Here is a 128,731-nt window from a genome sequence, read left to right on the forward strand (position 1 = left end):
CACAAGAATGAAGAGATGGGTACCTGCCCTTCCACTCCCCCTTGGGAGGAGCTGAAGATGACAAAGAGGCTTCCCCTCTCTTCTTCTCCAGCTGAGCAAACCAAGTGACCTCAGCCACTCCTCACAAGACCCGTCCAGACCCTTCTCCATCCTCACAGCCCTTCTTTGTTCACTCTCTAATAGCTTCATGCCTTTTTTATATTGTGGTGTGCAAAACTGCCCTCAGGGCTCAAGGTGAGGCTGCCTCAGCCCAGAGCAGAGCATGACAATCCCCTCCCTGGTACAGCTGGCCTGATGCCCCCAGAAAAGGGATTTCCCTCCTGCCTGACTGAGATCCAAATGTCCATGGACCAGATACCCCAGGGCCCTTCCACAGCTGCTCCACACACTCTTTCCCCAGCTCATACACCCCATCCCAGGTGTAGAATCTACCACCTTCCCTTGTTAAACTTCACATGTTGGTGATTCCCCATCTGTCTAATTTGTCTGGGTCTCTCTGCAGGGTGTCTCTGCCCTTGAGAGAGTTGACAGCTCCTCCCAGCTTAGTGCTGCCAGCAAATTGACTTAGTATCCCTTCCAATCCTGCATCCAGGTTGTTAATGAAGATGTCGTAGAGCACAAGGCCAAGGATGGAGCCCTTCAGAAACCCAAAAGTGACTAGTGCCAGCATGATGTCACCCTTTGTGCCTGACCCATGAGCCAGTTACTCACCCCATGATGTGTTTATCCAGCTGTGAGCTGGACATTTTGCCCAGAAGGATCCCGTGAGAGACTGCTAAAGCCTGCTAAAGTCCAAAAAGATTCCATCTCATGGCTACCCTGAATCAATCAGGTGGGTTTCCCTGTTGTAGAAGAAAATATAAGCAGGGGTAGTTCCCTATCAGCAAGCTCCACAGGGAGAGGCTGGCAGAGCTGGGTGGTCCCAGCTCAGTGGTCCCCACTTCCACTGAGGTACCACATCTAGAGAAGGAAAAGGGGTTTCAAATATCACAGAGCAAAGCCCAAGCACCAGCTGCCTCGGGCCACCATAATGCCTGAAATTCTTGCCCTCACAATGTCAAAGCCACTCACACGCCCACTGGCCCCAAATTGTGCCACAGACCCCCATGGTGGCAACCACAGGACTGGCAGGGCAATTGGCAAGGGATTGTGTGCCAGCCCAGCTCATCTTGGCCTCTTAAATATATCTGGAGACTGGAGCTTGCCCAGGGGACTTGATGCTTGTGGTTACTGGGAGTACTGGAGACAGCCAAATGAGCTCCCAGTAACCAGGGTCTCTGAGCCTCTGGGACAGACTCAGTCCTCTGCCATAGAATAAAAAGGATGGCTGCACACTCACACCACCACAGAATCATGGAATAGTTTGGGCTGGAAGGGATCTTTAAACTACACCCAGTCCAATCCCCTGGCATGGTGGAGAACAAACCAGAAGTCAAGATTCAGTGTCATTAATTGAGATTTTGGGTCACAGAGCATAGAGGTAGTCTTTGAGCAGAACTCTACTGTGGGCTTAGAGTAGGAAGATGAGTTTTTGCTGCTGGGATGCCAGACAGGACACAAATGGAGACCTATGTGGAGCAGGGCACTGCTGGCCAGATCCTGCATTGGGAAGGACCAGCTGCCAAACCTCTGTGCCAGGGGCCAAAACTTTTCAAGGATGCAGGCCTCCCTGGTTACTGGGATGCTCTCAAAGGAGGAGATGGTGGGCTGGGGGTCCATGGCTCTCCACTGCAGGACCCTGAAAATTATCAGGAGCATTCCATCTGTAGCATGGATGGCCACTGGGAACCCCCTCAATGCCATTTTCACTCCCACAGAGCACCACCCTCCCTCCACAGCACCACCACCCACCACACAACCACTGCCAGTGCCCACCGAGCCCAAGGGCTCCAAGCTTTATCCATCCCACCAGGGAAGCTACCGAGCCTCAGCCACACGGAAAGTCCTCCCTGGAAAGTGCTGCTCAGTGCTCTGGGTCCCTACACCAGCTGTCAGCTGGCTCCAAAGCCCATCCCTCCTGTCCCAACCTGCGCCTCGTGGTACGCGCAAGCCATTCCCTGACCACCATGGCACCTCAGGTCACCCTGAAACCTGCCCTGGCCTTTCCAGCCCCCCAAGGGAAGACAGAACCATTCAGGTGACAATCTTCTTGGGGAGAGATGGGAGCAACTGCCAAAGAGCTGCTCCAGCCACTCTTGCACACCCTGGAGCTCACCAACAGCAGTTCATTTCCAGCTGTGGTTCGAGGTTCTTCCACTTTTTCCATTAAAGTAAGATGGAGCTGGGTGTGGATGGTGCTCGACTGCTCGGGTGCCACAGTGGCTCTCTGGCATGGCTGCCAGTGGGCAGCTCTGGCCACCTGCACCCATTGGCATGGCCAGGCCTGGGCAGCCTAGTGACAAGCTTTCATTCCTGACACGTATGGGGACTCCTGGGGCCGGCAGTTACACTCCTGCTGCTCAGGGTAATCGATGAAATCTGGGGCAGGCAGCCCCGAGAGGATCATCAGGGATTTGTTCCAGATGGTGAAGGTGGGACACACTGGCAGGATGAAGGAGACTTCGAAGGTGTGGAGGTGGAGAGAGTTGGCCGGGTCGTAGAAGGAGAGCGCGTTGTTGTCGTAGTCCAGGAGGACACCGAGGCGCTTCATCTGCGGGTGCACCTCCACCAGCATCTCCTTGTTGTTGTGCCGCACCACGAAGTTGTTGTTGCAGCGGGAGAAGACCCAAGAAGAGGAGTTCTTCCCAATCCACTCATTTTTGGGGGCTGACTTGTAAGCCACGCCAATGGCATACCTGCAGGAGAGGAGAAGCTGTGCTCAGCATCCTCCAGCCTCGGCTCAGCACCAAGCCCAGCCCTTATGGCTACAGCACTCTGTGCTTTCAGAGCCCATCTGTTGTAAAAGGGCACAGGGTGGGCATCTCTGGCAGAGGCCGGACTGGGAAAGCATGCCCCCTCACGCAGGTGGTGCCTTACCAGGTGGAGGATCCCACCACCACCTCCCAGTAGTGGCAGCCACTGTCAATGAAGACATTGCCGGCCGCGCCGTAGCAGCCTGTCCCGCTGAACCGCTCTGGTGTGTGGCTCTTCTTCAAGGAGCTCTCGTCCTTTTCCATCTGCAGCCCGTCATTGGAGATCTTCAGCTTCTTGTGAGCCATCTTGGGGTCCAGCTTGAATGGCTGACCTGTGGAGAGGAGACACAAGGATTAGGATTTGTGTTATCATCATGGTGCAGGAAAGGGGCTTCTTCAAATCCTGTGTTCTCAGCTTTGCATATTTAATGGTGGTTTGCTTGGGTGTTTTTCCCAAAACCAGAACAGATCTGGGTGATGTCCCAGAGCTTCAACCAGACTCCTTTTTTGCTCATGATTTCCCTCTAAAAGTCCTCAGTCTATCCCTGGATTTGCAAACAAAACCCCAAGATATCACAAAGAAGCAAATTGAGTTCAGGTGGGTTTTGCTGCTGTGGTTTCATGCGAGATGCAGTAAAGTGCACACAGGTACTGAAGAGCATTTCCATAGGGGTTCACCCGCTTCAGGACAAAGCAAATGACAGCTGCAGAGAACACCCCAAGTTCTACCAATACCTTCAGACTCATGTTTTGGTACCCAGCTCGGGGCATGATTAGCTGCATCCTCCTTCATGCTCTCATTTTTGGCTGCAGACACAGAGTCCCAGCAATAAGAAACAACCACACCACAATGTCAGTGGGGTCCTGAGCCTGGGCTGGGAACCCCCAGAACAGCCAGAAAACCCTGGAAAGCCAGGAAAAACACAAGGAGAACACCAGGACGCCTGGGAATGTCTGCAAAGAGCTGCAACATCAGTGACCATTGCAGCTGCAGAGCAGAGCTCATCTGTGCTGTGCTCTGTAACCTGATGGTAGCTCGTGCTGGTTTTCCTTGGAGCCCAATTTGCTGAATAGTTGAGTTGAGAAGCCTGAAAGTAAAACTGCAAATTGGGAGTGACCTGCCCCCTCCTTCTTCTGGCTGCTCTGATCTTTCTGCTGTATCTTTTCCTGGCAGTAATGCAAAGAGACAAGCTCTGAGGAAGTGAGGTATAAAAATACTTGGCTCCATCAGGACAGACACTCACAGCTCTGTTTCTGAAGGCAACCCCTTGCTAATGTCCGTGTGAAGAAGTGGAGCCCAGCCCTTATCACTGGTTTGTGCTGGCATGTCCTGGAGCAAGTGCTTGAGCTGCATGCACAGGCAGTGAGTGTGATGGGCAGGCTCTGAGGGGTTGGAGGTATTTCAGACAACACAGCCAGGCACCTGCTACCCTTCCCAAAATATCACTCTGGCACTGGGAAAAAATATAGATTTCACAGAGGTCAAAACAGTCCCAACCTCAACCCCCCCAGCATGGGAGCTGCCAAAGGAAGGGGGCTTCTGACTGTAGGCTTCACTCCCTGCTACCCCACCACCAGCAGCCTCTGTGCCTCCCAGTCACTGTTCTCCAGCCCTCCAGCCCAGCCCTGCAGAGAGCCGAGGCTTGCAATGATTTCTCTCATCACTGATTATTCCTCTCATCATTAACATTTCCTCTCATCATTAACGTGTAGCTCCTGGGCTGGTCGCTCAGATTACCTTTATCCCACAAATTCAGCTTGCTGGGATATTCCTGATAGCCTTTTGCTGGTCATCCCTGCATGAGGCTCGAAAGCTGTGGGGAAGCAGCAGCCTTCAGGGCTGGACACAGCTGGCTGCACCCCTAGAGCATTTATTAGATGGATTAGCCCTCCCTTCCCAGCAGAGCCAGAGTGAGCAGAGCAGAGGAAATCCTGTCTGGCACTGGGTGTGAGGGAGCAAAGAGGAGGCAGCCAGGAACATGGGCAAGGTCAGTGGAATGCAGGGATGAAGCCAGGCAGAGGGAGGTGTGTGCTGGAGCTCCATCCCCACCCTGCAGGACCCCGGACACCCACCCTGCTCCCCTGGACCTCACGGGGCTCCTGCACCCATCACAGTGAGCAGCAGCTTGGGATGCTCCTGTCACCCACCCAGAGGGACAGTGAGGACAGGCTGCCTGCTGCTTTACATAACAGCTATGGAAACAATTGGAATGAGATCCCCAGGAGCAGGAGACGACATCCAACACTCAGCCAAATCCAGGAGCAGCAGCCCAGCCCAGCGGGGGTCAGTGCATGGGTGCCACTGGTGACCTGCAGGACAGCAGCTGCTCTGTGCCCCACTCCTCTGGCTGCAGGGCCACAGGGATGGGGCAGGGCAGAGAGGGCGGACTGCTGGCAATTATGTTTGGCTGAAAATGTGTGGAAAGAAGGGATGGATATGAACTCTGCATCTAAGGATGCTGCAGGCACTCATCACGTTCTGCCCAGAGAGCAAAGAGAGCCGCAGGGACACAGGAACACAAAGGCAGCCCTTCCTGCATTCTGTCCCTCCTCTCTGCCTGCAGTGGCAGTGTCCCTACGTCCACCAGCCATCCAAGATGCCACATGTGGGGCACAAGACACCCACAGAGCGCAGCTGCCAGGTGAAGAAATCACCTTCAGCAAAGACAAAAGCAAAGATGCAGCACTGTACTACTGAGTCATCAAGTCATAGGAAAGCCATAAATCCATCTAAATTTTCAGATTCCCTGCTGGGAAGTTTTTGCAGGGATCATCCTGCCCTTAAAAACACCTGTACTAACATGATTCAGTCAGTAATACTGACCTTGCAGCCCACTGCTCAGGCATCAAACCCACTCCTGACATCTCACATGAGATGTGGATAGAGCCATCCTGTAGCACACTAAGGTCTTGCCAAGATATGCAGAAATCAGGAAAAGCCAGAATTGCAAGGGAAAATAAGGCCAGGGTGCAGTGGCCAAGGCAAAGGCTGTAAAACCCATTTCCCTGCACTTTATTTATGGCCAGAGCTGGGCCTGTCCCTGCATTCCAGCACTTTCAGCTACTTTTGGACACTTGCTCCTAAATAAGTCCTGCTCGGGCCCAGCTTCAGCAGAAGATAGTCTCTCTGTCACTAAACCAAACCTGTCCTCCCAAGCTGCTCTGTTCAGGAATGCAGATTTAGTGCCAGCACTGACAGCGCTGATGCTGCGGAAATCGATGTGTCCTGACACTGACCTTCTGGCCATGGAGAGATCTCTCCAGACATCCCTTCAGGAACAGAACAGGCTGTGAAATATGTTAATGGGCTGTTTCTGTGTTGAGCTGCTGACACTTCCACCAAGGTTACAGCAGTGGGAAAGCGTGGGTGTGATATCCTCTGGATATTGCTCGCTGCAAAAGGAGAAGCCCTGGTCCCAAATACCAGCAGGAGGAAAAGCCAGAGGGGGCATGCTGGGGCTGCAGCACAGGGTAGCAGCACCATTGGACACCCAAAGGAGGCCTTGATCCCTAAGACTGGCCACAGAAGGAAATAAATCAATATATATTGTATCCATACATATGGCTAAATTAAACTTTCAGGAATTCAGAAGTTTCCACAAACACAGATGGCAAAGGGACACCTAACTGGTGACAGAGAGGGATGTGCCCATCAATGCCACATGCCTCTCCTGCCCAACACCTGAGTGGGAAGGGAGGTCCTTGTGGAAGGGGCTTTAGCAAAGCCATAATCACACATAACCTGTGCAGTGGCTCAGGTGGGGCTGCTCCAGGTTTTAAACATGCAAGAAGCTGCTGCAGACACATCCTTGCAGCAGGGGGGGCACAACACCTGATCGAACGCAGTCCACCCCCAGGCAGGAGCCCTCAGAGCTGTGCCAGCAGCTCTGGTGACTGGCACTGGGCTAGAATCACAGAGAGCAGAGCAGACCCTGTCCTAGGGAGCTGCCACCACCCGCCCTTGCTCCCAGCTTCCCAAGCCACCCATTCCTCACTCCCAGAGCAAGCGCCATTCAAAGCCAGGGAAGCACTGAGAAACAGCAGCTGCAGGAGGGATAAATTTTTAATGAACAGGCAGATCGGGTTGGAGCTTGCTCTTCAGCATCTCCCTTAGCCCCACTGCCACAATGTTGTTTTATTCAGTTTAATGTTGCGCAAAGAAAAGGAGGAGGTAGAGGTGATAAATCATCATGAAAGCCTTGCTCAGGCAGAAGCAACTGTTGGGAGAGGGACAGATGGGAGGGCTGTGCTCACCAGGACCACAGAGACAGGCAAGCACTGGGAAGGCATGAGCACAGGGCAGGCAGCCTGGACAGAAAACATTTTCCTCCCCCAACATCTATCACTGTCTCTCCCGTGTCACCCTTCAGGCCATGGGTGCCACTGCTTCTGCTGTCTTTGCTGTCTTTCAATGGAAAAAGGCTTCCTACCACAAACCCGGGAGCTCTGTCTGTGCCAGGACAGACAGGTCTAGCTCCACTGCTGTCAGAGCTCAGCTCTCCCTAAACACATTTAACCTTCCTTGGCATCCCCAGGGCACTGGAAATAAAAATCTGCTCTGTGTGTGGCTGCAAAGCCCCATCCACCACCATGGAGACACTTTTCAATCTTATGGCTTTCCAAACCACAACCCTCTGCAAGCTAAAGCCACACACAAGAACACAGTTGCTCTGTGACTCCTTGCATCAGCCACAAAAAGCACAGGGATGTAAAGCCACCAGAGGAACGGACCATTATGACCTAAGACCCTAGGGATGGGTGCTGACCAGAGCAGAGGGCTGATGGGAGTCCCTGGCACCACATGGGGTATCAGGAGACCATCCCTGAGGTAGGGAAGGAACAGAGGCACCAAGGGAGATGGGCACTCCAGTGATTTAACAGCACAGTGTTTCCACCCCACTGCCAGCCACTGCCTGCTCACTGGGAGCACCCAGCCATACCCCAGGCTCCCCGGTGCCCTGGAAACTCTCCTCCCCCATTTGGCATGGCCAGCTGAGTGCCTGGGCACCTACTGTTGGTCTTGAGGCGGGCAGGCTCACTGTTCCTGCTGCCTGCCTGGTTGATGGCCTTCACCAGGAAGATGTAGCGGGTGCCACTCTGCAGCCCATGCACTGTGTAGTGGTTCTGCTTGATGTTGGGGACGATCATCCAGCTGTCCATGGAGTTGTAGAGACCTGCAGTGCAGGAGAGGGGCAGAGATTTATTCCCAGGGAAGGACAGAATACAAAGCCTTTGTGCTGCAAATGCAGAGCTCATGACCATATGTCCCTCGGAAAGATTTACCACCTGCCTGGGAGTTCAGAGTGGCAGGGAAATTTCCAGAGATGATAAATCCCAGCAATACAGAATCTCTTCCATTATCACACAAAGGCAATGTTGGTAAGGCAGGACCAGGGCTGCAGTGCTGGCATGTTGGGATGCTGCCATAGGAAGTGATGGGGAAAAGGTGCAGAGAACAGCAAATGCAGCCAGCAGCACCTTCCAGCCAGGACAGCTGGAAGAGGAAGCTATTGGTGCTCGGGAGGGGGTGACGGCCACCATCCTCCCACCACCACCCCACCATCACTCTGTCCCATGTCTCTGCTCCCACAGTACAGCCTCCCTCCTGCTCAAGGGCCCCAGTATGCAATTCCAGTAGCAAAAAGGGATGCATTTGCACCCAAATCGATGTGTTTGCAACTGAATCTGCTCCTGCCCAGTCCACAGTGCTCTAGTGTGGGAAGTAATAATCCATGGCTAAGGGAGGCTGATGCTTGCCTCCCTGAATAGACTGGTCTGCAGAGCGGTTCAAAAAAAATGAGTTCCCAGTGAAGGGATCCAGACACTTGGAAGCTATTCAGCAGGCTGAACTCTTTCTGGAAATGGGAAGGAATGAAGAATCCAAGATTATGGAGGCGCCAAACTGACTGCTGCAGTGATTTGCAGTGTCAGAGCTACAGGGCCTGGCATGTGTGGAAATGTAGTGCTGTACCTCAGGTGGGGTGACACAGCACTCCAGGAAAGGGATAAGCCTTACTTAGTGCCACAGGCTGCTCCTGCCATCGGCATGACTGGGATGAGGATCACCTGCAGCTGGCACGAGCACCTGATTGGTTGAACTGGGGGACAAAGATGCTCTGGGGCTCAGGGGAAACCAGGACAGCTATCACAGCCCAGGGGTAGGGCTTTGAGGCAAAAGGAATAAGGAAGTGTGGAAGAAGTAGCTGAAGGCTTCCTAGAGCTGGTGAGAGGTGAAGAGTGCATTGTGAAATTGGGGTGACTGGAGAGGGGGTTTCAACATGTGCAGGGCTGGGAGGCAGGAGCTGGGAATGCTCCACACCTTTTTTGCAATGGCTTCCAATTCATTTATCTTCAATGGCTGGCTCAGCCACAGGACAAGGGCAGGTTGCAGTCCCTGTCATCCTGAATTTGGTTTGGGATACACATGGGAATGGCCGAGGGGCACAGAGGAGTGTGATGTCAAGTAGAAAATAAAACAGATGTGATCCTGATTGCAGCCTGCATGCGGAGCTGCTCCCATTGGAGCGCACAGCTTCCAGCCCGGCCCGCTTGGAGTCACCTTCCGGCACGAAGGACCAGCTGAGGATGCTCCATCAGGAAGAACAAGGTGGCTAAGAGATGACAACGAGAAGGACTTGACCTTCCAAGTAGGTTTCTTTTGTAAAACAACCTCAAAGAGCTTGGCCTCGAAGACTAAGCTCCGCGCCCCTACCCTGGCCAAAGCTTTAAAAAATTCCTTTTATTGTAGCATTCGTCATCCGCAAAAATGTCTGGGTCTTGCCAAACTCTTGGCTTTGATAGAAGCATGAAGGGGATGGGTTCCACAGGCCAACTCTGCACACCTTGGAAAGGTATTTCCTCTCCTGGTCAGGCTCCCAAGCCCTGCTCAGTGTTCCAGTGTCTCTTCACATGAGTTCAGCCAGGGCTCACACGGTCCCATGACCCAAACTGTGCTATTGCAAGGGACAGTAAGTTATTAATTTTCTTCTCAGGGATTTAAGTGATGTTTTCTTCACTCGTCCTACAAAGAGCAACCTGGAGGTTGCTGGCTGGCCAAGGAGGACACTTCTGACATGTGACCTTCAGGGCTCTCCTCCAGCACTGCCCTCATTGTTCCTCACCCTCGGTCTCCACAGCTCCTCCTTTCCCAACGCCTGTGTCAGACCCCAGAGGTGGGCAGGTGACTCATTCCCAAGTCCCTCGGTGTATGGGACTCCACATGTGTCCAAGTGGGAAAATGTGAGAGTAGGTCCTTCCCTGGCCTTGTCCCAGGGCAAGGACACAAGCTGAAGCAGGAGAAAGCCTGAGTGGAAAATGGCAAAATCCTCCCAGCTGTGGGTAAGGAAGCACTGCATGCTCCATCCCTGAACACTCCTTCTTCCTCAAGGAGCAAGCCCTGAGCAACCTGTGAGCCCAAACTGCACAGAGCTAGCACAGGGACCTTCAGACATCCCTCTGTACCAAAACCATGTGGTGACACCAGCGAGTCCCCATCCTGTCCACAGCTGGAAGTGCAGGGGACATGGAGCTGGTGGCCATCCAAGAGCAGAGCCAGAGAGGTGGCTGAGCTCTCCAGGCTTCCAGAGGACAAAGTGCTGGAGACAATGTGCTCTAGCTGGAAAGGAGAACCAAGCAGGGCAGGTCTGGCTGCGTCAGCACCGGCACTCAACAGCCACCATGGAAAGGAAATGCATCATCTGGTTTTCCAAAACAAGGACAAAGGCTGGGCCAGGGCTGGGCAGGTGAGATCCAGCTTGGAAAGTCACAGGGAACTTTCTCTGTCAGCTTCCTGCACATTTCAGAGTGCACTGAACAGCCTTCCGGAGGCATGACACCGTGCTGCCCCTGCCAATGTCCTTCCAGCCAGCGGGACAGACTGACGGCAGCCCAAATACCCGCTCTGAGGCACGTTGTCAGCACTTCTCACAATGGCAAGTGCTGCTAGGAAAACCAGGAATAAAACCTTCTCACAAGCCACAGATCATCAGTGCTTCTGTCCTCAGTCCTCAGATCAAATCCCATCCTGTGAGACAAATCTGTGGTGCTGTGAAAAAACAACAAGGTATGGCAATAATTTTCATGAAAAAATACCTGGAAATATGCCTCAGAGCTGTTCCAGAGGGTTTATAGACCACCTTAGTTATCAGCCATGGAGCAGCCAGCGTTGCCCTGCGTATGATCCCAGGTATCCAGGGATCTGGGAGCTGAGAGATGGATGGGAGCCTTCAAATGTTCCTGATGCTTCACCAAGTTGGGGCTGATGACACCAAGTGCAGACCAGAGCACCTCAGGGATGGCCCTCCCAGCATGGGAAAGTGTCCATTGCTCTGATCCACTAGCCTTTGGTAGATCCTTTGCTGCTGTTTCCTCCACAAATACCCAGCCTTTAAAACCACCAATGAACATGAGAATCTTTTCCTTACAAAATCCCAGAATGCTTTGGGTTGGAAGGGACCTAAAAGCTCATCCAGTGATACCCCCTGCCATGGGCAAGGACACCCTCAACTATCCCAAGTTGCTCCAACCTGGCCTCGGACCAGCTCCAGGGATGGAGCAGCTGGAGATTGTCTGGGCAACATGGGACTCCTTGCTGAAGGGGATTGTGGTGACTTACTGATGAAGTTGGCCTGGCCAGTGAAGATGGTGTACTGGAGCTCATAGGAGCTGACGCTGAACTCGTCCTCTGACATCCAGTGCACGGTGATGGTGTCGTGGGAGGCTGTGCAGAGCTCCTCACGGACTGACGGGGGGTTTGGTGCTGTGGGATGGCACAGACCACAGACTTTGGTCAGTTTGGGCTTTCCTTCCTTAAAAACCCAGGCCTTTTCTACTCATGTTAGGACTCAGATGGGCAGGAGTAGTCTCTCAATACCAAAACTTCTCTCATTTAATCTGTCATTGTGTTTCCCACTGAACTAAACCGTTTAGTTTAACAAGGCACCCAGAGGTCAGAGCACAGGGTTTTCACTGCTGCTCCATCAGGTCTGACACGCCCACCCTGAAACAGGTTGAGAACCCACTTCCAAATCCACTTATTTTCCTGCCCTGGTTGTGGAGTAAGTATTTCATCCCATAATTGATCTGGACATGCTTGTGCTAATCTTTCACTGAAAGCCGATCTGCTTCATGATAATAAAATCGGATTCAGGTGAGCGAAGATGTCCTTGCCTCCCTGGAGCTCTCATCCCTCAGTGCTCCAGCACAGGCTGATCCAGAAGCCATTGCTGCTCCCAGACCACCAAGGGTGGTCAGCAATCAGTCTGTGCTGGGGCATCAGAGCAGCCCTGAGGGGCCCACTGAGGTCCTGCCCAGAGGGGTTCATAACTTAGAAGCAAGTGACTCAGAAAAGGGGCAGGAAAAGGGAAATCTTAAAGCACAGAGTGCCTTAGAAGTATAATAATTAGTTAATTCATCATTACTCCCCCGTAATCCTAATAGACCCTCATATAATACTTGTCCCTCTTGCATCCTCATGGACATCAGCCTCCCCCACCAGCTCATGGAGACCATAATTTTTAAGTTTTCTGGTCTTTTCCATGGGTCCTCCAGGAACAGCAGGGTGAAACAGGAGGATGGGGACATGTCACTGTCCTGGGGACAGCACAGGCCCTGCTCTGCCACAGATGACCTGGTGCTTGTTACTGGTTGAGTCCTAAAATAGGTCTGCCAGCTCTTGGTGGAGTACAGGGCAGGGGACTGAGGGGAAGATACAGAGTGGAGCACACCTGAGCACTCACCTGTAAGATAATCCAGCCCCTCCAGCAACTTCTTCTCTCTGGAAAAATCTAAAGCAAAGTTTTCAAAGGCATCATTAAAATTGATATCTGGTATCAGGACTTGAGAGGATGCAGTTGCCATGGCGACCCTGGAAGGAAAGAAAGGACCATCAGCATGCAACGGGGTGCACGAGGGAGGCACAGGGATGGGGACAGCCTCACTGTGCCTCACCTGCTATCAGGAAAACAGCTTGCACTTACAGACCACTGCCCCCACCCAGGAGGGTGGCCTAGCCTGGGGACAGGTTCCCTGAGAGTGGGGGGGCCTCCACCCCTGGGATTTACAGCTTTGACTGGCCCCTGAACTCCCTTTGGACTGGCATTTCCACCACTTTCCTACCCCAGGGAAGGGGGCTTGCTTCCAGAGAATTGCTAGGTCCTGCCATGCAGCCCCTGTCCTGTGAGGGATGGGAATGTGACCCCGGGGTTTTTTTGAAGACAGCACAGTGGGAGGCTGCAGGGATGGCTGGGGATCTCCAGGGAAGAGATTGGAGGGGATTTGGCTCATCTCTGGGCAGGGACCTACAACGGGGGCCAGTTGCAGCAGCAGTACCCCGAGCTCAGCTCACCTCTCGGCCACGTTCCTGGCCGTCTGCAGGAACCGAGCGTGGTCGTTCTCCTTCAGGATGTGCTCGGCCTGATTGATGAGGACTGTGGAGCGCTCCAGGCACTGCCGGCAGTTGGCAACCTGCTGGGCCAGCTTCCTCAGCTTCATCACCTGCCAGAGAGCAGAAACAGCAGGGCTCAGGAGCTTGAGAGGCACAGAAGGAATCCTGAGCCAGCAGCGGATCATGGTGAGCAAGAAGCACTGAAAGGGCACAAGAGTGTCCCAATGGCTCTGGGGAGGGAGCACAGCAAAACACTTTCCATGTTAAATTTTGCTGGGGGTGGGAAAGCCCCAGGGCACAGCCTGTGCTTGCTCTGAGGGTCCCATACGTGACGGACCCTGGAGAACAACACATCCTCTCTCCACTCCTCCCATGCAAATACAATGTCCCCCCATGGCAGCCCGAGGAGAACAGGCTGCCATGAGACTCCTACCAGTCACTCAGCACAGGGCAAGGGAACCTCAGAAACAGGGGAAATGTTTACAGAGCTGATGGAAGATATCATGTTCAGAAGTGCTGAACTCAGCTGCTGGGTGACCGAGGTATGAGGGAATCTGCATGTTCTCCCCCTCTCTTCTCCCAGACTCCATACATCCGTTGGGCCATTTGTCAGGCAAAGCAGGGCAGAACAAATGGAAAACCAAATGGCAATCCACCAGGAAAGCAGAATTCCTTGCTTCTCAGCTGCAGCACTTCAAATCAGCCACAGCCTCTAGACATTACTCCTTTCTTCACTGCTTCTGTGGAGGGTTTGGGTACTAATCTGTGCCCTTCGACTCTACCCAGCTGCCAACTGTAGGAAAACAACGTTTTGGAGCTTCCAGGTCTTTCTAAGCATGGCTGGAACTGGACAGCAGAGCCTGGAAGAGTCAAGAAAGAGGGTGGGAAGAGCAAGCAGACAGGCAGATGGACTGGCAGACGGCACCGTTGCACAAAATATGTTCCCTGGAGTGCTTGGGGTAGAAGCAGGATTTCAAAGCTCCACTGCTGCCAGCGTGTCCTGGAGCTGCACTGGTGGCTCTTGTGCCTACACACATGGTGGAACCTGCTCCCAACTGCCTGACAGCATCTGGATTTGGGGCTTGGCCATGGGTACCGTGGTGGGACCCCAGTGCATACTCAAGCCCAGTGAGAACAGCAGTGGGGTCATGCAGGCTCCCTTGGGCAGCCTCAGAGCTACAGCCCTCCAGCCCTCTTGCTGCTGCATGTGGAGAGCCCAGAAGGAGAGGCTGATGTCTCAAACACCAACAGCTGGACAGCTGCAGAGCCATCTGAGGGTTGTTGGGGCTGGAGAAGGGGCCCCAGGGAGGTAGGGCAGCACTGTCCTGGGACAAACATCCTTGCTGTGGCTTCTGGAGATAAGCACAACACAGCACAGCAGAGGAGCAAGATGAAGCAGTGGCATGGACTATAGGGGAAGCTAGACCACAAAAGACCCCTGAAGCCTCTGACCCTTTTTCAGAAACATCTGGAAGAATGGACTGTGCATGAGAACTGATTTGCAGAGAAGGTGAGAACTCCCAGGAAAGGCAAAGATTACCTATAAAAAGGTACCCCCTGTAAGCACAGGTTGTGCCCTCAGGACCAAGACCCATTTGTCATTCCTTTCAACCATGAGCATCTATAAATCTTGGGTCCCTTCCCCTTTGGGGTGGGATGCTACACATAGAAACCACTGGGAAACACCTGGAGCCACTGGAGGAAAAGTCCAAACACTCCCACAAAGATGAGGGTGAGAAGCAGCTCCCCCTCAGCTGTGCTGCAATGCAGAGCATGCAGCCTCTGCTCTCTCTTCAACCCTGGACTATGGTCCTTCAATATTAATTCCGCATTATTCTATTCAAACCACAGTGGTGAAGAGCCCTGAGGAAGCTGTCTGGAGTGATCGAAGCCTCTGCACCAACTTGTCACGCTAACCAACACACTGCTCGTCCTCCAGCCAGCACATGCTCTGTCCTTGGCAGAGGAGCCCTGGGGCAGCAGCAGTCACGGACACCTGGATATGGGGTGGCATGGAGGGCAGCACCAGGGGACACCTGGAGTTTGGACAAGGAAATGCATGGATGCTGCTCAAAGCAAACCCTTCATGGCAATGCAACGTGTGCTGCTGCAGCCCCTCTGCCCGAGGCTGGCACATCGCAGCGCCACTGGCTGCAGGAGTGCTGCTCCTAGACAGGAGGGGCAGACCCTGCAGCGGCCACCCCTGGGCACAGGAGGGGACCTGTGACCAGGGACACATGAGCTGGGACCCCTCACCTTTGTCTCCTTGATCTTGACGGCGATGACCTGCTTGCGCTGGCGGATGATCTCCATCAGTTCATCACACTCCTCCATCAGCTTGGCCTCGTGCATGGCTGTGTTCACCTGGCCAGGAACAGCAGCACACAGGTGTTGGGAGGGACACACAGGTGTTGGGAGGGACACAACACACAGGTGTTGGTGTTGGGAGGGACACACAGCACGCTCTCATGGCTGTGCTCACTCTGCACACATAGAGTGCAGTGGGGGGCACAAGTAGAGATTCCAGTCCTCTGCCTCCAGAGAAGACCAGTATCCATGGGAGGATGGACAGGACAGGACAAGGGGGAATGCACTTCATGGAAGAGGAATCGAGCTCTAGCACTGCATTAAAGCACACTACAGGACAGAAATCAGTTTTCCTCATTTTATACTCCCAAATCCCTCTTAAACAAGGCAGCCTAGAGTGAACCACATTTTTGCTACAGGATCTTTTTTTAAACCTGGCCAGCAGATTATGCAACACTGGAGTGGGAGACAGCTGATGGTCTGCAAAGAGAGCTCCACTGAGGAAAAACAGTGAAAAATCTTTCCAATCTACTACATGTGGAGGGGAGTGGGGAACAGCCCCAGGATTTGGAGCCTGCAGCGAACTGCTGTGCTGCTGTGGCAGAGCTGCTGTGCTGCTGTGGCAGAGCTGCTGTGGCACTGCTGCCGTGCTGTTGTGACAGAGCTGGCAGAACTCTGGTCCCTCAAAGCTGTGTGCCCACAGGGATGGCTGTCACCCCAATTTCCCAGGAGCACAAACCTGAAGCTCCCCCTTCAGCTTCTGGGACACATGAGGGTGAGGGAATATGAGGCTGAAGGCTGTGCACAGCAAGGGACAAGAAAAAAATGTTGGGCCAAGGGACAGGAGGGGAGATTGGGGCACCTCAGCTTGGCCCTGGGTCCACCCCTCCAACCAGCTGCTGCCCAACAGTCCAGCTCAAGCCTGGAGTGTTCCCCTTCCAGGATGGCTACAGGACAACGTAAATCTGTAGCCATCCACAGCCTGCCCAGGGCAAGAAACTTCCCCTCAACCATGTTGATGCTGAGGCAGGCTGAAGGCAGGTGAAGTTGCAAAGGACACCACCACAGTCCCTTTCCCAGTTGCATTCTGCCAAAACAGGAGCATTTTCAAGACAGGGGTTCCCTCAAAGGGCCAGTAGAGCAAGGAGGGGGTACTGCAGACAAGGACTTCTCCACTGGCAAAGCCCTGGCTCAAAAACACCTGGACACTGGCCAAACCACTCTGCATGGATGAACCAGCTCCCAGGTAAATGCTGGGTTTGGGGGTGAACACTCAGCAGATGCTACGGCTGCAGGAAAGCTGGGCATGTTGTAACATGGAAGAAAAAAAATATTTCACCCACCTCAGTGCTGGGGGAAAATGTGCTAGGGACAACAGTCCTGGAATAAACCAGCTCTGGGAAAAGCCTGTCCTGCACCTCATGGGAATGAGAAGCAGCATCTCAGCCCACAGCCTGACTCACATGCAGTCAAGCCTCCTCCTGGCAGCTCGTGGATGGAGCAGAGGACCCCATCCCACCTCCACAGTCCTCAAGAGGTTTATGGCTGTGTAGCAGCTGTGCCTTGGGGACACCAGGAGCTCACACTGAGGCCACAGTCACATGGCACACCTGCAGCTTCTGCTCTCCCCACAAGGGGACATTGGGCTGGTACCATCCCTGTTTTACTCAGCTTCTCTGCAGGGTTGTTATCTGTCCTCCTTGGTCCACATTTCCACCACTGCCAAAGGATGTGGCCATTTCAACCTCTCTCAGTACAGCCCCCCCATGCACCAGAGTCACTCTGAGAGGCAGCACAGGCTCAGGGCCTTGAGGACACTTGCAGTGCCCTTCTCTGGGGTTCTTCTCTCTGCCATTCTCATCCCTGTCCCTCAAGGTGTTGGTGGCACCATTCTCTGGACATACCATGAGATTTACACTGAATATTTCTGAGGAGCAGAGTACATGGGGATTGCATGTGCCTGCCTGCGTGCCATGTCTGCAAATATCTCAGAAGCAAAATTCCCTGGAATCAGATTGATGGAGAGCACAGATATTTTCTGCTTCACAGTTTACTGTGCTCTCTGCGAAGGGGCCTCCGAGGGCCTGGCTGTGCATTCAACATAGCTGAGAAATGTTATTTGAACTGTTATTTTAAGCAGAGCGTCTGACAAAGCTGAAAACTCACAAACTCTGTACAAAATGACAGCTTAGAGGTCTCAGACTCTGAGGATCAGACAGAAATACCAAATATCTTTCAATTTATCCTATATCAGGTCATTAAGACACTGGAGCTGGACTCAAAGGAATGGGTTTGGAAGGACATCTAGACACATCCCTGCTCCATCCCTGGTGGGTTCTCAGAGCCAAAGCATGGCCCATCAGAGCAGCAAGGGCTGGTGACTGCCACCAGAGCTCTGCAAGGGCATCCTGGCTCCTCCTCTCTCTGCCAAACATCCATGCCATCTGTATTCCCAGACTCAGTCCAAGCCCACTGAGCCCTGGGGAAGAGGAAGCCTAGGAGAGATGGTTCCAACAAAGCCATTCCTACTGCAGAGTACATGGGGATTGCTCCTCAGCTGAGAAGCAGTACAACACCAGTGACACAGAAGGCCAGCAGTGCTGCAGAGCCAAGTGGGATTTTTCTGCTCCTTAGTTTGGCTGGAAGTTCTGAGCATCTCAGCCCCCTCCTCCTTCTCTTTGCACATTGTGTCAGTGGCTGCCAGCTGCTGGCAGCACACTCGGCCCTGCTGGCACTCACAAAAAGGGCTTCTGCACTCACTTCCTCTTGCCAGATCATCAGGACATTATTGAGGGAGTGAAGAACAAAGTGCTGATGCTGCCTGCAGAAACCACAGGGCTTGAAGCACCTTCATGGCCCCAAACCCCAGCTGCTATGAGATTCAGGTGGTGAAAGACAAGCTGCAGCTCCCTAGGCAAATGCATCATAGATGCTTTGCTGTGGGCAAATGGCTCCACCCTGCACAGGAGGATCCTTTGTCCTGCCGCAGCATCCCTCCATCTTCCTCATAGCATCCTGAGGCAACATCCCCACATCCCACCACAGCATTTCTGCATACTGCTGGGCCCATGGATGCCAGGGGAGTGCAGGGGAGGCACAGGACTTGCATGCCCTGCAATGCCTGGGGTGCTATGGGTGAAGTAAACAATTGTTGTGTTCTCTCGGGCACTGGCAAACTCCCCCCGAATCCATGGCTGCGATCCCAGCAGCAGCCTGGGGTTCAGTCCCATGGGTGGTTCAAGGAACTGCTGCATGCTCGATGTCACCCAGCTGAGACCTCTTTGCAGGCTCAGTGTCATCCAGCTGATGAGCCTTGTTTCAAACTCAGTATCAACTGGCTGAGCCCTGTTTTCACCCTCAGCTTCACTCAGTCTTCCACCAAAAGCAGCTGCTGCCCCCAGCACAGAGCAGCAGGCAGGTCCTCCTGCCTGGAGCCAGCTCAGCAGCCCATGTCTCTTCTCAGTGGCTCCCAATCATGACAACTCCTTCAGACCCCTGGGAACCATCCCTGTGTCCTCCACTGCTTGGGACTACCCCCCACATTCGTCTCTGCTCCCAGGGGAGCCCCAAGAAAGGACTCTGGGGTGATCCGTGCATTGCTCCCCAAGAGCTGGGAGCTGCCCCGGGCACCTCCCTCAGCCCCCCAGGCCCTCACCCACCTCCACTTGCTGGCAGATCTGTATCAGCTTGGCCATCTGGTTTTCCAGTTCGCTGTTGCGTTTAACCAGGTTGGTGAGATTTGTCTCCAGGGTTTGCTGCAGGTCCAGAAATGGGAGAAAGAGGAAAAATACAGAGATCAGCAAAGCTGGAGTGTCCCCAGTCCCCTGCCAGCAGCTGAGACCCTCTGCCACCAAACACACTGCTTGAGGGAGGGACACTGGAATAACCTTGGGCAAAGGCTCTGCGGGTCCTGGGCAGCTCCTGCCCATGCCAGCAGGCTGTGCCATATGGGAGACACCAAGCCCAGCAGTGCAGTGACCCTGGGCTGTCACTAGCTGGAGGGGACAGGATGGGTGTCTGCCCTTTGGCACTCCTTTGGAGACCAAATTTTGACTATTTTCATCATCAGTTTTGTTCTGCACAGGGTGAGGGAGATGAAGAAAAGCCTGATGAGCCATGGGAGAGGGAGGCCTTCTCTGCCAACCACTTCTGCTGGAGCTACAATGGCACAGGCAGGGAGAGCTCAGCTGCACTGTGCTGCCTTTCATTCCCCAGCCATGCTGCCTTGTGCTCACCAGAGCAGATCTCAGCCAGCGGATCTGGGCCAGAAGATTATGAGCAGTGGATCATGGCCAGCAGATCTCTGCCAGGAGACCATGACCTGAGAGGACGGGGATGCAGGGCCTGCTCTGGTGCCCACAGACTGTTCTGGGAGAAGAAGGGGATCCAGCGGGGCACCGATGAAGACCCCATTTGAGGGGATATTGATACCTGTGCCATGGGGGGAACACAGTTTCTGGGTGTTAATTTCTGAGACACAGCACTGCCAGTTCCATGTGCTCTGCTAACAGGAATGCTTTATAACAAAGCACTCTCTACGTGTTGCAGCGCTTGTCAGGAAATGATATCCTATTAATATTTTAAACTCCAGGGCTGGAAGAGGGTCCTTGAGGTGGCTCATTCATCTGCAGGTAGGAACTGCAGTTTGAGGCTTTCATCTGACTCCAGCAGGCCCATAAACATGGCCCCTCTCCGCACACATGTGTAATTGGGGGCTATTGAGCCAGGAGAACTTGAATTACAGGCACGGAGCACAGGCAGAGCACTCATTCTTGAAAAACCACTGGCTCCTAAAATATCCCGAGCTCGTTTGCAACCCTGAAAATTGCTGGCCAAGGGCAAGTAAGGCAGAATGTAGGAACAGGCTGGAGAAATAGAATAAAACCCAGAGAGCCTTGGTTACGCCAGAAGGGTTTGCAGAGTGGGGCTGTATGGATAATGGAAAAGCCAGCTGCTCCCGCCCCCTTCTCCTCATAACCCAATATTATAAACATCATTTCACTACAGCAACCAACATTTCACTTGCTAATTACCTCCCTCATCACCAGCGTGGCTGCACTGAGGTTGCAGCTTTGAACTCACACCAATCTGCTTTAATCTTCCAGGCTGTGATGGAGGGCAGGGTGGGGGGCTGGGCTGCAGCTTTGAAGCACGCGTGCCCACACCCCATTTGCAGCATCCCAAGTTTTCTAAGGGATGGCATCACTCCTCCCATCCACAAACACACACAAACCCTGTCCCTGAGCACCAATCCCTTCCTCACACATCCTCTGTAGCAATGCTGGGGCGATGGAGGTGCTCCACTGGTGTCAGCGATGGTTCCACAGCCCTTTGCTGCTCCCCTGCCCCTCAGGGCACCCACAGACCCTCGCTGCCAACCCCTCCGCAACCCAGGAAAACACAGATGGAATGTTTCCATCTGTTTGATGTGCTGAAACGAATAAAATGGGCTTGAAGCCTGGATCACACCAGCTGGTTATTTTGTAGGTGTATATAAATTGCAGCAATTACAGGGGTTGAGTTTTAATTGCTTTATAAAATGCCTGTCATTTCCCCAAACCTCCACCTTCTCTGCTGAAATACAAATAGGTGATTTCTCTATACCTGGGGAAAACAAGTGAGAAAAAGTGATAAAAAGGCCTTGAGCAGGAGTCACTGGTGCTGCGTGCGGAGGAGGACCTGGGTCACCAGGGACAGCAGGACCAGAGAGGGAAGTGCCCAGGCACCTTGGGACAGAGGCTGAACCTCCCCCATGCTGAGTGTTAAGGACCCACAGGACCAAACCCTCCCAGGACTCCAGAAGAGCAGCTCAGCACCTGCATCCCTTTACCTGCCAGTCAGCAGATACACAATAAATCTATTCCCACCCCACCAGAGGAGAGTAATCACACAGCACTGACCTGCAAGTACCAATGCTCATGTTTGTTCAGTTATGGGCTCAATGGGCAACAACTCTTTTTCCTCCAAATACCAAACAAGCAGTTGAACTAAACATGGACTTATTTCTCTGTTTGAAGAAGGCAACAAGGTTGCAGGCTTGTTGCACAAGTTTGGAAGGGACCATAAAGCTCATATCATAGAGCCCCTTGCGATGGGCAGGGACAGGTTACACTATCCCAGGGTGCTCCAAGCCCTGTCCAACCAGGACTTAGACACTTCCAAGTCGTTGACAGCACTGCTCAGATCAGGCTCCTCTCAGTGGCCACAGCAGGTCAAGAGCCTGGCATTGCTCCTGTGCCAGTGGATGCTCCCACTCCCACCTCCCGTGGCTGCACAGAGGGTTCAACATGGCACTGCTCACTGCCAGCCCTGGCAGCAGCACATCCAGATGATTCAAAGTGGAAGAAGGGTAATTTAGGTTAGATATATAGAAGACATTCTTCCCTGTGAGGGTGGGTAGGCCCTGGCACAGTGTGCCCAGAGCAGCTGTGGCTGCCCGTGGATCCCTGGAAGTGTCCAAGGCCAGGTTGGACAGGGCTTGGAGCCACGTGGGACAGTGGAAGGTGTCCCTGCTCAGGAAAAGGGGTATAACAAGATGAGCTTAAGGTCTCCTTTAAGCCAAATAATTCTGTGATTCACAATTCTATGTTTAGTTAAATTCCAACCACCAAGAAAAAAAAAAACAACTTTGCGGAAAAATATGCAAAGCTAGTCAGCTACCAGGCTTTACTCAGGGAATGTCCCTAGACAACGACACAAGTGACAAAGGGACAGGACTGGGCTGCCACGTGGGACATTAATGCATTTTAAGTCACTTTGGAGCCAAACAGACTGAGTAAGAGCTGAAACCTCTGCTGTCATTAGGGGCTGCTGTCACTCCACTGGCAGAGCTGACCTAGAAACCAAGTGGCTCTGCATGGCATGGGGGTGGGGGAGCTCTGATGGTGCTGAAGAGTCAGAGCCAGAGCCTGAGCCAGGCAAAGGGGCTCTGGCAGTGACCCCAGCATGGAGGGGATGGGGACCAGGGGGAATGCACTCAACCAACACACACCTGAGGGTGCGGTGACAAGCCCCATGTCCCCTGATCAGTGTGAGCAATAAAAGAGCAGCTCCAAATCCATTAATCAGGTTTGATCCCTGATGATCTATTAGGCTTAAACCCTGACTTGCTCTTTCTATGCTCATGTTCAGTTGGGAAGCAGCTCTGGAGGGAAGCTCCCTGTGGGGAGCAGGGCAGGGGATGCAGGTGGCAGAGGGGTAGGTTTGTCACAGCCAGGGCTCCCAGCCACATCCACCATGAGCCCTGTGGTGGGAGTCACCCATGCTACCTGGGCACACAGTGCTCCAGCCATGTCCCCAGTGCCCAGCTTGGCAGTGGCCCCAGCCCCTCCCCTCCACCCCACAGAAAGCACAGAAATCCCAGCCTGGCAAGACCTAAGGCTGGATCTTGCCCACAGTGGGGTAAATCCACAACTTCAGTGGCCATGCTCCAATTTGTAAATGGGATGAAAGAAAGGAAGGAACCATCAAGAGCCCACAGGAGCAGCTGTGCTGGGCTGAGCAGGGACTGGGGGGGCAGACAGGCAGGTGGGATCCATGCTTCTCCACACAGCATTCCTGCGTGGGCTGCATCAGTACAAACTGTGTCTTGTGTTTCCTTGGGAATTTAAATTAAAGAGACAAGAATTCGAGCAAACAGGGTGAGCTGAGTATGGGATTTGCAGCCGCTGCACGTGCTACTGCTGAATCCGCACATCCTGGATGTGTTTCTTGTCAGCTCTTCTGCAGCATCTTCTCTTGGGCTGAGCCAACCAGCATCGCCCAACCTGCCTGGTTTTGGGGAGCAAACCTGTTGCTTGTCCCACCACACGAGCTAAAAGCACACTCTGGATCTGTCATGCAGCTGCCTCACCTGTGGGGAAGTGTCACTCATACCCACACTCCCATGGGACACCATTACCAGCACCACACATCTGTGGCAGCTCCAGCATTTAATTATGCCTGCAGAGCTCCTCCCTTTCTAGGGTACATCTCAGCTGAAGAAATGAGAGGGACAGAAATGGCTGCAGGTAAAATTTGCTCCATCACCTGCTGATGGAGTGACCTAGGGTCCCACTCAACTCCTCCCAATGCCTCACTCTTTGGCCTCTGTTACCTGGGAACGTGACCAAATGTTCCTGCTCCTACAGACAACGTGAGGGCCGGGGAGTGCTGCTAGTTCTCCTGTAAATCAAAGTGTCCTGGGGAAAAGTCAGAAGGGGGAAAAGTCACACAAATTACTTTAATGGTGTTGTTTCTCCAAAGTTGCTGATTAGTTACAGACTTGGTCTGCGCATTGTGGCAAGGTTTGTGTCTGGCTGCCTGGTGCAGCTCCAGGGTGCACATTCCCTGTTCCTTGTTTACCCCTGTCCCTGTGCTACTTAACAGCAGCAGGGGCTTTCCTTCCAAAAATATTCCTTCAGACAAAAATACTGTAAGAGCCCGAACACCTGGAAGTCCTTGGCAGTGGCCGTCCTCCTCAAGGCTGGGAGAAGAGAAATGGCTGCAGTGGGAGAGAATCCCTGCTGCTGGAGCTCAGCCACGCACGCATGGCTCCCATGGAAGGAGCTGCTCCTCATGGCTCCAATGGAAGGATCTGCTCCTCGGCACCCACACTGGGCTGTGGCGGCAATCGGCACACACAGATAACCAGGGGACAGCAAACCACAGTGGAAATGCCAGGAGCAGACACATTCATTACCTCAGTGCTGGGTGGCACAGACACACGGGGACACTGCTCCTTTAGGCTCAGCTCATCCCAGCAGGCAGGGCTGCCTGCCCCAGTGTATCAGAGGGCTTTGTGCATATGCAGTCTATCACGAGGCTGTGTTTTTATGGTCTCTCTGTCTCTCAGCAGGAGGCTCCAACATGTCCGTCAAAGTGTGTTATCCCTACACAGAAATTCTACTTCTCAAAGCAGGCAGAGGATGAACAACATTTGGCATTGTAAATGGAGTTTTCCCACACTGATGTTCTTAGCATTCCCAGCTGCAAGGCCACTGAGCAAAAGTATTCCTCCTCACCAAATCTTCTGGTTTTAACCCTTTCCTTCAACAGCTGTTTTCCTGGCTATGAGAAAAAGGATGGGAATAAGGCAGCTGACACCCTCCCTGTCAGGGGGTGACCAGACCTTCTCCTACATCGTAAGTGTGCAGCTCCACCAGAAAGTCAGCACAAGGCAGAAGCCTGGCAAAGCAGAGCACATTTCTGCAGTTGCTGGAACTGGAAGGGAGAACCAGGAGCTGTCCAAAGACAAGTTCAGCTTCCACACTTCCATCAAATACGCTTCCAACAAAGGCTGGTTCCTTTCATTCCTGTGACAAGGCACAGCACAGCAGCTTTTGGGTGTTTCCTCTCCTGCATCCTTCCTTATCAACCAAGACATTTTAGGACAGATCTTGACACCCACTTCCAGGCCATGGAGAGGCAGGACATGTGGCAGGTCAGCCCCTGGGCCCCAGCCCCCCCAGCAGTCAGAGGGCACATGTGAGGCACAGGGCTGCTAGAGCACCAGGCATCCCTGCCAGGCCAGGGTGAGGAACTCCTGTGAACAAGCAAGGTGGCAGCAGCTCTCACAGGACACCCAACAGTCTGAAGAGGACATTTTAATGCTACCCTGCACTTCCTGCTGCCTCTATGGGTATGATGGAGCTAGCAGCTTCCAAGGCAGCTGTTTGCATCTGGGCAGGTCCCCCAGTTCCCCAAGCACTCACCAGAATCAGTGAAACCTAGAATGGTTTGGGTTGGGAGGGACCTGAAAGCTGATCCAGTTCCACTCCCTGCCATGGACGCCTTCCACTAGACCAGGCTGGTCTAAGCCCCTGGCCTTGAACACTTCCAGGGATGGGGCAGCCTCTGGGCATCACAGATGTCCATCCTGGCAGGAATGTGTATGCCTTATTTAGGTCCTTCAGTCTTTACATCCTTCAATCTCTCCAGAGCCATTCTTCTCTGCTTGTATATTATCCTGGTTTTTTGTACCACTACAGAAGTACTGAAAATGGTTTAAATATTTTATTAAATTTGTCCTCACTGTGACAAGTCATTTTTTTTTCTGAAGTCATCTAAGCATGATCTGCTTGTTGGAGCTGTCCTAGTTAAACACTGAGATTTTACTCCCCAGTTCAGGCCGTGTGTTTTTCAGCTCAAAAGAATGTGATTTTCAGACATCTTATTAAATGTGCTACAGTTGCTATAAAAAATTCCCAAACTACAGTGAGCCTGGAGCATATTTATGCATTTCCCACTATTTTTATTTATTCCTTTAAAAAGACAGAGTAGAAGGAAAAGATTTCCCATGCTCCAAGCAATGCCTTTTTCCAGGAATTTTTCTCCAGTGAGTAATTCCTGGTTCCTTCCAAACCAGGAGTTAGAGAGGGGTCATTTTCTGATATTCTGCTGTAGGAACCACCACACCTGCACAGTCCAAGGGGTAGAAGGGCTGGGGAACAGCTCCCCATTTCTCCTCTCTGAGTTCGCTGCAGGATGGGTGATGGTGATGGTGTGCAAAAGAAGCCAGTGCTGGCAGCGGCCCCAGAACTCCCCACCAGCCGTGGTCCACCCCCCCACCCCACTGGCCCCAGAAAAGCCCAGAGCTCACTTTGGGAGGAACCCAGGAAGCACCTCTGTTGTCCCCAGTGGAGCTGAATGTCACTGGAACTCCTGCTTCCCTGAAAAATCCCTTCTGTCAGAAAAGTAAGCCATTAACAATGATCCTATTTTATTCTGCCACAGCGATGAAACCACAAAAGTAGAGGAAAGAGAGAAAAAAACTGAAAGGAAATGCTGATGTCCACCAGCTCCTTCAGTCTCAACTATCCAGCCTTCCATCCTCTCAGGTTTCTGTCTCTCCTGTGCAGCAAAAGGGACTAATTTGTCACCCTTTGGGTCACTGCGGCCTTGGGGATGATGCCTAAAGCCTTCCCTGCACAGAAGGATTGCTCTCTGGAGGCTGCAAGGGAGGAAGCTCCTTCTACCTCTTGGAGTTACTGCTGCTGGAGCTGTAGGATCCAAGTGCTGGCAGCAGTGCAGATCCTTCCCAAGATCCTCCATGTCCTAAGGACACCCAGGTGAACAAATCCTTGCTGCACATCCTGCCAGATCTGGGGTCTGCAAGATCCCCAAGGGTGGATGGCTCACAGGGTCCCATTGCCAGACAGCTCCAGCAGCAGCACTTCAGGGGAGAGCAGCCCAGCAAGCCCTAGAGCAAGGTCAAGCAGGAGTCACCCACAACCCTGGGAGGTCAGAGATTCCAAAGGACAGGCACATCCCACAGCCTGAAACACAGAGCAACAGTCTCAGGCATGGAGAAGGATTAGAAACCAGAACACACCACGTGCCTGGAGGGGCTGTCAGAAGGCAGAGGGATAACCAGAGGACAAACCAACAACTACACAGCTCAAGGAGAGTTCAGACCATGAGACATCTTGAGAGCCCCACATTTGAGGACCGACTGTCAGGCACAAGCCAGCACCCTGGCACTGCTGGCTCTGAAGCCAAAGTGAATAAAACCCTTTCAAAGTATAAAAGACAGATAATGCTTCATTCTATAAATACACATATCCTCTTGGAAGAGCTGACTGGTGGAAAGAAGATGCATCTTTTGAATGAATACATGGTAGGCAAAGAACACTATCAAAGTTTTCCTCAAAAGAGGGGAGTGGAGATGAAAGGAGAAGAGGATAGGGGAGGGAAGAGAAGGGCAGGTAAAAGGAAGGAAGGCCAGGGCAGGGCAGGGCAAGACACTAATTCTAGTGAACAGCAGTCCCAGGGGTGCTCTAAGGACACTGCAATCGTGTTAACTGCTCTTGCTGTATGTAACTGTCTGGCTGGAAAGAGCCATTTGGAATACTTTCAGGGTGTGTGAGAACTCAGAGATGGAATTTCCAGGGAAAAAGCCTGACACACACTGATGTGAGGTACACAAGTGTATCTGACTAGCAGAAGATTCAGTGTCACCTACAATTACTAAAGGCAGAAGAGGACAAACTACCTGAAAGAGCATCACTTTTCCCATTAAAATTTCCTCCTCATCCTCTGGGGCTCTGTGTGATTCACAACCAGGAGAGTTTCCTTAGGTAAAGCCCTGTGATATGGGATGAGTTCTCAGGAGCCATGGAACCATCCCGTGGGCACCTGTGACACCTGGCTTAGAGCATGGCTGGGGTTCCACAGGCTCCAACAGCCTTTCCAAGCCTCAATATAATCTCAGGGGCACAAACACCCATCTGAGGCTGCTAAAGGAAATCTGGGATTTGGCAAGTTATTTATGCAAATTCCTATCTGCACTTATTAAACAAGCTTCTGTGGCAGAAATTAAGAGATGCAATTCAAAGGGAATACACTGAGCAGGGAGTTTAGTGCTAGAGAGAAACTTATGGAAGATTTATACATTCCCAAAGAACATCTGGTTCCATTCAACATCAAAAGAGCTACTTTGCGATTTTCACCAGATAATGGGCCTACCAAAGATTTACTGATCACTTCATTCAATTCCTATCTCACCTCCCAAACCAAATTAGCAAAATTTAAGCAAAAAGTAAGGAAGAATTCTGAAGAAGGTACCTGTTCCCCACCTCCTCAGTATCTGGGCTGCACATCAAGATTGAGATCTGGCTGCTCCCAAACTGAATGGGAAACACATAAAGTGGCTGAATTCACGCCTAATTCACACCTAAACACCAGGAAGAAATGGTTTGAACTACAAATACAAATTTAGCCAGAGTGTGAAGCTAAAGCTCCTACATTGCATTTTAAATTATGGCAGGAGTCATAGGAGATCATTCTGCAGAGATCAGCCAGACCTGGCACCAGAGGTCAGTGACAAGTGACAGGGGTGACACCAAGCCTGACCTGTGCTGTGAGCATGACACAGGATTCAGCTTTACTGAGCCAAAACACTGCAGAACACAGTTTTAATCTAAAATGTTACACTGCAGAACAAGCTTTAATCTAAACTATTAATTGGAAATAAATGCATAAATTATGTCTGCAAATGGTTCAGGCTCCAGCCCGCCTGTTTGTCCCAGCCTGAGGTTTGTTTGGTGTCTCATCCTCCTCATGCTTCTACTGCCTTATCAGCACCTCACTGTTACCTGCCATAGCACTGGTACCCAGCTCCTGTCCCTATGGATTATTTCTCAGTTCCTCCATCTGGGAGCTGGGTACAGGCAGAGCCTGAAATCAGACAATCCATGCTGGAAGGGATGAGAGCTGGAAGTGGACGGGGAATGAGGGCCAAGGAGGAGGAGGAAGATGAAGAGGTTGTGCTGGGTACCAATGTCCAAGGATGGAGAGGGACCATGCAATAGGAAAAGCTCATGGTGGTTTCCAAAGAGAAGGAAACCACCCTGCTACATTAATCTCTGGGGCTGTGAGACCCATCTTGGGGCTGTTACGCCCGTCTTGGAGCTGTAACACCCATCTCTGGGGTACAACAGCCACCTCTGGGCTGCGACAGCATTTCCGGGGCTGAAACACCTGTGTGGGAGATGTGACACCCATCTCTGGGCTGAAACACCATCTCCAAGGCTGTGATAGCCATCCCATCTCTGAGGTGCATCCTACCTGCAGGAACTGAGTTGGGCAGCCAGAAGTACCAGAACCATCTGTCCCAGGGAGCCTCCTCCCAGCATGACACAGGACATGTGAGTCATTGCCAAGACTCCTGAATATTACCTCCTCAGCCCCCCTTTTTCACAGCCTCCCCCCGCCCCCCTCCAATGAAGGGCTTATACTGGAAAGGGGACCTGAGCTGGCTGCCAACGCCTGAGAACAGAACACAGAGCCCGCTCTCGGGAGCCTTCCCTCTCCCAGCATGCCCTGAAAATTCATCTTCCAGCTCTGATGATCAAACAAGCTGATCAAATGCTCCACGATCAAATGCTCCAGCAGCTGGGTTTTAATTCCCTGTTGATGCAGCTCCTGCGCACACTCAGGAGCCTTTCTTGTTCCTTCCCCCACCTCTGCAGCAGCAGGCGGAGGAGCGGGCGCCACGGGACAGGTGGCTGGGGCAGAGCAGCGGACGGGAGAATGTTAGGAATCGCACACAGCTCTTCACCCATCCCATACCGAAGCATTCCTCTCAGTTTAAAACCTTTTCCAGGCAAAATACCAGAGAAGCTCCTGCAGATGCCAGAGCAAAGATCTACTTGCTTAATTTTAGGGGGCAGGATCTTCCAAGGATTCCCTCCCTTCTGAGGGATAGTCTTATGGAGAGGAAACCCCCCAAACAGGGAAGATATCCCAGAGAAACATCCCTTGCATTTGGTGGCATCACTCTCAAAAGCTTGGGCACGTGGGGACAGCTTGCTAATGAGGATTGCAGTGATTAGGAGCATCAAATTATCTTCTGCAGCACACAACAAACAATGCTAATGGTGGGATAATGTCAGGCGGAATCACAGCGGATTGGAACAGCGCTGATAGCACATGCTAAGCAGACATATAATTACCACTGTGGCGCCTTGATAATATTAATACCTCTGCTAATTAGACCGATATAAATAGCAAGATTAATTGTCACTAAACTTCAGTGTCAGGGTTGAAAGGCAGCTGCAAACCTTGCTCTTGTGTGAGCACTCAGGCATTGGGACCTTAAGAGACAGCACCCAGCACCGATGGTAGCAGAGTTTCCTGGTTGCACCTGGTGGCACCTGGCAGCACCTGACACCGATGGAAGGAGCTGGCATGAGGCAGACAGCAGCAGCAGGAAGACACAGCCCAGCACTGAGCAACACAAAGCCCTCCCCATCCCAAAGATGCCTGAAGACCCCAAGTACAGCCAGGATGATCCTGGAGCATGTCCCTACACAGCCCTGGCAACCTTATTTTTTCTGGATTGACAAGGGAACAGCCTGTCTGAAGGAAACTACCTGCTACTTTCCCTTAATACCTTGAAGACAAAGGAGAGTAGCATTAGGAGCCATTGATGGGTGTTATTCCACTGAGGCCTTGCTATGTTCCTGCCCTAGTGAGCAAGAAGATGCCCCCCCAAATATGGTTTAGAAACCCAAATCCCACTGCTGGGAAAGGAAGGATAGGAGTAAATGAGGACAATTAAACCCAATCTGCATCTTGGAAGACCTCCCCTCTCATCCACAGTTGTCTCCTGCTGTGAGAGGCTGGCATGGAGCAGCATCAGGCATGGGCTGGAGGGTGACACCACAACCTGGGTCTCCCTTCCTCGCCTCCCCTGGCACAAGAACAAATTTGGATGGAAAAAGTGGAGGAGCTGGCCAGAAGGGGTGGGTCCCTTCCAACTCAGGATGTTCTCTGATCCTACAAAGTGCATACCCTGTGGACACTGCTGCACAAATAAGCTCCTCCCAAACTCCTGCTTTGGGTGGGACGCACCTGCACTGAACCAACTTTTCTACCTTCTCAGCAGCAGCACAGTGTGAGAGCTGCAGGGGGCACGTTCATCCCCCGCGCTCAGCCAGACCATCCCACATTTCCCGGGAAACCCGCCCTGAGTTTCTCGCTGGCTGGCTCTGAGCCACGCCGAGGGGAGTGGGAGCTGCTGGGCTGGGTGAGCTCTGCGGGTGCTCCGGGCTCCCTGCCCCAGCACCTGGCTGTGGGGGCAGCAGGCAGGATCCTGGGAATGCGGGGAACTGGCATGGGGAGCACTCCCTGCTCCCGGCCCAGCCATGCCTGGGCTGGCAGGGCTCCATGTGGGCGCTGCCAAAGCGCGCAGGAGGACACAAACCCCTAGGTTTCTCTGGGAAGTAGAACCAACAGACCAACAACTGCCTGGGATGGGGCTCACTTTGGCTCATTTGTTGCTTACGTAAAGCCATGGTGAAACTGTTCAAAGCAGAGCTGGAGATGCTGAGATAGATGTACTCGGTACAAACTGAGCCTCAGGGTGAATGTGCCAACGCTGGAGAAAGCTTTAACCCCTTGTGCACATGCAAGCAGAGAGTCCCAGTCCTTCTGCCTTTATCCCTTTGCTCTTTTGCTTCTGGAAAAGTAAACAAAACGCCTAAACCTACCAAAAAGTCACCAAAACCATCATCAAGCAACAGCACACACAGCATTTTTGGAGTTTCTTCTGGGGCCAGAGCCTTGGTGCTGCCTGGGGACTCCTTATGCCCCTGCAATGAACAGGGTGCTAGAGGGGACTCAGCAGAGATGTGGAAGGGACAATGAACTTCCAACGCCTTTGTATCCCAGAGTGCCACCAGACCAAGTGGCACCGTGGCTGCCACAGAAATCTTGGGCCAGCAAAGCCTGTGTGCTTCGCCCTGCACAGCCAGGGCACCATTGGTGACCCCGATGGGTTGAGGCCCACACCAGCCCAGGGGCCAGAGCCCACGGCCTCCTCCAGCACATCCCAACATGCTCCTGGGCTGCCCCAGCACAACGCCAGTGCCAGCTTATCCAGCAGATCTTGGGCACCAGCCCCATGGATTACTCAAGCTGCAAAGTCTCATGGCAAGGGGCACGAGAGAAAATGCCTGAACAGGTTTTCTCTCCTGGAGCACACAGCCCTGCCCGCTGTGGCCGCCCTGGGGCTGGGGACACGGGCACTGCTGGCAGGTGCCCCAAGGTACCGAAGGCAGCAGCTCTGGGCAGTGCAGAGGCAGCCCATGTGCCCACCCTGCCTTCAGCCGGCCCTGCTGCCCTCCTCGCTCCCCCAAAACCATGAGCACCCCAGGAGCTCCCTACCCCGTGCCACGGCACTGCCCAAGCCTCTCTACAGACCACCTTCAGGAACCAGACTGGGAACCAACCCAAAGCAGACTTTTCCAAAAGTTACAACATCTGGGAAGCCTGGAGGGGAGGGACCACTGGAGCCTTCATGCTGAGCACAGGGTAACTGCTCATGCCAAAACCTGCTCCAGCTGCTTCAAACTTGGCTAAAACTGCACCTAGTGAAGTGCAAAACTCCCATCAGCCCTTGCTCACTTTTCCAGAAAACGCCCATCAATTTCAGATAAAAGGAGAAGTCTCCTTCCCTCCTCTGCACTAGGAAGGAAGCAGATTGGCTCTATGATACAGCCAGTAAAGGGGAGCCTCAAGCATTGTGGGCAGGACCCAGGGCCACCCATGGACCCTTGGAGGGGTCCATAAGGGGGCAGCATTGCTGTCACCCCATCCTCACAATTGCAACCATCTCCACATGCACAAGGTTTCCCAGTGTGGACCAAGAGCTGTTTCCCTGGGAGAGCCCTGGGTCAGGGTGGAGCCACCATCACTGGTATGCAGCAGCAAGACAAGGGCTCTTGAGGGGCAAGCAGCAGCCCCCTGCCAGTCCCTGCCCAACAACCCTGACTGCCCAGCACAGGCCTTCCATTCCATCCCAGTGAGTCAGAGCCTGAGGGAGTCATGAGGCTGGCTGGAAAATCCCAAGAGTTTCAGAAAATAAACAAACACCTTGTGGGTTTACTTTGTTTGGTTTTTTTTTATTTTTTTTTTTTCTTCCCCAAGCCTTTGGAGTGGATTTGAGTCAACGTTTGAGCTTCTCTTTAAAGTCTCAGCATAACATACATACCAGCCCTGGGATGCTTGATTTGACATGCTTTTGATTTCACATCCCCTCTCCTCCCAGAGGAGGGGCTTCCCAAATCCCCTGGGATAGGTGGGATGGAGCTTGAACCAGAGGCACCCTTCAGCCCAGTAAGTCCCCTGGGGCCCGGCTTGGTGGGCAGCAGACCGGCATCACCAGCACAGGGAGCTGCACAGAGCATCCCAGCTCCTGGGGGTCTTGGCCTGACTCCCAACTCCCATGGGAGACAGAGTCTGGGAACCCCAAAGGTCTCTGCAGCAGCTCCCTATGAAGTCCAGCAGTGGAGCAACACCTCAGGAAGACTATGCACATGGAATGAACAACAGGAATTCCCACATCCAGGAAAATCACAGCCTTACCTCTTTGTATCCTTTGCCACAACACCAGGAGCTCAGCTGCATCAGCCAAAACACTTGGGCCATTCTCTGCAGCAGATCCTGAGTTATTATAATGAAAGGCTGACACAGGAATCCTGATCTCTGCCCGCTCCCGACCCCTTCCCTGCCCACTCCCAACCCCTTCCCTGCCCACTCCTGGCCCCAGCAGCCCCTTTCCTGCTCATCCATCAATGGGTCAAAAGATTCTTTCAGTACTGAACAGTGTCAAGGCACAAGAGTAACCCTCCAACACTAATCTCCCTAGCAGACCCCAACCCTGAGGGTCACTCACTGAACCTTGATCTAATTTGCTTTCCCCCCCTTTCTTCCCCCCCATTAGTCCCCTCATCTTTCTTTAGAGACTATCTTTGCCAATGGGAACTTTTTGTTCCCTCTGACGCCACAGATTTATGTGCTGGCAGGGCTGCTGTGAGCAACAGCTTCCATGAGAGGCCTCAGCCTGGGCTCTGGAACAGCCCCATTAGAATTTAATTTCTATTTTTTGTTCACGGTGTTTTACAACAGTTAAAAAGTAGCTTTTGAGCACTAAATAACTCACCATGGATCATACTAGAGGTGTGCAGGATCCCTTCACTAACCCAAGGTTACACAAAGCTGTGGGCAACCTGAACAATAAACTCCCTGGCTGGGCATGACTTGGATTTAAATTATTCCAGAACCGTCACGTTTATTACTCTCTATTCTTCTTAATTTTCCCTGCTCTCCCTGTGCCTCAGCTCAACAGTGAATGGAGCTCAGTGTCAGGGCTGCCTCTCAAGCAGGACACCCAGGCCCCAGGCACCCCCTGTTCTGCTCTGCTAACACCCAGTTTGGATGAAAGGATGGGAAACCCCTCAAGCCTGGCCCCTGCAGCCCAACCTAGGGAGGTGGGGCTGGAGAACAGCCCCTGCTCCCTTCCTGCTTGCCCAGAACGGGAAGGGTGTGGCTCCCCCATCGGCTTCCCATGACTCTTTCTCAAGGCTCTTGTCCCACACAGAAGGGGCTTTGTCCCTGCTGCTGTGTTAGAACCATGGAATGGTTTGGGAGGGCATGGGTTAGTGATGAATAAGCTGATGGTTGGACTTGATTTTAATGGTCTTTTCCAACCTCAAGGAGTCAGTGTTTCAGTGTCTCAAACCATGCACTCAGAGTCTTGACCCAAACCCCCCCCTCACCCCACGCCCCTCAGAGAGGAGCTGACACCCAGGAGCTGCCCATGCATTGCATTAATTCATCCTGAGGAGAATATAAAATAACTCAGCATCAGTCTGAGGCACAACCCCCATCTGGCATGGCCTCCAACCAGAACCCAGAAACAAAGCAAGAGAGAATCAAAAAAAAAAGGAAGAGAAAAAGTGGGAAGAAAACAGATTAAACTCCAGAGTTCAGGGAGTGACATGTTTAATTGCTAATGTGGCTTTGGGATTATTCTTTTTTAAGACTTTTTTACCAGCCCAGCTGGTGTCATTCTCTAATACCCAGCAAGCAGCAAACAGATTGTGGGAGATCAGTTGTGCTCTCGCTGCGCTTTCTGCTAATAAATAAATAAATAAATAAATGCAGATCAAAGGAGTGAAAAAAACCCTTCTGGTAATTTTTTCCCTTCTGTTTCCCAACTGGTCCCAAACATATTTCCTGCTGGGACTGACAAGGAACACTGTGAAATTCAGAATCACAGCTTTAAGAACCAAGTGGCATCAGATGAAACAGAAATGCTGGGTTTGAACAAGGGATGAAGGGGTTGAGCAAACACGGTTCTAGGCAGAGGCCTGGCCTTCCCAAGGCAGGGGCATTGCAAGGGGTGAAGGGGGTCACTGCTATGGATGGAGGCCCTGGGCTCCCTGGGACCAGCCCCAGGCTGTGCCACGCTTCTTCCCCCTCTTCCCAGTCCTAAACTTTAATACAGATTTTTTTTTTCCAGTGGCCACACTATCACTGTCTGGGAAGGCAAACAAGAAATTTCCCTCTCATTTCATCAGGAAAACAGATAAAAATGAGCTCAAGACAATAATTTCTCTCCTTCCAGGGCATAACAACCACACTACACCTGAGGCAGATTGCAGGGCTTAGAGATGGTGATGAGGAGAAGGAGGAACACAGATGCCCAAACTGTGGGTCCTGGCAGCACTTGCCACTCCCAAAACCACTGGCTGCCATGGGGATGAACTGCTGGGAATGCTGCCTGCAGGGTGCTCTTCCCCTGAAGGGTGCTTGGGAGATGGATCCAAGAAAAGCCCAAACATAGAGAAGATCAAGAAACAAATAACCGGCACTTTGTCTCCAGTGGAAGCATCAGCCAAAGGACCAACACCAGATTCCTCTCTGAGCACTGCTCTGGTCCCCAGCAACTGGCACTCGTTGCCAGTGGCAAGCCCAGCATGGCCTGCAGGCATGCTCCTAGGGGAAGGGAGAGGGCATTCCCAAGGGAAGTGCTCTGACCCCTTGGGTGGAGAAGCTGGCACATCAAAGCTCACACCTGGGACTGAGCAAACTATGCCCAGTGGGAGACTTCAGCCTCGCACACATCACCTGCAGCCCGGCTCTGCTAAAAATTCACCCTTTCGTCTCGTGACCTGTAAGATTAAAGCAAAACCCCAGGACTCCTCCAGCAGCAATGGAATAGCACCAGCCCCCTCTGAGCCCATGGCACTGTGACCCACAGCAGCTGTCAATCTCCCCCACAGCTGATGCACTGCTCAGAGCTGATACTCCAAAGCCACAGGAAGCCCAGGAGCATCCCAGGAGCAATCTGCCCCTGGGATGGCATCAAAGCAGAGGCTTGCCAAGGCCCACAGCAGTGCGATGCCATGTGGAAGCCACACAGCAGATACACACAGGCTGTGGGACTGGGCAGAGCCTGACCTTGCCTCGTGAGAGGACACTGCATGCCATGCCCTACTCCATGGCCCCTGGAGATGGGCTGAGTCCTTGGTTTACTCAGTTTGCCTGTGTCCCACCACTTCTAGAACCTCCTGAGCTGGAGGGGGTGGCTGTGACAGCAGGAATTGCAACCCCTTAGCTTTTGCCGGTAAGATTGATGCTTCCCAAGGGGCTGGGGAAGAGATGCTACTGCATCCTCTCCTCCAGCCCTGCCACTGGAGGACAATACCTTATGGTCCCTGTACTGCTGCCTGAGAGTCTCTGGGAGGAGAATGCAATGAAAGCCACAACACATGTCCCACTTCCATCTCTGCAATGCATAAATAATCTGCTCTGTCCTCACCTGGCACATTCCAAACAAAACCAGTAAGTTTATGTTGCAAGCATCAATCCTAAAACACGTTCCTAAACTCCCCCTGCTCAAGCTGCTTTCTTCTTAACACCTTCTCTAAGCATACCTCAATTTTTCAGCCTGCATGGCTTCCTGCTGGATCTGATGGTCAGGAGTCTTCTAACAAAGCCATTGTTGGAAGCAGAAATTCAGACTCTCCTGCCTTTAACCTAGTCATTAATCCCCTAGAACATCAACATTCTTGACTGCACCATGGGTTTACAGCTTCCCAGCATCCTGGCCCAGCTTTATGCCTGCAGATGCCATCAGGGAATAGCCAGCTTTCAACTTCTGCACCCAATAAACACACAATCTTCCATCCAGTGTTAATAAAAAATGGTTCTGTGCACCCTTTATCCAGGAAAAACACCATTTCGAGAAGTATGTTAATACTTAGGGTGAGTTATTTTGAGATGAAACTTTACAAACACACTTCAGAAAGAGGTATGGGTTTTGTTGGGCGTCATTCTGCAGCTCCATTACCCCTGAACCACTTGGAAACCTCTCCTTCTCCATAGTACAGGGAGAGCTTCAGGCAGGACACAGCTCCTTCCTTGGCAGGCCAAAGAATGGACTTGTTTTTTTCATGTTTTCCATTATAGGCTGGATTTTTATGGATCACTCTACCCCAAGCATCCAACTCCAGCCAGGACACAAAGCTGCAGTGAGCACATCCATCAGGCTCTCTTGTCTTTTGACCTTTAGTTTCCAATTACTATCATCATAAAAAATAAACAAAGCCAAAGAACTCATGCTGAAAGACAACCCATGTGTGTTTTCTTTTGGATACTGGATGTCTGGCTCCCAAAAGCCCTTTGGAGAAACAAGGGAGGAATCTGGATTTATCATTTTGGCACATCCTGCATGACACACACCTTATTGCACGTTATTTGCTGAACTTATCCCATAAACCAGAGATGCCCACAAGAGCACATAGGGGTTCAGCTGGCTCACAAGTATTTGGCTGCATATCATGATGATTTTGAACACTAAAATGCCCAAATGGCAGCCTTTTAAAAGCAGATGTGAATGCTTGTAAAAGCTGGAGTGCTCAGAATGGGCTCAAAAAAGGGCCGTGCTCAGAGGAGATGGCAGGGTGCATGGGATAGCTGTTGGATAAATCTGCATCCTGCTTTCTCAGGAGGAAAAGGTGTTTCCTTTTCCTGGGACAGCCCACCCAATTCCCTGACCACCGTGGCTGCTTGAACCTATGGGACAGGAGCCTGTCCTGCCCTTGGCTGCCCAGGTCTCTCCATCCTGGAGCTCATTTGATGAAGCCCCACATGCACAGAGCTGACGGGGGCAGAGCCAAGGGGAGCTCATGTCGGTGGTGGTGTTTGATATCCCTCCCAAGAACACTGCTGGACAGGTTCCTATCAAAGCAAAATACTCTCCCAAACCAACCAAATGAAGGGAAGGCAACCAGCAGGACCAGAAAATGCCTAATCCATGCCATAGAGACTAAGATGATTGGAAATATGCCTGCTCCTCATATCTGAGACTCCGTTTGCTCCATGCAGCAGAGCCAAGGACATGGATCTGTGCCCCCAAGGGCCTGGCTCCCACAGACACTGAACACCCAAAGACAGCCCTAATCCTGCTGTGCATGGCCAGAGCCCAGCACAGGGGACAGGCAACTCAGGGGGACTGAGTGCCTCATGAGTGTAACAAGGCAGCAGGAACTCACACTCGGTGCTGTTCCAGTGCTGCCGCCCAGCCTGGCTGCACAGCCTCCTTTTCCACCTCTTGACATAATGCTCTACCTCATGTGCACAGACTTTATATGCTCCCCTTGCACATCATACAGCACCACAGGGGCATGACACTCTGCAAGAACAGGGCTCCCCAGCTGCTCCAGGTGTGCCCTCTTACGACCATCCAGCCAAGAGCTCAGAAGCAGTGTCAGAGGTGCAAGAACGTGTTCACCTGGAAGCCAGCTCAGAAAATTTTGGGGACACACCTCTGCTTTCCTCACCACAGACCTACCTGTTTGTTGACAGAGATCAAACCCAGGTGGGCTGACCTGCTGCTGCTTACAGAATCCTTTGGGGTGCAATGACCTTTGAGGTCAAATTAAAGGTCACAGCTCCCATGGGGAGCAGAATCTGTCAGCTCTGGGGGACATGGCCAGCTCTGCAGTAGCCAACAACCACCTTTCAGCAAGAGGATGGTTTCCCTGGAGATGCTGAAAACACAAAGCAGGAGCTGGGACACTGGGTAGAACCAGCCTACAGCTTGTAAGGTAACCCCACCTCCTCTTTCTCAAGGTCCCTGAGATCCATCTCCACTCCTGACACAGGAGGATTCATCAGCAGATGTGCTGCTACTGCATATTGATTTCTACAAAAAGGCACATCAAACTACTTCAATTGGATATTCCAAGCTGTTTTTTTTTTTTTTTTAAAAACCAAAACACATCAGCTGTCAAGGTAAAATCACTTAATTACACCTGTCAGGTGTTCCACAGGCTAATGTGATAAGAATAGCAATATTCAGTATCAGAGAGCAAGGTTTTGAGCCTTCTGAGAAATTCATCTGACACTCAACTGCACATAGCCGACTTTCCAAATTACTCAAAGCCACTAAATGTTGCTGGGACCCATTTTTCAGGGACACACATGCCAGGAATCACCAAGAAGAGCCTGAGAAGAGCCAGTGTCACCCCCAGTGCTCAGCCAGCAGCATCAGCTGAGCTCTGCTCATTCCCACTCTTGAATATTCATTGTGCCCAAATGCAATATATCCTGAATATAAAAAAAAGAGCTACTCAGGGCAGGAGTATCAATCCCTCAGCAAGGCTCCTGGTTGTTTGGGAAATGGAGGGCTGCCAGCTGTGGGGAGAGGGACAGCATTGCTGCTCCTCCATCTCCCAGGGAGGTGGTGCAAGGGGAGGAGCGCTGGTGGCCTCCCAGCAGCCACCCTGCATGCAGCCCAGGAGAGGCAAGGGCACGCAGCCCCGGGCACAGCCCACTGACCCAGCCCTGCAGCCCAGTGCTGCTCCCGGACCAGCACTGCTGCCCAGCCTTCAAGTAGGGCTACGCTCTCCAAAACTGCTGGCTATGCATTTTTTCAAAGCAAAAATAGATTTTGCTTCCCCCAAATGTGGTGTTCCCAGGGTGGCACGTTCCAACGTAAGCAGCTCAAGACCCCTCGTGCCATCCCACTGAGCTCTGCGCAGAACAGTCTGCCATCGAGTAGGGCTTGTCACTGACATGGCTGAAGTGCCCGGAGCAGAAAGAGGGGAAAAAAACCAAATAAAACAGAAAATGCAGCAGTGTAAGCTCTCCAGAAATGCAGCCACTGGATGGGAGAGGATGGAGACTCACACCCTCCACAGCCCCTCTATGCAAGCGGGTCTCCTGAAAGGGAGGCCTTTCTGAACAGCTCAACAACCTACAGAAGGGAAAAGCAGGCAGGCAACCACACCCTGCTGCAGGAAAACAAGGACTTTGATCAAAGAAGGTGACACCTGTTATTTAAAAAGTACTTCATCTACAAACCATCTTTCTCCCTCCAGAGAGCTTGGACTCCAGTTCTGGGCTGCCATCTCCCAGGATACAAAGGCTAGAGATGAATCCTCCAGCCTCATCCAAACACAGTGTCACCAAGGGATTTTCATGCAGTTTTATGCTTTCATTTTCCAGCTCAAGCTGCTCTTAAGATAGCAATATTGAAATCATCTTGGATGTGAATATAGGTTTGGAAAAAGTGAGAGATTAATCAAAGCAGTTTGCAGCTCTGCTACCTCAATATCCATAATAGCTTAGTTATAAATAAGGTAAAAAAAGTAAACTCCCTAAAAAGAAGATTTCTTGGAAGCAAAGCAAATTATCAAAGATCCAGCTCCTAGTGCTGGTTCCTGGCTCCCGTGACCTCCAAACAGTCAATATATAAGCAGGGATGAGGATGAGGATGGTCTTCTGGGTGTTCAGTGTCAGCTGAGCACTTGCTGCTCTGCCACTGAGGGTAGCGATGGGGATGAGAACCCTGTGGTGGGGACCCTGGTGTGTGGCACAGGCGCCCCTGTCCAGGGAGGTCACTAGATAACAATGTAGCTCTGAGATAATACTAAAAACAGCAGAGGTGTTGAGAATCTCATGGCTGAGCCGGGGAGCCCAAAGGCCCGCACAGCTGAGGCTGTGGCACCTGAGGGGACACGTGTCCCCTTCCTCAGGTCTCCACAGCAGTGGGGGGGTTCCAGCCTCCATGACCACTGGCCTGGAGTGAGCCTTGGCTGGGGCTGCATCCCCTTCTCTCCCCTTCTGGAAATAAAGCAGCCAAAGCATCCCTGGTTCAGGGCTCAGGTGTCAACAGCTCCGACACCACCAGAATTCTATTCCTGCTGGGAACTGCCCCCATCTGTTCTGTGGGAGTCTCAGCAGTCACAACTGCAGCCCTTGTCCTCAGCTGACTCTTCTTGGTGTGAAGAAATAGAGATATACACACCAAAATTCCTCTGAGCCCCATGGCAGTGCAGTAAATGATAAATCGAGCAGCAATCTGTGACTCACCCTGCACTGGTGGGAACACACTCGCTGCTCAAGGTGAACAAGTCCCATGGGGAAGCATGATAGAGGGTTTTCCTCAATTTTCTACCCTACCACTCTCCTAAAAGCCTTGGAATCACTACCGGCTCTCTGCACAATTTGTCAGCACAGGGAGCCTTTGTTAATCTTGGTCTCACTCCCACAGCCCCACAGGAGGCAGTGCTGCTCTGACAGGTAACAGAGGATGGGTTTTCCATGGCTCTTTCTCCAGCAGAGAGCAGATGTGTTACAAAACACTACACTTCTCTTTCTTTTTGCATATTTCCAGCCTGTCAATCTACAGAAGACACAGCACCAGCAAAGGAAAAGCCTCCTCAGAGCTGGCCCTTCTCTGGCACTTTAAAGGGAGCAGAGCTCACGGAAAAGCCACCGACAGTGGTCAGTAATTAAGGCAAAATCCTTTCTTCAAATACTCCTTCCACCAGAAATCATGGATGGGGGAGCCAGATGGAACACTGCACACAGAGCTCTTCTTGCTGTATCCCCTAGTGTAACCCTGCCCCAGCCTCAGCATGGCAGCAGCACAGGCAGGACCCAAGCAGGCACTGCAGAGAGGACACCAATTACAAAATTCTAGCAATCTGAATTTATAATTGGCTGAGATTTCACTCCGCAGATAATGCACTGCTGTTCTGGGCACTCGCTGTATCTGGGTCAGGCCATTCGTTTTGCTCTTAATCTACACACAGTTTTAATTTCATCTTTAATGTTGACTTCCAGCCAGTGCTCAGCATCTCAACCTGTCCAACAGCCATAGAGAGGGAAAACCAGCAGCACCATCCTGATGGATGCTCCCAGCCATGCTCACACAGCGGGAGTGTCGGTGCTGCCTCTGCACTGGGCAATCAGAGAACCACGGAATGGTATCTGCAGCTGAAAACCCTTGACATGAACCTTCCCAGGGAAAGAGAATGTCACTGCATCCATCCCTGGCACCCCAGCTCCAGAAAGCTCCTGGACATGATTCAGCACTCCATCTTCTGCCCCACCCTGCCTGGCATCCTTGTGGTCCCTGCTTAAATCTCAGAAAACTGCTCACACTGGCTGGAATTGTAATTTACAACATTAACAAATGAAGTTGAAGATGCACAAAATAAACCCATCACATGCATTAGTATTAATGCAAAGGTATTAAAGATGCTTCCTAAAACATCTGGAGGTGTATAATACAGTATGGATGGATCACTGCATAGCATCCACAGGGAAGTCAGGCTGCTGGCACATGCTGGACTTTAGATGAAAAATCAGCTTGGAAGAAAGGGGAGCACTGGGAGGTTTCTCATTTACGCACACTAGTCCAATTTCAGGCACTCAGGTCTTCTAAAGAGACAAAAAAAATTCCCCAACAAAGATATCTGTGAAAGGAACAGCCCTTCTGACAACAGGAAGTTACTCACTTCAAAAACCCAATTTTTCATCAAAAAAAATCTAACTTGAAAGGCGTTCCCAGCTCACTCAGGATGCAGGATCAAAGCCAGGGATTAAGTGCATCTGCTCACTGCTGGCTGCCTGAGAGCACTGCAGAGCTCCAGGAGCAGCCACAGAGCTCAGCAGTGACGGCCTGAGGAGGGGACAGAGCCCCACCGTGGGCACGGGACATGGGGCAGGCCCATGGGAGGCAGCAGCTGCTGCACTGGCCACAGATTCCCAGGCAGCAGCATCCTATCAGCACATATTTAGGGATTTCAAGTATTTCACGTAATTGCAAGGATTTTTCATTGCTGCCAAGCAGCACACAGTGGTCAGAGCTTGGACCGAGGCCAGGCTAGGATAGATGGCACAAGATGCCAAAACAAATACTGGCTCTGTTGGTGAAGCCTGGCATCAATCCTGAGCAATTTCTGCAGTGAAGGCAGAGTGTCAGGAAAAGTGACACCCAAAACCAGCCCCACCAATGCACAGTCAGAGGCAGGGATGTGCTGAAGGATGAACCAGAAGAAAGACACACATTGAAGTCCTCTCCAGGTAGCTGTGGCCACCCTCACTCCTGCTCCCCCAGCAGCTCCAACTCTGCAGAGACTGAGGAGCTGGGCAGGATGAATGGCACAGGAAGAATGCTTTCAGCAGAGGAGAGCTTCCCTCCATCGCCAAAATCACTTGACACTCTTATTTAAAAGGGTGTTCTGGCAACCTGCTAGGCTTCCTCAAAAGGATTTGCCTGGCTGGCACAGGCTGGATCAAGGAGAAATATTCCAGGTTTTAATTTCTCTGCCCAGGTTTTATTAAATGCAAACATACAAGGTCACTGCTTTTGAAGGCTTCCAATTTGCTAATTGAGACATTTCCTCATGGAAAAAGAATGTCCTGGACTATGGACAGGGCCGCTGGCACAGCTCTGCACACCGGGGAAGCTTAGGTGAGGATGAAGCCTCCCCAGGCCCCATTTGGCAGCACTAACCCAAAGCCAAACCTGGTGGCTGGAATATGAAGAAGAAACACCCAGGACATCCCATCCCATTTCTCATGTCATCAGGGGTCTTTAGTCACAGCACTGGGCACCTTGCGTCAAGTTCAGGAGAGTCTGGAGACAGGAAGGTGGGAAACCAGCCCAAGAAACTGGATATCCAGGAAGATTTCTTTCCAGGCACCAGTTTGTTTAAAAACAAGGAGGAAAAAACCAATCTGGTCTGCACAAAAAAAACCCCAAGCGTTTTGTATTTTTGCTGGAGCATTAAGTATTCCTTCTGCCCTCAAAATACACGAGAGCGGAGAGAGTGGTTTTGTTCTGAACATGAACCGGTCAAAGATCCCAGAAAAGCACTTTTGGGGCAGAACAAGCCTGGAACATGAAGGGAGAAAGGCCAGAGGAAGCCGCAGCTGAGAAAGACATGAGCAGGGCTCTAATGGGAACATGCCTGCTGCCACAGTCATGCCTCATCAGCATGACCTCAGATGGGACTTAATGTAGTTTTTTTTCATTTAAAAAAAAAAAAGGAATGAAAAGTGTTTTGCAGGCTTATTCAGAACGCATGGGGGGTGGAGAGGGAATTCAAACTTCATATAGGTCAAATATCATCCACACAGGTTCACATCACATTCACCACAACCTCAGCTCCCACATAAAGACAGCTGCAGAGCACTCTGGAGGAATCCTGCATCCTTACCTTCAGCTTCTCAAATCGATCGCTGAGCGATGCCACTTGGTGGTCCCGGTGGCGGCCCACCAGTTTACATAAGGCACAGATGAGCTGGTCGTCAGCGACACAGTACATGTTCACCTTCTCGTTCTCGTGCTCCAGGCACGTCAGTCCACGGAAGTGTGCGTCGGGCACGGGCTCCACCAGCCGGTGGCTGGTGAAGGGCTTCTTGTTGGGGTGGGTGGCACGCAGGCAGCGGTCGCAGTAGGACACCTCACAGGTGATGCAGGTCTTGACGGCGTCGCGGGGCGGATCCTGCTCGCAGAACTGGCAGGCAATCCTCTCGCCGGCCACGGACATGGTAGGGCTGTTGCGATAGGTCCTCTCACGGCGGCTCTCGCTGGGGGAGTTGGGGCCGCTCAGGGACACCTTCTGGAAGCGATCGATGATGTTCTGCAGGGTCACATTCCTCTTGAGGCCCTCCAGGCCCCGGTGGTTGAGGGAGATGACATAGCGGCAGGTCGGGCACTGGAAGGCAGTGATGGGCTCGATGGACTCGCTGGAGGAGCAGCTGGACACCAGAATGCGGTGGGCACAGCTGAAGCAGAGGCTGTGGGCACAGGGCAGCAGGAGGGGGTCCTCGAATAACTCCAAACAGATTGGGCAGGTCAATTCTGACTCCAGTGTTTCCATCTTTAGTTAACACAATCCTGATTCAGCATCAAAAACCAGGGAAGGTGGTCAGGAACCTGCAAGGAAGGAGAGCAGAGATGTGAAACTACAGCTGCACTCCTGGGCTGCTCCACCCCTCCAGCAGCAGGTGCCTGGGGGGGTTGGACACATCACCCATGCGACACCCTAACACTCTTTGCATTCCGACGCTGTCAACTCCAGCCCCGCCAGGCCCCTGCAAGCACAGGCTGGAGCTGTCTCACCCCACACAGAGCAGAGCCTGGAATCACAGTGGGACAGGAGCCACATGGAGGGGATGGGAAAGGAGGAGCAGCAGCTCCTCTCACACCTTCCAGCCCAGCCAGGACCATAAGCCTGGAGACAAAACCAGGAGAAACCACATGATTTCATGTTTGCGTTGATGTGTGCTGCCAAGACCGGGGCGTGGCCGTGCTTGAGTTCCATGCTGCACTGCGTGGCACAGACAAACCTCTTAACATCCCCTCCAGCAGCTCCAGGCCTGCTTCTGGTAAAGGAGAAAAGGCAAATCATGTTGTGGAAATTCTGAGCAAAGCATCCTGGGAGCTCTTAACACCCCATCCTGCTCCCTGCTTCTCCTGGCCATTGCTTTTTGGAGCAGGGTGGGGAGGGCATAGCAGTGAAATTATAGTTGGCAAAGTTCCACTACTGGCTGTCCTCCGCTGCACTCCACAACAGCCAGGGATACCTAAATCAACTCCAGCTGGAGGCAAACAAGCTGTATTTTTAACTCCCTTCCCTTGGACGAGGCTGGAAAACAGCTCCCAGCAGGCAACTCAACCTGCTGCTCCCAACTCTGGTTTGCAGAGCACTAGGAGCTGCACCCCAAGTGCTACCCAGCCTCTGCTAGCACGTTCCTAAACAGTCATGCAGTGACATGGAACCAGATCCAGCCTCTCCTTTCTCACCCACCATCCAGGGCACAAGTGGTACCTCCTGCTTTCCTCAGCCACAGCAAGTCAGGCTCCAAGTGATGCCCACTGTGGTGTCCCTCATCATGGATGTAAGGAGAGCCCTGTTCAGTCACAGCCACACGGACCCCTCACCGTGGCACTGCTGTAGGAACTGACCCTGTGGGAAGCAACATGATTGCTTCCAGCCCAGCCTTGTTTTCACCCCTGGAACACCCTGGTGTGGTACACACGCTCTGCTTGGGGAGAAGATGAAAAACCCTTCCCTAGGAGGGTGGGCAGGCCCTGGCAGAGGTTGCCCAGAGAAGCTGTGGCTGTCCCTGGATCCCTGGAAGTGTTCTAGGCCAGGATGGAGGGCGCTTGAAGCAACCTGACATAGTGGGAGATCTCCCTGCCCATGGCAGGGGATTGGAATAGGGTGAGCTTTAAGGTCCTTCCAATCCAAACCAGTCTGGGATTCTATGAACAAGAGCTGTAACCAAAGTGTAGGGGGATGACCCAGAAGCAGGAGAGGGTCTGGCTGCTGGAAGCCCCAGGCTGCTGCTAGCACCTGCAAATGGCAAATTGCACAGGTGCCAGACTGGGACATGCCATCCCCCATCCCACTGAACACATTAGTTCCATCACCCCCACCCCACTGCACCATCTCTTGCCCATTGTCTGAAATAGGATATGCAAGTGCCTGGAGGAAACCCTGAGCTCTTCCCTGCACCAGCTCAAGGGGCTTGTAAAATAAATCCCTTGGATATTTTCATATGTTCATGCTGAAGCAGCTCTTGCTGGCCAAATGCAGCCTTGCACACACATACACACATTTCAAATTACTTTTCTTTTCCCCAAGAGAGACAGCGGAGAAGTTGCTGGATCCAAACAATCAGAAGAGCACGAGGGCTCCCAGCAGCTTCCTCTGCACAGCCCACGGAGGGTTTCTGAAGCCTCAGAGCCGCTGCAGCCCTGGGAAAGCAGCAGAGAGGAAACTGCTCCTGGCCCTGAGCCTGCTGGACTGCCCTGGATCCAGTGGGCTCCCCACGCTGCAGGCCCGGCAGGATGAGGGGTGCCAATACACCCCCAGTGCTCCGGGCACCTCCCAGGCCGGCCCCTCCCTGTGCCAGAGCTGCAGCCTGGCCCCAAGAACCCCAAACCCTGCTGGGGGCACAGCCCCTCCTGCCTCCCCTCACTCATGGGTTCTCTCCGGTCAGCAAATACAAAGATGAAAAAAAAAGAAAGGACAAGAACAGGATTTGTTTCATAGCCTGACTAAGACTGGGAAAAGAATTTAAAAATCAGGATTGGCGTGAGAGTTTCCCCAACACCTTGCCAGAGCCAGATGTCCCATGGAGCAGCATCTCACACTCCCACATCCAACTTCCAGCTTCACATGCAGCTCCTTTGCTATCCAAGGGAAAACAATGCAGAAAGTTTAAACAGCCTTTGGTTTTGTTACTGAAGGACATCTGTACATTAAACTTGTTTTCCTTGCTAGGACAAGAGCGTTTACCTATTACATATCCAAGAGGAGCCTCAGGCTGGGACAGAAGCAGGAGCCCTCTCGGAGGTGTGGAGGAGGCACAGGAGCCTGCTCAAAGGCAGTACAGCAGCAGGGACAGGAGCCTGCCTGGAGCTGCAGGAGCCCTGCTGGAGGAGCCCCCTCGGAGGAGGAAGGGGAGCCCTGCTCTAAGATGCTACACCTGGCAAAGCAGCCCTGCTGCCATCAGAGCCTTTCATGCCTCTCACTTTGATGTTCTCTTTGATGTCCAGGACTGACACAGCTCAAGGAATAGTTGATTAGATTAAAATCTGCTTTCTTTAGAGTCATCAACTCCCTAAATAAAAAAGTTATAAAATACTACCACTGTTTACAGACAGCCCCATGTCCTTTGTGCCCAGGAGTCAGTGGCCCTGTCCATGCTGACCTGTAATGACAATGTGCAGCAGCAGCAGGTTAACAACATGTGACATCCAACCAAACATTTTTCTGTGTTGATCTGAGCTTTGCCCAAAACTGAGGGAAAAGGGGGAGGGGGTGGGAAATCAATGACTAACAGAAAGGATGGGGAAGGGCTGCAAACCCCAGGGCAGGGCAGAGCTGAGGATGATGCAGGGCCAGTGCAGAGCCAGTGCCAGGTTCTCTGGGACACAGTGACCACTGCTTTTACTTCCAGCCCAGATGGTCTCCAAACCCTGTGTGCCAGCCTGGAGCAGCGGGACCATGGTGAGGGTACATGGGTCACCCTTGGCAAGTTACACCAAGGGTTCCTGGATACAAAGGTTCCCCCACCTCTTCTCCCAAATAATTATTTTCACAGTATCAAAGCTCTTCATCACTGCCTGAAGCTCACTGGTTTGTCAGGAGAGATGCAGAGGTTTGTCACACAAGGGAAGAAGAAGGAGAGACATGGAAGGAGAGATACTGCCCAATTCAACCCATCCATACCTGGGAGAGAGGCATCCTGGAGAACATCACCTGAGGCCACTGGCAGACAACCCAAAATTCACGCTTTCCCCTCGAGCAGCATCCAGGGCCCATTTTTACCCATGTTTTCCAAGCCCACACAAAATTCCCTCTGGTCTCCCCCAGCATCAACCCAGGGGAGAATTTGGCCAGCATTCAGAGTCCCACACCAGGACATCCAGACGTGTTCAAACATTAATTCTACAGGCTGCTATTTTCTGCACCAAATACAATTATTTATTTCCCCTTCCCCTTTTTATACCTCTTTTTTTTTTAACTTCCCTCCCCCTCAAAAAAGCTCCAGTCGAGATTGCTCAGCCCCTTCCAAGAATGAGGCTTTAGAAGAGCTATGCTGCTCCACCCGTGCATTAACGAAAAAAAGTAATAAAATATGGCAACCCTTTCTTTAATTGGCACAGTGACAGCAGGATACAAAATCTGGGCAGCAGTTGTCTCCATCCTTTTTGTTGTCCTTGGGAAAATTAGTTCAAAACTGGATCAGTGTTGAGGGGAGGACAGAACAGCCCGTGCAGCAGCCACATATCGTTCGTCTCATTCCTGAAGAGCCCAGCGCAGCCCCCATGGCAGCAGGGACCCGTTCTGCATCTCGAGGGGGAGAAGTCACCCCTCCATTTCCCTGGATCTATCAATGATCCTGCACTCCTGCCAGCTCAGCCTTCCCAACCAACTTGCCTGTATCTGCCCTTGGGATGGGCCTGTCCAGGAGAAACAGGGTCCTAGGAGGAACACAGCCCCAGCTGCGTAATCAGCAAATGCTTCTGACCTAAGGAAGGCACCCCAGGGAGAGGGGAGGTCTCCAGGCTCCTCCAGCCAATTTACATCCACCATTACTTATTTTTTCTGTGCTTTATTTCCATCAGCTGTGCATATTTAACACCAAATTTGAAGCTCAAAGCTGCAGCCAGCACAGAGCATCTCTCAGCCAGGCCAGCACAGAGCATCCCTTGGCAGCATCACTGCCTCTACTCCCTCGCAGAACACCTGAACACATCAAACAGAACTTGGACTTTCCTCCCACCACTCCCACTGTAATAACTCCACAGATTTGTCTGAGGCTTTCTGAAAATCCCAATGATGTCTCCCAGCTGACCTCCCCAATCACTTTAGTGCCATACTAGAAAAAGAACACCGCCTGCTGCATTTAAACTGGAATCCCCCTATAAAAGCCTGTGTTGCTGTCCCTAATCCATCAAACTGAAACAACATTTCCATACCAGCTTTAATTATTTTCCCAGCCAATTTGCTTAGCGCTAAAGCAAGGTTGCTCCACATAATTTCCACTGCTCCCCCTGCATCCCTTAAATGAAGGACAGAGCCAGGAGGCTGGGTTCCCAAGCAGCACTTCACTTCAATGAGAGACCCCTCTGTGCTGACAGTTCAGCTGCTTCATTCTTAAACCCTCCAGAAGAACCACCAGAGCCCAGCAGGCACTGGCCATTTGTGTTCTTTAACTCCTCCATTTGCACAGCAACTTATTCCCCCTGGGAATTTCACCTTCATTGCTGCCTTCACTGATGGGATGAGACCATTTTGCTCCATCACCAAATCCCTTTACTCCTGAATGTCTCCTGTCAGGCTCCAAGGTTGGAAAGGGCTGTCTTGGGTTTCCTGCACAGGACAAGGATGCTCCAGCTAAAGCCTGCAAGGTATCCACCTCATTCACCTCCATGATGTCAGAGAGGCAAGCACCAAAGATCCTTTTTTTGATCTCCAGTGATATCCTGGTACAAGGGAAAATTTTGCCTCTTTTCTACAAATAGCGCCCAGGAAGATGACAGCTCCTGGAGTGCTCCCACAGGACCTCAGCACAGCATGTGTCCACCAAGGGCTCCCAGGGGATGCAGCATTTTGGAGCCCTTCAGCTTCAGGGTAGATCAGGAAGGGATTCGCTGCAGTTTACTCCCTGGTTCCTGCAGCCATACAGCAGGAATTATGCCATGTGGATTCCTCATTAGCTGGAGGGGTTTGAACAATGGCAACAATGGCACACACTGGTACACACTGTTCTCTAGGACATTATGGGGCAATTCCCACTGACACCATGTGGGAACCTTCCCCTACCATCTTCATCAGTGGCCTGGAGGTTGACAGGACACAAAAGGCTCAGGGCAGTTCTCCAGCCCCTCCACTGCGGCAGGTCCCTGGAGCACAGCACAGCTGCTTCCAATTCCTGGGGAAGACAGCAGGCCACAAGGTCCCCAGCACTTGCCTCCCTAATCTGTGAAATCTGGGGCTGCAGCAGCCAGTCTCAGGCTCTGGCAGGTCACAGCCCATGGCAAGCCTCTTTCCCACACTGCATATGTCTGTCCATCCATCCCCCTGCAATGAAACTCACAGTCCCTGCCTCTCTGCCAGCAGCTGCCCCCACAGCTCAGGCTGAAACCTCGGCTGAAGCTAGGGGGTCACAGTGGCTGAGGGCTAGGAAGGGAGGGGGCATCGCACTGTCAGGGACAGCTGCAGGCAGGAGGCTTTAGCAGGAGCAGACCCACCAGGCCATTGCAGAAGTGAATGACCCCCTTCCAGCCTGACCCTTGAGAAAATCAGCTGGGGATCAGGCATGACACCAAAGTGGCACATCCAGCACTCACACAGCCCTGGCAGCCCTGCCATCCTCCTGCCACCCCCCCCCCCAATTGTCCCTCCCCTCCTGCCACAGGACTCCACTGCTCCAGGTCTCACCACCCCCTCCCCTCCCTTACCTCTCCTGCAGCTCTGTGCTCTCCTGCCACCCTGCTCTGCCAGCCTCTCCAGCTGATGCTGTACAGCAGGCCAGCAGACTCAGCAGCTCCTGAAAACAGCCCCGCTCGCAGCTGCCTCCTGCCAGACCACACATGGCAGCATCTGATCTGAGCCTTTCTCCAGGCGCACCCTGTGGCTCTGCATCCTTCCCCTCTTCCTCAGCCATTGCCTGCAATGCAGCTCCAGCCCAGCCTCATCCCTACAACAGCCACCAGCCCCCGGCCCAGCGAGGATGAGGAAGGGCATAGCTGCAGTGGCAGTTGGCACTCTGGAATAACCTTTGGGCTCCAGAGCAAGTCACAGCTCTTATTCCCCAGATGGACACTGCAGAGATTATCCAGCTTGCCACAGAGGTCTGTCTTGCTGAGGAGGAGTGCACTGCAAAGCAAAGCCCTTGGTCTCTCCAGAGGCTGGAGCAGCAGCAGCCAGCTCTTGTGCTCACACCCCAGTGCTGTACAAGGGAACCAGCATCCTCCAGGGTCTGCACCCCACGAGGCACACCAGGGTTATCCCCACTCCAGTACTTCCTAGAGGACACCAAGCACAGGACACTGGCACAACTCACCCACAGAGGAGTGGAGTTCAAAGAGGTGCAGAGACATGACCACAGTGAAGGCAAGGCTGAGCTCATGGCAAAGCCTACCATGTGAAACAGCCAGGAAACACAGATCCAGACCTGGTAAGGCAGCAGTGCTGCTGTCACACGAGCATGACCACAGTGAGGGGCCAGTGCACCCCAGCAAGGAGCTGGCCCCGCAGCAGCACTCCCCAGGACCCCTCCTGCTGTGCAAAAGTCAAAGCTCTGCTGCAGGGATGTTTTCTGGGGGATGGAATAACAACCAAAGAAAGGGGCTTCCCCCTGCACAGCACAGTCCCAACCCAGCAAAGGCACAGAGCCCAAGAAGGGCATCCCACCATGGTGCCTCAACCTGTTCTGGGCATTGCCCCTCTGCACCACCTGACTCACGCTGGGAAGGGAGAAAACCGAATGGGGCCAAGGGAGCAAGAAGGGCTCCAGAGGGGATGGGAGCTGCTGTCTGAACCAAAGTCTCTGTCATGTCCCTGCTGGCCCAGGCTTGCCGTGTGTGCTGATGGAGCTCCGAGGAGCACATGTAAGCCCGGCATAACGCCAGCCCCCAGGCCATGGAACACACGCTGCCGATGCCATCGGTTCAGTCCCATTTTGCTGCTCAATGTGGCAGCAAAAGCAGCAGTTCCGGCCCCCTGGCAGGTCCTGGCCTCACTGCACGGAGCTGTGCAGTCAGACCGGAGCCTCGGCGCTGCCCCGACCCAGCGCCCTCTCCAACCTCCCCGCCCCAAAGCGACAGATCGGCTGCACTTCCCAGAGATACCACAGGGCTGGGAAATCCAAGGGGCATTGTGCTGCGCTGAGTAAGGTTAAATATATCTGCACCGCTCCTTGGGCTGCATTCCTGGGAGGCTGAAAGGATAAACAACACTTCCTGCAGGAACTGGAGACAATGGGGGGATAATTAGTGCTAATGCCCAGTGCAGAAACAAAGCAGGTAGCAGATATTTTGGTCTTTTCCACCCTCCTCCTTCCCTCTGCACACCCCTCCCACCCTGACACGCTCAGTAAGAGACACTCAGACTGGCATAACTGGGCTCCCGGGCCAGCTAAAAGAGATGAATGATTTAAACTGAGGAAAGCTGCCTCTGTCGAGGGTTCAGCCTGGGGCTTCATAATTCCAGGCTTCCAGGTGCACGAGCACAAGTCTCGGAGACCCATTTCTCCTAGAGCCAGCCCAGCTCAAGCTGGGCCCATACATGGAGGGTCCCAGCAGAGGAGGTTTGGAGATGGAGCTCGCAGCCATGCCCCGCTTCCAGCAGGGCACAGCAGCAATGCCAGCACTGCCCGGGTCAGCCGCAAGTAACGCGCAGGGAGAGCTCCCATCGCTGCGGGAAGGGAGCCACGGCACCCCCGCCTCCCTCCGCAGCCAGCCGGAGATCTGCTCTTCACAGTTACCTCCTCTCCACTACAGCGAAGACCCAACTAGGGCTTGTTTTCAAGCTACAGCAATTTTTAATCCTTTCTCCTACCCCAATCCCTTGGGAGTGCTCCACAGATCGGCCACATTTCCCAGTCCCCCTCCCGGTGCTGCGGAATGACAGACTGACCCAGCGCTCCCTGGACACTTTTCCAGCGCATTACACAGGTCATTTAAAGCCTTTCAAGACAAAATGCTCCCACGCCCTGAGGTGACTCAAAGCCATTAGCATCTCTTTGGGGAGGCCTCTCCACTGCTGCACAGGAGCACTTTTGCCCATCATCTTAAAATAAAATACATTTATAAACAAAAAAGCACCAATTCCCCTTGGCTCAGCTTTCCCCTGCAATATCTCCTGTCAAGGGGCTGGATCTCTAGAGGGAGGAAGAGGCTCCAGCACACAGAACAGACAGGTATGGCAGAGCCACTGGCTGTCCCCATGTCCCATGGTCTGCTCTGAATGTCACCACAGTGGTGTCCTTCACACTTTATGAAGCACATCAAAGGATGCTCCACCAGCAATACCTCATTGATCCTCTGGGACCAGCCCCAAGCTCACTCTCCCAGCCACCCAGGAGTGGTTTCCTCAGCCAAGGGCACCAGCACAGCTGTGCTACTGCAGGACATGGATTCCCATGGCTCATGCCAGGATAGGGACTAACTGCTGAAGGCAGGCACAGAGCTCACAGAGCTAGGGGAGAACCACGCAGCTCACCCCACCACCCCATGGATCAGCCTGTGGCAATAGGGAACAGCCCTGAACCCAGCACAGGCTGCATCCTGGAGCACACTAAACAAGTCCACCATCCCCACCCAGCTGGGTGGAGGACTTGGACCATGCTGGTTGCCTGGGAACCCCTGATCCCAGCCAGCTTGCATCCACCACACTGCATCTCTCCAAAGTTCTCTTCCCTGTTCTGAAGGGCAGCTAAGGTAATTATGGCAGCATGCAGGAGCTGTGGATCTGCCTGCCATCCCTTTCAGCTCTGCTCAGCTGCAGTTCAGGACATGAAGCAGGCAACTACAAAGGTAATTTCCTCCTGCCATCCCTGCTCCCTCCCTGTGGGCTGCCCGAGGGAGGCAGAGGCATCTGGCTGGCAACAAGAGGCAGGGCACAGATAATACCTGCTCTCACACGCTGATAAGTTCTTTAATGATCTGAAAGGAGCCCAAAACATTCCAAATTTTGCATCTGTCATGATCACAGATGATTCCAGAGCCTCCCTGGGGGTTTGACACACCAAGGTGCTTCCAAGAGCACCTGACACTCCTGATTCCCCATGGGAAACAGCTGCAGCTCCACAGACAGGCAAAGCACACACCTGCTGAGGAATGACAAGTGGACACAAATTCCTGCAGTGCTGGTGGGAGCACATCACTCTGCAGGGTCACTCCAGGACTGACCACAATGGTGGCCAGAGGCTTGGGAAAGTACTGACAGGAGCAAAAGAGTTTAAAAAAACTCCACCTTAAAAAATTAAGTGTGTAGATATATATTCAGTCTGGCAGGCCCATGGTCTGCCTCATCCAAGTGCTAGAGCACTGTGCAGCACCACAGCCAGCAGTGCCAGCACCACAGTGTCACGTTGGGTCCCAGCATCAGCACAACAGTGCGGGTGGCAGCCTAAGCCAGTACAGCATCCAGCCAAAACCCCAGCCTCCTTAGAGAAGTGCTGAGCCAGGTCACCATGTAGTCCAAAACCCCCCCACATTCCTCCCCACAGGAGGCAGTGAACAACAGCAGCTGCTCACAGCCCCACACCCTGAGCTCAAAGGCTACTGCTACTGCCCCAGGCCACCCCTGCTCTGGGTTATTGACCATCCTTGAGACCACCCTTCCCTGCCTCGCTGCATTCGGTCCTGTTATACAACCAGGTTTGTGGGGTTCTTTGAGGATCATCCATAAAATGCATTTAAGCTGCTCTGTGTGTCTCTTTGAAAAAGAAACCTAATTAATTCCTCAGTATTGCTGCTGTGGTGTCAGAGGATGCTGCAGGCTGCACCTGTGACAGCTGGCACATTGTCACCTCCCTTCTGCCCCACACAACCCCACTCCAGTCAGACCTCTGCCTCCTGCCTGAATGCAATTTTTCCCCTTCTGTCAACCAACTCAAAATTGTGTTTGTGTACTAGTCGATATCTTGCATCTGCAAAACAAGAAATAGACTGAGCAATTCATTTCTCTCTGAGACACAAATCTCAGTTATAAACACAATAATGACATTCTGCAGAGGCAAGGAGCCCTTTCATTTGGAATCCCACGGACGTGTGTGAACCTGGGGGGATCCCTGACACAGCTGGCACACAGACCTGCTGAATGTGTTCCTGCATGGATGCAGCACAAATCCCTTGGATCTGCCCTCAAGAGTCTCAGTGATGCAGCAAGTTTCCACTTATTTATCACACTGGCTTTTCACAAGCCTGTGGGTTTTCTTTCTCTAGCAGTCACCAGACAGTGAGATCTAGAAAATACAGTTTTGAGACCTCAGAGCTTGCAGCATCCAACTGCAACATGTGTAAAAAAATTCCAGAAAAGTAAAAAACTACAACTCCTCCAAACAAACAACCCGACCCCCACAACTCTCCCCTCCTCCCCCTCTCCTCCCTCTCCCCCATTTCCCTTCAGTCACTCTACTGAGAGTAAAAAATTTGGAAATTGTTTGACCCAAACAGTGACAGCAGCATCCCCATTCATTCACAGACTGCTCTGGCTGAGATTCCATTCCAGCCAGATCCCACCCGCCCCCTTTTCCTGTCCAAGGGCAGAAATCCCATGGGAAATGCCCAAAAGGAAGCAAACCAGATGGCATCACCCAGTTGGGAGATCTGGCAGCAGCGTTGGTCTCCTGCAGCAGTGCCCCCTCGCTGGGACCTCCTAGGCAGCCTCCCCTTCAATAACAAACAGAATCATCATCAGAATCACCACCAGCCTTTTCTACTTTAAGACAGACTCTCCCAATTCAGCACAGTCCAAAATGCTCCTGGATCATGCCAGGGCAGCTTTGGCTGCAGTGGGAGCAGACACAGAACACACCAAGCTTTCCCACACACCTGGGCAATGGGGGACCTGATGGCACCTGCAGTGGGGCACTGGTGTAGCACCAGGGGACATTTGGGACAGCCCACATCCCCTGTGAGCAAACACGCACAGGAGAGAGAGACATCATTTAGGGGGAGGGAAAGGGAGACAGGGACATGATATTTAGGTTGGACATCAGGAAATGTTTCTTTCACCCAGCAGGTGATTAAAAACTGGGACAGGCCCCCCAGGGAAGTGGTGATGACCCCAAGGCTGCCAGAGCTCATAAAGCACTTGGACAACACTTTCAGGCAGATGATGAGATTCTTGGGGTGTCTGTGCAGGGCCAGGAATTGGACTTACTAATCCTGATGATCCTTACTGATCCTTCCAACTTAGCCTAGTCTATGATTCTGTGACAGGGATGGCAGCAGCACTGAAAGACAGGAGACATCCCCTGCCCTCCTGGTACCCAGGGCACTTCAGGTTTGTTTGCTGGGGGAGGAAAGCCAAGCCCACAGTGACATGCGGATCAGTGAGCTGCAAGGAGGCTGACTGGCACAACAGTGCTGAGACTGCATGAAAAGAAGATAAAAAGTGGTCCAGCCTGACCCCTCCCACCAGCATCCCAGATTTTTGTGACCCAGCCCCCTTCCCACACTGGAGCAAGGTCTAGAGGCCAGCAACCCACACCTGTCTTTGCTGTGTTAAAAGGCATTTCTGGGGGCTGCCTTCCCCACAGCAGTGAGCTGGCAGCCCCAGAAAATAAGGGCAAGGGTGTCCCCATCCTGGTCACAAGACCCACCTGGCCCCAGGGCAGGGGGCCAGAGCAGGGCAGAGTGATGGACTGCCAGCAAACACAACTGGCTGTTTCCTGAGAAAGTGCAGTGCATCCAGAGGCACAAAAAGGGCGGTTCTGCCACTGGCCAGGCTCCCTGGGCCAGAGGCTGGGACAAAGACAGGAAAAGGCAGATGCTGAAGCCACCACATCCTGCCAGCATCAGCAGGGCCCCATCACTGGCTCTCCAAAAGCCAGGGCTGCAGCATGCCTAGCTGTGCCCCACACTGTTTGAAGGATGACACAGCCACAAGCTCTGGGCTCAGCACCATGCCCCTCCTGCTCCCGAGGATGAGAGGCACATCCATGGCTGCTGGCACAAAGGTCCAACCCAATGTTTCCAGCACCGTGTAGGAACACACGCAGGCGCGCAGGGTCCGAGGGGTGAGACGTTCCCTACACGCCACTGGAGCCCCCTGCCCTGGCACAGCACAAGGCGCCTTTCAGAGCCACACAGACACACCATTCTGCTGCTGCTGACCTCCTGGCCCTGGCATTTCTGGGACCCAGGCTCCACAGTAGCGAGCCATGGCATTGGAAGCAGCAGCCCGAGGCTGGTCATCAGCATCCCCGTGTGGGTGCTCACTGCTCAGAGGGGCTGCCAGGGCTGCCTAATGGCACAGCCAGGCACTCATTAGGCTGCAACACACATTCGCTTTCCAAGCAAAGAACACTAAAAGCAAGGGAAAGCAGCAACACAGGCTCCAGCCTCCCCAAGGCTTTGTCCCCCTCCAGAACGCAGCTCAGGGGAGCAGCCACAGAGCCTCTCACCCCAATGTGGGGAGCACCAGCCTCAGAGGGGTTCCGAGCAGGCTAAGGTGGGTTTGTAATCGCCAGCAGCAACTCCTTCCAGAAGAACAAAATAATCACCTCATCAGCTTCCTTTAATGAACCAGCTGTGCAGCCTGCAGAGACAGCTCTGGTTCCAGCATCTCTGAAGGGAGAGCCTTGGTCTCTCCAGTGACCAGCCTTAGGGATGCACGAACCCCCTCAAGCCAGGGGTTGACCCAAGAGCTAAAAGGCTCCAGGCGCCCCTCCACACTACAGAAGCCTCAGCTGACAGTTCAGAAACCCACAGAGAGCTCAGGGGAGTCACAGTGTGGGTTTGGAAACACCTATCCATCCCTGGAGAGGATGGAGCAGGAGACAACATAATCCTGGCTTAAAAACTAAGTCATTTATCAATCTCACATGGTCCCAGGGCCAATCCCACTCTGCTCACAAACTGGCACACACACTGACACACACCCCTGAGCCGTGCCTGTATCTCAGAGGCCAGCACAATTCACCTGGTGCACGCTTTGCAAGGCAGGGATTTATCACCCACTGCAGCTCCATCTCTTTTGCAAAGCAGCACTTCCAAACCAGGCAGGATGTGGGCTGTGCACAGGCAGGGCCTCCCAGCCGCCATGGAAGGCTGCACAGGGTACAGACCCAGCTTGGATCGCAGCAGCCGGCACATCCAGGGCTCTGTAGCCACCTGCCTGAACCGAGACAGCTGCTGCTGTCGTTGGCATCAATTCATCCTTCCCCCTTGTATTGCTATTGCATTTACTGTCTCTTCCCAGGAGCATCCTCAGGGAACATCCCCTTGGTGTGAGAGTATTCCAGCACTGCTGCTTGGGCCAGCCTCCCTCCTTCCCTCCCTCCGTTCTGTGGCCAGTTTTACTACCCCTTTACTACCTGGTCAGGGGCACAAGAGTCTGCTCCTCAACGGTATGCAGTACAGACATCCTCAGCACAGAGCCCATGACACCCGGGGGAGAAGAGGCAGCTCTGCACAGCCCCTCCAGCACAGACTGAGGGTCACTACCCACTGCAGCCGGGGTACAGGAGAGAAGGGCAGTGCAGAATCGTCTGGGAGCAGCTCGAGCCCACACTCAACGCCCCGCCGGCAGGCCGACAGGTCGGTGACACCTCCCAGGTTTGCCAGACACTGCCCGATGATGCCCCCCTGCCATCTGGGAGCCAACAGTGCCCTGTGCTCCGCCAGGCACCGCTGCCAGCTCCCACCCGGCTGCGGCAGCTCCTCCGGCAGAGCCGGTCTCCTTGAAGCCGCCTTCCGACAACAAAAAGCCGAGCCGAAACCTCCGGGCTGGCTGGGGAGACCTGGGCGGCAGCCAGGAAGGGCAGGAGCCATTAACGCCGGCGTGTCCGGACTTGAGAGAATGACGGAGCAAGCAGAGCCATCTGCCCTCGCCGGAAACTCCGCAGACCGCTGGGCAGAACGGCCCTTCACCGGACTCCAACCCTCGCCAGCTGTGCACACAGGGGCAGTAAACCTGCGGTTGGGATGTTTTTTGAGGCAAAACAGGAAAATAAAGCGGGAGAACGAGGTGACACTTGGGCACGTTTTCCAGCAGCGGCACAGATCCTTGGCACAAACAAACACACTCCGCTGCCAGCTCAGCAGTGACACCCCAAAGTGCGGGCAGCACCCCGGAAACGTCTCCCGGCCCCCAGTGCCCGGGGGCAGCGCTGGCAGACCTCCCACACGTAGCCGTGTGTCTCCTCTGCGGCTTCCAAAGCGCCGGTCACGGAGCCCGCTACCGATTAACTTCCGTGGCCCTGGAGTTCATCAGATTACAGCCGCGCTGGGGGAAGGGATGGCGGGGGGGGGGGGGGGGGGCAGCAGGATTAGGGCAGCACCGGCCCCGCACCGGCGACGACAGCCCGGCACTACAAACCGCCGGGAGCTGGCACGGGGCTGAGCAGTGAGAGGGAATAGGACAGTAACCACCGTAAAACCCGGGGCGAGGGGGAACGGCGGGGGCATGACGAGGCGCGCGGGATCCCTAAAGCCGCGGGCGAGGAGCCAGGAGCCGGCGAGTTCGTATCCGCTCCACCGGTAACGTACCGCCGCTCCCCAGCAGGACGGCTCTCGGCGAACCGGGGGAACGGGAAGGCCCGAGCGGGGACAGGCCACTCGGGTCTCCCCGGTAAGCGGCGGAAGGTGACGGAGCCGGCTAGCAGATACACTCGGCAACGGGGAGAGGCGATCGGGAGCGGGGGGAGCCGGCAATGGCTCCCGGGAAGGGCGGCAGTCTCCCGCCCCGCCACTTGCTGCAAACCCGCGGGAAGGGCCGCGCCGGCCGGTTCGGTGCTTCCTCCCGCCCCAGTACCTACCAGTGGGTCGCGGCATCCCCTCCCCGACTCGGTGCCACCTCCCGCCCCGATGTCGGTACCTACCGGCGGCCCGCGCGAGCCCCCCCTGCCCGCCCCGGTGCGCCCGCCCGCCCCGGTGCCGACGGTACGTACCGGCGGCCCGCGGGAGCCTCCCTGCCGCTGCCCGGGCATCTTGGAGGCGCGGGGACACGGCGGCGGCGGCGCGCGCGGGGAGGGCGGGGCGGGGCCAAAACCAGCGCGCGGCCCCGCCCCTCCCTCTTGACCCGCCCTGCCGCAGGTGAGGCCTCAGCAGCGGCGCTAGGAGCGCGCCGGGGCTTGGGCAGCTCCGCGGGGCGTGAGGTCCCTGCGTGCCACTCTGGGGACACTGCTGTACCCCTCTGGGGACACTGCGTGCTACTCCGGGAACACTGCCATACCCCTCTGGGGACACTGCGTCTCACTTTGGGGACACTGCGTGCCACTCTGGGGTCGGGGTAGTGCATATTCTGTGGACTGGGGACACTGTGTGCTCCCTTGGGGCGGGGGACAGTGCGTGTTCCCGGGGGATGAGGGGCACTCGGTTTTCCTGTGGGTTTGGAGGCAGCGTGGGTCCTTATGGGGCAGGGGGCAGTGTGTGTCCCTATGAGATGTGGGGAGCTGTGTGTTCCCATGCATGGCACTGTATGTCTGCGTGTTTATGGTGAAACTTGGTACCTTGACAGCGGGTCATTCAACACATTTATTTTTTTCAAAGTGAAAAATGAATTAAATGGGGTTTTTACCACCTGGTTCACAAAGGGGCATCCCACCCAGTGTTCTCCATACCAGCAAACCAGCTCTGGGTAAGGTTGGATTGTTACGTGCAAAGTGCACATATAAATGTATCCACAGCAATAACTTCAAAGGGAAACATGGGAGAGGGAATCCAGAACTGTAATTTATTCCTTCATAATATGGGGACATGTGGCACAGGTTATTTATATTTGAAGGCTGCCCAGAGTGTAAAATGAGCCGTCTTTTAAAAATAAACCTGAGGAAAAATACATCCAGGATCCTGGTGGATCTGAAGGTGAGACCGGGCAAGCTGCCGGCAGGTGCTGGAGGAGGCTCTGTGAGCCGGGACCAGCAGGTGCCTCCTGCGTGCCCTGAGCGCCATCATCACTGCACACACACAGACAGGCACCGTGTTGGTCCGGGCGGACGCTGAGCACTTGGCAGCTGTGCGGCTGTGGCTCTCCAGTGAGACAGAACACATGCAAGGCTGCTGAGCAGCCAAGGCTACCTCCACCACCATGGCTGGCATGGTTCTTACCTGGTTCACTGTGCAGAGGGATCACAAATTCCATCAGGGTCTTACAACAGGGGAGTTAATATGCACCATGTTGTTTGCATTAAGCCCCATCTCTAATTTTCTAGCAGTGAAAGCACAGCCCAGGCAGCTGTGGCCAAATCACAGAATCTAGAGCCTTCCTGGGACCAGCCTTTCTCTACGTACCTGTGCAGAGCAATGTGAGGTGAGTGAACAGCCTGACCAGAGCCCTATCCTCTGACCCTTGGACAGGCAGGAAATTAAAGCCGCTTTTCCAAATTCAGAGCCACCCGTAGCCCACAGCAGGTAGCCAGGGATAGGTTCAGGCTCTGAGCAGAGCTGGAGCCTGTGGCTGGGCAACAGCAGAGATATGCAGCTCCTAGACACGGCACATCAGGCTGCAGGGAACTGAGACCAGTGGCAATGAGCAGATGGCTGGAGGTCACAACAAAGTCCCACCACCAAGGGTCTCTGGGTGACAACCTGACTGCCCAGCACTCACTGCAGTGCTGTAGTGCAGATACCAGTGGCAGCTCAGCCCCGATATCTGAGAGCCTCGGCCTTCTTCCCACAGCAGCCAGGGACACAAAGCCACAAAGCCCAGATGGTGGCACTGCGCAGTGGTGGCCAGCTCCAGTGTGCCCATGTCCCTCTAGCTCCCAGCTCCAGTGCCAGCCTCACCCCAAAATGGAGCAGCTGCAGGGGTGGCACAGCAGAGATCAGTCTCAGCGTCTCCTCTGCACACTGGAAAGCAGCTCGTGGGGCTGGAGCAGCTGCTGGGATGCCCCAGTGGAGATCAGCCCCTGTGGCTCCTCTGCTCTGCAGATCTGGCTGTTGCTGGCACTCCCAGCTGTGGGGCTGTGCTGGATGTGTGCAGCTACGGCTCCAGCTGCCAAACAGACCCAATGCCAAGGCCCAGAGTGGGTTGGGACCCACCAGACCATAGCTCAGAGATGCAGTATATTTAAGTCCCTCAGACAGTTTTCCTCATGGATCACTGCAGATGCCAGCCTCCCTTGAGGCCTGATGGGTGCCGGATTAGCTGGGATCCTGCATTAATCGGCAGAGATGACCTTGGGCAAATATTTACAATTATTGTGGTGCTGTGTCTGTGCATATACTCAAAACACAGAAGGGATAGGGTTCAAATGGCACTTTAAGGAGCTGCAGGGCAGCGAGAGAGTAAAGCTCTTCACATTGATGTGCTGAGTAGTCCAGGGAGGGGAGATCATCTGCCCACAGAGTGGGCAGAGTGGCAAGTGCTCAGCAGCCCTTCTAGGACCTGTGCATTTTGAATAGGGACCATCTCAGTTTCTGCTGTGAGTGTGTTGCTTGGAGTCAGGGAATTGTGATTTTCCTGCCCAAGGCTGGTCTGCACTCACATCCACATTGAACAGACAGGAATGGAAACACTTGAGTGGTGCCATGTGCCTGGGATGTCGACTGAATAAATAACACGAGGTTATAAAGCAGGATTCCCCCTTGAAAATTTGTTCTTCCAGTGAAAAGCACAGAGGAAAAAAATCCTTTTAAGTTCTGCATCCCTTTTCCCACTCCCTCTGAAGAGCAGGCAGGCAGTGTGGAGATGAGCAGGGCTGGATGGATGAATTCCCCCAGAAGAATTTCTCCTCGATTCTTTTCTACATTTTGATAGTTTCATTCCTCCAGTTCTCACTAGCATCTCCTTTATCCCCAGTTCTTCCCCAAAGGCATTCTGCTCTCGCTCCCTCCTGCTGCGAAGGGAGCGGCAGAGCAGAGATCGAAGTGGGTACTGTGCACCACCTCATGTTGAGGCCTGGAATTTCAGAGCCTGCTACCAGCTCCACCTCTCTCCCATGGTGAGGGAGGTGGAGTACTCGTCTGGCCTGGAATTTACTCTGCTGGATAACAGCACGGAATTACACATCCTCACATAAGGGCTCAGTGGCAATATTAAGACCTTTGTTAAGGCCCCGTGGTCTGACAGATCTGCCAAAGCCCCAGCAGCCAGATGAGCTGCTCCACAGGCTCTGAGGGCTGATTTCTGAAGAGGAAAGTCTGTTTTCCCAAGTCCATCCCTTTTCTGCATTCAAACCAACCCTGGATGCTCCCCAATCCAGTCCAGCTCTTTCAGAAGGGTCACAGTATTTTTGTGTCACCATGTTTGTGAGCAATCGCCTGCTCTGCCTCCCCTCCCCAGGACCCTCAAGAGGGAAAGGAGGCAGGCTTTGGTAGGTGAAAACTATCCAGCCAAGTTTCCAGCCATCTCCTGCACATCTGTGTACTGCCAATGCCATTTGCACTCTCCCATGTTGGAGCTCAGCAGCAGATTTGCTCACAAATCCCTGTTGTGCCAAGGAAAAGGCTCCTGAGTCCCTCAGGTCAGGCATGCAGAGGGATGACACCTTGCCCGTACTTTTCCCTGGCTTCCTTGGGCTGTGAGTCCTCGCTGTCGCACATTCATGTGGGAAACACCTGCATGGTGCTTGCGGAGCTCAGGGGTCAGTGTCACACTCCTGTAATTCTGCATTCTGCACCACATCCCCTGCACAGAGCCAGCTGTGCTGGTCTGAGCTGCACCTGTACCAGCCCGTGGATGGAAAGGGGCCCCAGCCTGTCCAGCCTTGCACTCGAGCATTGCGGTGGGCAGAGGTGGCCGAGTGCCGCGACCTTCCCAGAGAAGTGGCTTTAAAAAACCTCCTGGGCATACAGGCACATCTCGCTCCCACTGAGTGATTTCAGTCACAAGCCACGCAGAAGGAAGGGATGGAGTCTTCCTGTGGGGTTCCACAGAGAGTCTTTATTGAGCTCTTACTGCAGAAGGTCCAGGCCCCAAGAACTCACTCATGGCAGGGATTTATATCGAGATGGTGAGGGATGGAGCAGAACATCAGAATGAGAGAGATGAGGGCACAGGAGCAGAACCAAGGGGAAGGGCCAATGGAATACATGGAATCAACATACAGCAACAATACATTCTGGAGGAAGATTTTTTTTCCTCACCATGACCTAGAGGTGGTTGCTTAACGGTTGTCCCTCCAGGGGAGTGGGGTAAGCTTTTTCCCAGCCGGTTTACCAGCCTCCATACCCAAGGACACGATTTTGATCCCTAAACAATCAGTTGAGTAGGAAATAAAACAAGAAGGAAGTACAGAAGTTACTCCCAAGGTCACGCACTGCAGAGCAGCACTGCACTCAGTGGGACATCACTGCAAGGAGCAGGGCAGTGCTGCTGGAATGTTCCCCATGAACTCGATTTCAGGCTGCTGGACCTGCTCAATGGAGCATCCAAGGGGAATATTGGCTCTCAAAGCCCAGAGATTTCTAATGTGTTTTTATGAGAATTTCTCCTTCCTCTGATATATTTCCAAAGCTGCATTTGAGAATGTCTCTTTGTACACAAATATCCCTGTGACAGCACAAAGGGAAAAGGAGGCTACACCACACCTGCATTCACCAGGTCTTAGCCAAGGATAGCTCAGGCTGCTGTCATGGGGCTCTGTCATCGTTTGAGCCTGGCACAATGCCAGTGCCCCCACGAGAACACCTACTTCCCTGGCACCTACTGTGAGATATGATCAGAGACAGAGCAAAGCAGGCTCCAACTTAAGGTTAAAAGGAAAAAAAAAACATTTATTAACCTACAACTACAAAGGAAGACACACAAAACACAATAGAACATAAGATGAAAACCTTCCAAATTCTTCCTCCTCCCCCCACCAAATTTCCAATTCCACTGCCAGCCTTTAGATAATCAATTCTCAGTTCCTCAAGGAGAGAGGAGTCCCTCTTGCACCACATGACTTCCATGTCCAGTGCTCTCACCACTGCACATGGATCAGAGCTGCTTCTAGGGTTTTTCATTTTAAGGATACTTTGACCAGTTCCAAAGGGAGCACAGTCCTTCTCCTTTTGGGACACTTGTCCCCCCCAAATTTCACCCCCTGGGGCCGAGGGGTCTCTTGAACAGAGATCATCTTCTTCTTCTTCTCTTCTTCGAAGCGGAGGGCACCACCACCACTCTCCTTGCCTGTCGTCTCTGTTCACTCCTCCACATCACCGCACTCTCCTGGCTCTGAGCCATCGCCTCCCCCTAGAACACAGTCTCTGCGTCACAGAAACACCCGTGGTTCTGCTGTGGCTACACAAGAAAAGTCCAGCCCAAAGCCACTCCATCATCTCCTCCCACCTAGAATTCTTCTCAACATCTCCTCAATCTCAACATCTTCTCAATCTCATCAACTTCAGGAAGACTCAGCTTTTGCAAGGTTCCCATCTTCCTCAGAGGGGTTAAAAGTCCCAGGCTCTGCCGGTTTACTTCATCAACTCCCACGCCTGGCTGCCCTGCTGGGCACCCCCCCCTTCTCCTTCACGCCGGGCCACTATCACAGGTGCTGGCTCTGTCTCTCTCTCCCTCTCTCCGGGGGGGGGGGGGGGAATGGGGGATGGCTGCCCGAAGCCCTTACAATGTTCTCCTCCACCCTTGGGCCCAGGCCTGGCCTACCTCCCTCCGGCCACATGGCTCCCCTCCCCCACCCGCCCAGCTCGGCCGGGCAGGGAGGGTTGAGGGTCTGCTCAGTCCCAAGCGGAACTCAAAGAGGAAGTTCCCCTGGGAGATCACAGCTTTTAACCCCTGTGTTCTCAGAGGCGTATCCATGCCCTCAGTGGACAAACCAGGTGCCAATATTAAATCTGAACACCGATTGGCTTGCCCACACCATCACAAAAAACTTCATTTCCTCTTAAACCATGACAGGCTCCCACAGTGACCACACCGGCTTGGGGAATGCTTCAGTTAACCCCTGTGCTGTGCAAAAGAGAAGCCACCTTTCAGCAGCCAAACCAGCCTTCCTCAACCCCAGCCAGCTCTTGGCATCACCAGAGCTGCCCTGACTCACCATGCTGCAAGGAGCATTCCCCCTTCCCAGCTTACGGCTCACACACACTCAGGGCAGCCCTTCCATGTTTACATGAACCTCCCACTTTCTTTGAGCCTCACACACTGACAGGTAACAGGTATTCCACTACTATAGTTTTTTCACTCCAACATTAGGTGATCTTAGTAATCAAACAAAGCAAATATGCACTTAATAAGACCTAAGTCAGGCTTATAACCAGAGAAAAGCAATATGCTCACTTCAGAGCACTCAAAATTTCCTCAACAGTCATCATCTGCACTCAAAGGATATCAAAGACTTTCCAAAAAGGAAAGATGTGCTCTCCCAGCTTATATATTCCCCTACCCCCCTGCATGCAGCACGCAGCAAGTGATTCCTCCTCCCTGTTAACACCTCATCAGCTGGAAGTAGAGAGAAAAAAAATGAATGCTGAGCTTGAGGGAATTTAAGGAGAGACAAATGACAGCACATCCTCCCTTGGGGTTCACAGTAGGACCTCTGGGTAGGAGCACTGCTGGGCAGGGAACTGAGAAGACAAGGACTGAGGTTTGCCAGAGCAGGATTCCTGTTTTGGCTGTGCAGGTGCCCATCCCTGTGTGTGGGGCTCATGAGGCTGTCCTGAGCCCGCTGCCCACCCTCAGTAAATAACTCATGTTCCTGAACAGCCCTGTCTTTGTTACTGAGGCAGAGGAGGGAGCAAAAGGCACATCAAGGGCATTTACTGAATCAGGATGTGAGATAGAGGCTACGTCGTTTTACACATCAGCGTGGGCTGGCTGCCCACAGTCTCTCCCCAGAGATGGCACAGGCAGAGCAGCTGCCAGGGCACAGGTGTGAGGATGGCGAGACTGCATTGGGTGAAGCCCAGATGTTTATCTGGGCAACAGGAGCAGGCAGGTCTCCTGGGAGGCAGCTAACCTTAGGAACAGCTGAAACGCAGGGAGAGAGCTGGACACAGCCCTGGGTAGGGAGTTGGCTCCTCTCCAGCCAGGAGACAGGCCAAGAGCTTTTAGGCAGCCTGGAGAGTGGATCTTGCCTCATTGTGTCCCTCTGTGGCAAGCCAGTCAGATGAGACTGGGGCAGGCCTTGCAGAATAGAACAAAATGCAAATCAGAGTGAGAGAAGCTCATCTCAAGGATAACGTGATGTGCTGCTGTTCAGTGAGAGGAGCTGGGAAAGCAACTGATGCTGAAAGCACAGCAAGTGAGGCTGCATGTGGTGACAAGGACATCGATGGATGTGGCCGAGTGGTGGGAGAAGACCCTACCCATGGATATGGTTGCACCCTTATGAGAGGTTGTCAGCCCTCAAGTCCACATGCGAGGTTCAAGTGAAGCCTCCCTGAGCTCCAGCCCTTTCTTCTCCGTACCCCTCCCCCAGCCAGCTGTGACTCCTCGGTCGGGAGAGAAATTCCCTGTGGAACAGGCGCCTGGCCTAGCAGGTCCAACAGGGTGCACTGCCTGCTGCTCTGCTCCTCCCTCTGCAGGCGTGGGGCTTGGGAGCAGAGCTGTGTGTGCCGGCTCCAAATTAAAGTGATGTTCAGGCTTGATGGCAAATTGAAGTCTGGAGGAGGAAGAAGGGGAGATGGAGGATGGAACCATGCACAGGGGTACACATACACTGACTGTCTTGCCCCCTCCATTGCTGCTGGGGCTGGTGAAGGGAAGGGACATCCCTTATGGGAGCTAAAACTATGCAGAGAAGCTGAAAAGCTGTGGCGAAGCTTCAAAATTTCAGCTACTTCCTGTAGTGGAGGCCATGGTGACACCAGTCTAGCACATGAAAACTTGCATGGGGACTGATACTGAGTGGGAAAAGCTTCTTTCACCTAACACAGGTCTGGCACAAGAGCTGAGCTGAGAATATTAACCAGCAGTTCAGAGCGGAAACACAATTCACTCAGCTCATTAGGAGAGTGACTGTTGTATTTTGTTTTTATTTTGAAGGTTATTTTTTGATTTGTCCTTTTGGGGTTTTTCTCCCCCTGATTTTAAAGGGACACAGACCTGCCTTTGTTATTCAGTTGAGCCAGGTGTCAGTTTATCTTTTTGCTACTTAGCTACTTTTCTGCCAAGTTTCAAACCCCTTACTCCCACATCCAGTTGTTAACTCCTCCTGTCCCAAGCAGTTTTCCTCCTTTGTATTCCCTGCCTTGTGTTCCACCCACAGTTCTTACACTGTATCCTCCCTTGAGACCTGCCCCCCTGACTTGGTTTAGGGCAAATTTGGGAGAGAATCCCCAGAAAAGGGCTTCTCCAAACAACAAACTCACACGGCCCCTCCCCCCAACCGGTTTGGGAAGAATTCCTCGGAGAGAAGTGGAAAGAACCTGTTTATTTGACAATCACAGCACCCCCCCGGCACACACAATGGACAATACCGGATGACACCACTCTTTCACCGCTCTGAAAAAGATGACAAATTCAGAAAGTCTCTCCTGCGGGGTGGTTGCTGTTATCAGTCCCTCCGGCGCTGGGGCAACTGCTTCAGGCCACAGGGTGCAAACTCTCGGTGTTTCCAAAATCCCAGTCCAGAGTGGGTTCGGCAGGTACACACAGGGGAAGCAGTCCAGAAAGGAATTTGGACTGTTTAGCTAAATTAACTAATGGCGGGGGAAGCAAGAGCAAGCGAAGCAGAAGCAAAGCAGAAGCAAGAGCAAAGGCAAAAAGCAGGGCAAAAAGCAAAAAAAGCAGCACTAAGTCCTGGTGCTATCTGTATGTCTCGCGGAGTGGCTGATAAGAGGCCCAAACCAAAACTTTCACTCTGCCAGTCTTAAAGGCAAAGAACATAATATCCAGCATAAATTACACACACACGAATGGGGATAACAGTCACCCTAGGACACCCCCTTTATAAGCTGCTGTTTGTCCCCAGCTCCTTGCCTGGGACCCTGAGACTCCAGGAGTGTAACATCAAATAAAGTAACCCAGTGCCATCCCAGGCCCATGATGCTGCTGTGGTCTTTTTGTTCCGTGCTGCCCCTCCCCTGGTAGCTGGAATTCTGCGGAGCCCAGAAACAGGGGGACTGTCACCCCACCCCACTGTCACCATCTAGCCAGGGACTGAGACAGGTGATTAATCAAACCATTTACTGAGGGTTGTGGTGGGATCTCCACCACAAGCTGTGAACATCCACCAGCCTGTGCTTCATTCCCACAGAAATGAGACCTAGAGCAGAGCTGATCAGTGTGCTGAGCTGCCTGGTCATCCCGGCTGCCCCCCACTCTCTGGGGATGGTCCATTCAGCTGACATGGCAAAACAAAAATATTACTCTTTTGGTTGGAGATAAAAGGTAAAAACTTCACATCTAAGGGCTCAGAAGTGTTGTTATGGAGGTGGTTTTTCTCCTTGTTTTCCAGAGAGGCTCCTGCTTGACCAAACCACTGTGCAGCTATCCGAGCATCTCAGTCTTCAGCCACCACCGAATTCCTGCAGATCAGGGCACTCACACTTATTTTTTTTATTTTTAAAGCTTCAGCAGGATTTTCATACCTCACCATCTACTTAAAGTAAGGCAAGTTTCTTGCCTTCCCAGCAACTCACAGATGCAAAGAGAATGTCAGTATAAGGTTCTAAGAAGATCTGATGCTTTTTTGATTGAAGTAGACTTCCCAACACTGCCCCTTCATGCTGGTTGCATCCCGAGGTCTGGGGAGCTGCTTTGCTGCTGCTGGAAAAGTTGGTCTCCCTCTCACACAGCTCATTATTGTAATTGCAGATCTCACAAGAAATGTGCTCCTTCACAGGCACATCCATCCTAATGGCTTCTGCTCACTGCTAAGGATAGATCATCACAAATCAGGGCTACGCGGACTTTTGGAGAGCACTTCTTCTTCAGGTGTTTCACTCTGGCAGTGAAGAAGCCCTCTGAGACATCCATCAGCCAACTGAGAGTTGTGTTTGGGGAACACATTGCTGGCTTGACAGAGTGAGGAAAAAATTGCTTTCAATTCATTTTCATAGTGAGCAGAGCATTCAGAACCATGCTGCTTGGCACCCCCTCCAGCAGGCAGCCCCAGGGAGTACCTGGGTCAGTCATCACAGGTGCTGCAGTGCACTGGGAGAGTTTTTTCAACTTTATAGCCACTCACAAAGGTTTACAGGTCTGAAAAAAAGTGTTTCCACCAGCTCAGGAGGGCAGGAGAGCTGGCTCAGTGCACAGGATGCTGCTTTCCTTGGGGGATGTTGCTATTGGAAGGGGGTGGTGCTCAGTGGGCTGGGCTGAGCTTAGCAGCTCCCCAGGCATTCTGCAGGAGAGGGGGGGTAGGGGAGCTGTTGGGAACCACAGGGTGCTGCTGTATGGGCTGCAGTGAGCAGGGGAGCTCCAGAGCTGCCCATAGCCTTTGCGGGGCATCACCACAGTATGCCATATGCTCTCAGGGCTTGCCTGTCCTGATGGGAGCAGCAGCACAACCCAGAAGAATCCTTGGGGACTGGGTATGTGCTGAGCCCAAACACAAATCATGGATGGGAGGTGATGGAGCTGAGCTGATGTGCTTTGGCCTCATCCTCAGCCTTCATCTTCATCCCCATGCACAGAGAGAGATGTGGGGCTGAGGGAGCAGAGCCCAGGGGTCACCTTAGGGGGACCTTGTCAGAACAGGGAACCCAATCCTGTGCTGAGCACAGCAGGGATGTCGCAGTGCATGTTTGCAGGATAAGGTATGGCTGAAGGTGGCCTCACCCCCTCCATGTCACCGGTGGCTTTGCCCCAGCAGGACTCCCCCAGAGGTACTGGGGGTGCACTTGTACACCCGCAGAGCAGTGCTGCACAGCCCTGCCCACTGCCTGCACCAGAATCAGCCCTGCTTGGGTTCTCACCCAGTGCTGCCATTATCTCTGGCTGGGATCAGGTGGTGCCAAGCCCTTTTTGGGTGAGAGGCAGCTCTCCTGGCTTTGCAGCACAGCAGGAGCCATGCTGGGAACCAGGCAGAATGAGAGCACTTCAGGGCAGCTCCCTGCCAGCCCATCATCACTGACCCTGGGCCATGGTGCCTGCCTTGACCCTCGAGCTTGAAGGACACCAGATGGCTGCACTTGATGGCCACCAGAGCCACCCGTGCAAGACCACCCGGGGTCAGCCCAGCTGCCACTGTCCCTGCGCAGGCTCTGCATCTCCCTGCACATGGAAGCACAGGTTGTCTGCCCTGCTCCACAGGAACTGGGGCTTTCCAGAGACCTCAAGGTGCACAGAACTCTCCCCCACAGCCAGGACATCAGTGACAGCCCCATGCTACTGCCAGGAGCGACTGTCCTTCCCACTGACTCATTCCCCCAGGCACAGATAGATTTGAGTCCTTCAAACTTAGCAAGAGTCATGGAGGGTTTTCCAAAAATCATTCATCAAAACTTCTGCAGATAATTATGAGTTTGTTGCTCATTTATTAGCACCAGGCTGTAATTACTTGGTATCCAGATGATTTGCTGCACAGATCATGTGGTACTGAGTAGGTCAGATGAGTACAAGGCTCAGATTAGGATTTTTAAGTGTGTTTTCCCAGGAAAGTCTGCAATGCATTTTTGAATGCTGTGTTGTCAACAGCACATCTGTGGGAAGGCGGAGGCAGACATGGGACTTTGGGATAGCTGTGGATAAGCCTTTATGGATAATTTTGCTCTGTTTTGTCCAGCTATAGCAATGTGGGTGCATGGACGTTTCTTTGTGTTTTCCAGGCGTGTGACACATGCATTCCTGTGACAGTTTGCCTGTCCCCAGCCAGTACCTTTTCAAGGCATTTTGCTGTTCAGTGGCCAGATGCAGTGCATAAGTGGCCATGCGACAGCACTTGGCCAAAGCCCTGCCCCTGTGACCCTGTGGTGACCCTGTCTTCAGCCATGGTTCTGCTCCCCATTTTTCAGACCAGGCCTGCTGCCAAAGCTCCCAGCCCTGGGGCTGTGGTTGTGCCATTGGGGTGTGCAGGCGGTGCTCCCTGTTTTTAGAGGAGAAGGATGCCATGGTTCTGGAACTACCCAGGAACACAGGGAGCAGATCCTTTTGGCAACAGCTGTCTTCCTGGCTGTTTGGGCACTCTGGCTGCCATAAAGAGCCTGTCTTGTTGCTTACCCCCGCCCACAGCAGAGGCAGAGCAGGAGCTGCCTCTCCAGCTCAGTGGGTTACAGAGACCCCAGGAGCGGTCAGGGCTTTCAGGAGCTCTCACATGGCAGGGGAAGCTCAGCTGGTGCTGCTGCTTTGTGTTAGGGCTGGTACCAATGGAGGCAGAGCCCAGGCTGCCCTGGGCAGGACATTCCCTGTGAGAGCTATACAAGATCCCCCCTTATTGTGGGGATGGGCAATGCCATCTGCTCAGGGTGCCTGGAGTCCCTCTGTGTGGCTTTGGTGGGGCTGGCTGGGCTTGGCAGTACAATCTGTCCCAGCACTGGAGCAGGAGAGGGGCTTCCTCACATGCAGTGAATCACCTGCAGAACGCAGGGAGTTCTGGGCTGCCTTTGAAGCACTGGTTCATCTCTTTTTTCAGCACCCTGTGGGGGAGTTGGACAAACCACATGCCCCAGACTGTCGCCCTGATTTTCTAATATTTCCTAAGCCTTCTGGTGTTTATTCTTTTGTGGAGAACTTTCTCACACACTTTCTGTAGATAACACGTTGTTTTGCATTCCTTTATGGAGGAGGAGAAACTTGATGGACTGTTAGTTTGTCCAGTGGTCTTGGAGAGGTGGCATTGTCACCCTCCAATCCACTGTCACTTTTGGGAAACTATAAATATTGGAGTCAGAAATAAACTTTCTCTTTTTGCTCTTCTCTTCAGAGCAAGGTGTGCGTCTGTTTCTTTCGTGTCTGGTAGCAACACCAGACCAAAGGTGCTTTGAGGGTAACCAAGGTGGGATCACTGCCTAGCTTTGTGTGGGTCAAGTAAGGATAAGCTCTAGCACCTTCCAGCCCCGAAACTGGCATCAGCCTGCTGCCCACAGGAGTTTTGCTTCTGGAAACCGCCCTCATGGCTGGCCACAGCCACCCTAGCACCTCCGATCCCCAGCACAATCTGGCCCCTCTGTGGTGAGTCCCGTTCCTCCCCTCCCTTCCCAGCTCTGTGTGTGGGGCATGTGGGGCTCAGAAGGTCTCCAGCAACCCTGCAGCATGAACAACAGTGGGTACTCTTTGCCTCTGGCTGAGCAGGTGTCAGTGTGGCCTCCTGAAGGGCACATTAGCCTCTGGGAATGATGCCAAGCAGGAAGAGTGAGCCACACATCCCAGTGTAGGAGTTAACTTCAGTGTCTGTGGCTCCATCAAGGCTCATCCTTTGCTCTCCACAGCATCCTCCTCCTTCTGCTGCTCTCCTCTGGGCAGAGGATGCTCCATAGCCTGTTCCAGAGGCAGCACGTTACCACATGTGCTGTTTCATCCTCTGTGTGCAGCTACCCGGCCAGGAGCTGTGGTCCCATTTGAATGACTTGCCTTCAGCAGTTAAAATAATATGGCCAAAATCCTCAACTCCTCAAAAGGCTGGAGGGCAGCTGTGAGATTCCCTGAGGAGCCTCAGCATGGGCAGGAACAGGGAGTTATGCCACAAGACCAGCTGTGGGGAACAGGAACCCGTGTGTTCAATGGCTCGGAGGAATCAGCTCAGTCACTTGGAAAAGGGGACCAGGAGAATGGACCACATCCCACAGCTGCTGGATGGGGTCCCCAAGTGCAGCTCCTGTGCCTGTGGATAACAAGGAATGTCACCACTCCTCACTCCTTGGTCATACCGTACTAGTTGCATGTGTGGAGTGGTCCCTGCTGTGGGACACCTCTCAGAAAAACAGTGAGGATGATGCCAAGATCTCTTTGGAATTATTTTTTAGAGCCACCAGAAATACATGGGAAGATGATATCCTTCCCCATGGCAGCTACCTGGGAGACACATCGAGTTCTATACTGGTGGCAGACAGGGATGCTGCCTCCCCACAGAGTCAAGAGCCCTGCTCTTGTCCTATGCAGTCCAGATATGTACAGCAGGGCCAGGGTTGTTCCAGTCCCACCTCTGTGAGTTTTACTGCAACTTAGAAATGAACAAAACCAGACCAACACCAAAGGTGCTGGAACACTCACCAAACAGGAGGCTTTAGGGACCTCTGGGGTGAAGTACGAGGCATTAATCACCAGTGGCTCTTCCCATGCTAGTTCTGTGCAGACTTTGGTCCTGGCAGACTGTGGGCATCTCCTGCCAGTACCACCAGCCACCTCATACGAGGTCCTGGCTTCATGAGAGGATGAGGCAGACCCACCGGGGCCAAGAAACTTCAAGTATTTCTTTTTTGGATGCATCTTCCATTTGTTATTGATATACCCATTTCCCAGTGGGTGCTGCCTTGGAGACAGAAACATTCTGATGCTGTTCCAGGCATTTTTCACAGGGTTGGTGTATTTTGTTTCAGGTTTCCATCAGGATTTCTGATTTTAGATAAGAACTAACAAGCTGCTTGTCTGGGCCTGGCTGGCAGTGCCCAAGATGAGCAACCACAGGCTTTTACACCTTACTTGCAGTGCTAAAACACACTGTCCCAGAGCAGGGTGCTGGGAGCAATGTGACCTCCCTCCCTGCGGCTGGACACAAGGTCAATGACACCACACAGGTGATTAAGTGATGGGCCACTTGCTTGCTAATGAACTTGCTTGTGGTGCAGTGAGTTCTCTGGGACACACACCCCTGCTCAGTGTGCCAGATGTTGCTCTGCTGGTGCTCACAGGTCTGTTCTGTATTCATATCCTATGGGTGCAGCATGGGACTGTAGGGTCTCTCCCATGCCCACAGTATAAAAAGGCTCTAAGCTGATCTCTGCAAGTGTTCCGATACCTTGTGATCAAAATGCTTTGATCAACACACCCCTCCAAGGAAGTGCAGAAGGGGCATAAAATGAGCCCTCTGGCAATTTGTAGAGCCATTGGTGCACATCACACATCCCCACATCCCATGGCAAGGGGAAGGCAGGAGCAGAACATGGTTGATGCCTTTGTGTCAGCTCAGGTGTGCTGGGATGGCAAAGACCCACCTGTCCCTCCTGGCCCCGATGGCCACTGCTGGCTGCACTACATGGAGCCCAGGTCTCAGCTGGACTGGCTCCATCACTAACCACAGGCATGCAAGTCAGAGTTAACACCATTAAAAAGAGAAAAACCTTCACCTGTCCCAGGGCACACCTAGGGAAAAGATGGGTCAGAGATAAGGGTCTGCATGACCCCCGAGCCCGGCTCCAGCTGGGTCCTAGCAATGTCCTGCTATGTCTGTCAGTTCCCGAGTGCCAAAATACAGAAGTGTCTGGGCTAACAATTCAGGCAGAGACAGGAAGCTGTTAAGAAGTGAAGCAGGAGGATTTCAAGCTCAACTGGGCACCTCGGGGAATCTTCCATTAGCAGCTTTAAAAGAGATGTGTTGATAGTTCTTTCCCTGTCTCTTTATTTTTCTCTCCTTTCTTTGGAAAGAACTGAAACATTCTGGGATTAAAATCCCTGCAAAGATCCCTTTCCACTCTGCAGCTTTAAAGCTGATCTGTCTGTACAAAGTCCTCACTCCATCACACACAGAGCCTAGCCTAAATTTTTGTAGAATCATATTTATGGCTTCTAATTAGGGGAAGAGCCATTGCAAAGAAGAGAAAGCAGACTCGGGTAAGGAGAAGTAGGTGTCCTGGAGATGTGCACACCAGGTGAATATACCAGACATGGATGGCCAGCATGAAACTCTCAGAAATCCTTTGTGCCGTGGGCAGCCCATCCCTTCCAGACCTGGAACACAAACCTTCGGGAATTATCACCACTGTTCCAGTGCTGCAAACTACAGGATTTGGGCTTTGAGGAGTTTGAGGCAGTTTTTGGTCTGCAGCTCCAGTGCACAGTCTGCATTCCCAGCACTAATCCGGGTCTGTCAGGTATCTGGCATAGGAGATGCCAAGTGCTTTCTGTGTTTCCTGCCCAAAATGGACTTCAAGAGGAAAAAAAGATTCAATGCTGAGGGCAGGTGGAACAGCAGTGTTGGCACAGCCCCAGCACAAAGCCATGGCAGTGCTTCAGCTGGATTCAGCCTATGCTGATGCCTCTGTATCCCAGTGCATCCCTAGATCTGAGCTGTGTATCTGTGGACAGCAAGTAGGTTGGTTTTTTTATAAATGTGAAATTCTAGCTCTTGCTGCAGTGCTTTGTCAGGAACTGTGTTATTTCATGTATCTGGGTCAAGCTTATTCCTTCTTCAGTAGCATATTTGAGGGAGCTGAAAGTGCTGCCCTTCCCCAACATCCAGCTGTGCTTCATTGCCATCTCCTTCCAGGGTGATTCACTGGGACAAAACTCTCCGTGGAGCAGTTCTTTACCAAATAAGTACTCACAATGGGAATTGCTCCCAGCACACCTAAGCTCAAACCTTGAGCCAAAGGCGGAATCAATTCAGCAGGGACTGAGCACATCCATGAATCCCCTGGCATGCTGGGCTCCACTGGACTGCTCTCTCCCAACAGGAAGATGCTACTGAGGAACCAAGAGGTCTTAATACACCTCCAAGGTCTTTGCCAACTTGTACTTCATGCTCAAAGCAAGGAGAGATCAAGGCTCCCATTTGGGGCACTGTGAGGTGGGGGATGCCCAGCATGGAGCCCTGCTGGGCTCAACCTGTGTGTGGGAGCAGTGGGAGGTTGGGATTCAATAACCACCCCTCATCAACATGCTGCTCCTTTGACAGCTCATGCAGCTTGTTCTGGGGGAGCTAAAAATAGGGCAGTGAGCAGCTTTTGATAGCACCAAAAAATTAAACAATAATGCTGGGTTTTGTTTTCATTGAAAAACATTTTTGAATGTCCTCGTGTCTGTGTCAAAAATGATAGACAGTTAATGAGCTTCAACAGAAAAGTTTGACCCTCAAGGAAGATGAGGGGCAGGTGGGGCAGGCTCAAGCTCTCTGTGGGGCAGCTGGGGCTGGCAGCTTAAGCCCTCATGACTGTCTTGGCCTGGCCAATTGGAATTCATGCCCATGAGCTGCTCACCCCAGTGTTCTGTGTAACACTCAACTGCTGGGAATCCCTTAGCAAAACCTCTGCAAACAATGTAAAAACAGTGCCAGGACCTCACACAATGTGGAGATGGGTGCTCAGGAAGGAGCCAGAGGTGAGTGCCGTGGTGCTGACCAAGACTGCCCAACATCCATCTGGCAGAGGCTGGGATTCAAAGCCATGCTACTGACATGTGGCTCAGGAATGGCGATGGTCATGCTGCACATTTTATTCTGTTTTCTTAAAAATTCCTCACTCTATGCATGCTGAGGCTGTAGCTGGCAGCTTTGATTGGACTCCCCATGCAGCTGGCAAAAAGCCCCTCCCAGGTCTCACAGAATCACAGAATGCTTTTTGCCAAAAGGGACCTCAAATTCCATCCAGTTCCACCCCTGCCATGGGCAGGGATACCTTCCACTATCCCAGGGTGTTCCAAGCCCTGTAAAGCCTGGCCTTGGACATTTCCAGGGATGGGGTAGCCACAGCTACTCTGACAGGTAGATGTACCTCATGTCCCCAACTTACTTGCTAATCTCCTTCTGTGAAACATTTGTTAAAGCAGGTTTTCCTACTTTAGAGTTAATTTCCCACTTCAGAAAGCCACACCAGCTTACCATTTGGGGTGATGGCACACATGAATCACCTCAATCATTCGTCACACTTTTGGTCACACATCCCTGGTGTGAGAAATCCCCAAGGAAAGCTTTTCAGGCAGGATGGAATCCTGCTGCTCTTCCCCTCACTGCACTGGAGTTGTGGTCAGAGGTCGTAGCACAGGGACCGTGCCAGACACTGATCTGAGCCCCCAGGATGGGACCAGGGCCACCATCAGAGCCAGCGCTGCACAGAGCTCCCTCTGCAGGGCTGAGGCAGCACAATGCACTCTGAATAATTGAGAATCATGAAGGAATTTCTGCAAATCAAAGCACTTTTTTTTCTGATAACCTGCAGACAGAATTTCTGCCTGAATTCATCAAACAAATCACTGGTCCTGATGTGCTTTCTCATCTCTGATACTCTTTCTGAATGTGTTCAATACTGATTCAGAACACTTCCCTCTCTCAAACAGGGATGCAAAGATGCCACAGGTGCCTCCTGCTTGGAAGGAGCCTTTAAAGGGCATGCTCACTGCCCATCTCAGAGCTCACTGTGCCAAGACTGACATATTCCTCTGCTCCTCTGGATCCCAGCCCCATTCGGCAGCTTGTTCTCACAGTAGTGATGCTCTTTCACAAGGCTCCAACTCACCTGTGTTGTGATAAGGCACGAAATGATGACACAGACACTGTTGCTCTCGAGGAAAAAAAAGAGGACCTTTATTTTCTGACTCCAACATTTATAGTTTCCAACGGGGACAGTGGATTGGAGGGTGACAGTGCCACCTCTCCAATGCCACTGGACAGACCAAGGGTCCATCAATTCTCTCCACCTCCATGAAAGAATGCAAAACATAGGTTATTTACAAAATTGTGTGTGAGAAAGTTTGTTGAAAGAATATAAACATCAGAAGGCTTTACAAAGTTTTACAAAATCAGGGCGACACACCTGGATCCTCAACTTGGTCTGACAGTGATCCTTCTTTCCAGTCCTCAGCATTCCCACTGCTTCCATCCTATGCACCTAAGTCAGTTTAATTTAGAAGACAACTCTGGAACTGTATCCCAGCGCCAGGATGAGCTGCTGTGTTCCCCAATGCCAATGAGCCCTCCAGAACACTGTGTGACACTGGTTATTGACATTACAGAGTTGGTCAATGCATCTGCCACACAAGAGTGCAGATTTAAAAGTTGAAAAGCCTCAGGGACTTAGGGAAAGAGTGAAAAAAAAAAGAACATTCATACAAAATAATTGTCTGACTTTCACATCACCCCCCTGGCCCCACAAGCCCTGGGCAGTTCTGTTCTGGACCATGAACTAATAGCTCAACCTTTTCCAGCTAAAGCTGAAACAGTCTGGAGCTGGAGAATTGTCAGAAGCATGTCTGAAGCAATGTGTGCCCAGCTCCTCATCTCCTCCACTGCTGTTGGTTATGAAACATCTTCAGTCACCTGCTCTGCCCTGCCAGGTGCTGCTCCCAGACATGTGTGTGGGGCTGTGCAGGCAGTGCCTGCCTAGGGGCTCCACGCTGGCACACAGCAGATTGTCCCCATGTTGCCCTGACACCTGCCCACAGCCACAGTGACCTGGGACATGCCACCATTTGACTCAGTTCTAAGGCACAAATCAAGCCGGGGCCTCACTGACTCACGTATGGCCAGTAAGGTTTGTAGCTTTGGGAACCAGGCAAAACCAGGCTCCAAAAATCTCTGCAAGGCAGGTGATCTCCAAAACCCCCATTATCCACATGCCTCTGGGCACAGAGAGTCATGGAATGGTTTGGGTTGGAAGGGACCGTAAAGCTCATCTTTTTCCACCCTTGCCATGGACAGGGACATCTTCCACTATCCCAGGTTGCTCCAAGCCCTGTCCAGCCTGGCCTTGGACAGTTCTAGGGATCCAGGGTCAGCCACAGCTGCTCTGGGCAACCTGTGCCAGGGCCTGCCCACCCTCCCAGGGAACAATTTCTTCCATATCCAACCTAAATTTTCCCTCTTTCCATTTTGATGCAGCACTCCCTTCCTCAGAGACGACAGAGGGACTGACTGTGCCAGTCTCGGGGGGAACCTCCTGCACCTGAGCATCCTGCTGTGTGTGTACCAGGGGACTGGACACAGTGAGCCACAGGGAATGGCAGGGAGCCTTCCAAAAGCATCACAGATTGTTGCTAGCCTAGGTTCCCCCAGTTATCCCAGTAGACAAGTAAAAACAAAAGCTGACAAGACTTCAAGGACTGTATCCCATGACAGCAGCAGCTCAGCTGGGCACAGCTGCCTGAGCTCAGCCAAGCATGCTCTGAGTCATTCCAGAGATCACCCTGTGATCATCTCAGAACCCTGGGAAAAAAATCCTTGTGAGGTCTGGCTGCTGAGCCAACATCCCCAGACAGCGTGCACAAACACACACTTTGGCAATCCTGTTTGCTGAACCTTGCCTTCACACCTTGGCCCGTGCTGGCAGGGCTGGGTTGGGTCCATCTGTGCTGCAGCTCTGCCCCACAGCACATAACCTAAAGGGATCAGAGAAAAGCAGTTTCCAGAAGCAGCTCTCAGAAGCAGGATTTTGACAGCAGACAAGGGGTGAGGGCAGTGTCCCCTGCCCAGCTCCCACAGGATGCTCCTCTCTGACATTCCTGAGGAGTCCCTCATGGTTTCAGACGCAACCCCCACAGCATTAACCTCTGGGGTTTTTTCACAGCTCATGCACCCCTCAGTGAAACGGGCAAAGGAGATAAAAACAGAAAGAGAAGTTTCCAGTTTTTAATTTTTTTCCCCAAAATTTTGCCCATTCATTCTGGGCGTAGGGCCAGAAAGCAATAAAAATCTGTTCTGTTTAGAAACAGCTTAGAAACATATAAATAACAGCAGTTTGGGGTGACAAGAGCTGCAAATACAGCGAGTTGCAAGTTCTTGAGTTTATTAATATCTGAAGGGCATAACGAGAGCTTTATAATGTCTAATTGAATTAAACACTCCAATTTCGGGATGTAAAACTTGCCATCTTGAGCCATAATTATATACCTTCCTGGCACTGTTGTTGTTTCTCTGCAAGTGAAAAAAATATGAGGAAGTGGTGTTTTAATTAATGTAATAGATGAATTTGTGCCCATTGCTCAATGATTTGTAGGTCTGGAGAGGGCAACTGTGACTGGGGCTGCTTGGGTAGGGTGTGCAGGAAGAGAAGGGGTTTCCTGGCACCCCTGTTTCCTATCTCCTTTGGCCAGCAGGAAAACGGCCTTCAGGACTCAGGCCTGACTAGCTATGGTCACCTCTCTTGTACTAATTGAAGCAAGATCTAAGTTTTAGCTAGGCCAGGGACAAAGGTCTGCATTAGTGGGTTGTGAATGTTTCCAGCCCTTGGAAGCCTTCACTGGAGTGCACAGAGGGAGGGCAGTCCCAGGAGAGGGGAAAACACATGAATATTAGTGAGGAGGACAGGGGAGCTAATGCCACCAGGGCTGAGGGACTCAGCCATCTGTTCCCAAAGAAAGCTGCCACCACCATAACCAGGCACAGCTGGGCTGGCATGTGGCACTGGGAACCAGAGCAATATCTCATGGCAGTGAGGAATAGGAAGAGCTGTGAATCTGCTGGGCAGTCTGTGTGGAAGGCCAAATCTCTGCCAGTGCCAATAATATCAGAAGACAGCAGACCCATTGCAAAAAAAACCTTCTCTCCTCCACCCAGGTTTTTAATTTCAATCCAGGTTCTTTGGAAATAAACACACATCAAAGGCAAAAACCAGGAGTGCTGGCTGTGGCTCTGGTGCTAGCCCATGCTGGGTTTGTTTCCCTCCACACTGGTCCGTGGCACAGTGAGATGGAGGATGTGGAGTTGCTGTGTCAGACTGGCCATCCCACACATCTGCACTGTGGTCCAGGGCAGGGCAGGGAACCTTGGGAACCATGCACAAAGAGCCCACTGGAAATGCTGCCACTGTCTTCCACTGTGTTTAGAGGAACACTCAGTATCAGAGAACTGGGGTTAGAATTCGAAAACCAGTCCTCTTTACTGGTGCTGCTGTGATCCTGGCAGTGATCCCTCTCCATCAGGATACAGGAGAGCTGGCTCCTTGTTTCCCAAGGTACAGCAGCTGCTTTGCAGCATAATGCCAGTCCTCAGGGTTAAAACCAAAAAGATTTCAGTTTAATTCCAGTGTCTGGTTTCTGATTATGTTTCTGCTGACTCCTTTTAGATCACCATCCTGGTAACACCTCCCTTTCCAAGGCAGATCCATTCTTCACACCTATAACACCCTCACTGAATTCTCTGAGAAAATACTAACATTGGGAACATGTCAGGAATTCTACAGTGCCATTGGCCCCAGCCTGGCTACACTGTCAGAGCAGGAGCAGAATGAGGATGATTGTCAGCTCTCGGTCAGGGCTGCTGTAGTCACCTTGTGTCTGGGAGACAAACCCAGCCACCCCATTCCCAGCTGAGCAGACATTTTGTTCAGGTAACAAATAGCTTGTTTTCTTCTGGCTGCCTGAGGTCTCCGGTGGTGCCATGCAGAAACCCAGCTCAGGGCAGGATGGGCTCTAGGAAAGAAGGGTCAGTATTTGTCACTTTGCCTCAAACCTTCCCCAGCCCTGACTGAATCTGTGGAGCTGCAAAAGAAGATAGAAAATTAAACTACCTATGAATTACATCAGCCATAAAACAGAATAAAATATCAATTAGAGTCACTTACATGATGAGTGGGTAACTGGTGACTGGCATCAACCACAAACAATCAGGGGAAGGATGCTGCTGGTAACAGATGGTGGGCACTTATATTTCCCCCTGTTTTCAGGCTGGATGTCTAAAAACTCAGTCAGCAATACCCCGGGGTACAAATAATAACCCAGGGTACAAATCCCATGATATAAATCATAGAATAATAGAATCACAGACTGGTTTGGTTTGGGAGGGACCTTAAAGTTTATCCAGTTCCACCTCCCTGTGATGGGTAGGGACACTGTCTTCTAGACCAGGTTGTTCCAAGTCCTGCCCAGCCTGGCCTTGGAGACTTCCAGTCATGGGGCAGCCACAGCTTCAAATACCCCAGGGTACAAACCCCAGGCTGCCAAAACTTGCTGTCTGTGCCCCAAGGGCTGGCTCTGCCTCTGCCAGTGGCCCAGATTCAGAGCTTCCTATCCGTTCTGGAATTCCCACTGCGGTTCGTGTGCTCTCTGAAGGACACGCTGGGTGTCCGCTGGGCTTGAAAGCCCTGGGTTATCACAATGTCCCCTCGCCCATGCCCCTGTTCCTCTTGACACAGCTTGGCACAGAACTCCCATGGCTCCAGGGACAGTTTGAGGAGTTTGTTCTTCTGCTCTGCCAAATCCTTTGTGACCCGCAGCAGGGGCAAAGCATTGTGAACCAGAGCAGGGACAAATCCAGCTGAGAAATAACCCAAAGATAAAGAAAGGCAAGACAGAAGGGTTATTTTTCAGCCATCTGATTTCTCAGCTTGGTTCAATCTGTACTGGCTGGGTCCAAGGACAGGGAGGAGATGACGATTGTGAGCAGGGCTTGTTCTGGACTGGCCCCGTTCTACCCCTTCCTGCACTGTTCACAGCCTGGAGCCAGGAGCTGCCCATAGGCTGGAGCTGAGCCAAACTCTAGCACAGGTCATGAGCTAAGGGTCACCTCTATCCCTGTCCATAGGGAAAGGCAGCTGTGAAGGATCTCAGTTACCTGGGCAGTTCATGGGTTACAGATGCCCAGTCCTGGTCATCTGTAAACCTCCTTCCACCACATCTCCTGGCAGTCATTCCTGGATGAGATCTGCAAGCAGGTGTGCTGTGTGCTTCTGAGGAGAGACATTTGTGGCATTGACAGGTACTGAATGGCCTCTCACAAGACATGCTTGCTCCTTGCTCCTGAACAAAAGTGATGGGATATGCAGATAGGGCAACAATTTACCCACTGAGGTCCCCAGCTGTGATGCTCAGTGGGAGAAGAGGTTTACTGAGGTCTCATGGCATGATTTAATGCACAAGAGGCCAGTGCAGGGCTTCCTCTCCACTCTGTCCCATCCTCTTTTTCCTTCACCTGACATTGAAGTGGCTCATTGATCACTGATGGATACTGCTGGGGCATGTTAGCAGCTGAGCCTGGCAGCACGGGCTGTGCTCCACAACATTCCCACCCTTCCGACCAGCATCCCCAGCATTTCCACTCCAGCAGTTTCCCAGACTTTTGATTTTTTCAATGCTGATGGCTCTGATGTCAGTGACTGGCTTTGAGAGAGCAGCAGCAGAGGGAGACCATTTGTGCTGCTGTGGCACAAAGAGCACAGCACAGCCCCAGGGCAGCTGTCTGCACCCTGAGTTCCTCTGCTGCCCATGTCACTGCCTGGTACCAATGGCACCAGCAGCACCAGTGTCTGTTTTCTGGCTGCCTTCCCTGATAGCACAGTGGACTGAGCCACCTGTCTCTAATCTCTGAATAAAAGGTCTTAAAGACCTTTGTAAGAGAACATGATGCTACTGGGGGCCAGAGATGCACTTTTCACATGTCAGCCCCTTCCCAGACCTGGCAGAACCTTTCTCCCTGCACTAAGGTCATGTGGGCTGCTTGTTCCTTCCTCCCAGGCAAGTTTTCTGGGAGCAGGGAGCAGTTTTGCCCACATACAGCTCCTGTGTCCCAGAGGACAGGTTTCTAGGGAGTCTTGCTGTCCCTTAGCAAGGGTTTGTGCTCCTCCAGCCAAGGGGGCCCCATGGAGCTTCCGTGAGGAGACAGAACCGGGAGGTGAGCCTGAGCACAGAGCAGGTGGTGGGAAAATGCAGACCTGGAAGCAGTGATGCAGATGGTCAGCTGAGCTCCAGCACAGCAATCCTGCCACGTGCCTCTGTGCTTTCACAGACTGACGTGAGTACTTCTGACAAGCCCACCCTCCTGTCACTGGCTTTTAAGCCTCACCCAACCTCTCAGCATTTGCCATGCACAAGAAAGGCACAGGCATCCTGGCTCCAGAGCAAAGGCAGGAGCAGCTGGATTCCCTTGCACAGAGTGGAGCTGCAGCCACACCACTGGCCAGTCCTGCTCCCCTCTCGCTCCCCACCACACTGTACACCTGCCATGTTTCTATTGATGTTTGAAACCCCAGCAGCCTGAAATCCCCCCTGAAAATGCCTCTTTCCTTCCAGCTCACTGACAGAGCACTGGGACAGCACTGAGTCAAGGAGAGGGTCCCCTTGCAATATATCCCCTCAGTGTGATCCCCTCTGGCTCATAAGCAACCTCTACCAGCTGGTAAAGGTCTCATGGATTTGGTCTTTGGTACCCCAGTGGCGCTGGGCTGGAAGCTTGGCTCTGGGCACATGGAAGGGAGCCTCTGGACCCTGTGGGAGCCCTGCTCTCCTGCACCCCAACAGGGGGGACAGATTCCATGGTGAGCTCTTTGAGTTCCTCAGGGCCACTGGTTCTGTGCTGCAGGTGGGCTCTTTGCAGCACCAGTGCAGGTAGTTCTGCACCCCCCACTTTCAAGGGATTGGTAATGAGCACATGTCCTCCTCTTCCCTAATCATCCAGAGGTCGAAGCACATGTGTTTATCCTCTTTATGCCACACTTGAGCACCAGAGGTGCTGTTGCTGCAAGTTCACAAGATGCTGGAGGCATTCCATGGACACCCTCATTTCCAAGGCAGGTGTGTAGAGGACAGCACTGCTCCAGACACGGCCCCAATGCCATTGTGCCATTAATCCCTGTCACACTTTCCTGAGCACATCCCGAGTCACTGGTCTGGCCCAAGGGCCCTGCTGTCCTGAGCACACAGGGAATCTGGTCTCCTGTGGGTGCACTGCCCTTCACTACCACCTCTCACTGATGGGAACGTGCAGCAAACCAGGGCACCAGAAGAGCTGGGCTAGAAAATTAGCTGCACTGATTTATTTATTAACCTACATCTGCAAAAGCAGGAAGAATGCTGCAAAAGCTGAGAAAATCCTGCCCTTCCTCCCTGCTTCCCTGGGGGAAAGATCAAACACAGAAGCAAAGCCCTGCCCTTGGTTCAGGCCAGAGGTTTCCCCCTGAGCATCGTCGTTGATTCCATTCAATCTCCTGCCTGTCCCCTCCCTATGCCCTGCTGCTGCAGCGTTGGTGTGCAGCTGTATTCCCAAACAGACTGCAGAGGATTTGGGTTAAAGCTGGCTGGGCAAAGCAGAAAGGCAAGTTCTACTTCCAGTGCATCCTGGCACTGGGTCCTTCAAGGTCACACAGGCATGTACCTGGGGGAAGGTGGCCCCAGATCCTTCAGCAGTGGAGTTTTGCAGTGTTCCAGGCTTTTTGATGGTCAGGGCTGATGCAACTGCACAGGGCTTATGGATGCAGCTGCCAGCAGCTGGGCTCTTGCCCTTGCCCTATCCCTGAGCTTGCTAGCCCTTTCTAAACCCTTTGGAGCTCACCCTGTGAGTTGCTGCTGCCAGCCCCAAACCAGGTGCTCACTCTGTGGCAAATGCCTTTTCCTCTTTGTGTCCATCCCTCAGCAATGTCATTTTGCATATAAGCCTTGAAAGAGGAAATACAGTCCCGTAACTCTCAGAGCAACTGTTATTTGAAGAACTGAAAGGATGCAATTTATTTCCTTCTCAAAGATTGTTGTTCTGCAGAAATGATGTGTATGTGACAGGACATCACGAGGAACAAGGTCTCCAGAGAAGAAATGTGGGGGAACAGTGGGTTCAGAAATATTAAATTATTTTTCGGAACAGAAGATTACTGCTACAATCTGTACAGTGCAGGGAAGCAAATTGTTTAAAAGAATCCAAGAACTGCATTCAGCATCAATACTGCCTGCTGTGTCTTGGCAAAAGCAGCAGGGAAAAGGAGACCTAATCCAAGAGTCCCTTTGACAATGATCCATCAGATGCCTTCCCCAGCAGGACTGGGAGGGACAGGGACTGGAGGATGGCACGAGTGGTCATGGTGGGGTTGGTGGGACCCTCTGCCACTGCAGCAGCCACCAGTGAGCCCTGAGTTCCACTGCAAGCCTCACATCACTCTGTTGGTTGGGAGTGGATGTGGCCACAGCAGAAGCCAAAGGGTGAATACACTGCCCAGAAGGACCCGTGTGAGGAGCTAATGCAGCACACGTGTGCCCTCCTCTGTATGCTCAGGAGGGAGCATACAGCCAGCCCGAGGGAACATCAAACAGTCGTGGAAAGCAAATGCTTTTGATGTTCTAAGCTTATCCCTTTCAAACAGGGGCTGGAGAGGGAACAGCAGGACAGTGTTGGAGTGTCGCCAGACAAGCCCCCCCTCCCATTCTCTAGGAACAGCTGGGAGCCCTTTCCAGAGCCAGCTTCTCCCTGCACATCCCCATCTGTTGGAAACTGGGGAGACGCTGGCTCCCCACCACATTCATACCAAAGCTTGGGCTGGGTGAAACATTTGTTTCTTCTTTGAGAGTACAAATTTCATGTATTTTGATGTGAAATGCTGTTTTAAACCAAAATAATCATTTCAGAGAATTTGAGGCAGTATATTTCATTCCTCTTGAGCTGTTCTCATGAAAGCTTAGGAGAAGTAGCACCACCCATGGTACAGACCTGGCTGGAACAGAGCCACCTCACTGGGATGCGCAAGTGCTGGGCGGTCTTAGAGAAGGCAGGAGATGGTGACAGATGTGGTTCCACCATGGCCCTTCTGCCCCAGGAGCCACCAACAGCCACCAACAGTGTTCTTTATGAGAAAATTAAGAAGAGTAACAGCCTTGCCCCCATATCATTATAGCTTTTTCTAATGCCAGAAAAAACCCCCAAAACATAGCTATTTCACGTTGTAATTGCAAGTAATAAAAAGCTCTGTGCTGACAGATATACAACACCCAAGTACCTGCCTCTGTCAGCCTGGCCCCAGCAGCACTAACCACCACAGCAATCCCACAGGAACTGGATATAAGGCTTTCCCTGACATACCTTGCTCTGCATCTGTTTCACTGCAGCCCCATCCAACGTGCCCTTGGACACTTCCAGGAATGGAGCAGCCACAGCTGCTCTGGGCATGCTGTGCCAGGGCCTCCACATCCTCACAGGGAAGAATTCCTTCCTGTGAGAGGATTATTCTTATCTGGCAGCAATGCCTTGAGCTGGGGTTTTGGGGTACCTGGCTTGTAGAGCAGCTACTGGCTGTTGGTGACCTGGGGCATCTCTGGAGCTCTTTGAGAGATCCTGTCCTTGAGGAGTACTGGGAAATAAATTCTCACACACAAGAAAAGTTCTCAATGTGTCCTTGCTTCTCCCTGCCAAAAGGAATAGGCCTGCTCTGCACAGTGCAGATGTGTGTGCCAGCAGGTCTCACCAACGCAGGGACCCATCACCCCTGGTGCCAACACTACCCTGGGTGCCAGCACCACTCCTGGTGCCATGTTGCCAGCCCCAGGCTGTCCCCTGCAGTCTCACAGCTCCTTCCATTTGGTGTCCCTGTGTGCCAGAGTGTACAGACAAGCGGGTTCCCTGGGAGCTGGTGCTGCTGGTTCCAGCTTTTCCTCCCACTCCAGACCTCTTCTGCTCTCCCGCCTACACCCACCTCTCTGCTGACTCCCATTCACCTCTGCATATCATGCATATTCATGGCAGATGGAGATAATTAAATATTAATGTACACAGTCATTGAACTTGCAATTAATCTGGAAATTGCTGCTCTTCTTCCATCTCCCCCACCCCACAAGGAGCCAAGGGAGGCTCTGGCTGCCAGCGAGTGCTGGGCTTCCCAGCTGCTGAGGGCTAAAGCCCAGAAGACAGGAACCAGCGCATCTCACCCCCTTACTGACCCACTTTTCCCAATCCATGCTGTTGTGCAGGAAGGAAGGTGAGAAAACCATTAGCTACTCTTTTTGCTGCAGGGAGCCCATGGGTGCCTGCTGGAAGCACAGAAACAGGGCAGCAAAATTCCCAGTACTGTAGTTGCAGGAACTTTGCTTCCAAGCATGGCTGGTCTTAGGGTAAAGCTGTCCCCAGCTACCACCAGTCCCTGTGGAGGTACAAGACTGAGGGCTCTCACCAACAGAAGGGACATTACCAGGGTTTTACGGATGTCGCAGTTCCTCCACAAGCCCCAGCCCAGGCTCTCAGTATCCCAGCAGCTAGCTCCTGCTCCAGGGTGCTGAGGGGATGGAGCCCCTGGAGCTCCTGCACAGAGCCCACTCCTCACTCTTGGGGCTCCCAAATTGCTGCCAGCTCAAAGCTGCTCCTGCAGCATTTCACCACATCTCCCCCTGCTCCTGCAGACTCTCTCTGTTCACCACGTGCTTATGGTGTGTCAGAAGCTTCTGCTTCAAACCACAGCCAGCCTGACAGCCCACCCTGGAAAAGAGCTTGAAACAGCCAGAGACTGACAGACACAGAACAGAGATGGGATGGGGTGCTGAGGAAGGGGGGAAAGTGAGCACAGGGCTGCGGAGGTCCCCAGAACACTTGGTCAGCCTGCTTTGCCAGCATCCTGAGACCAGAGAGCCCAGCCTAACTGGTGCTGCAGCCATATCACCCCTTGCACCCCACACAGCATCCTCCATGGTCATGCACAGCATCATCTCCAGACATGCACAGCATCATCCCTGGCCACACACAGCATCATCCTTGTACTTATCCCTGGGCCCATAGGGCCCCACAGCCCTCACAGTCCTCACCAGCACACTAGGATGTCATCATCCCCAGGGTCCCAAACCTTCCTTTTCACCCCAGACCTTTGTCAGAACAACACAAGTGACCCTCTGATGACTGTGACCCTTTGAAGAGTTTCTGCTGCTCTTTTATTAGTAGTAGCCAACAAAAAATGCAGGTCATGTTGCCTGACTGGTCTGGCCAGGAGACACTGATGTGCTGGCTGTGCTGGGTCTCCCAGACAGCGAGAAACTGTTAAAACCATCAGAAGTGTTTGTTAAAATTTTCTCTAGTAAATCCCTCTCTGTGTTTTGGAGGCAAGAATTGAGCCCCTCAGGGCCATCACAGGTGACCTAGAGCATGCTGTGGATAAATGGTAGATGCTTTGAAAACACTGGCAAAGCAATCCTGCGCATCTACTCACCTAAAAATCTTTTCCAGCAGCATTCACACCCTTCCCATGCCTTTTGTACTGTCAGTGATATTCTCATCTACTGCTCTTCACTATACAAATGGGTTTTGAAAATCATCTCCTTAAAACCTTGTTTAAAGCAGGAGAAAACATCTGGCAGTCCACACATTGTTTGTGGACTGAAGATTGGAGGTAGTTCAGCTGAAAGGGAGTAAGGTGTTGAAAGGGCTTTTGGGGAAACCCAGGCACAACTCAGAGCCCCCCAGCTCCCTGCAGTGATGACAGCTCTACCGCCCCGGGACACTGCCAGATCTCTCTCCAGTTTCTCCCAGCCACTGCCCGCTCCTGAGCTGGTTCTCACTCTTGGCAGTGCCCATCTGCCTTGCTGCAGAAGTGATGAGTGCTGGTGGTTTTTCAAGGTAATAAAGTTGTTTTCTTCCTGTCACTCAAAATCACCCAGGGAGCAGGTTTTATGTCAGCACATATGCAGGAGACCTAGTTCTGTGGGAAGAGCAACTCCAAACACATCACAGCTTCCGGCAGCTCAGGGCAGTGCTCTCCTGCTGCACTCTGTGTTTTAGCTCTAATTATCTCATCGCTGTTTGCTGCTGCTGCATAAAGACACTCATGGCAAACCCAGCACCTAGAATGGCAGAACTGGTTTGCAGCTCCCCAGGTCAGCCACGCTCTGCAGCAAGACACTCTTGTCCCTCTGCCCAGCAGCACATCCTTGTCCCTGGCACTGGCCATGGTGTGTCACAGCACACATCACTTGCCTATGTGTAGATATGGGTGTGGATGTGGGTGCAAACCCTTCCCTGATTCCCATGCTGGCAGGTGAATAAGACAAGACCTCTGTGTGAGCCTCGAGGTGCCCAGTTACACACAGGGCAGTGACAAGAGGGGGTTGCTCCCCACTTCCCTTCTGGAATGGGAATGGAGATGTACCCCAGGTCCCAAAGTGGGTGGTAGTTCCACGCTTCCCCTGCAAACTCTGTCAGAACTGGAGTGGCTCAGGGGAAGTCTGAGTGGGCTGCAGAAGGAAATCTGAGCAGCCAATTAACAGCATTTTGGCAATGACAAGCCCCCATCCTTTCCTCCCAGTGCTCTGAAGGCATCAGAAAACAACTGGGGTAGTGCTGGGACTTTGGGCTGTGAAGAAGAGAACCCAACCTGGTTTGCTGCAGGAGAAACAGGTAGTGGGGGACACAGCGTGTCCCCCAGTCCTCTCTGCAGGTCCTTCATGGAGCCCCAAACCTTCTACAGAGCTGAGAGGCGTTCTGTCACTCCACAGCCTTCAAGCAGCAATGGACGCAGGCACAGCAGGGCACAAGGATGCACCACCAGAATCCTGGTGAACCCCACAGTCCTGAGGCAGTGACATCCCTCCTTGGTACCCTCTGTAAACCAGATGAGGGCCTTGGGGCCACATTGGACAAGCCAATCTGGGGATGTGCTCCACAACAACTGTGCTATAGCCCCAGCTGTAAGCAGCTTCTTCTGGCATCCCAGAGTGTCTTGGTTTGAAAAGACAGGTGTCTGCCAAGGAAGGCAGGAGACTCCCTTGAAACAGAAAATGCAAACCCCCTCTCTCCAAATTATTACAATTTTTAAATTAAGGGGCTTTCAGACAAAGATACATGAGTAGGAATAACAGTTCTTTATTAGGGGGAAAAAAAGAAAAGAAAATATAAAAATAAAAATGCAGTAATACAAGACAACACTGACAGAGTCAGAACATGCCCTGACTCTGTCAGGGTGGTGGCACAGTCCCATCCCAGGGGGGCTCAGGGTGGTGGCACAGTCCCATCCCAGGGGGGCTCAGCCCTCCTGCAGTGCCAGCTGTGGTTCTGCTGGAGCAGGGATCCTGCACAAGGGGGGAGGTTTCCTCTGCAGCTCCAGGGCTGCTGGAGATGGGCCTGCTCTCCCTCTGGGAATGCAGGGCAGAAGAAAGCTGCTCCTCTGGGAATGCAGTGGGCAAAGGCTGCTGTAGTGTTCAAACCTCAGATTATATCCAGGTAGGAATGCTTGGCTCCTCCCGCTGGGCAGAGCTTCTCACAATGGGATGATGGAATTTGATCAGCCCTGCAGGGACACTCAGTGGCCATGGACAGCAGAGATCTCCTGCAGGGAGGATTGGCTGTGGGAGAGATAAAGAAAACTGCCCCACCTGGTTTTAACAGGTGGCCCATGTCTAAAACAGATGGCAATAGAATACACACCTGCAGACACATCTTGCATTTTCCAATCTAAGACACAGAGTCACACCCCACCATAATGGTCCTTCCTGCTGACATTGCTGAGTCCATTCTGCATGACTGCAAGCATGCTGTGGGCTGCTCGGCTGAGCTGCTGCAAAGACGTGAATGCAAATAAATCCACTCAGAGAGTGGAGGCTGAGAAGCAGGCGTTTCAGGGCTGGTGTTCCTTCCCCTTCATTGTTGTAACATAAACACCTGGCTTCAGCTGCAGCATCCACTGCTCTGAGCTGCTCCACATTCTCTCTTGCATTGTGCAGATGCTGCTAACACAGGTCAGAGGATCTTCCTCTGACCTGTGTTAGCAGGATTAATGCCTTGCACTATTTGTCATTGTTTGCTGGTGCCTAGTTCCAGTGTTTATGCAGGCTCTGTCATTGTTGGGCCACAAATTGGTGGACGTGAGGTAACTCCCTGGAAACCTTCTGTAAATACCAATGAGGCACTACAAGCAAATGGCACAGGAATCAGGGATGAGGCTGCTCCTGGGAGCTGGCAGGACCAGGCACAACCTTAGGACTGGGGGCTGGCAGAAGCTGTGGTCTCACCACAGGACCCCACCAGGAAGAGCCCACCATAGGCTACTGTACCTGCAGAGTGCTGCAGCCATAGTGATGCTACCATTGTGACATTAACATCCTGATGTGGTCCTTCAGCTCTCCCAATGCTGGAAAGAAATTTGCAAGCAGCATTTGCAGGGATTTACTGTCATGCATAAGTGCCAAGGCTCTTCACAAAGACTGTGGGTACACCATAGCCAATGAGGACAGCATGAGTCCCAGCTTGCTTGGACAGGAGGAGAGAGGGCTCATGGCCACAGTGAACAAAGACCTGGTCAGGATGGGGACTTGGGACATCCGCATGCCCCTCCTGAGACCTATGCTATCCAGAGAATCTCCTTTCCACCTTGAATCAGGCCATGCCCAGAGTCTGGGGTTTCAGAGGGGATATGATCATCAAGCCACCCTTGCCCAAATTGGTCTCAGCAGGAACCGGTGCAATGCAGAGTGGGGTATCACATCGGCTGATGCTTTGGCTACAAGCTCTGAAGCACAAATAGGTCCGTTTGTGGCCCTCCTTGACATCCTCACCAGCCGATGTGGGAGGAGCACACAACCCCCACTGAATGAGACTGCCAGACAGTGCAGTGTACAAAGTGCCCTCATCTTCCTCACCAGACCAGGCTGGCCTTGGCAAGTTGCTCTCAAAGCCAAATCAAATGTGGAATGGTAATGCTGCTCTGGTGGGTGTTTAGACATTTCCAGGCTTAGTGTGGTGTTGGGGGTTGGGTTTATTTTTTTTTTTTCCCTCTTTTTTTTTTCTCTTTTTTTTTTACTTATAGATTTTTTTTTTCTTATAAGTTGCTAAGAAGCTAACTACTGGGTACTTATGGATTCTTATGGGTCCTTTAAAAAGACAAAAGACTGTGTCTGAAGTTAGAAGAAGAATAGAGCATCTGACTATACCTTCTTTTTTTTCTCTGAAAGTTTCTCCCTGAGGGACAGAGATACCGGGAGGATGGGGGGGGACAGGTAAAAAGACTCGTGTGCCCTGGTGCTGTAAATTATCAAATCGGCAGCCAAATTTATAAAAAAATTTTATAAATTTATTAGATCGACAACCAAAAATAGAATATTATAAAATCGCCACAGCCAAGACAGTGTCAACCCCCGACTTTGACGCTGGGTGAACTTGGGTCGAACCGACGTAGTGTCAGCGTCTCCCCAGAGTGTCACCCCGACTGCTCCATGCAGCCAGCTTATATATAGTTTATTCTGCCTGGAGCAGAAATGATCTAAGATTTCTGTAAGTCCCTACATATGTGTCATCGTTTGAGCCTGGCTCAATACCAGTGCCCCCACGAGATCACCTCCTTCCCTGGCACCCACTGTGAGATGTGATCAGAGACAGAGCAGAGCAGGCTCCAACTTCAGGTTGAAAGGAAAAAAAACTTTATTAACCTAAAACTACAAAGGAAAACACTAAGGAAAACACACAAAACACATAGAACCCAAGATGAAAACCTTCCAAATTTCTTCCTCCTCCCCCCACCTAGATTTCCAATTCCATTACCACCAAATCCACCCTTTAGATAATCAGTTCTCAATTCCTCGAGAAGAGAGAAGTCCCTCTTGCACCACAGACTTCCCCAGGAAACAGTCGAAACTTCTTGTGTTTCCATGTCACATGTGGCACCGCCCGGAGAACATTTTGCCATTGTGACCTCTTCCTTCCATGTCCAGTGCTCTCACCACTGCACATGGACCAGAGCTGCTTCTAGGGTTTTTCCCTTTAAGGATACTTTGTCCAGTTCCAAAAAGAGCACAGTCCCTCTCCTTTGGGACACCTGTCCCCCCCCAAATTTCACCCCCTGGGGCCAAGGGGTCTCTTGAACAGAGATCATCTTCCTCTTCCTCTTCTTTGAAGACGGAGGGCACCACCACCACCCTCCTCACCCATCCTCTCTGTTCACACACCTCCACATCACCGCACTCTCCTGGCTCTGAGCCATCGCCTCCCCCTAGAATGCAGTCTCTGTGTCACAGGAACACAAGGGGTTCTGCTGTGGCTATACAAGCAAAGTCCAGCCAAAGGCCACTCCATCATCTCCTCCCACCTAGGATTCTTCTCAACATCCTCTCAATCTCATCAACTTCAGGAGGAATCAGCATTTGCAAGGTTTCCATCCTCCCCAGAAGGGTTAAAAGTCCCAGGCTCTGCCGGTTTGCTTCATGAACTCCCACGCCTGGCTGCCCTGCTGGGCACCTCCCCTTCTCCTTCACGCCGGCCCACTATCAGAGGTGCTGGCTCTGGCTCTCTCCCTCTCTCTCCGGCGGGGGGGGAGAGGGGGGGAATGGAGGATGGCTGCCCGAAGCCATCCAATGTAATGTTCTCCTCCACCCTTGGGCCCAGGCCTGGCCTACCTCCCTCCGGCCACATGGCTCCCCTCCCCCACCCCTGCCCAGCTCGGCCGGGCAGGGAGGGTTGAGGGTCTGCTCAGTCCCAAGCGGGACTCCAAGAGGAAGTTCCCCTGGGAGATCACAGCTTTTAACCCCTGTGTTCTCAGAGGCGTATCCATGCCCTCAGTGGACAAACCAGGTGCCAATATTAAATCTGAACACCGATTGGCTTGACCACACCATCACAAAAAACTTCATTTCCTCTTAAACCATGACAATATGTATAACAGGAACTATACAGATTCAGTCCCGGACAAAAGTCGGTCCATAGGTTTGGATGGCTGTCTGGGCTCCTCAAAATGGTCTTCTTTTCAGATGTAGCCAGGACGTCTCCCCGGTTTTCCGATGTAATCACTCCCAGTTGTTGTTTGGTGAATGTTCTGGACATTCTTGGGAAATGGTCGCTGATCACCCAGGAAAGGCTCGTTCACTCGTTCATGGTCATGATTTTATCTGGGCGAGTCTGAGAAATCTTTTGGAAATGAAAAGCCCTGCTTCTGGCCATGGGGGTCAGATGCATGGTTGGATCTTTATAATTTTATACAACTTCCAAAGCATGAATTATCTACATCATATACTACACCCGGTAATCCCGAACCTCGTGTGCTCTAGGAATTCCGAACCTCGTGTGCCCCGGGAATCCCGAACCCTGTGTGCCCCGGGAATCCCAAACCTCGCTCTCCCTGCCCTGCTCGGAGACGGGCCCTGCTGCCCCGGCCCCGCTGTTTCTTCGGTCTTGCTCTAGTTTTCTCCACGCTGAACCCGCCACAGTCCCAGAGTTCCAGCTACCACTGTGGAACTTCTACAACACCTCGTCCACCATCCTGGGATTTTTTTGCTCATTCCTGCCGGCTGTGACAGTAACTGCACCAAAGGGGAAAGTGCCAGCAGCCAAGAAGGCTTTTACTGTGTCCCTGGTTCTGTTTGTTGTTAATGTCGTTGTTATTGTCATTTTGTTTGCCTTGTTATACATACTAAACATACATAGTAAAGAACTATTATCCCTATCCTCATATCTTTACCTAAGAGCCCCTTAATTTCAAAATTATAATAATTTGGAGAGGGGGGTTTTACATTCTCCATTCCAAGGGAAGTTCCTACCTTCCCTAGTAGACACTTGTCTTTCAAACTAACACACGTGGCTTAGAAATGAATATTTATTATCATTCTGTTCTTTCCCGGGTGCCATGGTAAATCGCAGGATAAATCACTACTACTTGGTGATAAAGGGTTCAGGAGCCAATCTTTAGCTTTGCCTGAGATTTATGCCCATTTGAAAACAAAGATCCTGACAAAAGGGAAAGATTTCCTGGCATGGATTTAACTCTGTTTAATTAGTGAGATGATGCATGTTTTCAATCACACTTTATAGCAGGCCCTTTACAGTCAGCCATAAAGCAGGAGACTGCAGGTCTGCCAGGCCCTCAAAAACAACCCATCTGTGTTCCCTGTGAAGCAGGCACCGGCACACGCAGCTCTGCAGGGATGGGGTTACCATGCCAAGGGGTCCAGCTGGACCCCAGTACCTGGACATATTCACCAGAGCCACCCATAACCCCTTCCCAGTGGGTCTGAAGCATGGGAGGGATAGACACCCCCTCCATCCTACCTTCTTCTCCCATGGCTCAGGTCTGGTGTCAGCTCTAGCAGGGAATTCTCTCCCTTCATCATTTAGCCCTGGGCTGCTCCTGGTGGGAGCTTTGCTCTTCAGGTCTTGCGAGCGGGCTCCCAGCCTCCCTGCAGCCAGCAGCAAGGGGCTCTGCCAAGGGCCACTGCTGGCCCCCTTGGTGGCCATTTGGCTCACAGGTGTAGGGAGCAGGTGGAGGCTGGCTGCCCCTCTATGTTTTTCCCAATGAGAACATAATCAGAGACACCCTGGGATTGGAGGGCTGGGCAGAGTTCTCTGAGAATCCCCAAGTGGAGCAGATGCTGCTGGAGAAGCTCCTCCAAGCTCCCATGGCCATGGGAGTCATTGCAATAGTGCTGGGCATCTTGGGGAGGTCAGCCGTGAGAAAGTAAATCCGCTCTGAAGTGGGGGAAAAGGTTCTTGCAAGGTTGACAAACAATGCGTGAGGCAATGTCATGCTGAGCTAGCCCCTGGAAACAGGGACACTGCTGTGGAGCAGAGCCTGTCCCTGGGATGTGGTGCTTGGATGTGAGTCCACCCCGTGGGAACAGCTGGGACAGAGGCCCAACTCAGCCCTATTTTCCTTCTGCTCAGCTGAGCTGGAGTGAGAGCCAGCCTGGCAAGGAGGCTAAGTAAGGTACCAGCCCTGCATAGGGCCACCAGCCCCTCACAGGACCACCAGCCTCTGACTGGGCTCCCAGCCACACTCACAGCTAGGGCTGTCTAGACTGTCCCAGGAGCCAGAGTCTGCCTTGCTCTCTGCACCTCCACTGGTACAGCCCAGGCATTAGCTCAGAAATTAAACAGAGTTGCCCAAGGCCCATAAAATTAATTAGCTCTCACTTTAAATTAAGCATCTCAAATGAGCGTTTCATGGCCATTTAATTAAAAGCCTGAAAGTTACACTGTAAGGATGGCTGGAGCAGTGCCCCAGGATGGGGTGGCGGTGCACTGCTGGGAGCTGGTGCCATGTCCTGGCTGTGCTGAGGCGTCAAACTGGCAGCATGAGCTGGTGTCTCTCTCCTGGCATCACCAGCTCCTTCCTCCTCAGCCTGTCCCTGAAGGACACGTGCCACCAGAGATGGACACAGCTGGGGCATGCAGCTCTGCGGGAGTGACACTGGAGTGGCACTCTGACAATAGTGAGGGACTGCTCTAAGGTTGAGGTGATTGGGAGTCTGCCCCCATGCTTCAGTGTGGCCCTTGACACTCTCCTTAGCACCAGAAGATGTGGGAGAGCCAAGAGGAGTCCTAGACTGGGAAGGCATACCCAGAGCGTGCACTAATATCACATGGGGCAAGGGGGACTAGGCTGACTCTGCTTAATGTGTCAGGTCCATCAGCATCACCTGAGGTCTCTTGTGTGGGATACACCTGATGCTGAATGTTCCTTGGTTGTGCACCAGCAATTAATAGACAAAACAATCTGTGCTGAACAAACCTTGACCAAGGGCAACCCTCACCCAGTAAGATGTCTGCTGTCACCTCAAGTCCATGTCCTTATGCTCTGCCAGTAAGTCACCTCCAGGTCAGCCTTAGCAGGACTTCACATGGACACAGGAGTGTCCCAGACAGCAGCCAGCCAAAGCTCATGGTGCCAGCACACTGCTGAAACTTGATGCTAATGGAAAAGGAAGCAGTAGAGAAGGAAAAGCAGGTTATTCCCACCCTGATGAGCCCTGAGGATGCTTGGCAGTGTATCCAAGCAAGAGCTATTTCTGTTGGTAGGGCTGAATTCTGTCCTTCTTCCTCACTCCTGTCTCTGGATCCTCAGGGAATTTAGAATGGGCTTATGAGAGCCCACAGGAACACAGTGCAAAAAAATCACCTTCATTTCGCAGCCAGGTGCCCTCCTCCTCAGGTACCCCTCTTCCCAGGAATGCTGCAAAGCACTCAAAGGGCTGCTAAAGGTCAGGGTGCCAAGGGATTTCCTTTGCTGGGAAATTGCAAGGGCTTAAAACCCTAGCTCTGAAATATGGGAGAAGAGACCTGGGAACAAGGTCCTTCCTGTGGATAACAGCAGCACTGAGTTCAGACACAGCTCTGGGACAGTCATAGCCCCAGTACCAGTCTGGGTCTGGGAATTCCATCCTCCCGTGGAGATAACCATCCACCTGTGAGCCACCCCATTCCCCACTGTCCCTGGAGTGCCCTGGAGTGCCCTGGAGTACTCCCAATAGCCTCCCAAGGGCAGCACACTGCCAATGGATCTACAGCCCAGCTCAGCTGAGGTTTGTCCTTTATTTGGTGTCAGGTTGTGATCTGAGGTCCCTCATTCTTTAAAGTGAGGCCTTGCAAGGTGTCTAGCACAAGCCAGGCTGCAGTAGACAAGCAGGGCTATTTCTCCCCCAGGGAGCAAACAGGGAGCTGGCAGGATGTCCTTCCAGGGAGAAGGACTGGGACTAAAGCTGTCCTTCTAGGGACCAGGGCTGTCTTTCCCTGCTCATGCTGACCACCACCAGCTCACACATCTCCCAGAACAGTGCTCAAGGAAAGCAGTTCTTTGGGGTAAGGAAAGTCATTTGTGCCCCCCCACCTTGAGGGGCACTACCTTGGCTAGGCACCCTTGTGCTACTCAGGCCAGCCTGGCAGCACAGCAGCAGGGAGGCTGTTACACAGCATGCCAGATGGAAAGGGCTGAGCATGAGGCTTAGCACGCACTGTTGAAACCAAAACCACCCCGCCAAGGCCTCCCAGGACCTCAGCTTCTAAGGGGCTCCCCTCTGTCTCCTGGGCTTTGGCTCCTCAGATGAAACCCCACACTGGTGATGAGCTGGGCGCTGGGGAGAGAGGCTCCTTTGAAGTCATCCTGGGGAATCCATCAGGACACAACCAACCTAAGGCTTTCCTGTGTTAAAGAAACTAGATGCTTAAGATCCCACTTTTAACATTTCTCCCATGAGACCACTGGTGCTTGAGCCATGCTGTTTCTTGACATTCTGGTTTTTGAAGAGCAGCTTGAATTTGAATAAGGAGGCTTTGACAGGAAAGCATCCTGCCTTGTCTTCTCTCTTTGTGCTGAAACTATTCCTGTCCCTGAGGAAACCCAGCCTGGATGTTGGAGAGTGAGAGGGGCTGTGCTCAAGAAGACAAGTCCAATCACTTAGGGTGCAGGTGCTCCCCTCATTGTGCACACACCACATCACCGAGGGATCCCAGAGCTCTTACTCATAAAGGCCACACAAATAAGATGGGCCCAAAGGGCATTGTTACATGTCCGTGTCTCACCATTATGTAATGACTAATTTACCTTAATTACATTAAACTTGTAACAAACGTTTACCTCATTGCAAAGTTATTTATGCTGTTTATTCTTTTGCTCTGCCCCAGCCTTCTGATGAGAAATTCCCAGCGGGTTGAATAGTAGCCCGTCACAGCACAGCCTGTGCTACCCAGTTTACTTCACCCTGGAATTTTTAATCCCCATACTGCTAACAATGTGCCAATCCCATCAGTGCTCCAGTTACCTCATCAGCCCTTTGGGGGTGTTTGTGAATCCCACACAGCTGCAGCCAGGTTGGACTCTGCCAGCTCTTCTACCCACCACCTTCCTGCAGCCACTCATGTACCTGGTTCCCACGCCAGCTGTTAGAAGAGACATTCTCCCTAAGACATTCTCACTCAGACTCACATTCCATTCATGAGCCCATTAATTCCTGTCTAAGGCTTTGGGACATTGCCTGAGAATAAGAGCTACAGCAGCTCACAGAGTCCAAGCAGAACCAGAAATCCAAATGGGAACAAGGAGCCCTTTGCAAAGGTCCAGTGGCTCACAGAGCTCCTGCCTCACTGGTTTCCTCTCCACCATCTCCCTGGGACTGGCTTCCTGTTTTCAAAAGCATGGGAACAAGGGATTCTGCTGCCAGCAGGACCAACCTTGTCATGCTGGCCTAGATCCTTCTTGTCATTGCTGTCCTCAGCTGCAGCTGCCCTGAGTGTTTTCCCAACCCTTCTTAGTTGTGAGAGCACCTCATCACCCCAGAACCATCTCTGGGACATTGCAAGGGATGCAAAGAACCTCCATTCTTTCATCCAAAGAGCCCACTGCAGCTGAGCCAGCAGTATATTTCATTTGCTGGAAGCATTTCCAGAAGAACTCCATGTTCTCCTGGGTTCCTGCAGCCAACAGCCTGGGACCTCATTTTCTCTGCCAAGTCCAGAAGTGCCAGAGAGGTGTGAAACACCTGGATCAGACTGGGGTGTCGTGCTCATGCCTGTGCAAAGGCCATCTGTAGAATCAGAAGCCGTTTGCTACAGAATCAACTGGAAGACTTTAATTCCTTAGGGCTGTTCTCCCCCATGGTGTTTGCACAAGCGGCCACCAGAGGGATGGCAGCCGGAGCGCTTTCATTACGTCTACAATAATTGGGATCAGAGGCTCAGGAAGCTTTGTGGGCCAAATAGCACCATGGCAGTGTTGGGTTAATTGCAGGCCTCAGTCACATCAGATGTCTTTGCCAACAAAAATTATGATTCCATCCCTTCCACTGTAGGACCTTGTGAAATAAATAAGGGCAAGGAGACCAGCTCCTTTTGGATGCTTTTGTTGAGCCATCAGCTCTGGGTGGAGTGCCAAGGGGTCATACACACTACCACTGCTTCCTTTGATGAAAGGAAGAAGGAAATGGACAGTTTAGCTTTACAGCAGAACTAGGACATCTGTCCTCACACACATGCCTAGAAAAACAATATTAGCCTGTAGCTTAGGCATCTCATCCAAGCTGGGTGCTATTTAAGTTATGGTGACAGGATGGAATCTGGCTTTGGTCAATGGTGGGTGATTTCATGCGATTCCACTGGGTTAAAGTCAGTTTATATGCTGGTTTGTTGTTTTTGAAAGGGTTCGTATAGTACCAACAGCCTCTCATTAAAATTCAGCCCAGGTGCAAGTCCTTCTGGGAGCAGGGGAAGTGGTTCCAGACAGAAAGGGATACAGCTCCGGGGTAAGACCGAAAGGGGTACAAATACAGAGGATGACAGAAAGGGATACAAATACAGGGTAAGACTGAAAGGGGTAACTTAAAGGTTTAACATTTAACAACAATTTAAATAGCACAACTTGTTACAGTTTCAGATTAACACTAACAACTCTAACAGTATTAACTTGTGAACTTGTTCATAACACTTTGTACCCCTCGCCTTTGGGCAGGTGGCTGCTGTGCCCCTGCCCCTAGGGAAGTGTCCAGACCTGCCGGGCTGTGCAGCAGGACCTGTCCCGTGCCCACCTGATCTGGCCTCGGGGCCGCCCCTTGCCTCTGCTCAGCAGTCATCCATCACCTTCAGATCCCACCAGGCTCCACAAAGGACACCCTGGCACCAGGACACTCCCGATGGGCCTGCCCGCCCCCTCTCTGGTCCCCCTGACTCCCCAAGCCCCCGCTCCTGCTGCCGCTGGCCCCGGTGGCAGCGCTGGGGCTCTGCTGCCATCCAGCGGCTGCTGCCCGGCGATGGGAACGGAAACGACTCACACAGCACGGGCAACCCACGCGTGTTTCCGTGTCCCTGTGTGCTGCTGCTCACACACGCGTGTCGGTGTCTGCACACCGGCGTGTTTGCTCCTGCCGTGCGTGTGCCGGCTGTGCTGCGAGCAGGGACGGGGACCTGCCCTGTGCCTGCCACACCTGCTGGCCATTATAGGTCCCAGCTGATCTCACCACCTGCAGCTGGGGACAGGTGAGCTGCAGAGACTCGTACAGAGCAGGATATCCTCTCCCTGAAGGATCTGGGTGGGGGACAGCACAGGTCAGCTATGTGGGTGTCACTGGAGCACAGCTGGTTCCACAACAGCTCTGCAGCTGGATGCAGGGTTGGGATGCTCCCTCCAGAAGAGAGCTCAGTGTGTGCATCATGTTCTAGCTCCTGCCACCTACCCATCTTCCAAGGTGTGCATTGGTGCCAAGAAGATGGCAGCCAGTTCCTGGTCCCAGAATGACTGTAGGCATCTCCAAGGTGGGAGACTGCCCCAGCACTGATGGGACAGGCAGCCCCACTCATCCCCTCCCCAAAAGCAGCACAAGGACATCATTAATTAGCACAGCTCCTTCTCTGTGTAACCTTGAAGGACTGTCCATCCTTGCTGCTGCCGGGAACCCCCAACTGCCCCGGTGCAGCCAGGCCCCATTCTGCCATGGCACTGCCCCATGCCAGCCAGCTCAGCATGTAAGGATTTGGGGGTGACAGGTTCACTTTTCTGTGGTAGTCTGTTATTTTACAGTTTGGTTTTTTGTAATATTCATTGTTATAAGTTGTAATGGTTCGTTCCTTGTACCTCATTTGGCTTCCCTGATGGTTTAATCCTGAGTTGTTTACCCCAAGATTTTCCCACCAAGTGTATGTCAATCCCCCTGTCAGTCTCCTTGTGCCTCCCTTGTTCCCTTGTCTTACCCTTGTCTGTCAAAGATAGCACACCTTTTTACTCTGGAATGTTCCCTGTCCTTCATCCTTTCCTCGAAGTAAGATTGCATTGCAACGTTTGCTCCTTCCCCCTGTTGGCTTCTATTGGATAGCCCTTACCCTGCACCCCTGCCCTAATCACTTCCTATTGGTAAAAGCTTATGTCCTCCCCTTATTCCCTCCCTTCCTTAAAAGCAGTCCTTTTGCCCTCCATTATTGTCACTTGTTCCTGACTCCCCAGGGGAAATAAACTTCATTGGAACTGAAACATGTGATCACTCCCTCTTCCTTTGACTTGGTTCTTCGTACTGTGCTGCTGCTGTGCCACCCATGCCACAGCCAACAGCTGCAGGGAGCTGCGAGCCCCTTGTAGGCACTGCCACCCGGAGAGTCCCCGCACAGATCCGGGGATGTCCCCAGCTGCAGGGAGCTGCGAGCCCCTTGTAGGCACCACCACCCAGAGAGTCCCTGCACAGATCCGGGGATGTCCCCAGCTGCAGGGAGCTGCGAGCCCCTTGTAGGCACCACCACCCAGAGAGTCCCTGCACAGATCCGGGGATGTCCCCAGCTGCAGGGAGCTGCGAGCCCCTTGTAGGCACCACCACCCAGAGAGTCCCTGCACAGATCCGGGGATGTACCCAGCTGCAGGGAGCTGCGAGCCCCTTGTAGGCACCACCACCCAGAGAGTCCCTGCACAGATCCGGGGATGTCCCCAGCTGCAGGGAGCTGCGAGCCCCTTGTAGGCACCACCACCCAGAGAGTCCCTGCACAGATCCGGGGATGTCCCCAGCTGCAGGGAGCTGCGAGCCCCTTGTAGGGACCACCACCCAGAGAGTCCCTGCACAGATCCGGGGATGTCCCCAGCTGCAGGGAGCTGCGAGCCCCTTGTAGGCACCACCACTCAGAGAGTCCCTGCACAGATCCGGGGATGTCCCCAGCTGCAGGGAGCTGCGAGCCCCTTGTAGGCACCACCACCCAGAGAGTCCCTGCACAGATCCGGGGATGTCCCCAGCTGCAGGGAGCTGTGTGCCCCTTGTAGGCACCACCACCCAGAGAGTCCCTGCACAGATCCGGGGATGTCCCCAGCTGCAGGGAGCTGTGTGCCCCTTGTAGGCACCACCACCCAGAGAGTCCCCGCACAGATCCGGGGATGACCCTCCTGAGACTTCGTAGGTCTCGGGGAGTGAGCGGCAGGAGAACATCTCCCTGTAACTGTAGCAAGGCAGTGTCACTTTTCCCTGTTCCTTTTTCCCTGGCCAGGCTGTGAGCAGGACTGTCCCCACAGACCCCCCCGTCACCTAGACACATTCAGGCAGGCAGCTGGAGCCACAGGTCTATGTTCGATTCCTGCATCCAGAACAGGCTTACCTCGTGTCCACAGCTTGGCCAGCCTCCATCTTTATCCTTTACCATGGAAACCTTGGCAAGGGCAAGACTTTGTCCACTTGTTTGGGCATCCACTGGATAAGCATTGAGCACAACTAAATTGTTAAATTGCCATAAAGCAACTTTATTCATATTAATAAAGCCCACATTTCTGCAGTCACTCGAGTGAGTGTTTCAGGCAGGATTTACTGTGTGGCAGATCCTGGTACTGCTACAGCTGGGCAGCCCATCACCGGTGTTAATTAAAGGCAGAATTGGAAATTGTAACCATGGTTTTTCTGCTTCTGTTTTGTGAGAAGTTATAATCTCTCCTGTAAATTAACACTTATAATGTCTCCCATAAATTAACAAGTGTAGGGAAGAAATGATCCCAAAACTGCAGGGGCTTTCCAGAGAAATGAATTGCTTTGCAGGGATGATTATTTTTTAATATCCCAAATTAGGTGTTTTTGGAAGCCCAGCTGCTGTGTCACACCTCCTCCAGCAGCAACTTTTGACACTGACGCTCTTCCACCTTCACAGGAGAAACTGAAGGGTGGAGGCACTCATTGACCCCAGGAAAGAGGTGGGGGGGATTCTTTTACACTGAGCCTTGAGCAAACACCAATCCCTGCCTGGTGCCAGCATGCTGTGAGCACAGGGCAGATGGAGGCTGAAGGAGAAGCTCCTGTATCTTCGAGGGTGGCCACAGGTGAGGGCCAAATTAGGCACTGCTCCTTGAGACACTGTCACAGATCTCCAGGGCAAGAAGGTCTCCAAGGCTGCCTACCTGCTGCATGCCCACCATGGGAATTTGAGGACACGTATAGGAGGTTGAGCAAAAGAAATGGGCTGAGTGAAGGGTCTGAGCAGGATGGCATCCCCAAAATCCCTTCAGACAAGGCTCAGAGTCTGAGGGCCTGCTTGGTACCCAGCCAGGAGGAGCCTGGACAGTCCAATATGCTCTTGGGTCACTCCAAACGAACATACCTGCAGCCCATTCTGCTCCCATCATGTGGCCATTCAGTCCCCAGAGATGAGCCTGGAGGGGATGTATCTGTTGCATCTCCAGCTACATTCCAGGCAGCCCTGCCAGAGGAGTGGGACATCAGCACTAGGTCTGTGGTGGCACCAGTAATGGGTTTACCCGCAGGACCAGCAGGTGCCAGGCAACAGCACTTCAGGCTAAATCCACTGCTGCTGCTCTGAGCTGGCAGGGTGGGCGTGTTGGCAAGCTCTGAAGTAGCACTCACACACCCTGCTCCCCCTTCCACCAAAAGGGCTGGAAAGAGGGACTCACAGCCAAAAGCACTTCTCTATTCAAAATATTCAAAACTGGAGTTTATTGCTGTGGGCAGGCAGCTAACAAGTCTCAGGGGAGAGATGTAATGTCTCATTGAATATTCTTTCAAATGACACCAAAAATAAGATATCCCTGGTACTTGCCATGACTGCCAACACCAGCTGGAGCACAGAGAAGCCCCACAGAGGTGAGGATGAGGAAGGGAAGCACACACACACACATACACACACACACTCGTGCCTGGGAGGCTGTGTGCTCTTGAGTCTACTGCAGGAAGGAGGGATGGCTCCCACCACCTCATGTATCCTCTGCAACAACTCAGCTGCATCCCATCTGCACCTGACCTGGGATGATCCTAGTAGGGTCCAGCATCCCATGTTCCACATCCTGCCGTCCCACCTCCTCCCCAAGCTTCCACCATGCCCCAGGTCCTCTGTTCCAGTGGTGCAAGAGCCAACAGCTCTGGGACCCGCCGGATTCATTTCACCTGGGCCAAGCAGGAACAGGGTTATTCCTAACACCAGCAAGGGGAGCAACCTCCCTGGACACCTGGGAACATGTTGAGAATCACAGGCTAGGAATGAAGGCAGGAAAGTAGGTAAGTGCAAAGCTCCATGCATAGGAGATGGGGGCATTACCTGTGGGTAGCACGGCAGGTGGCTCATCACCCACAGCCACTGTCAGAGCAGTGGCACCCAGGAAAGGTTTTTCACTGCAGTATGACATGTTTAATTGCCGCCACAGACTTTATCCCCCTGGCATAGCAATTCTTCCCCACCAGAGGGAAGCACAGGCTATTTTACCCAAAAAAAATTTTTTTAATTCTGAAAATGCTCAAACGACCAGTTTGGCTCCATCCCTACTGAACCTCTACCCCAAACCTCACCTGTCCTTTGCAGGGAGTGCCCCCAGTCTCAAATCATGGGCAGAGATTGCTCATCTCCAAACCCCAATTTCCAAACAGGTGAAGAGGCACAGAGCTGAGCCCTGCCTGCCCAGCCCATGCTCTGTCAGACTGGCCAGCAGCATCCACACCCCTGAGTCCCATAATGATTTCAGTACTCCCCCAGTGCATCCCTGCAGCCCCTATGACCCTTTGCTGTGCTCCTCACAGAGCTTGAAGATGGTTTCTCAATGCCAATTAGTGCTTGCCATGTGGATGAACAGGAAGTTTTACCTCTTTGTTGCCAGACAACCCCAGGCTTTCATCAATCCCATGGAAATGCCAGCTTGGTTTTAATCTCTCCTCAATGAGCTGAAAAGCCTTGCATTGGAATAACTCACTACCCTCTGTCTTAGTAGGAAATGCCCCTTGACAGTTACATAGTGCCCAGGGCCACTCTAGGGGCTGTGTGAGTCCCCATGCCAGAAGGAGAGCAAGGAGCCCCACATGCCACAGGTTGCCTTGGCCCAGGCTGTCAGGACATCCTACATGATTTACTGGAGTGTCACACAGAGAGAAAACATCCCAGCCTGGTTCTGCATGACTCACCATCACTGCCTGGGAAGAAGGCTCTGCACTGTTTGCCCTTGGTAGGAGCATGGCGTCCCTGCAGAATCCTCTCTTCAGAGCCTGGGCACAGGGGCAAATGCAGCTCATATGGGTCCCAGAGGAGAAGCAGCAGCTCTGCATTCCTAGGGAATAGGCCAGGTGGGGCCCCCAATATTAGAATGGCAACAGCTGGAGGCATCCCCAGCCCTCTCCTCTGCCAGCTGCAGATCTCTGACTCCACCACACATGAAGCTCAGGAAGCTGTGTTGGTCCTTGTGGCCCCATGTACAGGGGAAAGAGCTGCTCTGGTGCTCAGGGAAGCTGCCCCACACTGCTCTGCACCACCTCTGGGGTGGCTCATCTCCCTTAATGGAGATTCCAGGTGACTGAGCCTGCTGTGTCCCTGTCCTTCTGCAGGCAGGAAGGCAGAGCTGCTGGCACCAGCCCTGGGGGCGGCCCTGATCTCCCAGGGGTGCTGCAGAGCTGGGCACAGGGTGTCTGTGGAACAGTGAAAAGCAGGACAAAAGAAAGGCAGGCAGCTCCCCATGCCCCCCTGCTGGGCACTGGGCAGCAATACCTCCATGTCCCATCACAGCATCTTGGCTCCTGTTAAGGTCGGGGGGGTGGAGGAGACAGGACCCCTCCTCACAGCCACACATGACCCCCAAGGCTGCCCACCCATCTCCCCCATGGCTGGTGATTTACGTCAGGCAGCAGATGGATCCTGTGCCCAGCAGGCTGGCATGGGGGTGGCACTGGCGGTGCCTGCAAATACCATGGCTGCTGACGGCGCTGGTTATTCTTAGCACCTGTGGAGGCGCGGGGGGGGGGGGAGGGGGTCGCCTGGAAGGGGGCCTGGCACTGGTGGGCTCCCCTGGAGAAGATGGCCCAGTGGCATGAGCCAGCTTTCACCACCGCACCAATGGGGAAGGAACAGGGAAGGCAGGACAAGCAGATTGCACCCAGAGCCCTGCCTGGCTCTGAGCCAGCTGCAGCAGGGTCTTTGAGGAGAGGAGGCGCTCTGGATACCACCTGAGAACAGGACAGGGTGCTGCATTTTCTCTCCCAGATTCCACAGGGAGGGCCTTCCCAAAGTGAGCACTGGGAAGAGGGGCTGTGGCTGGGGGTCCTGGACAGGCACCAGAGAGACAGATGGCACATGGCTGGGGACATGGCTGGCTCAGATCTGGCCAAACTCGGGCCCCCACAGTCCCACACATTCCCCCTGTTCTCTCCTTCCCAGTCCACTACCCCCTCTGGTCCAGGGGGCTGCAGGAGAAGTCAAGGCAGAACTAGAGTCCCTGCACTGAGCTGGGAACAGAACACCCTGCATTTCAGCCAGGGATAGGGAATCCCTTTCAGAGCCAAGGGATTAACATGGAGCCCCTTTGAGTGCAATATGCTTCTGGGCCAAAGCTGTCCTGCCCCAGAGCCAGCTGAGTCCTCCCTTCCTACCCTGTGCCAGTTGTGGCTTAGGGCTTCAATGACATGTCTGAGTGTGGAGCACCATGGGAGCCCTTGAGGGAAGTGGGTGTGCAGAAACTAGCACTGTCCTAGTCCCATGAACAGCAGGACCCAAAAAGGCCAGAGCTAAACATAGGAAACCTACTTTCCAGCTGTTGCCACCAGCTGATCACCGTGAACCAGGATGTTGCTCCTGGATCTGGGGCTTTAGAGAGCTCATCGAGGCTTGCACGTGAGAAGGTGGTAGCCCATGATGCATGCCAGTTGCTGATGAGGAGCAAGGAGCTGATGGCTGAGTAGCAACCCCAAGGCCTGTGTGGCAGCTCTGGTGCAGCTGGAATGGATGTGGGCAAGAAGGCACAGCCAGAGGGCACAAGGAGCCTGGAGGAATCAACGACCTGCACCTGGAGCAACCTCCAGCACCCAGGGCCCGGGGCAGAGCCACTAGGGGAGCTGGGGCCGAGGAAGGGGTGCCAACCCTGAGCTCGTCCTTCCCCCTGTGCCCACGGAATGGCAGCAGCCTCCCGCGGGCACCCACCCACGGAGCGCGGCGTGGAGCTCAGCGTCGCCCGGGATGCAGCCGAAGTGCAGCTCACGGGAGCCGTTCTGAAACCAAAAGGATGGAAGAAATCTCAGCGCCCTCCTGTTTCCGTGGGTCCTCGCAACAATGGGGTCACCAGGGATCCCCCTCACTAGCCCCTGCCACAGGGCAGATGGGTAAGACTCAATTCCCTTCCTTCCCTCATCGCCCACAAGAAGGGATCAGGAAGCACCTCAAAAACAGCCCTCAGCATCCACCAGTGCATAGAAGAGAGGACACTCCTGGAGCTGCTTGTGGGTCGTCCGCCCTTTAGGAATTCACCTGTTTTCAGCATCATCCCAGTTTTCCCCGCCCACACTTGGACCCCAGGCTGGTGCCACCTACACTGGGAGCTGGATCCTGCCGGTCACCAGGTACGATGGGGCCTGGCATGGGAAACCCTACCCAAGTTTACCGTGGCCACTCTCCCAGCTATGGATCTGTGGTGGATCTGGGAGTCTCATGACTCCCCAGGTTACTAATAGCCTGGAAACTGCTCCATCCTCATGGCATGTATCTTCTTTCTTCATGCTAAGCAGAGAACAGGAAAGTTTGTTGGAAGCTCACTGATCTTCTTCAGTGGCAGCAGCTACTCCATTAACAATGCCAGTGGGCACTGCACTGCCACTGGGACCTCTGCTGTTCAAGTGCTCCAGTGGCTTTGCCCGGCCAGATTTTGACCTGGTTTACCTCTTATCAATCCTGTGCCCTTCAGATATGCTGCAATCCTTTCACTGCTTCCTGCAGCTCCTTCCGCCAGCCCTTTTGCAATCCCGCTGTACAGACTCACCTGCCGTCCCTACATCCTGCCTACCCATGGTGGGCTTCCCCAGCCTGCCTGCTCCTCCCCTCGGCAGCTCTGAGTCCTTGGACCCTTGCCCAGCCCTTCCCCACCAGCTCCCAGTTGCTCATCTCTCTGAAGGGTGAGGGCTACCCGGGCTGCTCCCCAGGGCTCACTGACCACCAGCCCAGCCTCACAGCCTCCCTCTCACTCAGTCTCTGCATGTGCTTCAAAGCCAGCACCTTGTGACCTTCCTGAATCTCATTCCGAGGGTCCTGGGCCAGTGGTCCCCATCTCCCTGAGGTGCTGTCCTATGCCCCAGCCCCACCAGGACAGCACCATGTGCCCCAATCCCTCTTCACTAGCCCCCCAGTGCAGTTCAGCGGTGGCAGAAATGTTCACCTTGATATGCAACAGTGCTAGGAAGTCACTTCTCCTCCTCTTAGAAATCCCTTTTTCCCTCGCATATCCCCGACCCCCAGGCATCTGCCGAGACTCTCAACGTGCCCAACATCCATAGACCCCAGGCTTCGTGCATTCCACCCATGCGTGGCTTGGCTTCGGGCAAGGCAGCTCCCAGACGTTCCCAGCAGTGAAGCCAGGTCCTTCCTGGCTTTTTCCACCCGTCCTGGGACCTTTCATCCCCGTTTTCCTATTTCCTGCCTCGTCTCCGGAGCCACGCGGGCTGCCCGCGCCAATGCTTCAGGGAGTGATGCCACGGGCAGCGCCAGCCTCCTCAGCGGCCACGCCACCCCCGGAAAGCACAGAGCGGGGCGAGGGTCCCCACCGGGAAAGGGCCATCGTGGCCCTTCTTCACCCCACGTCACCTCATGTTACAATTCGCCAGCTTCTCCCGGACCCAAGCGTGGGTTCCCCGCCGCCCGTTCCCCCGCCCCGAGCGTGCCGGGGAACGGCAGCCCGGGGCGGGCGGAGAGTGGCGGGGCCGGGGCGGGGCGGGGCGGAGCGGCGAGGGGCGGGGCGGCGAGGAGAGGCGAGAAGCGGAGCAGAGGCAGGATGCGCGGGGCCGGGCCGGGGCGGGCGGAACGGGGCCGGGGTGGAGCGGGGCGGGGCCGGGGCTGGGCGGGGCCGGGGCGGGCGGAGGCCGCTCGCGGCGCTCGACACCGGGCACGTCCTGCAGCCGCTTGCCCTCCACGGCCCCTGGAGCGGCCCCGGCGCCGCCGCCGTGGCCAGGCACGGGGCCCCCCGGGATGTCCTCGTCGCCCACGGAGGAGTGCCGGTCGCCCGTGGGGCTGGACTGCTGCAGCTGCTGCCTGGATCTGGCCAACCGGAGCGGGCTGGAGGAGGGGGCCGGGGGCGAGAACAACAACCCGGGCAGCCCCACCGTGAGCAGCTTCCGGCAGCTGCGGGAGCAGCTGGTCCAACAGAACCTCAACACCGACAAGCTGAGCTCCATCATGCGCCAGGACTCGCTGGAACCCGTCGTGCGGGACCCCTGCTACCTCTTCAACCAGGGTATCTGCAACAGGAATATCGACCAGACCCTGCTCTCCATCCTCCTCCTCTTCCACAGGTGGGCGTCACCGCCAGGAGCCTGTGAGCTGCCGGGGGCCGGGCGCCCCGGGGTAGCGGGCTCAGAGCTGGCAGCGGTGTGAGGCTGGCAAGAGAAGGGGACTTGTGTGACCCCGGGGCTGGGGGTTGTCAGCGGCGGTGGAATCTGGGTGGGGAGAGGCCGCGTCTGGCACGGAGTCCGTACGTGGTGCCAGCCCATCCCTGGGTGCGGGTCCCTGCTCTGCCGTGCCCGCCGTGCCTGTCTTGTGGTGCCGTGTGTCTGCCGGGCATTGACAACAGCCCCCAGCTGTGTGTCTTGGCCGCTGGAGTCTGTGCTCATCTCTCTGGCTACCTCTGTCCACACAGACAGTGCCCACAGGGGCATGGATAGTGTCCAGCGATAGACAGGCATTGGCCCCATCCTGCGTGGAGAGCGCAGCAGGTTCCTTGGGAAGCAGCTGTGCTGCCTCGAAAGCCATCTTGAGCGTCACTGAGAGCCTGGGTAGGGAGTCTGAGAGTCCCAGTGCCAGCTCCTGTCCTGGCCCTCCCCGGAGTGGACACAGGCTTGGCCCGGAATGGTACTTCCCGTGCCTGGAAAGTGGCTGTGCCCTGCCCGAGTTGGTTTCGAGGTTCCTCTGGGCAGGCTCCCCTGTGTTCCCCAGCTGAACGTGCTGGGGGCTGCTCCCATCCATTCCCTGGCAGACTGAGGAGGAAGGACTGCGGGGTCTGCTCTGCTCCCTCCTCTAGCAGTGAGAACAGAGGAGACTGAACAGGAGGTCCCAGGAGCTACCACTCTGCAGGCTCCCCAGCCCTGATGAGGTGAACCCCAGAGGGGAGGAGTGAATAGAGCTGTCTCAGGTCCTGCACTAGCGCTGTGTGGGGCTGGCTCTGGTGACAGTCTGTGGGGGAGCAGCCTGTACGGGGGCTAGCAGGTCTGGCTCTCCCTGGTTCAGCCTGAGAGAGCCGAGCTGCGCCAGTAGTGCCGCAGGTGCCCGAGACTTCCAGTGTCTTCGGCAGGTGGGACACATCCACTACCCTGAGGAGAGGAGGAGGAGACCTTTGGCGCATCAGTGCCTTAGGTGCAGATGTCTGCCTGCCTGGCTGGCACGGCGGGCAGCGGCTCTGGGGCTTGCTGCTCCGCCATGGGTGGGTGCTGCGCGCGGGGAGCGGCACCCAGGCGTTCAGAGACACCTCGCCATCCCCTTCCCACCACACGCACCGTGGGCGTGCTCCCGGGCTGTGCGCGGAGCGGCAGCGAGTGGGCTCACACGTGGCTGGCTGCTTCACGCGTGTGAGCCACCCCAGCGCACTCCCGCCTCCTCGCCCAGTAGCGTCTGACGCCGAGAGGCTGCTGCCTCGAGCCGGCCTTACTTTTCCTGCACTTACATAACGCCGAGCTGCCGCTCAGGTGGGAAGGGAGGAGCTGGGACACCTGCCAAGGCGCTGGTGCCTGGCCCGTACAGGGAGCAGTGAACCTACCCAGCTGAGAAGGAACAGGAGCGAGAGGTTCCCCTCCTCCCCGGGAGGCTGCAGCAAGTTGGCACCGTGGGTGAAGGGGGAAGCAAGACGTTGTCCCCAGCACGGGCTGCCAGGGCTGGGGTCAGAGCCAAGCACCTGGGCGGCTTGCTGGGGCAGTCAGTGACAGTGCCTGTGGGCCAGAGGCACTGATATGGGCACAGCGGGCTGCTTTCGGACTGATCGCTGCTGGAGCAGGACCTGTGGTGCTCCTGGTGAGGTAGGGAATGAGCAGAGATGCCAAGGGACAAGGATTTCTCTCTGTTGGTGTGCCTTAGCATTCCTTGCTGCCTGTCTTCCATGCCCTGTTATGTGATGTGTCCCAAGAAGCTCCATGCATTGTCTTTGTCACAGGCTGTGACAAACTATGGTATGGTGCAAAGCTATGTCCCTCTATCATGCCCAGTGTCCAGGCACCTCAGTCTGGAGGCTGCCTGGGTGATCCCCTGCCACCCCTAGGTGGCACAGCATGGGGGAGCTGGGTGCATGGCCCCAGGCACTGGAGCTAGGTGTGCCCACACCTGTGTTTGCAGTTGTTTTGCTCTAGCCTGAACTTTCTCCTTCTGGGGAATGAGCCAACACATCCAAGAGGACATAGCATACACAGCAGAGGATTGTGGGTGCCAGAGGAACACCTTGATAACACACCTGATAAGGGCACCCTGCTGCTGGTACCAGGGAACCCCAACTGTTTGGTGCCCATTGTTTTGGCTGATGTGCTCCTACAGCAACAAAGGAGGAGGAGAAAGATGTATGGATACACATCCTCGTATGCAGCTGACATCCAGGACAGCATGGCATGCCCAAGATCCTAAACCCAGAGTTGAGTCTGGCTCTGGGCCTGGCTGGAGACAAACTCAGTCAGGGTCAGATCAGTGCTGGGCTTCTCAGACAACACACGTTTCAGCATGTCTAACCTGTCTCTGGGGCTTTCTCTGGCTGGGTGGTCCCTGCCAGGCTCTCCATACCCTTTGCTCACAGCAGGGATGTTATTAGGGATGCACAAGGAAAGCATGCTCTGGACCAATTGCCTCCAGGGCTCATGCTCCTGCAGGAAGCCCTGCTGTTTCAGAAGTGCACAGGATCCTGTGCAGAAAGGGCTTCTCCCCACCGTGTCCTCACATAGGGCATCACAAGCTGCTTTCCAGGGAAGTCTCAGCAGTGCCAAGGGACCACGCTCACATGGAAGCACCAGGTGTAAGGAGGACGGCTTCCACCACCTTGGCTGGGCACACCTTCTCCCTGCAGGTGCCAGTGAAGTGGGCAGAAAGCTGTCCCTCTGTAATGCCTCTTTGCCATCCTGCTGTAATGCCAACATTATCCCAGACCCAAACACAAGCCAAACTGAGTGTAGGCCAGGGAGAGCAGGCCCTTGACCACATGGCACCTTTTCCTGGGCCAGGTGGCTGAGGGGAGCCAGGGGTGTGGGAGGAGGTCGGCACTGCAGGGGAAGCAGCCCCTGGGTGTGTGCAGCGGGACCTGCCTGGCTCTGGGTGGGAAGAGGAGGTACATACCAGCCCACTTGCCCACATCAGCCAGGTGTGCCAGCATTTCTTCCTGGCCACTCCTGGGCAACACCTGGCAGCCTGGCCAGCCTGTGCCCATCCTGCTCCAGGCTGTGAGGGGACACCTCTGCATAGCCAGATCATCTGTAGGCACTGCCAGACCTGCTGCTCCATCCAACAGGCTGGGCAGTGACCCATCCTTTGGAGCTGAGGGCCACTTTCTCCCAGGCCTAGGCAAGCCATGGGAGTCACAGGGAGGCAGGGAAGCTCTGTGTGAGGGTCTGGGGGAAGCATCAATTTGGGCAAAGCAAGGGCAGCACTGCCTTTCCTGCTGTAAGGACAGGCCAACAAGCAAGAGCTGCCAGGGCAGCAGTACCAGAGTGGTGTTTGTGTCACAGCACCACTTGTTCCTGTCTGTCGGGTGTCATTTTGCAGCAGCAATGCAGGAGGAGAGGAGCCAGGGCATAAAGGGCACCCCGAGGTGGCAGGGCCAGGGCAAGCATTTCAGCTGGTTGAGTGGGCAGAAGCAACAAGGACACATTGATGGGGAGAGGGGCCATGAGTGAGCATGAGAGAGGTGTGGGTGTAGGACCGAGCTGTCCTACTTGCCTTCTTCTGGCCCTGGGACAGCTCTGCCATGGAGGGGGCCAGGAGAGTCCCCCTGCCCTCCAGAACTATGCACCAGGGCTTTCTTTGCTTTGCTCCCACAAGACAGAGCTGCACATAGCCTGACCTGTGGCCTGTGGTGTTGTTTGCAAGCCCTGCACACCACCGAGGTGCTGGGGAGATGTTGTTTCAGTGGCAGGGAGTAGCTTGTACTGCTGGGAGGTGCTGACCTTGGCATACCCAAATCCTCCCAGCCTTGGGAAGATGTCTGGCAGGCAGCTCGCTCAGCTTGCTGTGGTCTCCATCATGGGCATCTCAATACCTTGGGACCTCCACCCCATGACCCAGCAGATCAGACTCACAGGGGCTCTGCCACAGCACGCTGGGTTGGCATGGCACGGCAGGGCTGGCAGCAGCATGTGCCACACCATGCACCATGCCTGTCCCTGCCTGTTCCTGCAGGACCCAGCTCCCTCCAGAAGGATATTCTCAACACTCTCTGGAGCACAGGAGAGCCATGCTCAGGCCCTCCAGCCCCTTGGGAGGGAATCATTTGCCCCTGACCACAAGGCAATGGCCAAGGAGGCTGGCACAGCTGAGCCGGTCTGGTGATGCCAACGTCAGCTTCCCAGCAGCCTGCCATGTTGGTTCTGTGGGGATTCTCCAGCACTACCCATCTGCTAGGGCAGGCATTTGGCTCTGCACAGGCAGAAGGAGGTGTCCCAAGGTCAGGCAGAGATGACAGCAGGGCCCTATGGGGAAAAGGCTGGACAGGATTTTTTCCAGCTTTGAACTGTAAAGATGAGGAAGAGGTTGGAGCTGAAGGAGGCTGCAGGGCTCTGCCCTGATCCCAGCATCATGCCCCCTCTCTCCAACATCACATTATTCTTTCCTGGTAAGACACGGCCTGATCCTGGACAGTCTCTGCTGGGACCTGACACCACCTCCTTGGCCACTACCCATTACAAAGAGGGTTAAAGCTGACTCTGTAGTTTGGGGGAGCACCATGACCTGCATGGGACCAAAGGGCTTGGAAAGGCTTGGGATATATGTTGTCAGAGCCTGGCAGCTGTGTGTGTGCCCAGGGAACGTGATCATGGGTCCATGTGCTTTATGTGAACTGCCAAGGCCAGTGAGTCTCGAGCCACCTCCTGCCCTTGGGAAGGACTGAGGCCCTGTTGGTAGAGGGCAGAGAATCACAGAACTCATTAGTTGGGAAAGACTTCTAAGGTCATCATCTCCAACTTTACCCCAGGGTGTGTGTTGGGGGAAGAGGGCTGGCGAGGCGAGAGAGGCTACAACCCATCCTGATGCTTTGCAAATGAGCTCTGAGTTATATTTATCCAGGTGCTGAACACGGCTGGCTTTGGGACAGGAGATTATCCTCTGTCTGTGTGCTGAGTTTTATATATATATTTGAGAGGGCTTTTGCTGCAGAACAACTCTAGTGGCAGAGAAGAAACTCTGGGTCCTTCAGACTCCAGGATCAGGGTGGGATCCAGTCCTTGCCACCCCTACCTGCAATTCCCTGGGGATGGCAGCCCTGTCCAGATTGACAGATGGTGGTAGATGCCATGGGGCAGGACAAGACATTTCCATGTCCTTTACTGAGACCATCACAGTGATATGCCTGTGAAAAGGAGCAGGACTGCTCCAGGTGGTTTGGAGGCAGGGGGTGGTCTCAGGTTGTTCCCAAGGGTTGGCACAAGTGAGGTGATAGCTGGCTGCTGAGGTCAGGCACACAGAGAGCCTGGGCAGCACCACAGGTATACATCCTGCCAGGAACCGATTGTTTTTCACATTGTTATTGTTCTGAAATGTCAGTGGCGGCAGGGTTTCAGTGAAGGTCCCTGATTTGAAATGCCCGGGATTCCATGCAAAGGCCAGGCAGGGTATTAATAACCGTCTCTGCTGAAGCTGTGCGGCCCTATGTGTCCTTGCCTGACCTCCTGTGGGTGCTGGCTCCTGTGCCAGCCAAGCACAGCTCCTCTGCCCCCAGCTCCTGGGGGGTTAGCTCTGCTGGGCTTTGCACCCCCACTGGGGTCCAGCTGTCCCTTGGGTATTGTGGGGCTGCTGGGGGTCTTGCTGGGGCTCCCCTCAAGCACTGGGCCATGCAGGAGAGCACCAGGCTCCATCACCAGTGGAAGGGGCCAGTGAAGGGCTTGAGGAGTTCCATAAACAGGGCTTATTCTGGGCTGGAAGAGCAGATTTGGGTAGCATGGGGTGCACTGCACAGCTCTTGCAGCTCCCCTGCCTCCGTCCTCATTACATAACGAGCTGCCTTCCAGTTAGTGAGCGGGCACTCCTGCACGCCACAGGGCAGCAGCTGCCAGTGCCTAGCAGGGCTCTGGAGTGCCCACTCCTGCCTGAAAAGGGGCCTGGGATTGTTTTTGGAGGATGCCAGAGGCCCTGCTTTGGGGTTCCTCTCTCGGGCTGAGGATCCCTGCAAAGCTGAAGGAGGGGCTGGGGGAGGCAGAGCCCAGGCTGGCAGCCCCCTGCCTACCTGCTGTGGGGTGTGAGGGCACCATGCAGCCCTCGTGCTGTGCGAGGTCCTTTCAGTGTGCAACCACCTATGCTCTATCTCCACTCTCCTGAAAGTGGACCAGAAAAGAGCACCCAGGATCTGGGGGCGATCCAATTGGGGCTGTCCAGGATAACCCAGTATGCTGAGAAGCAAGGACAGTTCTGGAGTTCAGAGCCGTGGCTGGCAGGGCACAGGTAAGCAGGGGGCAATAACACCGAGTTCAATGACAGCACTCCAGCCCAGCCCGTGGGTGTGAAACACTTTGCTCTGCAGACAGATTTGTGGATGAAAGCTCTGCCAAGGGTTCAGCCTGCAGTCCTCTGTGGCTACTGGTCCATGGGAGCCAGTAGCATGGTGGGGGTTAGCTGCACTCCCTAACAGCTAGGCATGGTGCTCAGAGAAAGCTGCGGGGTTTTCACTGGCACTCTCACCTCAGCATTTGGCAGCTGTGGGACCCTTTGGGGGGAGCAGCGAGGTGCAAGTGTGCCCCACAGTCCCTTGCAGGGAACCTGATGGGGTGTCTGCACTGGATTGGCAGCAGCAGCCTGGGGCTAGTGTTGACAAGATAGGATGTTTGGCCACATGGTGCAGGGCTGGTAACAACCCAATGAGCCTTTTCCTCTGCCTCTCCTGTACCAGCATGCCTGGGGAAGCTGTGATTCTGGGGGCTTCCAACATGGTGAGAAGGGAACTGGGTCCTCTCTGGCTTCCAACATGGCTGAAACGGGTCCTCTCTTACCTCCCCTCTTCACCCTACTGCGGGGAGGCAACTCCTGCTGGGGGCACAGGAGGAAGAAGAGGGTCTGGTGACAAAGTTAAAGAAAAATTGCAGCTCTCAGCAGGCTGGCTTGAGGGTGTGCACTAGCATGCTAGAAAAAAAACAGAACTGGGAGTACAGCCAAGTACCTTTATCAGAGGAAGCAGTCAGCCCCACAGCTGGACACAGGAGCCTACCAGGGCTCCCTCCACCACCCCACACTGCCTCCAGCCTGACAGGTTGGAGGAGTCTCCACACCACAATCCCTGCCCATGCCTGCTGCCTAGTGAGGTGGGTCACCTGTGTCTCCTGCCCATGGCCACAGAGCTCACTCTGTCTCCATTGGGCATGAAGAGAAGGAGGACATGTTCCCTGTCAGCCTTCCCAAGGGTAGGTTCCCCTCTGGCCTTCCCTCACTGAAACTTTCCCTGGGCTTCCCCAGCATGGTTACCTGCTGTTCTGGAGCAGCACATGCCCTGAGTTGGGGGATTTATGACCCCTCCAAGGCTCTGATGGGCATGACCTGGGTCCCCATGTCACAGGGTTCCTGCTTGTATGGGGCTCCTGCATGTCTCACACAGCTCCTAGGAGGCACCAGCTGAGCTGGAGGGTAGTCCCAGGCCTGAGCAGCTCAGCCAGGGAATCTCCAGGAGGAGGAAATCAAGATCTGGACAACTGGTGTGCTCTGGCAGTGCTAGGCCCACAGCCTTTGTGACTGGCACAAATGCCCCACGCCAGTGCCACAGGGCAGGCAGCTGCTGTTCAGGATCCTGGGATTCCATGGCAGATGACTCAGCTGCCTGTTTGCCTGTGGGCAGCCCCGAGCACTACCTCTCCTTTCCCAGAACCAGGATAGAACTGGACAAGACCTGGAGCTCCTCAGCCCTGTCCCACACCCAGCCCTTCCTGCCATAAGCAACCACAGGCCCCAGCCATCAGCAGTGTCCCCAGCCACACTTCCCTCTGTTCCTGCAGGGCATGGCTAGGATGCCCTGGTGCTGGCATTCCCAGTCCCTTGGCTGGTACCACCACAGTTGCAGGATTTTGGGCCGTGACAGGCAGAGTTTTCTTAGCTGTGTTTGTAAGCAGTAGCTTTTCCTCTCCCACTCTACTCTGACCCTTGGAGCGGGAGATCTGGCTCTGCAGAGCAGCCTGGGCAGCCTTGGCTCTGCGCCTTTCCCAGTTTGCTCTCCAGTGTCTCTGAGGCCAGGCTATAAACATTTCCCACGCCTCAGACCTTCTGAAGGGCCTTCCTCCCATTGAGCTGAGTCCTTGGGAGAGAGCAAGCCAGGAAAACTGCCACGGAGCCATGAGCACAGCTTGGAGCAGGGGGAAAGCCACGTCTGGGGAGCCAGGGCTGCTCCCGAAGCCCCAACCACCCCTCCAGCTCAATCGGCCACTACCAGGACAGGAGCATCCTTTGGTGTGTGGCACTGCAGTGCCTGGAGCAGGTCCAACATGTAGGGCTCGGTACAAAAGCACGGCTTGTCCCCAGGGCTGTGGGGAGAGGGCATGTCCCCTGACCCACAGCACTGGGCAGGTGTGGAATGCCAGGCAGCAAGAGATAATCCCCTTGCCCTCCTCCCTATCACCCCTTGCTCCAGCCTGGCAGAGCTCTGTGGTGGCTGCAGAACTCCAAGTCCCATTGCTGAGGAGGGGCTTGTCACTGAATGTCACCCATTAGGGGGGCTGGCATCTTCTGGGCTGAGGCACAGGCTGTATAAGGGCTGAGGGGCTGCTGTCAGCTTTGGGGTGTCCTGCAGGGCCACTGCTGGGGTGATATCATCATCGGCTGGTGTCACTGCTTCTCACTGCTTGATGACAACCGTGGGTGCTTTTTTTCTCCAGAAAGCACAACAATTAGTGTCACAACTGCCCTGTATTGTGGCTGCTGTCGCTGTTACCAAAATAACTACAGGCACGAGCTGGGCCTGGCCTGAAGAACCTCCTGCCACTGTGTGCAGATGCAGGAGCTGCCATGCTGCTGCCTCAGGGATGCAATTCACACTACTGGCCCCTCTTGCTCCAAGCTCCCATCACCGGTGCCATAGGGTAGCTCTGAATCCATGCTGACCTGCTCCTTAGGAAGAGCAAGGTGGCTTGTTGCCCACCCTGCTCTGCTTGGAGGAGCAGGAGCAGGAGATGGGAGAGGAGGTGGCTACTAGCAGCCTGGCAAGGCCAGGGCTGTGGTGTGCTAGGAAAGCCCCCCCCACCACTTGGGGTGCAGCTGGAGCCCCATGTAGGACCCTGCTGCTGTGAGGGCATTGGGGCAGCTCAGAGGAACTCCTGGGGAGAGCTGGGACAAAGCAGGATCCAGCAGAGCTGCTGCACCCACTGTGGAGGTGCCAGCAGGGCTGCAGGTGATAGCTGAGTGCTGGGGGGGCCCTCCCACTGTGCATGTGCACGCGGAGCCACCCTGTGCCTTGCCGCTGACGGGGTGTGCAGGCAGGGCTGGGCATCACTGTTAGGGCAACGTGTGCAGAGGGTGCCAGCAGCACTCGTGCATGCTCGTGCATCTGCACACAGAACAGCAGCATTTGTTTGGCACACAAAGTGTGTGTCACAGGGTCGCAGAGGCATTCAGATCAGAAAAGACCCTCAAGATCATCAGCTGCAGGTACTAAACTAATATGCTTGCACATGTGTGCAAGCAGGGAGCACCAATGTGCACATGTGTGTGCAGGATGTGCCCCTGTGTGCAGAGCACACGCTCATGTCGGCTGCAAACACACATGTGCATGCAGGGGACGTGGGCGTGTGGGTGTGCTGTGTGTGCATGCACATGTGCAGGCAGCACTTGCTTGCAGGGGCTGCAAGGTGACCCTGGTGGTGTGTGCGCCCCCCTACACCTTCAAGAGCCCCGCCCCCACGGGAGGTGTGGGGCTGCAGCCCCCTGACCTGCCCTGGCCATCGGCTGCATAGGGATCCCTCATTTACTGAAAGCCAGGAAAGAAACTTCTGCTTCTTCATCCCTCCAGAGCATCCCTTGCTGTGGCCTCTTGAAGACCTCTTGAAGGCCAACAGCATCCTGCCCAGCCTACGTGAGGAGCCCATACCCTGAGCAGCAATGCAGGCAGGGCTGGGTGGAAAGACCCAGGAGGACTGCAGGGAAATCGGTGACTTACTCTGGTTTATTTTTGCAATAGTCCCAGCTCCATGGGAAAAATATTGGAGATGGCAGAGCTGAAGCAATCTCCCCCCAAAGCATTTTCCAGCTGCACTCCAGTAGCTGCAGAAATATTTGGGGTTTTTTTCTCAGTCCTTGGTGCCAGTGTGATGCATCAGAAAAATACCAGGCAGGGACCAGGAACCTCAAGCTGTGAGACAAGGACCACCAGCCAGGCTCTGGTCTGCTGGTTCTGGAGCCCTTGGTCCCTGCCACAAATGATTTAGGGCTTCCTTTGGGAAGGAGGCTGAACCAGGACTGGGGGGGCCATATCGCAGGAGGTGGGGACAGAGGCACAGCAGCCAGGGCTGGGGGCAGGCTGGAGTCCACCCACCCCATCTCCCTGCTGTTGACACCTCTCTGCAGAAGACAGGAGGTGGCACAAGTGTGGGAGAAAATGCTCTCCCCATCTCTCCTGTCTTCTTCCCAGTGAAAGCAGCACGATTCATGAGCTGCAGTGGCAAACTCAGTCAAAGGACCCCTGGTGTGGGTGGTCTGGACTTGTTCCAGTGGGGGGACAAAGCTGTGTCCCAGGGGCTGCCACCAAGCCAACCACCAGCCACTCTGGGGACAAGTGCACACAGAGGCCTTTCATCTCCCCAGGGAGGGGGGCACCCGTGCAGCACGGGATGGCACACTGGCCATTGGCCTTGAAAGGGCCAATTGAGTGCAGCTGAGGTCATCTCCCAGCATGTTTACCCTGTGGCTGGAGCCCCTGGATGCAGCCAACACCCAGGCTGTCTCTGTCATTGCAAGCTGGGGGGACGCAGCCACAGGCAGAGTCAGCATCGCTGCTAGGAACAGAGGGGCTGAAGCAGGGTCACGGGTGGCATGGCCTTCCAGCCGCCGTACTCCCCAAGCCTCTTCAGAAGGAGGGACTGGTAAGTCGGGCCTGATATGGGTGAGGGGAGGAGCACAGGCCAGCCTTAGGGCTTGGGGAACCGACACCTCCCTACTCTCTTCAGTGCCAGCACCCTGCTCAGCCCCTGTACAGCAGCTTTGCATGGGCCGGAGTAGTGCTGACACAGGGGGATGTGCAAAATTCCGCCCCCTCCTCCCCCCAGGTCCCAGATGGGCCCACCAGGGAGAAAATGCTTTCTCACATCTCCACATCAAACCTGCATGTCCCAGGGCACCCACAAGTGCCCTGACTGCAGTTCATAGACAGCACAGCATCCTCACTCTGCTCTGGGGAGCTGCCTGGCTAGGTCTTGCTCCCAGCAGCAGGTGTGCTGCACTGTGCCTCAGTTTCCCTTTCTGATGGGGAAATTGCACTCCGCTCTCCCTCCCTGCTCGAGGAAGGAGCAGAGCAAGACACCCACAAGTCAGGGTTCCTTGGGTCTCTCCCAACAGCCGAGTGCCAGCTATGTTCAGTACCCCCTGGATCGGGGTGCTCAGTGTGCTTTGCAGCATCCCTGGAGTGCACATGCCCTGCCAACACTAACTCTTTCTTGGATACTTGGATATGGCGTGTGTGGAGTCTGCCATTCAGCATCAGCCTCGCCATGCCCAACAGGGGATGAGCCCCCGCGGGGTCAGGGGCAACAGGCAACCCCTGAGCAAAGTTCCCCCGATCCAGAGGGCAGAGATAAAAGGGCGGCCAATGGCAGTGGAGGCAGCACCGGGTGGGCAGTGCCACCCCAGCCCCTGGGATGCTGGGGGCGTTCTAGGGGCCCTGCTTCCACCTCTCGGAGGAGAACCACTTGCTCTATGTATAAATCGCTCAGGGGAGGCGGGAAGGACCCGTCGTGCCCGTGGGGGTTACGCACTAGTGCGCGCACACAGGGACTCCACAGCCCGGGCCGACCCCCGCCGCGGCCGCTGTAGTGCCGCTCGTGCCCGCAGGGGGGCGCCCTCCGCAGCGCGGTTATGCAAGACTGGGCGGGGCTGCCGAGCCGAGGGCGCATTCGGCGCCCGGAGCGCTGCGTGCTCGGGGGGGCTGTGGCGCCCCGGGGCTGCTGTTCGGGAGCGCGAGGGTGTTGTTCTGTAACCCCAGACTGTTCTGACACCCAGGGGTGGCGGTGTTTAGTGCTCCCGAGTTTGTTAGGGAGCACGATTTTGTTCTGGACCTCAGGTTTGCTCTGCGTTCCAAGGTTGTTGTTCTGCACCCAGGACGTGTAATGTAGCCCGAATTTGTTCTGCACCACAAGGTCATTCTGTTGTACCCTACATTTCTTGTTCTGCACACCGGGTTGGCTCTGCACCCTGAGGTTGTTTTGCTCTGTACCCCGAGTTCGTTTTGTACCTCTGCTTTGTTCTGTATCCGGAGGCTGTTCTGCACTCCGCGGTGTTGCTCTGTACCTCGGGTTTGTTCTGCACTCTGCGGTCGTTGTTCTGCAGCTTCAGGGTGTGTTCTGTACTCTGGGTTGGTCCTGCACCCCGGGTTTTCTCTCGGCGCAGGTTTTCATTTCTTCTCCTGGATTTGTTTTTTACGCCTGGGTTGTTTTTCTGCTCTCGTTTCTGTTGTTTGTCACTTCTGTTTCCGTTTGTTTTACATCCCCGTTTCTATTTTGCACCCCGGTTTTTTAGCAGCCCCTTTCTGGTTTTCACTCACGTTTCTATTTTTCACCCCGGGTTCTATTTTGAATGCCCATGGATGCCCTTTCCATCCTGCCTCCCTTTCACAGTCACGGGGCCTCACTGTGCGGGACCTGCAGGCAGCACCTCCAAATGCAGACCGGGTTCGCCCTTTCTCCCAGCCCCCAAGCAGAGGCATGTGTCCTCCCGACTGAATCCCCATCCTGGGTGCCCAGGAGCACAGGAACGGGATGCTGAGGCTTGTGGGCTATGGGGGATTGTAGGAGGGCTGCCGGGGGTCCCAGGACTCTGCTTGCAACAGACGAGGGGTGTTGAGTGGGGGGGCAGATTGCGGGGGAACACAGTGCTGAAGCGCAGGGGTCCTTGCGCTGGGACGGCGCCGTGCTGTGGTTTAACTGGAAGGGGCGGAGGAGCTGCAGTACGCGGAGTGAGGGGGCAGTACCGCTGCACTACCCGGGGTGAGGGAGCGATACCGGCGGGCGGGACCAGCGCGGCTCTGCGGGCGGCGGGCGGTCTCCGCCGCGTTCGCCCCTCCCGGCAGGGCGGGCGCTGCCAATATAAGTGGGGGCGGCGCGTAGGCCCCGGCAGTACGTCTTGTTCTGTCTGTGGGACTTTGTGTCGCTGCGCCCTCAGCTATGAGCACCGGCATGTACCAGTCCCCCATGGAGGTGGCTGTCTACCAGCTCCACAACTTCTCTATCTCCTTCTTCTCCTCCCTGCTCGGGGGGGATGTAGTCTCCGTGAAGCTCGACAACAGGTAGGGGCAGCCCCGGTGCGCCGCGGCGTCCCCGCCATTCGCCGCAGAGATCTGGGGGAAGGGCCGTCCCGGTGCCCGGGGGTGCTGCTGCGAGCCCCATGGATTGGAGGGGGGGGCGGGGGACATTGCTACTCCGGTTACAAAAGACATACGCGACCGGTGCCTGAATTAAGGAATTCCCTTGGGGAGGAGGACGCCCTGATCCACTGGTTGGGGACGAGGTGTCACGGTGCATGAACCCCTCGAGAAGGGAGGGTTTCGGTGCTGACCCTCGGCCTCTCCGCTCTCTTCCAGCGCCTCCGGAGCCAGCGTGGTGGCCATTGACAACAAGATCGAGCAGGCGATGGTGAGTTGCAGCTCTGCCCCCTCTCCCCCCGCACCTTCCCCCCGTCACCCCGCGGGTGCTGTGCACGGGGGTGATCTTCCCACTCCCGGGTGGGTGCTCTGCCCGAGGTGGGGGTCCCTCTGCCCACGGGGGTCCCCACTCCCCATCCCTCTGCCAGGCAGAGCTGCTCTTTGTCTGTGACCGCCGCGAAGCTCATTGGCTCCAGCCGCTCCGCAGTGCGCCGGGAGCGAGGGTGGACGTGGAGGGGGACTTTCAGGGTCTTGGGGAGCCCGAGACGGGTTCCCTGGGTGCTCGGGAACTCCAGTCCCCCCAAATGCCGGGGTAGGTGAAGGGGCTGGAAACTGCTTCTGGATGCAGAGAGACCAGAGAGATTGCGGCTGAGGGAGCTATGCTGGATGAGCACCAAGACCTGGCCAGGGTTCCAGGAGTAGCATGGGGTGGGGAGGATGGTCCTTAGGAAAAGCTTCTGCAGCATTTGGCATGTGCCCCAGCACTTGGGAACAGGAGGGATCAACCCCCTGGGCATTACTGTCCATTAATTGGTCTCTTCCGTGGCCTTTGCAGGATCTTGTGAAAAATCATCTGATGTATGCTGTGCGGGAGGAAGTGGAGGTCCTGAAAGAGCAAATCAAGGAACTGTTGGAGAAAAACTCCCAGCTGGAGCGTGAGAACAGCCTCCTGAAGACCCTGGCCAGCCCTGAGCAGCTGGAGAAGTTCCAGTCCCGGCTCCCAACAGAGGTGCTGTGCCCTGAGGAGCAGAGCCCCAGGGTGGCTGCCCCGGCTCAGCACTCCGGGGGCTCTGCGGTGTAAGGTGGCTCTGTCCTCGGGGTGGGCAGAGCCACAGAACTCTTTCTACTTAATCTCCTGCAAAATCGTTTCCACCTTCATCTCACACGAAGGACTGCCAGACCCTGGCACTGAGCCGTGCCCCTTGGGCAACCCTGGCCAGCCCGCAGAGCCAGCGGCCATCTCCTTCATGAGGATGCTCTTCTGCAAGGAAGACAGGGGCAGCTGACCCCCCCGCCCCATCCAACCGCCCGCCAGGTGCCAGGAGGAGATCTGTGGTTCCTGTTCTGGGGCTCTGCTGAAGAGCAGAGCTGGGCAGTCTTTGGCACCGTGCTGGTAACCTGCGGTTGGAAGGAGTGCATGCCAAGCCCCGGGCCTCAGTTGCATTCTGCGGGGGGGTGTCTTTTTCTGGCAAAGCCTGGCATTGGAGGGAGATCCATGTTTAGTGAGCTGTGATGTGTCCCTCAAGCTACCCAGGAGCCTGCTGGAACCCGACCCAGACTGAGCAGCACCAGGGGTGGCAGCTGCAGCATAGACCGTGGCTGAACGCACAACAGTGTGGGGATTACAAGGAAAAAAAGCTTGTTTTGTTAGTTTGGGCATCTGTAGCTGTATCTATGTATAAAAATGCACATGAGAATGCCTCTGAGGCTGTGGGGTGCTCGCTCTGGGTCAGCCGTGCCCATCTCAACATATGGGGCATTCGAAGGCAGACTGGAATGGTGAGCATCTGGCAGTGGTCAGCCAACTATTGTGAGTGGCACCAAGGAGGGGGCAGATTCACTCCTCTCTGGCATTCTACCTGACAGAACCATGCGGCAGCACTGGGAAGATCTAGACTGAGCACTGGGCAGAGCCACAAGGCAGGTTGTGCTCCAGCCCACTGGGGTGGAGGAGCCAGCCCATGTTCCTGGGCTCCCCTCTGTTCCTGGCCTGTTCTCTGGGATGTGACAGGACAGTGCTTTTGATGTCAGAAGCGGTGACACTGTTGTGTAAATCTAGATAGAAATGGCAATAAACTCTACTTTTTATATATACCCATGCCCCAAGCTGTGTCTGTGGCTGGGGAGAGGTGGGAGGGTGGTGGCAGTGGGGAAGAGACTGGGAATTGCTGGAATGGGACTGGTGAGGATACTGGGCAGTCCCCACCTTTGCAGTGGGGTTTAGTTCCCCCTAGATGGCCCTGGCTGAGCCAAGATGGGTTTTTGGAAATACAAGCAGGCTGCCCCTTCCAGGAGCTGGATGTGCGGTAGGGAAAAGTGTTGCGAACCTGCAGGTGTCTGTTCCCCGTGTCACACCTGTACAGGGTAGACTTGGGGGCACAAGCAGAAAGGAGGTTCTTACCAGGCTGTGTGGAGCTGTATGTACCCCCAGCTCTGCTCTTCCTGTGGTGTTTTAGTTCTCACAGCCATCATTGGTATTTTTCGGTTGGTTGGGGGTTTTTTTTTGGGCCATCTCAAAACATGAGATATAATCTCAAAATATGAGAGTAAGAGGATGGGTCAGCTGGATTGAACAGTGCTGGACAGGGGTGGGGAATGCCCCAACCCTGTTCTAGGGCACAGCCAGCTTTTGATTCAACCCCATGGGGTGGGTATGTGAGGGAGGGCAAAAAAATGTGCGAACCCTCCATCTCTGGGACTGCTGATGGCTACTACAGGTTACAGTCTGGAGGTATTTGTACAGAGGTAACAGCTGGTAGGATGTTTGAAGCAAGGTGCACTATCTTCCCCTGGGGTTTTCTGGAGACACATCTCCTGGGCTATCAGGAGCCCTCCTTGGGCCAGCAGTGCCTGGGGCCAGGGAGCAGCTAGGTGGCCATATCCTGTGCTGCAGCAGCACAGCTCCACAGAGTTTCATGTCTCTGCTGTGGTGTGGGAGGTTCAGCCCCAGCCCTGTGTGAGTCACAGAGCTGGGGGTGGTTGGTACCCTGGAAACGCTGGGTAAACAGCAAAACACAGGCTACGGGCTTGAAATCACTATTGGGTGGCTTTCTCCTCCCTCTTCTGTTTCAACATGGTGACCCCACAGCAGCCTTGTGCAGGCAGCCCTGCAAGTGGTGCTCTTGCAAGGGCACACGCATGTGCCTTGTGAGTGAATGTGTGTGATGACTTTCCCTGTGTGTCTGATAACTTTTTCTGTGTGTGTAAACAGGTTCAGGCTCCTCTACCACGTACATACACATCCCTTGCACACACAGGCACTGCAGCAGCCTGTGGGGGATACACACAGCAGACCCCCACATGTTGTCAGCGTCTCAGGTTTTACAGCTGCTCCAGGAAGGGCAGCTGGATCCAGCTGTGCTTGCACTGGCCAGGTCATCACAGTGGGTGTTGGGGATGGTGAGAAATGGTCCGGCCATCCTTCTGGCCCTTCTTGGCTGCTGAAGCTTTGGCCTGCAGCAATGAGCTCTGTGCTACATTTGTTCTAATTGCACCCTCAATCCAGCTGTGTTCAAGGGGTTCAGTGATGGTGTCGGGAGTCCTGTTTGCTGCCTCTCCCCATCCTCTCTCCCGTCTCCACAGCCTTGGGGTCCTGCAGAACACAGAGGCAGATGGGGACAGGCTGTGGCAAAACCCGTTCATTGCAGCCACCTGCTCCCAACCACTTGTTCAGAGCTCAGCCTT

The 128,731-nt window shown here is 53.7% G+C and overlaps 2 protein-coding genes and 1 long non-coding RNA gene across 5 annotated transcripts; 1 reads left to right on the forward strand and 2 right to left on the reverse strand.

Annotated features, from left to right (window-relative positions):
• Window positions 1–813: 813 nt before the first annotated feature.
• On the reverse strand, window positions 814–60,340 carry MID2 (midline 2). Of its 2 annotated transcripts, none has more exons than XM_009090249.4 (10): window positions 60,262–60,340; window positions 44,331–45,052; window positions 19,203–19,298; window positions 15,493–15,600; window positions 13,198–13,346; window positions 12,590–12,717; window positions 11,467–11,610; window positions 7,865–8,026; window positions 2,977–3,184; window positions 814–2,795 (listed from the first exon to the last, which is right to left on the reverse strand). In XM_009090249.4, the coding sequence occupies exons 2-10, from the start codon at window positions 44,994–44,996 to the stop codon at window positions 2,393–2,395; spliced, it is 2,064 nt and encodes a 687-aa protein (XP_009088497.2). In that variant the 5' UTR covers window positions 44,997–45,052; window positions 60,262–60,340; the 3' UTR covers window positions 814–2,392. The 2 variants fall into 2 exon arrangements, with proteins under 2 accessions (XP_009088497.2, XP_050830350.1); XM_050974393.1 differs by lacking the exon at window positions 60,262–60,340 and adding an exon at window positions 60,193–60,215.
• Window positions 60,341–64,176: 3,836 nt separating this feature from the next.
• Window positions 64,177–66,146, reverse strand: LOC127059608 (uncharacterized). Its single transcript, XR_007777599.1, has 2 exons — window positions 65,901–66,146; window positions 64,177–65,489 (listed from the first exon to the last, which is right to left on the reverse strand). It is a non-coding gene; the product is annotated as an uncharacterized LOC127059608 (long non-coding RNA).
• Window positions 66,147–111,225: 45,079 nt separating this feature from the next.
• Window positions 111,226–127,141, forward strand: TSC22D3 (TSC22 domain family member 3). Of its 2 annotated transcripts, none has more exons than XM_009090248.3 (3): window positions 111,226–111,626; window positions 125,267–125,318; window positions 125,883–127,141. In XM_009090248.3, the coding sequence occupies exons 1-3, from the start codon at window positions 111,304–111,306 to the stop codon at window positions 126,126–126,128; spliced, it is 621 nt and encodes a 206-aa protein (XP_009088496.3). In that variant the 5' UTR covers window positions 111,226–111,303; the 3' UTR covers window positions 126,129–127,141. The 2 variants fall into 2 exon arrangements, with proteins under 2 accessions (XP_009088496.3, XP_009088495.1); XM_009090247.4 differs by lacking the exon at window positions 111,226–111,626 and adding an exon at window positions 124,744–124,972.
• Window positions 127,142–128,731: the final 1,590 nt, after the last annotated feature.

Source organism: Serinus canaria, chromosome 4A, assembly GCF_022539315.1.
Source record: "Serinus canaria isolate serCan28SL12 chromosome 4A, serCan2020, whole genome shotgun sequence".
Classification (NCBI taxonomy): domain Eukaryota; kingdom Metazoa; phylum Chordata; class Aves; order Passeriformes; family Fringillidae; genus Serinus; species Serinus canaria.

Bases quoted from the DNA above. Each gene is read 5' to 3' on its own strand.
- TSC22D3 (XM_009090248.3), top strand. From the start codon at position 111,304: ATGTCCTCGTCGCCCACGGAGGAGTGCCGGTCGCCCGTGGGGCTGGAC. The intron at 111,627-125,266 runs GTGGGCGTCACC...GCTCTCTTCCAG, and splicing joins ATCCTCCTCCTCTTCCACAG to CGCCTCCGGAGCCAGCGTGG. The intron at 125,319-125,882 runs GTGAGTTGCAGC...TGGCCTTTGCAG, and splicing joins ACAAGATCGAGCAGGCGATG to GATCTTGTGAAAAATCATCT.
- MID2 (XM_009090249.4), bottom strand. From the start codon at position 44,996: ATGGAAACACTGGAGTCAGAATTGACCTGCCCAATCTGTTTGGAGTTA. The intron at 19,299-44,330 runs GTAAGGATGCAG...CTGGACCTGCAG, and splicing joins ATCGATTTGAGAAGCTGAAG to CAAACCCTGGAGACAAATCT. The intron at 11,611-12,589 runs GTGAGTGCTCAG...GCCATCCCACAG, and splicing joins GGGGCTGGATTATCTTACAG to CACCAAACCCCCCGTCAGTC.